Genomic DNA, 144,179 nt, shown 5'->3' with positions numbered 1-144,179 from the left:
CAGGAGGCAGCCACCCTCTCCACCACAACCATCTTTCAATGTCCAGGAAGCTGAAAATGGACACAGGGATGATGCTACAGGAAATCCTCACATCTCTACGACATAACAAGGCAGCAGAAAACAGCAAAAGGGAGGAGAAAAATGGTCTCTGCCTAATTTCTACCTCAAATCTCTCATAAATGAGAGAATGTGACAGTATCTCGTTCATATCCAGAACCCTAGCTGCAAGAGACTCTGGGAAACATACGTTTTTAACTCTCCAATCACTACAGTAGAAGAAAAGTAGCCTGGAGGCTGACCAAGCCAGCCCATGAACTCCATACCACACTATCTACTATGGTTGCTAAAGATTAAACAAGTCCACCATGTCAAAGTGAAGAATGGCACCGGGCACACACTAAACAGTGCCTGCTACTCCCCGTGCCCAGGGCTCGGGTTGTAATGCATCTCCAAAGTGCCACCCCACTGGTAGGCTAACTCACCTCCCTAAAAAGAAAGCAATGAGCACATATCTTTCTTAGCACTGCTCTGTCACCTTCCAAAGAATCAAATCCCAAAGCTCTACATCAGTACAGGAACTGAAATTTTGGTTGAGCACTTCCACATCAAGTGAAAGTACCCATCTGAAGATTTACTTTTCTTAAGCCAGTGGTTTCAAATATTTTCATATAGCAGAACCTTTTTTTAGAAAGTGAAATCTCATGTGAAACCCCAACAAAAGCAGAGAACAGGGCCAGAAATCCAACCTGTACATTGGGTATATGCTCTGCCCGGAGATTTACTTGTATTATCTTGCTTAACCTTCACATTAACTCTTTACAAGAGGTATAACTAACCCCATGTCACTCAAGTACACACTGGAGATCACAGAGGCTAAGTGACTTTCTCAAGGTCACACAGAGTGAAAATGGCAGAGCTGGGGTTCAAATTTGGGTCTGGGCAGCCCCAGCTCTCAACCACCACACTCCTCCGACTCTGCCTTTGAATTACAACTCATGCCAGGATGAACTGACACAGAATGTGCCCCCAAGGGGCTCTCAGCCAGGTTGGGAAACAGACCAGAAAAATCCATCATTCCAGTTCTTTAAACACAGCCAGGTGCACCCCACCTCCCAGCCTGCCACAAGCTGTTCCCTCTGTCCCACACCTTCACTAGGCAAGCTCCTTCTCATCCTTCAAATGCAGTTCAAACATCTCTCTTCAGCAAAGGATACTCAGATCATCTCTCCTGAGAGTTTAATAAAGGGGCTACATAAAAGAAGATTTTAGTGGTCAAAGCTAATTACTACCTTCCAGACCAGTGCCGATTAGCAGATTAAACCCTTGGCTTCATGGAAGCCAGCCCTGTCTTCTGTGGAAAATAAACACACCACAAGCATGTTCTTGAATTCCTCTTATACTTGCTATCCAGGTTTCTAGGTAAATACTGTTACTCTACACCGGGTTCACAGGACTCCTCAACTTAGTCCCTCTCTTCTACACAATATGAGGATCCTGCTCAAATTACATTACATTAGTAAATTTCCTTCAAGGAAGCAAATAAATACTGACATTTATTCTCAAAGGCTGGGTGCTTTTGCCCACACCCCCACTCCCGCCCCCAGGATATTTGGCAATGTCTGGAGACATTTTTGGTTGTGACAACTGGGGAATGCTACTGGCATCTAGTCAACAGAGGCCAGGGATGCTGCAAAACATCCTCTAAAGCACAGGACACCCACCCACGACAAGGAATCATCCAGCCAAAAGTGAAGAAATCCTCCTCTAACTTATTCAGCAATTCAACTAAAGTAAGCACAATATGGGGGTAAGAACTAGAAAAAGCTTTAGAAAACATACTTTTTAGAAATTATATTGTTTATGTTAGAAGCATAGAAGGTGTCTGCTTATGGAATGCCAGGAAGTCAGGTGTTTTGTCTGTTTGATCTCTAACTCTGCACAGTAGTTTCATCCCCTCTGAAAGGCTCACACAGGTAACATGCCCAAGGTTACACAGCCACTAAGTAGGAGAGCTCTCTATGAACCCAGCCAGCCTGACTCCAGATCCAGCACTCCCAACTGGGTGCCACCCCTGTCCCCACCCACAACAACAGCACTCATGCCTGTGCCTCCCCCAAAATGCCTTGTCTGCCCACCGCCACCCGACTGTGAGCTCCGTAGAGGCAGGGACTCTCTCAAGCTCAGCGTGCAGTCTGGGACAGAGGTGCTTATTACAGTGTGGGTGAAGAAAGGAACAAATGGGAGCTCTGCAGCTCCCCCTCACCCAGGCTGCCTCATCAGGCAGTCAGGGTCACCGATGGGTCTATCCCCTTCAGTCACAAGTTCCCTGACCAGCTCCACCCTTCCTCCAAGCACGTTCTCCTGGACTAACCATCCACAATACTGCCCGCATGTCTTCCTACAACCTAGAGACTGATTCATTTAGGGCAAGAAAAACAGAAGGGCATTAGGGGGAAGGGACAAAGTGGAGAAACATGATGGCTCAGAAGCCTGGCCTAGGAGCCCCACAGGACAAGCTCTAGTTCCAACCCTGCCCTCAACAAAAGCTCACAAGATCCACAGTCCTTTGGGTACCTGCTGAGGGTCAGGCTCGGGGTTGAGTTACGAAACATTCACTACAGTTCCATTTATGCACCTGTAAGATGTTTACTGGGCTCCAAAGATTTTTAGCACAGAACCCATTCCCCTCAAGGGGACTCCAGACTGAAACACCTCTCTAACATTTTTAAGACTCTAAGACAAAAAACCCACTAGACTCAGCCCACAATATCCCGTATTTGATTCAGCCATCATTATATTCCACCTGCTGCCCACAGGTACTTAAGAGTGGCTCACAATAATAACGTCACAGCCATCAAAACAAGGGCAAGGAGACAAAAACCAAGGAATGAAACAAAGAAGAGACATTTGTTTTCTGTGGCACAAAGCTGAGAAAGATTTTCAAAAACCAGTAGCTTTAGAAATTGCATAATTTATGGTGTTTTCTTTCAAAAGGGAAGAGGTTCCAACACAGACAGCTCAACTCAGCCATATAACAAAAGCGGCAGACGAGCAAGGTACAGCCAGGATAATCATAGGCAACTAACACTTAAAAGTTTACTACGTGTCTGGATCTAAATTTCACACATGTTAACATGCTTCATCCCCATCACTGCTATATGAAGCAGGGCTCATGATCCCCACTCTACAGATGAAGACGCTGACATGCAAAGCACAGTGAGGAGGATGACATGATAAGAGCACAGGGCACATCAACAACATAATAGGCACTATGTGCTAGGCTCTTATTAATGCCACTTTAGGGATGAGAAAACTGACTCAGACAGGTGAAATAACTTGTTCAAGGTCACACAGAGAGGTTGTAGTAGAAAAAGCCAAGCTCTTTCTACTATGCTGCTTCCCAGCCAACTCCATTTCAAGCAACATTTCCCAGATTTGCCAAGAATCCCAGGTGATTCTAAAAACCGAGGCCGTCTCCCTGAGATTTGATTCTGTAGTTCCAGATGGATCCTGAGGATTCACATTTAACAGGCTCCAGGTGGTATTCAAAACCAGGGAACATGAACACACTCATCAGCCACACAAATCTGAACCATCACACTACAGCACGGCTGCAGCCGCATAAGAAATATGGACAGTCTCCCCAAAGTTCCTGAGTTCCTACCGCTGAAGGCAATCACTGAGTTACTGAGTTCTGAGACCAGGAACTCTACTTGTGGTAGCAGGATACCTGTTAGCACATTAGACAAAAAAGGTGCCCCCACAAAACCACAGGCCATGTTGGAGATCCTTTCACTAGAGACTGGTCTTAGAATACCCAAGATGACCCCACATTTAGCTGATGAAGCAACAGAGGCAGTGATAAGTGAATGTGCATGCCTACAGTCGCAGAAGTCTCGGCGGACTCCAGCCAGCACATCACACCACCTCAAAGGAACACCCAGCACTGCAAAGTATGCAACACAGGCTTTGCCGGGGTGCACACAGGGCAGCCAGGGTCAACTGCAGAAATACTCCCACTTGCCAAGCGCTGGGCCCAGAGCCCTCCAAAGAGCAGCTGTGGAGCAGATTACAATTCTGCCCGAACTCTCCACAGCCGCCATGCCCTTCCTCACAGCACTTCACAGTTTGGGAGTTCACATTTGCTTCTGTGATTGACTGTGCCCACCTCCACCACCCCCAGACTATAAGCCTAAGTCATTACTTAAGATCATTTCTGTCACCATATTACACTTGTTGAACCAAGGCATGAGAGCACAAATAAGAGACAGAAGGTGAACGAGCTATCCCCACAGGGCATTAGGGGAGATACAGGAACTACAGCAGGCCTGGGCTGGTACCTGGGTGACAGGACCCCACAGGGAGGGGGTGCATGGCCATTGCCCAATAGGGTGGGAATGGGTGTGGCTGCAGTAACAGCACATACCTCAATGGCAGGGCCAGGGCCAGAACATGAACACAAGAACACACCCATGCAGGAGCACAGGGAACACGACCAGGGCACCTGAAATGCCAGCTCTGGCCTATGCCAATGGGGGCTAGAGTTAGAAATGTGAGTTACTAACTACTATCACTCTCATCAGCACCCTCTGCTTGGCCCAGGAAACCTAAGTTATTAGTGTAAAGGGCCCCTCCAAGGCTAAGGCTGACACACTACGGTTGTTGATGTGGCAACACTGGCCACCTGTGGGTCACCCATAGCCACCACAGGTCAGAAGCCAAGAATGACAACAGACTGTGCAAGTGAGCCAGGGACAGAGAAGTCACAGCTAGAAGTGAGGAATCCAACAGCAGCATCACCAGCAGACCAGTCCTACACATAGCTCCACGGGATAGTGGGCTCCTGGGAAAAGGCACAATTATCTGTATGACACAGTGCCTGCTTTATGAGACAGAACACATATTTTAGACAAGAAGAACAAGTCAACTGGTCTGAATTCAATAACCTAGCTCTTCTAGAAAGACACAGATGGCATTACCTTGTAAAGAAGTTACTAAATGGTCCCAATAGTTTCAATTTACTCCCCTCCTCAGTTTCATAAACATAGTCCTGCTGGTGTAGGCCACTGGTTTCCTTGATGGAACTCAGGGTGACGTTGGTAAACTGTGGGTCATCATCATTCTCCAGGGTCACAATGGCACTGGAGCTGCTTGTGACCACAAGGTCCAAGATGTCCTCGTTGCTAACAGACAGCGTCGTTGACAACTCTGTGCCAAGACTGGACACGCTACAGATAGAGACATCATCGCTGCGGTTCAGGGCTTTGGAGGTGGGGCTGTAGAGCTTTACTGAGTCATAGCCTGTCCTGGGAAACGTGGAAGACTTCCGCACACTCTGCTCCCGGTCGGCGCTGGTGGGAACTGGTGGCGCACAGGATGGCAGTGGGCACGCGCTCTGGAAGGCCCGCTCGGGGATGATCTCCGACTCAGACTGTTTCCTCTTCACATGGACCACGCTGCAGGGGACAGGTTCTGGGTTGCCAATCTCCAGGGTAGGAATGCCTGAGTCCACCGACTGAAGGCTGTGCTGATCTTCTAAAGCACTGAGTTTTAGCCTGGGCCCGTAATCAGGTGCTGAGAGGAGAACCTGGGTGTGTTGCAGGTTCTGAAGGGAGTTTCCTGGTCGACCATCCAGAATGCCCATCAAGGCTATGCCATTTGTAGAGGTGGAAAGGTTTCCATCAGTCATCTTGGTCCAAAAAGAAACTATAAAAAAACACAAATATGGAAATTAAAAAAGTGGATATAAACCCAAAGATGCTACTCCCATGACACACAGCTCAAACGTTCTGATGCCCCTTTTAAAGGAGAAAGCCTCGAAGAAAGTCCTACATACCTAAGTTTTGATTCAGGACCAGACAGAAGCTAGAGTTTTAACATATACTATCATGATATAAAATAGCAGGAAGATAACTCGAACAAAGGGCACATCCAAGGTAAAAATAATCATCTTCATTATCATCACCCTACCAGTCACTCTTGATCCCCAGGACAGCACTGGGAACATGAGGACTGTGTTAGGCAGAAAGGGGGGTTTTATTGGGTTTTTTTCTTTTGGGGGAGATTAAATGATAAACAGAATACCTCTGTCAAAAGTATGTGTATTCATAACCAATACATAAGTCAAGGTTCTATTTGTTCTGAGACAGCATAAAAATCAAGTATCTGGTTGGTTCGAGTGCAGTGGTGTTTACAACTAATTGATCACAACCAGTTACAGATTCTTTTGTTCCTTCTCCACTCCCACTATTTCACTTGACCAGCCTTAAAATAAATAAATAAAGTATCTTCATTAAAACAGAAAACAACAAAATAAATTACATATGCCATTTGCAGTGAGACTACCCCAACCACATCCAAGTCGGCTGTGCCTCTCCACAAATGTTTCAGTCACGCTTATCATGTCTATGAGGTAGGGCACAGTATCCACTTTACCGGGGAAGAAACTGAGCCTCAGAGAGCTTAGAAATGGATCCAAGAACAAACTGCTATTTAGCAGCAGAGCTGGAATCTATGGGACCCCAAAGCAGACCACACCTAAGTTAGAGTGGCTTAGTGTAGGATTATGAAAACCCAGGGCAGGTGCTGGGTGCGGTGGCTCATCCCTGTAATCCTAGCACTCTGGGAGGCCGAGGCGGGAGGATTGTTTGAGCTCAGGAGTTCGAGACCAGCCTGAGCAAGAGCGAGACCCCATCTCTACTAAAACAATAAAAAGAAATTATATGGACAACTAAAAATATATATATAGAAAAATTAGCCGGGCATGGTGGTGCATGCCTGTAGTCCCAGCTACTCGGGAGGCTGAGGCAGGAGGATTGCTTGAGCCCAGTAGTTTGAGGTTGCTGTGAGCTAGGCTGATGCCACGGCACTCTAGCCTGGGCAACAGACTGAGACTCTGTCTCAAAAAAAAAATAAAAAAATAAAAAAAACCACCAGGCCAGGCGGCTGGCTCGGTGAAGATAAATAATCAACAAAGAAAGAATAAAAACCTACAAGACTTGCATGAGAAGAGGCAAAACTGTTAGTGACTCACACACATCTACAGCCATGTCTAAAGTTCTCTGGTGTAACAGAAGTGGAGAAGAGAGGGTACAGGGCACACCAGCCTGGAGAACACAGCCCCCAGCAGACTGAGAACCCTGGCATATGTTACCTTTTATTTTCCTTTAAAATATCAAAACTAAAAAAATCAGTCAGTGCATTTAAATCTGATGGACAGAATAGACCATAAAGAACAGGACTTTGGACTCAGACATTCCTGGGTTCTAATCCCAGCTCCACTATATTGCCTTGGGAGAATTAAATAAAGTACCACAAGGAAAGCATTTAATAGGCACCCGGCCCCCAGCAGGCATTTTGTTGGTAGCTATCATCAAATAGAAAGTTTTGAAGGTTCTCAAGCCTAGAAGTAACAACAATAACCACTCCAGTCTGAGTGTCTTCAGCTTTTGCATCGAGCCTTCATGCTCCCCTTCAAGAAGCCTAGCCTGCCTCTCTGTCAACACAGCAAAAGCAAATTCATTAAAAGCAGAAAAAGGGGAAAGGAGTACTCTCCCTCTCTCCCAAAAATGGAAGGACCCAGTCAGACAGTACAGTACTAGAGCAAAAATAGAAATGTGAAGGAATGAATCAAAATGTAGAATTCAGAAATAGACTGAACTATATATAAAAACTTGAAATATGACCCAATGAGTAAGGAAGGATTATTTAATCATGGTGTTGTACTAATTGACTATTAATTTTTCTTAGGAGTTAGAACCACACTGTACTACACAAAAACAAAAATGCAGACAAAATTACAGTTTAATACAAAAGTGAAATTATAATGGTGCTGCAAAAAAAATAAAATGTTTCTCTAACCTACAGAGAGAAAATTCAGTTCATCCTCCAAAAGAATCTGGGCATCACCTGACCACACATGAACATGTTTTAAATGTTTCGTAGCTCACACTGCCCTGGCCTAGAGCCTTACCCTGGCCACAGGTCCCTCCAAGGCAAGGCCACACTGCAGACCATCTCTGTGTCCCCTGCTCTGGGAAAATCCATCAAGTTGCTATGTTATGAAACAATAGAATTCACAAAAGGAAGAGGCAGGTAGATTCAAATATATACAAATTTGAAAGTTCTACATTTTTTTAATTGAAAGGAAAATACAGTAGGAAACATTTTTAGCACATAACTAAGGGCTTATCTTTGACAATGTCAAAAGCCATTAGAGTTATCAAAACATCATCAACACTCTTAACAGATGAAACTGGCAAAAAGCCATAAACATAAGAGGAAATCCTCACACCAAATAGAGCTGAAATCCTGGCTCTACCACTTACCAGCTGGAGCAACCTCAAATGAGGTGCTTAACCTTTCTGAGCCTCAACTTCCCTCCTCCCCAGCAATAAAATGGGGCAACACCATATAACTCACGGGCTATTCTGAGGATAAAAGAAATGAGATTTGGTGAAAGCACTGGCAAACCCAGCACCTAATACACAGTAGGTACCCAACAAACAACTGCATTTCCTCTACTTCCTAGCCACATAAAGAGCTACAGTACCTGCAAAAACTGGATTTAAATTGTTACAAAAGAGATGTGGGTTAGCCCACAAGAAATTCTAACACTAGAGTAGACAGTGAACACACAAAAGTCTATCTTTCCTAGGAAAACCAGTGCATGGGCAAACAGAACCATCCACTCGAGTCTATGGAACTGGAAACCATTTAAGTGAAACTACTAAATTTCATTCATGGCTATCCAAGGACCTCTCACTGAATTGCTACCAAGACAAAAGCACAGGGAAGCAAGAAGCAAGGCCTGCCAGAGCCCAAAGCCATTTGGTGGTGGCCTATTTCTCTACTGCTCTTCTCTGCCTTGGGGGCAAGGGACAGTAGCCCGAGGGCTTCTTCTAGGGAGAAGCTGAGCAACCTTTGAGGCCCAACTGGTTCCAACTCCAGTTTAAGTTCCTTAAACCTCAGAAACAGAGTGTCAGTCTTCGGGGAAATAAACTTAAAAGGGAAAAAGCATTTCCGCTTGTAACACTCTCTAAAACCAAACTCTGCAAGGGCCAAGGCCACCTGTCCTCAAGCCCTTCCACCTGGTGCCACCAGTACCATAAAACCAGAAGCCACACTCCAGGCCACCTGCCTTCTGACAGTGCCCTGTATGTGTGGGAGGTTGCATAAACAAGGTGTGTGCTTCTGAAACAAGGCTAAAGCATGGACTCTGGAGGATGGCCAGGAGGGTAGCTGCAGATGGCCTGCCTCCAATTCCCACATTTTCTAAAGACACACTGAACCTGAATTCCCCAAGCCAGTACACAGGACCCTCCTAATCTGAATGCCTCCCCAACCCTGTGGTATCATCCTCCCCTCTCTCAACATCCAGCCCTCCCCAGTTAGAAGATCAGGGGCCCCCAAGGCTCCGGGAGTGTGTGGCACAAGGAGACAATCAATTAGTGCATTCAAAAGCCACCTCCTCTGAAAAGCCTTCCTCAACTCTTCCAGGAAGCTACAGGGCCTCCTTCCTCCAAGGCTCTTTTTGGCCACACCCCACCAGAAACAACTGCATTTTACAACTGTTCTCACATCTCTCACCCCATGGATTCTACACTTCAGGCAGGCACAGTTCTAATAGTTTCTGGATACCACTGCCTGGTCAAATGCCTGGTGTAGATTAAGGATTCAAAAATCTACTTGCTAAATTAATTATTATTGACAATTAAGTTCTTAACTGGGTAGGTTACAGGGACAATCCCATTAATATCTGCTGAGAGCCGAGTTACACTGGAACCTGGTGAGCACTGGAGTTAACAATACAAGGAAGAAAACCCCCACCATCTCATTCCCAGCAGCATTTGTGGACAACAGACAAAGCAACTAAGCAATGACTTTCCTATATATCATGTTAGGTACCAGATGAGACAGTGAGGAACACTGTCAACACTTGATGGGTCAAGAAAGTGAAAATTCCTCCCTCTACATTTGTTTTCCTCCCTCTACAAGTGACACCATCTCCCTGCGGCAGCAACAATCGCAGTATGCATCCTCAGATGCTCAAGCAGAGCACATTCGAGGAATGGCCCCAGCACCGAGCCCAGTACTCTGCCATGGGAGGCAACAAATACAAATTTAATGGTGACGAGTCATCACTTTCTGGACAAGAGAAAAACATGCAAAATGCAAAGTATACAGAAGAGGAAGATCGTTTTTATTTCATGCAACAAGACTGTCAGAATCTTATTTACCTGTCACAACACTAAGTTCCACAGCAAGCAAAGAGTATATGTAACTGCCCTGAGAGAGCCAAACAATGGTCACTCCACCAGGGCCACATCTTTAGTTCAATACAGTCAAAAAGTGGACAGCTGCTCTGCTGGTGATTCTGGATGGGGCCTTGGAAAACAATTCCATTTAGAAGCAACAGTTTGATTTTTCTCCTCCTTAAAAAGCAGTGAACAAGCCTCAACCAACGTCTTCATAAATAAACAGTTTATGAAGCCCAAACCAAATGATTTAGTTATGCTCCCACAGAGGGGGGAAAGTGCACTCATTAGTGGCTTCAGGGAGAAGTCATGCTGCCATCTATGCACACACCCTCCAGCTTTCATTCCTGTGGATCCCTGTCCAAGCTGCCCCATCGGCAAGGGGGTACTGCTGCTCTCTCTGATCCTGGAAGGCTGGTACACTCACCTTTGCTGTCAAGCCTGCCATCAACCCAGCTCTTTCACTGATTTCCAGATTCCTACTGAAGGTCAAGCATGCATAGCTCATTTCTAATCAGCATGGCCTGAGGGCATGTATGTCACAGAGCCAAAGTTTCAGGAGGACAGGACCAGGCGTATAACATGTGACACAACACCAAAGTATCTTCATACAACTGCAATTTAATGAGTACCAGGCACCGTTCTAAACTCTAATACACCATTCTCAACAACCCTATGAGCTGTGGAGGAAATTGAGGCTTATGGCTTGCCCAAGGTCTCCACTTTCATGTGGCAGAGTTGGGCTCAAACCCAATCTGTGACTCTAAGGCCACTTAGTAAGCTTTGCTGCTTACAAAGGCCTATCGCAGACATCAGGCACCCCCTCTAACTCTCCCCTGTGAAACAGCCAACTGTATTCTACCATTTTGCAGATAAGAATAACAAAACTGGCCTGAGCAGGATGCAGCAACCTGCCCAAGGTCTCACAGGTAGGGCCCACCTGAGTCTTCTGTCTCCAACACCCACATCATTCTTCACAAAGCTCTCAAGGGTCCTCCATGTTTCCTAGTGAGAATTCTGGTGACATTCACAGCCTCCTCACAATAGTTGCTCCACTAGGCCTTCACCTCAGCCTTGGAGGATAGGACTATTCAAGAGAAACAGCCCAATCAAGCCTCCAAAAGGAAGCTCTAAGACCAAGGAGAATCCACTGATTTGTGTGGATCTCCCGTGTGAATTTGTCTGCTTTGTAGAGGGCTCCACAAGCACCAACCACCGTGAGTCTCTTTCTATTTTTTTTAAATGCCCTTCAGCTTCACTTTTCTCTTTTTTAATTCAAGACCTGGTTGGGCAGAAAGGACCAGGATGTTCCTGAATCTTGGTGCCTTGACATTAACAATGAACATGAGCAGCTGCCTCTGCTCACCAAGTGCACCTGACATGTTGGGCACTGTGCTTAATGTTTATGTCCACTATGTGACCTCCACAACCACCCAAAGAGCTTAGCATATTATTACCATTTCACAGACAAGACGACTGAGGCATAAAGGGTTATGTATAATAAAGTAGCTACGCTGGGCTAACCTGAGTCTGATCTAAAATCCTTACTCTTCCCACTGCTATACACGCTGCCTAAAATAATGGATTAACCTACATTATGCAGAAGGAAAAGTTAATTATAAAAGTAGTTTGGTTTTTCAATGGGTTATTCTTTAGGATAAAAATAATCCTAAAAAATTTTTCTAGAAGCTCATATATTCCTCTGGAAGGTTAATGGCAACTTCCAGGCACCTGAAACTTAACACAATGGTTTTTAAATAAGTTTCAGTCCATGAACGTTTCAGTACACCAGGCAGATATTGAGGTTACTACTGAGGGTCCCCAAAGGCTCCTTCACAGCCCTAAGGAAAAGACATTTAACTTACAGTAGCCACTGGTGATTATGTTTAAAAGGCATAGGTGGGACATTTTAAATTAAGGACTTTGAATGCAAAATGTTTCAGTTACACTTAGTAATTTACCAAAACTAATTTTCACAAGTACCTGTGAAGTGAGTAAAAAGCAACTGATAGGTTAGGAAGATATTGGGACCACTTAAGGCCAATATAATTTATAATCTTAATTATTAATAAAAGAGAAATCAAATCAGGCTGAACACGGTGGTTCATGCCTGTAATCCCAGCACTTTGGGAAGCCAAGGAAGGAGGATCACTTGAGGACAAGAGTTTGAGACCAGCCTGGGCAACACAGCAAGCCCTGTCTCTACAAAAAATTTAAAAATTAGCCAGGTACAGTAGTGTGTGCCTGGGGTCCCAGCTACTCAGGAGGCTGAGGTGGGAGGATTGCTTGAGCCCAGGAGTTTGAGGTTATGGTGAGCTATGATCACACCACTGCACTCTATCCTGGGCAAAAAGTGAAACCCTGTCTCAAAAAAAAAAAAAAAAAAAACAGAGAGAAAAATCATTTACTGAGTATTTACCACGTGACAAACATGCTAGGTGCCATCACATGCTTTAATCACCACAAGCCTGCCAAGGGCACTAAAGAAACCATGAGATTCAGAGAGAGTAAGTTACTCACCTAAGGTCACGCAGGAACAGAAACTGGATTCAAAGCTCATACATGGCCTGCTAGAGTAGTTAAGTATACAGGCCCTAAACTTTGTGATAATCTATAAGCTTAACACTTAACAATTTTTATACTTTTGCGTACATCTGTTAGACCAGCGGTCCCCAACCCAGTGGTGAAAATACAATGCAGGTTCCAGCAGTAGACTGCCAGGGTTCAAATTCTAGCTCCTCCACTTACCAGCTATGTGACCCTGGACTAGTTTCTTAACTTCTCCATGTCTCAGTTTTCTTGTATTAGTAAAATGAGGATAATAATAGACCCTATCTCATTAGGCAGTTGACAAGATTAAGGGAAGAAATCCACATAAAGCCTTTAAAATCATGCTTGGCTGGACTAAGCCTTAGAAGATGTTGGCTGGTGTTATTCTTTCCTGGGCACTGGACAGGGCCAGCCAACTCAGCCCCACTATTTTAGCAGCCCATTTGCATATGCAAGCCCAGACACAGCCAGTCTGTGTCTACAAGGCCACACTGTACAGCTTCTTCCTGTCACTAACATCTCTCCTCACACCTGCTATGTGGCATTGGGCCTCAACCTCCCTATCTGTAAAACAAAGCAATTAGCCAAACTGATACACACCCCCGAGGGCCTTCCAGCTAGACAATGAAGAATTCTAAGCAACGCTGGCCCAAGAAACTTTCTTTATATTTAGTCCTAAAACAAATGTTAACAGACAACACATACTCATTTTTCTAAAATCCTCTTGTATTCTCTATGTATTAAATGTCTACACTGAAGGCTGGGCACCAAGCTGGGCGCTAGGTAACCCTAGCGCTCTGAGAGGCTGAAGCTGGAAGAATGGCTTGAGTTCAGGAGTTCAAGACCAGCCTGAACAACAGCAAGACCCCATCTCTACTGAAAAAACAGAAAACTTAGCCAGGCATGACAGCGCATGCCTGCAGTCCCAGCTAGTGGGGAGGCTGAGGGAAAAGGATCGCTTGAGTCCAGGAGTCTGAGGTTGCAGTGAGCTATGATGATGCTACTACACTCTAACCCGGGTGACAGTGTGAGACCCTGTCTCAAAATCTCCAAGGCCTCAAAGACTCCCCAAGCACCCAGGACGTGCTGGGCAGGCATCCCTTGTGCTGAGGCTGGGGACATTAAGGTCAGAAGCTCTGACCAATGGGAGAGACAGACTCAAACAAGCTGCTCTGATTAGCCTTGTCCTCACTTTTACAGAGGCCTTCTACAGAGTGCCAGCAAAGGAAATCAACCCAGGGAAAGTGGGAGGGAGGCAAAGTGGAGGCATGAAAGACAGGAATTCATCCCACTGGACAGGGGAGTAGGGCAGAAAGAGGGTACCCAATGCAGAGGAACTAAGTTTTCTGTTTTTTCAGTAGAGATGGGGTCTTGCTCTTGTTCAGGCTGGTCTTGAACTCCTGACCTCAAGCCATTCTCCAGCTTCAGCCTCTCAGAGCGCTAGGGTTACCTAGCGCCCAGCTTGGTGCCCAGCCTTCAGTGTAGACATATAGGCTAAAGGAACACCAATAGAAGCCAGGTGAGGCAGCACCAAAGCTGAATGTGAGAGGGGTAGGCTGGGAGCAGACCGTGAAAACTCAGTCGTACAAACAGGAATCAAGCCCAGCTCAGTGCAAAGTGCTGAGTGGGAACAGCCAGGGCCTGCTGGGACTGCGGAGGACAACAGGTGAGGAGAGCCTGGCCCAGTGACCTGCCTCAGTTTGAATCCCATCTCTGACTCTCTCCATCTGGGTGGCTCCAAACCAGTTATTTTATCTCCCTTCACCTCATCTCCCTTAATGTTTCTCAAAAGGTATATTCACCCAATAACCCTCAGCATCAAGTGCAAGTCAGGTTCTCATTAGGGCTGGGGATCTCATTAGGATTGTGGAGCCCACAATCTCAAGGGTTCAAACATATATAACAACTAAGAAACCAGTACGACAGCTTGTGGGCAGGCAGAGGGGAGGGCACTCAGGTGGGACAGGAGGTAAGAGGACTTCCACAAGCCACACTCAAACTTGACATACGGGTTGGTACTGGCCACATAAACTGGGCAACAGGAAGTGTTCCAAGAGTGCAACTACCAGTGCTCAGCAGGCAACCCGGGGAGGCGAAAGCAGGGCAAGAGAGTGAGTGCTCAGGCCCCAGGACACCACCACCACCACCCTCCTCAGGTGGCCTCAGTAGGTAACACAATCAAGTTGATGCCCAGGAGCCTCCAGTACTGGCAAATTGCACTTGGTGCGTATAGAATCCTCCAAAGCAAAGCTTCCAATTCCACGTTGGAGAAAACGGGGTCCTATGCAGCTTCACCACAGAAACGTGTCACTATCCTGGTCAAGGCGGTCACTAAAATGCCTACTGCCCGGCCTCACCCATCTGGAGTCCGCAGGGCCAGTCCTGCACCCTCCTGACCAGCCATCCTCCACAGCTTTGAGACACACTCCTGCGGGAGAGGGGGCCCGGGAGTCCCACGACTCCTTCCTCCAGGCAGCCCCCCGCCCCACCGAGGGTCGCCTGTGGAACGCACCGGGCTCAGCTCCAGCCTCCTGGCCCGGCCAGTGGCCAGCGCAGAGGCTCCCTGGGCCAGGGTCTCTGCAGTCGGGGTGCGGTGCTTCGAGGCAGGGAGAGGTCCCTGGCCTGGGGATAGGGGGTCCGAGTAGTGTGGGGGTCCAAGGAGTATGGGGCTCCGAAATGGGAGAGGAGACCGGGGGCTCAAGGAGGAGGGGGTCCGCGGTCCGGGAACCGGGGGTCCAAGGAAGACAGGGGTAGAAGAGCCCGAGGTGGAGGGGGTTCCCTGGGGTTTGGGACTCTGAGGAGGGGATCCGCAGCCCAGGAACTGAGGGTCCGGGACGGAAGGGGCACCCTGAGGGGGGACTCTGAGGAGGGGCTCCGCGGCCCGGGAACTGGAGGGCAGAGGGGTCCGAGACGGAAGGGGAACCCCGGGGCCGCGGCTCTGAGGAGGAGGGGTCCTCTCCGGCTGGGCGCCCCGCGCGCGCCGAGCGCACAGCAGCCTGCCGTCTGAAGGGGAAAACTTTTCGTCGAGTTCCGGAAAAGGAAAGTGTCCCAGCGCGCGTCTCCCCGAGGGGCTATCGAGCGCCGAGTGCCGCCCCCCGCCCCGGAGGCCCCGCGACGGCCCCCCAGGTGCCACCCACGCGCTGCCCTAGAGCGGAGACAGCCGCGACCGCGCGGCGAAGGGCGCCAGGCAGGACGCGCACCCCGCGGCCCGCTCCTCCCGGCAGCCTCAGGCGCTGGCCAGCGCTGCAGCAGGTGGCAGCGGCCCCCGCGCCTCTCGCCTCCCTCGCAGCTCCGGCCCGGTCCCCCTCAGGAGGCCCTCAGTACCGGAGTTAGTGCGGCTCCGACGCCATCCCCAGGACCCGCGGGCCCGCAGGCCAGGCCCGGCGGGACCCACAACTTGTGCGGCGAGGGCGCCAGGCGCGCGGCAGGCGGCGGGTCAGACTGGCAGGTGCGCGCGAGCCGCCCGCGGCGAACAGCGGCGCGCGCCCTCGCCACGCCACGCCCGCCTCGCCACGCCCCCACACGCCTCGCCACGCCCCTACGCACTCTCGCCACGCCCCTACGCACTCTCGCCACGCCCCCTGCGGCCGCGTCAGCTCTTCCGCCGGGGCCCCCGCCCCCTGCCGCGCCTGGAGCTCGACGCTCGCCCGCCTGGCTCTCCTTTGCCCGCCCACCGCGGGCCTCCGGAGCGGCGTTGCCGGCCCTTTTCTCTCCCGAGGGCCAACCAGAGCTGCGAGGGGCGGCTTTGAGGGGGCCTTTGTGCTCATAGAGCCCCCGCGGACACCCGACAGGGACTCCCTTACCTGGTCGGCTCCGCCCGCGGCCATCTTGGAAGTGGGAAGCGGCCGGGAGGGGGAAGGGGCACGAGCGGGCAGGGACCAGGCCTGGGGAGCCGAGCGGCGGAGCGCATCGATGGGGCGCCCCTGCCCAGCAGGTGTGCGGGAGGGATGACCGGGGCTCCACCTGGCCAGAGGGAGGAGGTCTGCGTGAGACCTGAGCTTAGGCCCCGATGGCCTCGGGAACGGCGCTGTGGCGTCCCTGGCCTGGCCTTAGTCTTCTAATCTGTAAAATGGACTTTTCTGATCGCTCTCGTTTATGGCCCTTTTACGCAGTGCCTTAGTGCTGTAGTTCCCAAACTGGCCTGCACTTCAGTATCTCTGGGGGAAGCTTTTAAAATTCCAAAGCCCTTGGCCGGGCGTGGTGGCTCACGCCTGTAATCCTAGCCCTCTGGGAGGCCGAGGCGGGTGGATCGCTCGAGGTCAGGAGTTCGAGACCAGCCTGAGCGAGACCCCGTCTCTACTAAAAATAGAAATAAAAATTATCTGGACAACTAAAAATATATATAGGAAAAATTGGCCGGGCATGGTGGCGCATGCCTGTAGTCCCAGCTACTAGGGAGGCTGAGGCAGTAGGATCGCTTAAGCCCAGGAGTCTGAGGTTGCTGTGAGCTAGGCTGATGCCACGGCACTCACTCTAGCCCGGGCAACAAAGTGAGACTCTGTCTCAAAATAAATAAATAAATAAAAAATAAAATAAAATTCCAAAGCCCAAGCAGCGCCCCAAGCCAATTAAATCACAGTCTTTGGAGGTGAAATATAGTTTGGTATCATCAGTTTGTTTGGGAAGCTGTGTAATATGCAGAAGTTTGGGAACCACTAGCCCAGCGTTAGTGTGCGTATTTCACTTCAACGTTGCAAAAACTCCAGAGACAAGGGTCTATGATCAAAGCCGTTTTAAACAGTGGGAAATAGACTCAGTGATGAAGCCCTCTGCCCATGATCCGGGGTGGGTCGGTAGCTCAGAAAGGGGGAAGCGGGAGTCCCTGCCCCAGACCTCCTTCCGTGCCTATTCCTGGAGATGATGCAAGGCCCTGAATAGTGTGTAAGAAGCTCTTGTTAACGGGTAATTGATCCTCATCCCCCTTCTAGAGTAGGCTCCATGAGCCAAACCAGGCTTATCTTACTTACTGCAATTTTCCCTGGGCCTGGCAGATAGTAGGTCCTTGACTGTTGGATTATCATTACATTCTGGGCACTTACAGCAGAGGAAAGACTCCAGTGGCTGGCAGCTGGAAGGCCTGGATTTACACTAGGCTTTGGATCCTACTAACCAGAAGGCCTGAGGGTTGTCAAAGGCAGAGGAATTACCAAAGAGGAAACCCAGGAGAGACTGACTACAGCAGAATCTAAAGGAGGTCTTGAACTAGCAGAGTGGTCAGGGACAGGAAGGGTAACCTCCCCATCACAGAAAGCATCTGGAAGCTGCAATGGAAAATTCATCTGAGCTTCAGTCATGAGGGGTGGGCCAAAGAACCCGTAACTTGTGTCTTCTCCCTACCTCATAGCTCTAAAACCTCTTAGCACCACCTATTAGCTATGATGGCAGAACGATGAGAATTTTAAAAAGGCAGTCTCATGAAAGAAAATGTGAACATCCACAGTGTTTGGTGCATACTAGAAGCTTTATATATGCTTACATTTCTGGTGGTTTTAAGTAAAGATCATGCCAGGTCTTCTTCAAACCCTGTGGTGGCCTCCCCAGCTTGCTTTGTAGCACTAACAGGAAAGCACGGACTTGCTTCAGTCCTGACTTAATTAGCAATTTAATACATCGGATTAACATCTGCTTGTGGCTCCCCAAATCCCTTCCAGTCCTAATTCTAAGTCTTATGGTTTTAAAACCCTACAATGACAAGGAATCATTGTTCTGTATCCAGAACCAAAGTTTGTGGTTCCACCAATTTGCACTTGGTGTCCTCTGCCTGCCTTTTCCTCACCCTTGCCACCCTGCTGCCCCAGAGCCTGTCTCTGGAATCTAGTTGTCACCTACACCCTCAGTGTGATCTGACCCGTGTCTTACCTTTTGTCATCAGCACCCAGAAGTGTTCTAGGTAAATCCTCATTGCAACTTGAATCTGACAAAATTGAAAACAAGGAACAGGATTTAGCTGTGTGGCTGCGTGCAGTCACTTTCTCTCTCAGAACCTCAGCTCCTCCCTCACCCCCATCTCTGATGCTGGCTACCTGCTGGTCCTTCAGGTGGAGCTCCAGCACAGCCACCTAGCTGAAGCCATCCCCGTTCCCCTTTGCAGACTGTACCCAGGGCTCCCAGAAGGATTCTTACTCCCAGTAAAGCTGTCACTCGGTGTGGACAAGATCCAGGCTCCTTAGCTCCCTCTCCGAAGTTTCAGGCACAGGACCAGCACGTCATAGCCCCTGGGCTGCTTAGGTATCCGGGAAGCCCTCTCCAACATTCCCCATCTCTACAAGGCACATAGCACTTTCACCTCCTTAGTTGCCATGAGGATTAAACAAGTCAAAATTACAAGTGACATAAATGTAAAAATAAGCTTTGTCTGGCTTTGTGAGTTTCTAGCATGTTTGGAGAGCTCTTGACACACCCCTCCCAGCAATATCATGTAGAGAAAGTACGTTGGTCAGCCTGCCAAGGCACGGAAAGACCCTGGGGCTCCTCAGAGACCCCACTGAGGGACCTTTTCCAGGCTGACCTCTGAGCCTCCCGAAGCTTGCTGAGCAGCAGTGGCCAGCCTAGCTCAGGAGGAGTGGGACTGCCTTTCCCAGGAGGTCCAGTATCCATGGAAACCATCCCTGAGCACTTGCTCTGTGCCAGCCCCTGCTGGACACAGGGGACACCAGAGCAAGCAACAGCCCAAAACTCCTGCCCTCTCAGGGCTCCCAGGACAGATAGATGCGGCATCTCAAAAATCCAGCCACGTCCCCTTGCAAGGAAAATGGTTATCTGACCAGATGTAGACCCCAGGAGGGTCATCGCCAGAGTGTCAGAGCTGGCAGGACCCTTACAGAACATCAAGCCCACCCTCAGATTATTCAGAGGGAAAAACAAGGTCCAAAGAGAGGGTCAGGGAAGGACCAAGGTCAGGTGGGGTGGGATGTGGGCACACAACGCAGGCCAGAGGCCTCCTGCCCTGCCAGCTCCTTGCATCTTTTCTTAAGAGATAATGAGGATCCAGCTAGTCTCCTAAGCACATGTCTTGCCCCCAGCCTTCCCCAGCCACTGGGTGTGAGCTCCAAAAATACTTGTTGAATGGATAAATGAATCTTGCTCATACCAGTATCTGTACCTGGAGGCATCCCCAGGGCCCTGGCTGTGCTGGCTGTTTCACCTCTGTTAATCCCCACAACCTGCCAGGCTGGCGCATTAACTCACAGTGCACAGGTGAGAAAACAGGTGCTGGGCAGGCGGCCACTCCGCCCAGGTCCCACGGTTCTGCCCCCACTGGCCAGAAGCTCTTGCCATGGCTCCATCCTCCCTCACAGCCCCTTGCCCGGGCTCCTGTTTGGAGCCACAGCATTAATAAAAGTAACAGCAACTGTCACTCCACACTAGAAGCTCAACTTGGCAATGGGCCCATCCCTATGTGGCAGAGGCAGATTTTGAAGCATTAACTTATTTCCAAAGAGCTCTCCTTTGGCCCAAGGGCTCTCAGAAATCCATGGGAAAGCTGGTGCCTTCTGCCTACATACCTTGGAGTGTTACCTTCTTCACCATGGAGACAGGAGTTCTCATTTTTAGGACACAATGCCTAGAATTTGGGATTCTCTTGTTGGTTCTTGCAATTGAGCAGTATGGGGGAGGGGGGCAGGGAACAAAGGCAGAAATAGCCTGGACAGCTGGAGGTCAGCCTTCCAGCAACCTCAGGCACACAGAAGACAGGGACACAGAGCTGGAAAAGTATCAGACAACCATAGCCAGAGGAGCTGCCATGGGCCTCTGCGCTTTGCCCCAAGAAGCAACACTCAGACCCTCACATGAGAGCCCAACAGCTAGTATTTTACTTACAGTTTTAACAAGTGCGGTTATCCATAGTAATTCCTAGCCTGCAGTAGATTCAGAACAGCAAATTCAAGGAGGCAGAACTAGAAGCAGCACATTCATGAAAAAAAGAAGGCCTGGCTCCAGCAAGGGAGGACTCAAAAGAAAATTATAACACACAGAATCAAGCGGCCTGAGGTGATCTGTGAAAATGGTTCGCTATTCACTTGACCCAGAAAACCCCACAAAATCATGCAAGTCAAGAGGTTCAAATCTTCGTGTTCACTTCAAGAACACTCGTGAAACTGCCCAGGCCATCAAGGGTATGCATATACGAAAAGCCACCAAGTATCTGAAAGATGTCACTTTAAAGAAACAATGTGTACCATTCCGACGGTACAATGGTGGAGTTGGTAGGTGTGCCCAGGCCAAACGGTGGGGCTGGACACAGGGTCGGTGGCCCAAAAAGAGTGCTGAATTTTTGCTGCACATGCTTAAAAATGCAGAGAGTAATGCTGAACTTAAGGGTTTGGATGTAGATTCTCTGGTCATTGAGCATATCCAGGTGAACAAAGCACCCAAGATACGTCGCCGAACTTACAGAGCTCATGGTCGGATTAATCCATACATGAGCTCCGCCTGCCACATCGAGATGATCCTCACTGAAAAGGAACAAATTGTTCCAAAACCAGAAGAGGAGGTTGCACAGAAGAAAAAGATATCCTAGAAGAAACTGAAGAAACAAAAACTTATGGCGGGAGTAGATGCAACATAAAATAAATGCAAATAACAGTAAAAAAAAAAAAAAAAAACCACACAGAATCCCTTTGGTCCAATGACACACCTGAAGGAAGCTATCCTTATAAAATTATCCCAAAATGCAGGCAGACTGTCATAAAAAGATGTTCACTACAGTGTTATTTACAAGAATAAAATAAGACGTAATGTAGATGTCCAGCAATGAAGGAAGGTCAAAAATCTTTAAAGAATGTATGACACTACGGAAATGATTAAGTTCAAGTATAATCACAGCATGTGACATATACACCATGCACAGGAATCAACGAAGACAAGAAGAAACACTAAAATGAGTATCCCGGCATAGGCAATTGATTACCTTTTGCCTGTATATATTTTATAGCTTTCACCTGGGCTCCCCAGACGTTCCTGGAACTCTCTGGCATCCCTGCCTTTGCACTGGCTCTGCCCTCAACCGGGACACGTGGACCTCCCTTCCCCCTTTAATTCCTACTCCCCTTCAACACTTGGCTCAAAACATTACCCAGGTGTTCCAACCCTCAGAAAGTCACCCTAGGCCTGGCGTGGTGGCTCAGGCCTGTAATCCCAGCACTTTGAAAGGCCAAGGTGGGAGGATCGCTTGAGGCCAGGAGTTCAAGATCAGCCTGGGCAACACAGAGCATAGCAAGACCCTGTCTCTAAAAAAAATTAAAAATTAAGTTAAAAAATGAAAAATAAAGTCACTGCAGACCCCTACCCCACTGCCCACCGCCAGGCTGCTCCTGGACAGAATCAGACATTCTTCCACCCACACAGGGACATCTACATAACTGATGCTTCTTCACTCCCTTACTTTATGTAAAATATAGATTTCTTGGGCCTGACAAGAATGTAGCCACGGCCAGGTCAGTGCTGTGGCTCACGCCTGTAATCCTAGCACTCTGGGAGGCCGAGGAGGAGGGATTGCTTGAGCTCAGGAGTTCAAGACCAGCCTAAGCAAGAGCGAGACCCCGTCTCTACTAAAAAATAGCTGGGCGTTGTGGTGCACACCTGTAGTCCCAGCTACTCGGGAGGCTGAGGCAGGAGGATGGCTTGAGCCCAGGAGTTGGAGGTTGCAGTGAGCTACGATGACACCACTGCACTCTACCCAGGACAACAGAGTGAGACTCTGTCTCAACAAAAAAAACAAACAACTCTGTCTCAACAAAAACAACAAACAAACAACTCTGTCTCAACAAAAAAAAACAAACAAGGCAACTGGACACCTCTCCTCACAGCCTCCCACCCCTTAAAAAGAAGAAAAAAGAATGTAGCCACTACCTCATCAGCCCCCTTTCCCTTGCCTTCTTCCTTCTCTCTGCAGAAGGTTCCAACCTCCCCTTTGGAAAACAGCCCAGCTTGTCTGTGGTTTATGTTTTTCCCGGATGTGTCCTCAAAATCTTAATAAACCTCCATTGATTGAGATTTTTGCCTCAGTCATTTATTTGGGACAACAGGGGAGTAACAGCAAAGCCTTACTGAGCCTTGCACGGTGTATGCGCCAACTCCCTTCATCCTCATGGCCACCCGAGTCGCAGGGAGGAAACCCAGGCTTAGGCAGGGGATCCTTCTTGCCCAAGGCTCCAGAACTGCTAAGTGCACAGGCAGGATTCGATCCCAGGTCCTCTGTGAATTCAAGTCCTGCCTGTCCTTCCTCCCTCCTGCACCTAAATGGCCCCAGCCTCCACGAAAACACCCCTGGGTTCCTTCCTGCCTCCCTCTTCAGAGCTGCTGCCTCTCCTATTTCCGGAGGGCAGGCCTCAGCTTCCCACCCCAGGCTCCGCCCTGCCGAGTCCCTCCTCACCACCAGCACCTGTCGGGAGTTCCTCCCTCTAACTCGCCCACTCCGCCCACAGGGGTTTTGAGCATCCCCTTGTGCCGGAGCTATCTGCAGAGCAGTTGGAGCGTAGAGGCTCCTGCTCTTCTTTTAATTGGGGGGAGGGGGGGCAATGGCAATGGGGAGAGGTTTCCAGAGGCCAGCTTGGAAGAGTGAGGGTGAGTTGGCCACAGGAGGAAGGCAGAGCCTGACCAGTGTCCCAGGAGGAGGGACCTGGCTCTTGTCTGGCTGGCTGGGGCGACACAGCAGACAGAGGTGACAAATCCACCCCCAAAATGCTGCTGCCTCATTCCCATCCACGTGACCACCATCTGGATGTTATGTCAGGCCATCAGCCCCACGTTTGCTGCACCCCTCCTGAATCTGGCCCCAGTCTGACCTTGCAACCTACCGCTCACTCCCCAACCCGGCCTTCACCTGCCATTGCCCCTCACCTGGACCTGCAGCCACCACAACCCCAGCCTCCTCTGCCACACACCTGCCTTCCCTGACTGCCTGTGCCTGGCAGAGCTGTCAGTCCTCCTGCGGGAGCCTCCAAAGCCCCTTGCATGTCCCCTGTGTCCCTCTGCGCCTGGGGGTGGGCATCTCAGCTCCATGCCTCCTGGCTGGACAGGTGCTCCATAGTAAATACCTGCTGGATGACTGAGTCTTCCTCCTCCCACAGGGCCGGGGGACTGGCACTGCCTTTAAACTCCAGGTCAGGAGATCTGCTGAGAACCACGCCGTGAAGGTGCGGTCTGGAGGTGCAGGTGGAGCCAGGCCTAGCTCTTCGGCCTCTGGTTTTCTCCCACAGTGTCCCTTCCCAGGCCCCTCGGACATTAGCCTCCCTCGTCCTGGTCACTGTTCTCTAGAATTGTGTGTCCATCTGCCTCCCCTGTTAGACTGAGAGCCCAGCCCTGCTGCAGTCAGTGCTCAGGACAGCTGGAGGCTGGCTGGTCCAAGGTGGAGGTTTCACCTCTAGACGTCCCCAAGCCCCGTGGGCCCAGCCCTCCTGGGAGATCAAGCTTCACCCAGCAGGCATGAGCCACCCCCCTCAAGGAGGGGAGCCCAGGAAAGATAAGCCTTGGGGGTGCTAAACAGAGCTGGGCTGGGGTCCAGGGAAGGGAAAGAAAAGCTGCTCACCTGCCTTCCCTCAGGACTCCCAGGCCCCTTCCCTAGAGGCCCAGGGGAGGGCAGGCCCCTTGCACCCAGGACCAGCCCAGCCTCTGCCTCCCATCTCCCCTGCGCCGAGCTCAGGCCTCTCAGCCCCTCCCTTCAGCCTGGAACAGGCTGAGCTGCCACCATCTGCGGCCGCCTCGCTGCGCCTGCACAACCGCCCTCCCTGACCGCCCACGCCTGGCAGAGCCGTGAAGAGCGGTCTACACAAACCTGCCTTCGCTGCCTCCCCCCTTCTCACAGCCAGGCCCACTCCCTCCGCTCCGGGGTTGGAGGCAGCTGCCTGCCGTCGGCTCTTCTTGACTGTGGCCCTCTCTGAGTCTCGGTTTCCTCATCTACAAAATGGGTCTGGCCCTTGCCACCTCCCTAGGTTCCTAGGAGGAGCTGGGAGATGTGGTCTCTGGGGAGAAAAGGGCTGAGCTCAGATGGTGGCAAGTGGGGGTCTTCATGGAGGCAGGAGGACTTGTGGCCACCAGAGGAGATCAGGTGGATTCAGGGTTGGGGGGCACTGACTCGGGTCCCCATTTTGGCAGCATGGCCTGCGCTGTCCCTCCCAAAGGGGACACAGAGGCCACTAAGCCTTCCACAGTGCCCCACCCACTGCCTGTTATCTGACTGTCCCCCCAAGAGATGGGGAAGACCTTGAAGGCAGGGACAACATCCACCTCGTAGAGGATGCTGGCACCTTGATTGACGGGTGTCATTATCACCATTTTACAGAAAAGGAAGCTGTGACTTGAGGGATTCACCACTGTTAACAGAAAAAAAACCCAAACTCTGTAAAATAATTTAAAGAGGTTTATTCTGAGTCACATGTGTGTGATCAGCCTGGAGCACATGGCCTCGAGAGGTCCTGAGAAAATGTGCCCGTGGTAGCTGGGTCACAGTCTGGTTTTACATGTTCCTGGAGACAGGAATTACACATGAGACCCTGAGTCAATACACGGAGGGCATGCATTGGTTTGGCCCGAAAAGGCGGCACACTGGGACCACTCAAAGGGTGGGGGCCTTACAGGTTATAGGTGGGTTTAAAGTTTCTTTGATTTGTAACTAGTTAAAGAAATGAAGCTTTGTCTAAAGGCTTGTAGTGTTTTAACTTAAGGATGTCTGTTAATCAGAGAAAAGCCACCTGCTATTTACCTCAATGATCTCTTAAGTAAACTGATGGCCTGCAGGCGCAGGTCAAGCTGTCATATACAGCCTTAGGCCTGTAAATGATTTAGAGTCTTATTGTTACGAAGGACATCCCCAAGAAGGGAGCAGGCATAAAGAGGCGATTATGACTCACTTCTCCTGGCTGGCAACTCAGCTTAGTGTTTCTGGAGTCCTCTTGGGCAGCAGGGTGTCCATTCAGTCAGCTGGGGGGCTCAAGACTTACTTTAATTTAGTTCACACCCCCTTGCACAAGGTCACACAGCCAGAGAGTGGTGGGCTGCTGCCCAACAGTGGCAGCTACATGCCCGGTCCAGGGTCACTATGTCCCCTGCACTGGTAGGTTGTGGGAATATTCCTGCCTGTGAAGGTCATGTTGGACCTATATTCACTGTGGGGCCCAGGTAGTCCGCGCTCCTGCTCATGAACCAGTTTCTGGCATGATTTTCCTCTTGGTACTTTTTATAGATTAAAAAATTTTGCTCCTTTTTTGGAGACAGGGTCTTGCTCTGTTGCCTATGCTGGAGTGCAGTGGTGTGATCACAGTGTTAGGTAGATAGCAAAGGATTCTGGGTCTCCTAGGAACAAAAGTGGGTGCTGTTACCTTGGTGCAATTGTCCCACCTGCAGAGGACAAGCGTAGGCCCCAGGCCCCATCTTGGTCCTGCTCCACCCTCCCGAGTGACTGCCATAGCTGGGGGAGGAGGGAACACCCCATGAACCTGCCAATCAGAGGTTGGTGCACCAGCTGCAAGAGAGTGCAGAGGACTCTAGCCCATGGGCCAAGCAGCATAGGTACCCTAGAGTCTGAAACTGACCTAAAACAACCCACATGTGCAGTAATGCAACTCCCAACTGTCCGATCAAAGTGGTTCCACGGTGACGTCTGAGCCACAAGGGAGGTCCCAATGCTGGCACTATAAAACAAGACGCAGACCGTCACCAAGCCCTTCCTTTCACTCTCCCTGTGTTGCAACAGTGGGTCCGCTCATCATCTGTGGCGTATGTATCATGCTCTGTAAACCCATATCTTGCTCTTGTCTTAAAATCCTATCTTTCTCCTCAATAAACCTCATTTTTTTCCTTGCCTTACTTTCGTGCATCTGGTCATTCTTTGGCCGAGAGTGTGTCAAAAACTGACATTTCAGACTGAAACCTGGCAATAGCTCACTGTAGCCTCCAGCTCCCGGGCTCAAGTGATTCTCATGCCTCAGCCTCCTGAATAGTTGAAACTACTGTGCACACCACCACACCAGCTAATTTTTTTGTTTTTTGTAGAGTTGAGTTTTGCTGTGTTACCCAGGTTGGTCTTGAACTCCTGACCTCAGGTGATCCTTCCACCTCGGCTTCCCAAAGTGTTGGGATTATAGTTGTACGCCACCATGCCTGGCCAAATTTTCTTCTTTTATCATTACTCAAATACTTAGCAAAGTATCTTGTATGTGCTAGGTCATGTGGTAAATGCTAAGGACCCAGAAATGATTCAGAGATGAGTCCTTCTCGGGGTATAGTGGAGGCAAATATGTAAACCGAGATTTTATTTACACTTTTATTTTTTCTTCCATATCAAAGTAATTCATACCCATTGTAGAAAATTTGGCAAACTCAGATGTGTCCAGAGAAGAAAACACAGAGCCCTGTAATCTCGCTTTCCAGAGACAGCCGCCGCGACATGGCACACCTCCTTCCAGTCTGTCTTTCTGCATATCATGCATAATGTGAGTCTGAGCTTCAGAGTTGCCCAGTCGGCGGTGCAAGCAACTGCTCTGAGCTTCAGTTTTCTCATCTCTGAAACAGCTTAAAAAACATTCTGTACCTGACAGGACTACGTGGAAGTTAAACGAGACGGTGACCATGGAGTGCTGAGTAGCGGCTGAGCCACAGGGGGTGCTTGATAGACAGAGGCTGCTTTGTGATGCTGAGAGGGTGATACAGGTGTATTAACTCATATTTATCACACAGTCAACACAGCAGCCTAACTCCTCATTCTCCAGATGGAGAAACTGAGGCCCAGGGAAGAAAGAGTTACAGGGTTTGGGAAGGCCAGGGCCACGGTGAGAACCCAGCTATTTCCCTTCCCACCCAGGACCCACCATAGCTGGGGGTAACCTCTCCTATGACCTGTTCTGTGCTGCAGCAGAAAGCGAAGGCTCTCAGATCTGCCCCTTCTTCCAGGAAGCCCGCTCGTCTGTCTGAGACAGTTTGCAAAGCATTTGTTTATGCATAAATGATAGGGGTTATAGAGTGCCAAGGGGAAACCACTGGAGTGTCTTGTAACAGTGTGGCCAAATGATGGGCCTTCCTTGCAACATGAAGCAAACTTCAGGTGTGAGGTTTTAGAACATCTCAATTTTTTAAAAGCAGATTATGTAAAGATAATCGGATTTAGAACAGAAATCAATGAAACTGAAAACAGAGTATCAGCGAAACGTAAAACTTGTTCTTTGAAAAGACAAATAAAATTGATAAAATTTTAATCAGGCTAACAAAGAAAAAAGAGAAAAGACAAAAATTACTAATCTCAGAAATGAGAGAAGGCCCATCACTAATGATCTCATTGACATTAAGAAATAATAAAGGAATATTATGAACAATCTGTGCCCGAAAATTTATTAACTTAGATAAAAAGCTTTCCTTGAAAAAGACAAATTCTACAGCATACACAAGTAGGAACAGATAATCAAAAAAGGCCTTTATCTACAGAAGTAATTGAATTAATAATTAATAACCTTTCAAAAAGGAAAAAATATATCTGTGAACTCACATGAAAAGGGCTGGATGTAAAATGAAACTGTAACAGATGGAACGGCCTGAAAAAAGTAAAATGTTTTAAAAGTTGTCTCTTTAAAATCTCCCCAACTCTTCTTGAGAATTGAAACCTGTGTTCCTGCCAGAGGCCAGTGATCAGGAGGCAGGGGAGTGTCCTTTGTTCTCTGTACCACAGGAGATGGCTCCACAGAATTTTCTAGCTGGGAGACAGGGCAAATCAGAACCACCAACTGCAATTAAACAGCAATAGCCTGAAGCTGAAAACCCTCCCTTTAAAAGCTCTGTATTTCTGCTTAGGGGAGGAAAAGGGTACTTGGAGACTCCAGTCTGTCATTCTCCTCATTTGTTGGCAAGTAAACAAACCACCCTTCCTTCTCCTCAAACCATTTGTCCTCGTTCTGACAAAGCCTCAGGGACAAGTGCCAAACTTTCGGTAACAAAACCTGAGCAATGATGTCAACTGTGAAAAACGTCCACAGAAAACAGCCTGTGGGCTTTTTACCCTGTGTGCTTTATACTTTTGGTTCATTTAAAATTTTTCTATAATAATCTTACATCTTTATAATCACATTCAAAGTCTTTACTAGGGCTGGGCGCAGTGGCTCACGCCTGTAATCCTAGCACTCTGGGAGGCCAAGGCGGGTGGATTGTTTGAGCTCAGGAGTTCGAGACCAGCCTGAGCAAGAGCGAGACCCCGTCTCTACTAAAAATAGAGAGAAATTATCTGGACAACTAAAAATATATATAGAAAAAATTAGCCAGACATGGTGGCACATGCCTGTAGTCCCAGCTACTTGAGAGGCTGAGGCAGAAGGTTTGCTTGAGCCCAGGACTTTGAGGTTGCTGTGAGCTAGGCTGACGCCATGGCACTCTAGCCCAGGTGACAGAGTGAAACTCTGCCAAAAAAAAAAAAAAAAAAGTCTTTACTAAAACACGTGGTGCAAGAACAGAATAACAGGTTTGCAGGGAGAGCATGTTCCTCCATCCTTACGGTCTCTGGGGCACCTCCCTCAGGGCCAGGGCAGAGAGCAAGTGCAGATGGAGCCCTGCCCTTGGTGAAGCCTGCATGCTTAAGAGGGCAAGGGAGATGTTGATCAAGTATTTCCATGAGCTAGAGATACTGCAACTGTAACAAAGGTCACAAAAACATACCCTGGGGGCAGGGGGGTGGTTGGCCTCTCCAGGGAAGCTGGGGCCTGAAGGCTGGTTGCAGTCAGTCAGGAGGAGAGGGGAGGAAATACGCCCTAGGCAGGGGAAACAGAACATGCAAAGGCCCTGTGGTTATGTTGTGTTTTCATCCTTTGGGGTGCGGTAACAAAATACCATTGACTGGGTGGCTTACCAACAACAGAAATTTATTTCTCACAGTTCTGGAGGCTTGAAAGTCCAAGATCAAAGTGCCAGCAGATTTGGTGTCTGGTAAAAGCTCATTTTCTGGTTCATAGATCCACCTTCTCAGTGGGCCCTCACGTGGTGGAAGGGGCGAGGGAGCTCTCTGGGCTCTTTTATGACACTAATCCCATTCAGAGCCCTCATGATCTAATCACCTCCCCAGAGCCCCACCTCCTAACACCATCACGGTGGGCGAGAGGGCTTCAACATATGAATTTTGGGAGGAGCATGGCGGGGAGCAATAGTAGGGACGCCCATGTGGTTGGAGCCAAGATGGGGCCAGGTGTGAGGTATGAGATCTGATTTGCACTTTGCAAAGGTCAGCCTGTCTGCGGTGCGGAGAATGGCTGGGCACCTTGAAGACACTGAGGAGTTCTATTTACAGCTACCCAGAGCCCCCGTGGGCTGGCAGCAGTGATGGGCACATCCTGGAGCAGGGTGATCGCTGTATCGATGATGTAGCTTTGGAGCCTCTTAATGAGGCACCTTCTAAGGAAGGAGGGTACCCACCTCCCTTATGGAATGTTCTTGAATAGCATGGCAAGAAAAAGGTTTTGAGGGAAACTGCGTAATTTTTAAAATTAATAAATAAGATGACGTGGTGCTGTTACCTGCGCTGGGGCCCAGTCAGAGAGGGGTGCCTGGCATTTATTTTCAGCTTGGACAAGCGAAGGGCAGTCATCAGTGAAGAAGTTAAGCTGCACCCCAGGATGCGGGCAGGCGTAGGGAAATGGGGCTGCAGCGGCAAGAGGAGGTCCCGCAGGTCTGCGGAGCTGCCCACCAGGAGCTCAGGGGGCTGGGGAGAGGTCCAAGGTCAGAAAGTGTGGGAGGGGCTCCCAGCAACCCTGGGGAGTGGACACTGATTTTACACAGCCCCTGGACACATGCAGCAGGACCTTTTATTTTAAGTGCTGATGGAGCGTGCTCCCCAGTCGGCTGCCCCGGTGACGGCTGCCCCGGGGACGGCTGCCAGGAGCGCCAAGCCCCAGGCAGGGATGGTGCCAGGCTGCCAGGGCAGAGACTGGGATCCCAACATCTCGGCAACTTTTCCTTCTGGTTCCACCTGGGCTCTTCAGAATCATGCCCAGGCTGGCTGAAAAACCTCACCGTTTGCATTTCTAACATTTTTAAAAATCTTTAAAGCAACTGTTATTATGGAAAATGTCAAATATATGCAAAGTAGAGGTAACAGTCTAGTGAGCTCGTGACACCCATCTCAACAGTGACCAACATTCTGCTCTTCTCACCTCCTCCCCTCCCAAATGTACCCGTTCACATGAAAACACTTCAGCTTGCTCTCTGTGAGTGTCTACCAGGAAGAACTTTTTTGGAAGCACAGTCCCAATAGGATCAGCATAGCTGATAAAATGAATAATCCCTCACTATCTTCTAACATCCCAATTATCTTTAGCAATGTCTTTTTACAGTTCGTTCAAATCCAAAGGCCACACACTGCCCTTGCCTTGTGTTACGGCCGCAGGGTGGTAAGATCTATTAGTATTTTCAGCGTGCTGCACTGACGACGTTGCTCAGTCCGCACACACAGGCTATACAGGGCTTTCCCAGCCGTGACTGAGTCACCAAACTCAGCGCCACACTGGCGGTGGGGCGGTCAGCTCCACTTTCTCCAGAGAGGAGGACCGAGGTCGGGGGAGCGACGGTGCAGCCCAGGCCAAGCCCACGGGTCACAGCCCAGTGCTCATTCACATTTGTACACTGGGCTCATCCAGCTGTGGGAGGAGAGAACATCACGGCCGTCTTTTCTGAAAAGCTATAAAAGTTCTAGCAGGTTCCCTGCTGTGTGTAAGCGGATTCTAAAATCCATACCCCGCCTTGGGTCTGCCGCTCACCACTCTGCACACAACCCCGCCCCGCGCCGCCGCCTCCAGGAGGGAACGCGGACTCCTGCAAGAGGCCACTCAGCGCTCCTCGACCCCCATCTCTCCCCACATGGTCACACCCACTCCAGCCAAACCCACCGAGGGTGCAGTTTCTGCTAAACCAACTGGAGACCCTGCTGTGACAACTGATGTTAGGGCACTAAGGAGGGACCTAGCACTGTCCAGCACCCATATGTACCAGGCAAGTAACTCCTTTGGATCCTGGGCAGTAAAATTCCAATTTTACGGACAAGAAAACTGAGGCTCAGAGAGGACGAAGGCCCCCTGGTTAGTCCTGGCCCTTGGTGGGTGCCGGCATTACCTAGAGCCCGGCAGTCGCGCCCCAGGTTCCTCCAGTGCCTCGCGGCCTCCACTCCTCCCGCGGGGCTGGGAGCGGGCTTGGCCCCCCACTTCTGTGCGGGCCAAGGCTCCTCACGCTCCGTGGCCCCAGGATGGCTGTGCCCCAGCAGAAGTTTCCGCTGTTTTCTCTGATCTGCAGACACTCGCTGGAGAGCCAGACGCTGCCAAGAAGGAAACCACGTTGTCAATGGCGAGTCTGCGGGCCCACGGGGTGGAAGCGCTCCAGTGTCTCTTCCAGATGACCGTGCGTCCCACTGCGCAGGGCCAGCCCGCTTTGCGTGTGCAGGTGCTGCCTGGGCCTCCCTCCTCCCCGCCCAGGGCGCCTCCACCCGGGCGCTCAGTGGGCAGCACGGAGCGGGCCTGCACGGCCGCCCTGCCCCGCGGCCGGCCTGCTCACTGCGCCAGGCCCCCGGAGGCTGTCGGGGGGACACTGGGGGCGGGACACTGGGGACAGGGCGCGCGGAGCGGCCCCACGCAGGCGGCTGTCCAGGCCGCAGTGGGGCTTCCACCGTTTCCTTCAACCCCTAGAAAAATTCAGACAGGCTGTGGCTCGGGCGGGCCAGAGAGACCCTCCGAAGTTTGTCTGCGAGAGATTAAAGAAGGAATTGTGATGTCATTATTACCAGAGAACTAGAGTTGAGGGAGTTTTATTTAGAAAATAAGATTTCTGACCAGCAACGGGTTCAGGGCCCGGCACACAGTGGGCCCCCGACCCGTGCCGTCGAGTGAACGCGAGCTCTGACCCTGCACAGCCGCTGCAGCGACGCCCCACTCCCCCGAGTTCCTCCACGTGGGGCCGCGACGACGACTCCTGCCACCCCGCAGCGCGGCCCTGTGCGGGGCTCCTGCCCCCGGGCCGCCCCAGCGTCTGCATGCGACTGCGCGTGCCAGGTGGGGGGTCCCAGGGCGCCCCTGGGCACCACCATCCACTCCACAGACCCTGGGATGCCACCAGGTGCCAGGCCTGGTGCCACAGCCTGAAACCCCCCAGAGCCGCTGCTTCGTCCTCAAGTGGGGGAGGCGGTCTCTGAACTGGCAGTGGCCCACCCCCAGATTTCACAGCTGGGGAGACCCAGGCCCAGAGGCTTCTTTTTCTTCCTAATTAGCAGTCTGACCACCAACATGAAGACACCAGCCTCCAAACACCCCCAACCTGCTGTCCCCACCTCCACTGTGACAGCCCTGAAGGGTCAAGGTGTACAAGTCAACAGGAAAACCGGGCTTCGCTGCTCACCGCCTCATCCGGGCATGAAAATGTCCTCCCGTTCGAGACACTCTCCCAACCGTGGGCAGGAGTGGGATCCCGGTTCGAGTGCAGGAATTGAGTCCCGTATGGGGGAGTCGGTCACCCTGAGGCTCGGGGCTCTCTGGTTCCTCCCCAGCTCGGGAAGAGGCGGTGGCAGGAGGGTGGTGGGTCTGGGGAAGCAGGCCAGAACGCCTGCTCGCCCAGGAGGGGCCAAGCCCACCGGCATCCCGGTAAGACCAGGTGGTGGCAGCAAGGCTGCCCACAGACCACACGTGCAGCCGGCTCGAGACCAGCTGTGTGAACGCAGGGCACCACTGCCGCTCAGAGCCAGGGTCTGCCACCAATTAATTTTGCCACCCTGGTGGTGTCCCTAACTCTTCTGAGCCATTTCCCCTGTTTCCCATTTGTGATCATCATGGGGCGGTTGGGAGGCCGGAGCAGAAAGCGCATGCAAAGTGCCTGCCTGGCAGCCCGGAGGGGGGGCCTAGGGGAGGTCGGCCACTCCTTATCGCTGGCCTGCAGCTGCGGTTTGTGGCAGGACACAGTGGCTATGTTTGACATCTGTGACCGCCAGGAACTGGATCCAGAGTGCAGCCATGGATGGTACCCTCAGGCCCTTGGCCAGGGGGTGTGGCACTCATCGCCTGGAGCTGAGTCAACTGGAAGAGGGCCAGGCTGCTCAGGAGCCCTGGGAAGCCCCTGGTCTTGAGCCTGGGGTTTATAGCACCTCCATTTCAGCAGAGAGAACGCTCCTGGCTCTGCCCACAAAGCGCCGGGTGTCCTGTGCTATTGCCCTCAGGTTCCCCGCCTGGGGCTCCCTAGAGCACAGACAGGCCTGTGTGCAGGCCAGGCATAGAGCGGGGTCCCGGGAGCCCCGGAGGGGATTCCCAGGCCTCAGTTCTGCGGTCGGTTCAGGGGTAGTGGGGGTGCCATGCTGGTTTTGCAGTTGGTGGAGGCCACTGTGGCATGAGGGTGGGGCCCTGCACTTGGGAGTCTGACGAGCCAACAGCAGACCCCCGCTCACCATCACCAGTGGGCACCCCTGGGCCAGGCCTTCGGAAACTCTGGGCCTCAGCGGAGGACGCCCCAGCATTGCCAGGAAGGACCCAGAGAAGGCGGGCACGGAGATCTGCTCTGTGCACGGCAGCTGGGTCACCGCGGATGGGCTCAAGGGCCCCAGGAGCTCCCAGAGCCCCCGGAAGCAAGGGTCCTTCCCTCTCCAGTGGAGGGGAGGCAGCACTGCTGCTCCCACCGTGGGGACCGGGAGAACAGCGTGGGGAGGGCAGGAGCACGTGGGAGACTGTACTCTGTGTCAGGAAATGAGCAGAAGCTTCCCCTGTGGCTCATCAGGTGTGCTCCCCCAGCCCTGGGAGGGCGGAGGTGGGGTCCCCATTTCAGTTGAGAAAAAAGCAGTTGGCTCAGGGTCACAGCCCTTGAGGGGAAGAGGTGAGGGCTCTTCCTATCGCATCTTCTCAGGTGGCAGCAAAGAAGGAACTGACAAAAACACACATGCACCGAAGGGCTCCCGGCTCAGGACAGCTCTGAGAATGAACGTTCAATGAGCCCCTCTGCTTCAAAACGTGGCCTCACCTAGAAGGAGCCGGTCATTGTCCCCACCTGTGACAGAGCCTGCTGGGAGGCAGACCAGAAGGTGGGGTCCCCTGGACTGTGATAAGTGGCAGACCATCTGCTGGCCCCTTTGCCACCATCCTCTCCTGCAGACACGGGGGTGTGGAGCCCCTGGCCAGGCCCCAGCGGGCATACGTGGCTCTGCTGCTGCCCTTGGTCCCTGCCCTCTGGCCTGAGCACCACCAGCAGCCAGGGACAGCCAGAGGAGCTGGTTTCCTGTCTGGAAGGGGTGGTGTGCCCTCCCTGCAGGATGAGGTGATGGTCAGCGATGAGTGGCCTCTGTAGAGCTTAACCCCCACCCCTGCCAATGGCCCCATGGAAATGAGGGTCAGTAACCTGCAGTCCTGGAGACAGACCTGGCTAGCATCCTTACTGGGCTCTGCTACCACGGGGCGAAAGGAGGAAGTGAGAGGCAGCCTGCAAAGACGGGATTTTCTCCTTAGTTACTGGACTTAATGTGGCAACTTCTTTGCATTCCCGGCTTTGCTCTTTGTGTCCAGGATCCAGCAGACCACAGGGAGCAGAGGGACATTGTCTTGTTGACCTTTGCACTCCAGCATCTATGTGGATGGACTATGTCATCCTGACAACCAACCCTTACATGACGGGTCCTACTGTGACCTCCATTCGCACCTGATACCAAGGTGCAAACAATAACTTGCCCAAAGGTGCATGGCCAAGGGAGAGTCAGGACCCCCAGAAATGACCTCCCCACAAATATGCAGGAATACGTAACTCACAAGGGTTAGGAAGAGTGCATGGCAGAAGCAGCCACCCCTCCTCCTCTTCTCAGAGTTAGTGGGATTTTGGTGAGATGAGGTTTTGGAGTGTTCAACAGACTCTGTAGTCATAGTACCCAAGTTGCATCCTGGCTCCAACCTCCAGACAAATGCCTAATGTTTCACTATGTCTCAGTTTTCTCATCTGTAAAATGGGGCTGTTAACACCCACAGAGTGCTTACAACGCTTGGCACGCTGTGAGTCCCAGTGAGAGCTGCTACCATTATTAGCACATACACAGACACCATCCAGACGTGAGGTGGTGTCATTACTAGTGTGATAAAGTGAGGCAACTGTCTCTGAAAATGCTATTAACTAACCACACAGGTGATGCAAGGCCAGCGGTGGGCTCTGAAGCAGCCACTCACTTCCTGCTCTCTGGGCTTGCAGCAGCACCAAGCTGGTGATGCCATCCGACAGGCTGCTCTCAAGGGAACCAGGGCCAGGGGCTTCCTTTCTGTACTGGATTGCTGCGCAGATCAAGCCCTCCCGGGCAGCCAGAGCCATCACGGCCTGTGCTCAGAGCCTGTCAGGGTGGCATCTGCAGTGGCAGAAGCAGCAGTCACAAGTAGGGGCCTGAGCACTGAACCCCCAGGACGGTTCCAAAGACACTTAGCTGTGACGTCAGCACTCCTGGGTAACAGGGTCACTCAGCACCCACCCTGCTCTTGCCAGTATGGGCATTTGTGAAGCAATTATGCTGACAGTATTTAGAAAATCACAGCAAAAGGTGACAGCCATCAGGTGCCCCTCTGAGATTGTATGCACCAACCCACATTCTGCACCGACCTCAGGTACACCTATGAAGGGGGCCATCCTGGTAACAGGTGTGACTTCCTATCAGTCAGGGTAAGAACTCAGTAAAAATGGTGTTGGGGTGGCTGGCCAACTATCTGGGAAAAAATACAGCCAAATCCTTACGCCTCAATATTTGTACACAACATATATGCTTCAAAGATGAACTTTACATAAACTATTTGGGTGCTTGAAAAACATGGAAGACTTTTATGCTCTTAAGGTGGGGAAAGCATTTTAAAACACACCTATACATCCCAGAAACAATAAATATGATAAAACAAAATCTAAATACCATACCTCTGTATGGAACGCACTTCTCTGTCCCAGATAAAAGGTACACAAGCTACTAAAAAAAAAGTGCTTGCCTCAAATAACCAAGTTGAGTGTTAACAGCTGATAGAACGGTGAGAAAATGGATGCTCAACTTCAAAAATAGACCCTAAAGGACCTCTTCTTTTCCATGTTTGTGACACTGTGACATGCAGCAGTAGGCATTCCAGTGGTTAGAATTTCCCTTCAACAGCAATGCATGATACAAGGGACCTTCAAAAAGTTCACGGAAAAGTCATATTATGAACAACATATGCACAGATTTCAAAATTCTTGTGCACCAAAATAAACTCACACTAACTTGTAACACGTCTGAATAGGATCCAGTTTGAGGCTGGAAGGGTAAGACATTAGTTTGAAAAGAGCCCTATCAGACCAACATGAATTCTACTAAAATTGAAGATCAAATTTATGTGACGCTTGGATAGAAGAATGGTGAAATTATTCAGCTGCTTTTCAGAAAGTTTATGGGGACAACTTCCCAAAGAAATCAGCAGTTTACCAGTGGATGACTTGTGTTAGGAAAGGGCCAGACGATGTTGCTAACGGTGCCTGTAGCGGCAGATCATCCACATCAATTTTTGAGAGAAAAAAATCTTGCTCATGCCCTGAGGCAGACAATAGCCAATGCTGCAGACATCTCAACTGGTTCAGCTTACACAATTCTGACTGAAAAACTAAAGCTGAGCAAACTTTCTGCTTGGTGGGCCCAGATCAGCTGCAGACAAGAGCAGAACTTCCAAAGGAAATTTTAAACAAGTGGGATCCTCAAGTATTTCTTTGACGAACTGTAAAGGAGATGACATGGCTCTGCCAGTACGGTCCTGAAGTCCGAGCACAGTCCAAGCAATGGCTACCAAGAGGTGGACCAGTCAAGAGCGAAAGTCATGGCAACAGTTTTGGGGGCTGTTCAGGGCATTTTGCTTGTTGATTTATCTGGAGAAACAAAGAATAATAACATCTGCTTATTGAGGGTGTTTGAGAAAGTCAGCCAAAGCTTTAGCCGGAAAACTCCCAGCAGAGCTTCACCGGGGAGTCCTTCTCCACCCCGAAGTCACTCCTGCTCACTCTGCTCGTCACACAGGGCAATTTGTGAAGAGTTTTTACGGAAAATTATTATAGTCCTGATTTGGTTCCTTCTGACTTCATCTTGTTTCCTAATCTTAAAAAAATCTGTAAAGGGCACCTGTTTTTCTTCAGTTAATAATGTAAAAAAGGCTGCACGGATATGGTTAAGTTCTCAGGACCCTTAGTTCTTTAGGGATGGACTAAATGGCTGGTATCACCATTGACAAAGCAACTTGAACCTGATGGAGCTTATGTTGAGAAATGCAGTTTATATTTTATCTTTTAATTCCATTTTTCCATGAACTTTCTGAAGTCTCTTTGTACATGTTTAAGGATGTCCACAGAAATATTCAGATACTGAATAAACAAAAAAAAAATTCTACATATTTTATCAATGAGGAACATGTAAATTTATACAGTGGAATACAGCTATAAAAATAATTATGTAGCTCTATAATTATTGACATGAAAAAGACATCTGAGTAAATACCTATTTCTGAAGTTACAGAAGAACAGGTACAGTACCCTCTTTAATGTCCATTTCTCTACCTTACGTGCCTATCACACACCCTACCTTCAGAGGTCTGAAAGATGGCTGCACAATGTTAGTAGTTACTGTCTCAGGATGATGGAAGTACAGATGATTTTTCCTTTTCTCTTACACTTCTTTAAAAACACTGATTTCTTTTTTACAATTAACATCAATCATGGTAACATATATATAAGTTTTATTTTTTCAGAAGAAAAGAAAGAATGAGCTTTGTCTACCATCTAGGGACGAAAACGCTGTGTTTTCTTTTGCAGGACAGACTTAGCAGCAACGGTTCCTGCGTGTACCGTGGGGTGGGTGGGGAAGGGCAACCCGTTTCTCGGCAGCTTCTCCTCCAGCAGGGGGCAGCACAGCAGCATTTTCAGAGTCCCCTGAAGGAGAGCTTGACGATCTCCATCTGGAACAACGTGACCCGGGCCCCTGCTATCTTCCACAGATGCTTGTAATTAGAAAGCTGGGGTTCTTTACATAAAAATCTTTACTATGACAAATAAAAACAACAAACTGTTTTTAAAATTTTTATTTGGTGTTAACTCCACAAGAAAAAAAAAAATCAGTTATTCTGGTGTACGTGAAATCAGAACAATATAACCATGGGGAAAAAAATCTCAGCCCAGGAACGGAAGCTGATACTTCAGTGCTATGGATATGCAATGCGCTTCATACCACAGTGCGTTTCAGCGTTTGCCAACTTTTTTTTAATGCTTTTTCTTTGTAATCATCCATTCACAAAACTAAAAACCACACTTTCAACTCTGTTGCTGAAAGCCTCTCAGCTTCAGCTACTTTACTATGAAAACAAATAAATACATAATTTGTTAATCCCTCTGCCCATTTATAATCCATCCCCGTTCCCCTGTGGAAGGTGCTGTATCTTCTCACCCGTGTCTGAGGAAGTCCGCACCTTTGCCACCTAGAGCCCTTTCCTTACAAACAGCAGCTGTCCAAAATCAACTGTGCTCAAGGTTGTGTCTGAAATCTAATTATTTGGTCTCAGCTACATAAGCAACGATTTCTAGGATAATCGTCACTGTAGTAATTTTAAGAATTTATAACTTCCAATCCTTTTTTGCCTTTGCTGTTAAATTATTTCAGTGCAGATGCTAATCATTTTTTAGGAAGCTCCAGAAGAAAGAAAAATACATAAAAACTTATCTGAAGTCTGTAAATAAATAACAGCAACATAAAACCTTACACATGCACACACACGCACACACAAACCCACTTTAAAGTGTCAAAAGATGTGCTGTATAAAAATAACCCCTAACCTGTGGTGAGATCAAACCTGACGGTCACGTCAGGCTTCTCACAGTGAGGACATACAGGACCACGAAGACTCCACGGCCTTTGATGGCATTTTCCGTGTTATCAATTAAGAAAAAGGCAACAAAACCCAAATGTTCAAAGCAAATCATAGATTTCACAGCCAGTTCAGCTCCCAGCTAATAAATGATGAATTTATTGCCTGTCAAAATCAGTCGTGAAGCTGTCTAGTCCCTATCAGACTCTTCTGCTGTTCTTGATGTTCTAGACATGCTAAATGGATTTCACAGATTAGGTGTGTGTTTGTTTTTTTTTTTTTTAAAACAAGTTGGTAAAAAAAGAAAAACAATTTAAAACAAATACTGCTCCTCTAGCCTCGACCTGCTGCACGTCATGACAGCTCAAGGTGATCAGCACGCACAGACATGACGTGTCCAGGTGTCCTGACCCCTGTGTTCACCAAGTGACACTGGACAGTCAGTACAGCAATCACACAGGCATGTGGGAAAGCCATTACTCTACCCGCCCCGCCCCACCACACACAGAACCTGCCCAGAACATTCTCTCAAACACAAAATGAGATATAAGCTACACTACATCACAGCCACAAGAGCAGCTAGCTGCAGCAGCCAAAGATTTCTTTGAGTGATGAGGTGGCCTTTACTGAATGCCATATGTTTACAATTTCAAGTTTTGGGGGCTTCAATTCAATGCAGGTCACCAGAAAATAATCATTTGCAACTATGTTCCTTACCATGTATTTTAAGACTCACCACAAAGAACCCTGAATGACGTTTTGGTATAAATGCAAGAACAGGTTGTGGGGAGGGGAGCGTACCCCACTCTGCCTCACATACGGCCCCATATCCCAAATCCTTGGCTTCTTCAGTTAGCAAGAAAGTCACAAACCATAGTATCTTCCGTGATACTTTAGAGGGAATAATCCTAAGATAGAAAACACAGTATTTTGTAAGTCTCTAAAAGCACACCCTTGTGGTTCTCACTTCAAATGTACATGAGATTTTACTGAATGAAGACTGCAGATGAGTCACCCGTGCTTCTCTCTGGCCTTGAAAAGGCACTGAGCCACTGCAGGGTAAGGATTTATATCCCAGTTCTTAGAGAACAAAGCCTAAATGTTCCAAAGCTAAAGTCTCTGAAAGCAGAAGTGGTTGTTGACACTGCAATGCTAATAAGGTAATAGTGATATAACTGCAGTGAGAAGGAAAATTAACTGCAGTTAAGATGCAAAAAGCAGTGAAATTTCTAAGACAAGCACATGCACACCCATTCTTGATTTGACAACACAATCTAGTCTATTTCAAATAGTCGAGAATTTAACAGCTTGGAAAAAAAATCTTCAACAGGATAGCTGTCCTCAACTCTAAAATAAGTAAGAAGAGAAAGATAATTACTGATCTGAATCAGTTAATTGAAGAAGAAACCTAAGTTGTTGTGTTAGATTAACAGGCTCACAAAAGACTAATTTTCCATCACATATCACTTTTAAAAAATAATTTGTACTACTTTGCAGGTTTAGAGATGAGTTCGAGAGAAGAGTTCCTCTTCGCTAGGGTCCACCCATTCACCTCCACCTTCTGAGCCCGTGTCTTCTGAGCCGGAGCTCTCGCTGGAATATATCTTTCTGCGGAAGCCATTTGATTTTGCTCCAGAATCTCTATCTCCTGTACATCTTGCTTCATAAACAGAAGACACCTAAGATTGAAACAATTTTCAACAGGTCAAAAAGACATATTATTTTCCAAAAGGGCTGAAATACTCTTTATTTATATAGAGAGATGAAATTGTTTCCTGTGGAAAGTTACAAAAATGTAGAGTTTTACCGTTCCAAAGCAAAACAACCTCTCCTCCCTATCCATGAAGGACCCCCAAATCCTAATTCTACATGTTTAGTCACTTGGACAAAATGCTGACTATGTTAGGGTAGGATACAAAGACTTCTTTCCTTTTCTCAACAAGTCTTGACTGCCTGCTATGGACTAGGAACCGTGCTAGGCACGGGGACTCCAGTGGCAGGACGGACATGGCATGTGGGGCTCACATTCCGTGAGAAGACAAACAAGCAAACCGACAAGTTCGACTCCAGCCTGCAGCACACACCCCGGGCAGTGAGGGGAATGCTCTAGACGGGGGTGTCAGGAAGGCAGTTCTGGGCAGAGGTGCCAATGCTCTGCTGTGTGGGACTGTCCCCCCACCAAAGGTTAGCATCTCTAGCCACCAGACACTAGCTGCAAGTGGAAGTCCCTCTGCAGTCACAGCCACTAGCGAAGCTCCCCTCACCCCATCACATGACTGGCAACACCCCACCCTGTATCTAAAAGGCAGCATTGTCTCTGGTTGAGAACCCAAGGCAGGAGCACAGGAAAGCCACACAGAGTAAGGGAGAGCAGCGGCAGACGGAGACAAAACACGTAGGGCCTCAAGGTATAGCAGGGAGTGTGGATTTGTCCCACATGCAAGGGCAAGGGGACTCATCATGGTTAGGAGTGTGGGACCCAGGGTCTGCTGATTCTGGGGCCCACTTTACAAATGCACTTCATATACGGCTCTGTGACTTCAGATATATGGTCCTTAATCTTTACGTGCCTCAGTTTTCTACTCTGCAAAATGGGCATGTCAATGGCACCTACCTCACAGGGTCATTGTGAGGACTAAAAAAGATACCACTTGTGAGGCCATTCTGTCCGCTGTGTGAAGAGAAGACTGGAGAAAGAGGACAAGAAGACGGGGGATAGACACTTGAAAGACCACAGTAGCCATTCAGAGGGGACAGTGGTTTGAACGAAGGGGAGAGTGGTAGAGATGAGAGAAGTGGGGGGTCTGGAGTGGCTGAGAGGTGGAATAGGCAGGATTGGCAGGCGGGCTGTGTGCGGAAGGTGACAGAAGACTGACGCCCATCCTCCATTCGGGGCTTAACGCTGGGGGGAGGTGGGAACCATGCACTGGGCAGAGCTGGTGAGGGGGTCTCAAACACCTGCCTGTCCTGCGAAATCTGACAGGCCGACAGCAGGACTTGGACAGCGATGCTGTAGGGTGCTCAGAAAGACAATTCCTACAGGACTTGAACTGACGCTGACAATCAACACTGAGAAGAAAAAGAAGTTTCCCTAGATTCATTCACCTGTCTGCCTAACTGGGGAAGGCCTGAGATGAGACTGAACCAGGAACAGGCCCTGTACTGGCCTTCAGGGTGGTCCCAGGCTTGCTTGGAGGCAGAAATGCAGACATCAAATGCAGCTAAATGCTCTGGCTGCAGCAAGGAGTGTCCTACACAGGGTGTAGCAAAGATACAAACAGGACAGAATTTGCTCTGCAGAGGCCAAGACAGGAAGGAAAAAGTACACTGGAAGGTCTCCCTTGTGGTGTACTTTGAAAGATGAAAAGGGTGCCCACCCAAAGATTCAAGGGGCAGCGACAAGGTCAGCTTTGCATTTAGAAACCCAGCTGGCAGCAATGTGAGGGGAAGACTGGAGAGAGAGCTGGGGACTCTTTATAGGAAGCGCTGACAGTAAATGGTCGAGGCAGGAGACAAAATAGACCCAATTCAAGGGCCAGAGAAGAGGAAGGCCAAGTCCACAGACCTTGCCGATTCCTGGGAGGGGCGAGGGGCACTCACATGACTCCAGCTTTCTGACTAGAGTGACAAGTGAGGTGGTGGCCATTTTTAAGTTAACAATAAGGAGGACAGTCCACTTACCCTATTAAAATCTAACAGACGTTCTTCATTACTGGGTATTTCTTTAACATCTGGATATTCTTCTATACCATTCTCTCCCTTGGCATTTGTATAACATTCTTAATCATTTTGAATGGAGAAGGGAAAAGAGGGAAAGGGGGAAATTCCATTAAGACACAGTTATGAAACACATTTTTGTTTCATTTTTTGCTGAAAAGTTAGATCAAGTAGGTATCCCAACCCTTTGGAGATTTAAGTAGTCACTAAAAGCCCAGCCAGCCAGATGTGAAAGAGAAAAACGCTGTGCCAATAAAAAAAATTCTTACATTGCTCAGTGAGTTGTTTTTTTAAAAATAGGCCAGCATAACCATACATTCCTGTTATTCCACCATGAGACATTCATCGGACAAAAACATATCACACCTATGAAGTGACAGGCCCTGGGAACGCAGGACAGAGAGACCGACAAGGCCCGTGCTCTCCAGAGCAACGCCGCGTGGAGGGAGACAGACGACGCACCATACGTATGTTCATACAGCAATGAACAAGGAGTCTCACACAGGAGGAAGTGCAACGGAGAAAACAAAACAGGGCAACATCCTCGTTCCTTCTTCCTCGGCTCAAAAGCATACTAAACTATGTGCTTATCACACCTGTGGAACGGGGAAAAGAAATGAGGCTAGTGGGGATCGGGCAAACGGCCCACAAAATGGGAAAGAAATGTAAGCTGGAATGAGAAGAAGTCAGATAAATCCAAGCAGTCCAGTAGCTGTCAGCCCTGGCTGCGCACTGTCATCACCTGGGGAGCTGTAAGGGCAGCCCAGACTCGCACCAGGGACTCTGACGGAACCAGTCTGGGGATGGTGTGGGCATTTTCTGAAAAGCTCGCTGGTGATTCTCATTCGCAGCCATGGCTGAGAACCTCTGCCCTTCATCTCGACCAGCCTCTTAGTCCTTGTAACTTCATGCAAGGGGTGGCCGGGTCAGAGGCACAAGAAAGAGTGAGAACTTGGGCAGGGCTGGATTTGGACTCTGGCTTTGACGTTCATGGTGTGTTAGTCCTTCAACACCCTTGAGCACATATTTCCTTGAAACCAGATGACACTTGCCACCCCTTGGAACAGTTACCATGAGGTAGTTCAATCAGATATATTGTAGACATACGTGTACCCCGTGCACAAAACCCCAAAGGACAAGGCCAGTGCCCAATGACTGCTGTGCCTCCCACCACTGGGTGGCGAGCCTGCGCCAATGGTAAGGCCACCTGGGCCCTCCCTGCTGAGCCTCTCCCCACAGCTGAGCTGGCCACACTGAAGATTCCACAACCTTCAGTTCTCCCTGATGGCTTCAAGTACTCCAAGTTACTGTTTTAGGTTCATGAGAATAACCCAGGTTGGTTCTAGGACTAGACAGACTTCAGTCAATTCCAGGTTATGCTACTGACTTATTTACTTGTTTTTTTTTTTTTTTGGACAGGGTTTCACTCTGTCACCTAGGCTGGAGTGCAGTGGCCTGATAAGAGCTCAATAGCTCACTGTAGCCTTCAACACCTGGGCTCAAGCAATCCTCCTGCCTCAGCCTCCTGAGTAGCTGGGACTACAGGTGAATGGCTACTATGCTTGGCTAATTTTTTTATTTTTGTAGAGACAGGGTCTCACTATGTTGCCCAGGCTGGTCTCAAACTCCTAGCCTCAAGCAATCCTCCTGTCCCAGCCTCTCAAGTGCTGGGATTACAGGCATGAGCCACCATGCCCAGCCTGCTATTTACTTGTAATGTAACTTTGGGCAAATCATTTAACCTCTTTGAGCCCTAGTTCCCTCATCGCTGAAACAGGAACTTTACCATTTCCCGTCACAGGTTTCTGTGCAAATTCAAAGAGGTGATATGTGTAGAGCCTCAAGTACAGTGTCTGGCACACACAACAACATCTTCTATGACTAACACTAACCAAAGACATGGGCCTGGGGCTTGGCCTGCTTTAGAGCAGCTGGGGAGGAAGCCATGTGCACTCTGATGAGGCCGAGGGACCCCTGCTCCACCTAAGGAGGCATCTTTTTCTTGGCTTTCCCTGCCAAGCTCCCACCCACTCCAAGCCCCACTCCGTCTGGTTACCCCTTGTCCTTGGCTAGGATATGCTCACAGGTGCAGGGAGAGCCATCTGCATCCTAGCCCTTCACCTTCTTTTCCTGTTTCAGCAATCCTGCATGCATAGAGGATTTTATCATGCCACAGGGCACTGGGAAAGGTAATGCTGACTGCTGCTGATGTTTTTCACGATGTTCGTGCAAAAGCCACCAGTTTCAGGCTACAACTATGTGCCAGGCACTGTTCCAGGCACTTCACCCTATGAGGAAGGCACTCCTTTTACCAATACAGACGACAAAGGCACAGAAAGATTGAATCACCGCCCAAGGTCTACAGCTGGGAACAGAGGCAATGGATTCCAACTCAGTTTTGTTTTTCAAGCCTGAGCCCTTCACTGCTGTCTACACTGCTTCCTTGCAGGGCTCTCACTTTAAGGCTAAAATAATTCAGACACTTAAATTAATTGAGTCTTCAAAGCACTGAAAATCCAGGGGCATGAGCTGTGGAGATTACTGCTGGGAACAGCAGTACTGCCACACAGTCTGCAAGGCCCCCTGTGGTCTGGCTGCCTGGCTGGCCTTGTCCCCACAACACTCCAGTGCTGTCCCCTCTTTGCCAGCCATGCTGGGACACTCTGAATGCACTTTTGCCCCTGCACCAGCCACTGCTCTGCCTAGTACCTTTTCCTGCAGCAGCCACAGCTGTCACATGGCTTATGCCCTACTCCCTCAAGCCCCTGCTCAGAAGGCACCTGATCAGGGGGACAGGGACATGGTCTGTTTGCCTCAGCATCCCCAGAGCCTAGAACAGTGCTGTCACAAGGTAGCACGCAAATTGCTAGGATGAACACATGAAAACACAGCAGGGCCGGCAGGTGGCAGAGTGCAAAGAGCTTGGGCTCTTCCGCCAGATGGGTGCCTGGATAAGCTGCCCCACTTTGGAGCCTCTCTCTGTCTCTTCACCTTACTATAGAAAAGGACAATGCCACCCCTTCTTGCCAGGGATGCTGAGACTCCCAGGGCAGCCCTTGGCTCAGAGCAGCCAGTTGTTATTAATCATTTCCAACCTGGAAGCATCAGGAGTCCCCAGCCCCTTTGGCTGAGTGGGTGAGTGACTACCTGTTTCCCTGGCTAACCTCCTCCTGAGACTGTATGTCCCACCCACATAAGCTAAAAGATGCTTCATGGCGTCACTGCAAGGCATCGTGCAGGGATTTGACTCTCAGTGTGAGCTCAGGTCATTCAAAAGACTGGTCACCATTATCTGTTCCACCAAGTGACACCTCACAATAAAAACAAAGTATTACATACAAGCATTTACCAGTACCTACCTAGAGATTGTACAGATCACCAAGAACCTGGAACTAAGAGTTGGAACTGAATTCCTCACTGAAAACAGAAAACTGGACTAAGGGTGTCAAGATAGCCCTTGACCCACTAACGAAGCAAAATTATGTGAAAACCATCCCACATCATTATAAGGAATTGGTCCCCACAAGGTGGCATCCCACTCTCCCACCAGGCTCTTCCTGAGGGGTCCTCTGCAGCACAGCTCTGTGCACTTCCTACCTGTACTCTGTACACTGCACCTGTGTCTTCCACTCATCCAGTTTGCCAGACTGGGCACAGATGAAGCAAACTCTGTGCTCCTACTGCCCTGGTGTCTACCTAGGCCCCAGGTGCAGACAGCTGCTATACAGGACATAACTTCCAGGCCACAAGAAACACGACCTGGATTCCAGCCCACACTTAATAGCTAACTGCATGATTCTGGACAAATTACAGTACTAAACTTGAGACTCAGCCTCCTCATCTGAAAACTAGGGGCAACATTTTATTAAGCTCTTGCAGGGCTTATATAAAAGATTGAAGACACCTTGCAAATAACAAAGGGCTACCCAGATACTAGCTAATGGCAGAGCAAGAGCAGCAACAGGCCTTTCGTAAATGTTAAATAAACAAAGATGCTAGAGTGAAGACTCAGCCCTACGCTCTCCTTACGATCCAGTCAAACCTTTGGGAAGGAAGAAGGCAGGGTTTTGGGAAATCCTCTGTGGCTACAGACCAGAACAAAGCAAACACTTCCAAAGAAGAGTCAAACTGGCCAATGTGGACTTCTATCCCATCAGCTAAGGCCCATGCTGCAAAGGAAAGCTAGCAGAAGCTTTCTGAGCAGCTGCTCTGTGCAAGCATTGTGGCTAGCAAGACGTCATGAGCTCCAAGGTAACTACAAATTAGCTGGGGAGATATGATACATATGAATACGTAAATACCAGCAAAAGATTTACATGAGCCCTTCAGGGCTCTGACAAGAGAGAGTTAACATTCTAATAGATGTGGTAGCCAACAGAAGACCACGAGACCACACTCTGGACAAGCTCAACTAACCCATTCAGGTTGCATCCTTAGTTCCCACTGCTCCCAAAATTCCAGGTCAAGATTTCTTACAGCCTCTGGGTGTGTCCACCTGGAAGGCTCACACATTGTTCACTCAAAAAATACCTCAAACTAAAATCATCTTCTTCATCAAATCAGCTCCTGCTCCCATCTCCCTCCCTACCCAGCCTCCTCTAACTACTCCTCACAGTCATTCAGCAAACTCATCCTCTACTTAACTCCTCGATTCTGTTCCCCTTTATCTACTTCACTGCCAATTGCCTTAGTCCGGGCCCTTCATCTTATCATTCTCAAACCATTGCAAAAGCCTAAGAACCCTGGCCAGTGCCCTTCAATCTTTCAATTCCATCTCTACTCTGTTACTAGAATTGTTCTAAACACACATCTGACCTTGTCACTTTCCAAGCTGAACTCCTCTGAAGGCTCTCCCTTCCTGCATGTTGAACTGCCTAACTTAGCCAAGCTCCCAAACCTCCTAAACATGCTCTGTCCCTGTCTGCTTCTCCAGCCTCAGCTGCAACCCAGCGGAGCACAATGGGTCCCTGTTCCTTCAACTTGCCACAGTCCCTCCTGCGTTTGCGCAGGCTCTTCTTTCCACGGGGACCGCCTGGTCATTCCTCCCGCACGACTCAAGGGTGGCTTGTACACGTCTCGTCACAGCTCAGTAATGCTTTCAGGTATTTCCATGCCTTTCGCCTCCACCAGGCCATGGGTGAGTTTCAGAGCAGTGTCCAGTTTTCATTCATTTCTGTGTCCCCAGCATGTGATAAAGTGCTAGTCACACAGAAACCTCTTGGTAAATGTTCTTTGGACTGACATTCACAGCAGAATAATTTATTGCTCTTAATGAATGAGGTATCAGAATGAGTAAATTCACTACTGTGGGTCTCCTTACCTTCACACTCTGATGTAGGAAAAAGAGGAGAGTACAAGGCTTTTTCCCACCAGGTCTGCTTTTCTTGACTTCCATTCATTCCTTGTACATCAGTGTTCAATATAGGAAACTGTTTAGATTAAACCAAATGTAGAAAAAGTTTACAAACTTTTAGGATAGAGGAAAAAATTCAAGCATTATTAACTATGAAACATAACCCAAGATTTTTAAATTGGTGAGTTTTTATACTGTTCTGGGCAAGGTGAATTAAAAAAAACTCCATGTGTTCATAGCAAATAAATAAAGTTTTTCTTAGAAGTGGAACGAAAATCTTCACAAAAAAATCCCCCAAAACTCTTACAATGCAAAAACATAACATAATTGGAAATACTCCCAAGTAAGGCAAATTTCTTGATTTCAGAAGTGCACAGAGATAAGGGGGCAGCCCTGAGCCTCTACTGGCATGAGGTGCTCTACAGCAAATGGGGGGGTATGGGAGGTGTGTGAGGGTCTTCTCCCTCACATACTCAGGCAGGAGGGAGTAGAAGAAGAAATGGAATAGAAGTAAATTCTTATAGGCAGAGTTACCAACCTCTTTATAACAAAATTATCTGCTTAGGTAAGAACTAGAAAGCTAAGACTAAAACCAAATTAAAAATTCAAATTCAAAAAAGTAAACAGTCATCCAAATGAAATGAGTGAATGACTCCTGACAGCAAGGAGACTCACACCATACCCATCTCGTGGCCATGGTATAGTGGAAGGTGCCCAGGCCCAGAAGGACTGAGTTTGAATCCAGGCTCCACCTTTGACTAGTGGTAGAACTCTAGAAGTCCTACCAGGACCTGGGCAGGGAGGACTGGACACAATGTGGCCAATGGTGAACAGAGCAGCTGTCATTAGTGATCCAGGAGAGTCCTTGTGAGGGGCCATAAGACTGGCGGCCAGCTTCAGTCTCCATGTGCATCCTGGTATGCTAGCGGTCAGGGCAGCCCCCTACCATGCACCTTCTTCACTGCGCTCTGCACCTCTGCACCTCCCATGGCCCCTGACACTTTGTTCTCAATACACATTTGCAAACACTGCATACACCTCATATTTACTGTTTTAAAAGACATTTCATTATATGTTCAAATTTAAAATCTGAGCTGTTTTAAAAATGAATGATCATTAATTCTCTAACAGGATTTTGTTATGCTTCTAACTAAATTGTCTTACGGGTCTAAAACTGATCAATTCAATAAATGTGTTTTTTATTATGTAACTAAGTGGGAATTACTTTCAATTTTCATTTTCACTTAACGTAACTTTTCAGAAATTACTCCTACATCAGAAACTGAAGGAGAATTGTTTTGTCTACCCAGAGTGGTGAGTTAACCTTCACTATTTTCTCCTGCAGCTTATCCTAACAATAAAAATTAGTACTGCTAACTGAACAGATGCCAAGGCCAATAGAACAGACAAGGCTAGGCTTCATGCAAAGGAGGCTGGCAACGTGCAAGGAGTGCAGTTAATGAAAGGTAGTTAATAGCACCTGGCATGTAATTCACAGCACTATAAGGCCCCTTTGGAAAGACCTTACCTATTCTGTGATATTACTTAGTGCTATTCAGGGGGAACAAGGCAGGCTTCCCTGGCCACAACTTTCTCCATCACCCCTAAGGCACTACTGAAAGATGGATTTGGAGGTAACAGATTCCTACTTGAGAAAGAAAATGCTCTGGGCAGGTTGCGGAATGATCAGTCCAGTTACATTGCTTCTCTTTTCATCTTTCCTTGAGACGGTGGGGGCAGGGGCAAAAGCAAGGGCAAGAAAGGGAGTGCGAGTTCACAGTGGGGAATAGGGTGAGGTCAGGGAAGGCAGGCTGGAGGGCCAGGCACCCAAGACTATGAGCTTCCTACGGGCAGGGACCACGCTGTCTTTATCTTTGCATGTCCAGGTACGGGGCCTGCACAAAGCAGATACTCAGGTCTGCTGGCCTGAGGAAAACTTTCTACCAGGCCAAGCCTCTGATTATCTAATACATCATCTCCTCCTCTCTCCTGCAAAAATCACTGTGAAGAGCATGCTGGTTTCTGCCATAATTTTAGAAGTCTTTTTTCTGCATCCTCCATTCCTGTGGCAGGGACTGACTTGTCCTGTTTCATGCTATAGTGAAGGCATCATTTTATGACATCTCTCCACTCAGTGGTTTCCAACACTTAGGTTGCACAGCAAAGATGACCACATGTTTTCTTACCTAATGTCTGTTTAATGTATTAATTCAACTTCTGGTTTACTTGTGAATGCAAAGAATGAAGAGAGGATTGAGGAAACTGAAAGCAAAACGGGGCTGGGCCGGGCCGGGCCACCGTGGATGAGCATGCACACCTGCCTACCTCCACGCTGCTCCCGTGCTCCCGCTGAGTGTCTTCTGACTCCCTCTCACCTCCAAGTTCTCCTTCAAACTCCCCCTTGGCAAGGAAGCCTGCTCTGACACCGTCTGTGACACGGCGAACTCCTGCGAGCACCCCGACCCCTGCAGCCCTCATCCAGCTCCCCCTTTTCCACAGCATGTACATTCTTACGCACCACAGAACTGCTTTACCATCCGCTCCCCAAGCCTGGATTCGACTCCACAATGGAAGGGATCTTTGTTACCTATTCCCAGCACCTAGAACAGCACCTGACCTGACAAGCACTTAATAAATATTTGATGAATGAAACAGTGAAAAAAATAGAAGACAGAAACTTAATCCAAAAAGCCTGACCAGAAGTGTTTTTAGCAACAGATGTAATACTCAGAAATTCTTTAGAAGATGGAAGTTAGGTGAAAGAACCAAAGGCTTCACAGCTTTAAATTCTCACTAACTACCTCTAGTTCTGATGGAGAAAGATGTTTGACTTTAGTTTCACTCTAGGAATAGTGCCCCATGGCCACAGTTAGTTTTCAGTCAACTGGGTCACAGAAAGGGAAAGAACACCTCCAACAGGCCTTGTTCTTTGGAAAAAGTAATGAAATGTAAATGAAGAGATACTGAGTGCAACAGAGACAAACGAGAGGCACTGACTTTCCTGTTTTTAGTTTTCCTTTGTTTACAGGACGTGGATAGTGGGAGGCACTTTGGCTCTACCTGTTACAAAGGGAACTGGGCAGGGATCTCAGCGCCGGAGCTTAGGTGTCCTTCACAGTCAGGCAGGGAAACAGACCTAGCACATAAGGCCTCTGTGGGTACCAGGCACAGGTGGCTGGGTGCTACACCACCAGGATGACCCCGTTCCCTCTCCACTCATCAGAGCTGTCCTGCCTTCCAGACCTCCAGACCTAGACAGCACATCTGCTGGAGCTGCACTGGCCTGTAAATGCCTGAAGACAGGGAGCAACTCTTCTGGTTCTTTCCTGGGTCTCAGAGTGCTTGGCACTAAGTCGGCAATCAAGGAAATGACAAGGGGAACATTTTTGCCACAAGGTTATGCACATACTGCTTCATCTGTGCCACTAGTCACCCTCCACTCTATGCCTCAGAGGCCACAGGCTCTCCACAGCTGCCCTGCACACTAAGCAGGTGCAAGCCCCAGCCTGGCTTGTGCTGTGCCTTCTGCCAAGATCACCTGCCTCCTTCCTTGCACCCCAGATGTTCAGCTAGGTTCAAAAGCCTTTCTCCACACTCCCAGACTGGAGAGTTCTGCAGATTCCCACAGCACACCAGGCTCACACCCACCTCTCACTTGCCACACCGCCTAGAACTGTGCTGGCCCAAATACCTTGAAAGATAAAGAACTGGCTAGGTAAACTACAGTATATCCATACAATGGAATAGTATGCAGAAAATAAAAAACAAGGGTGACTATAATAAAGTGCCATTTCGATAAAAAGAAAAAATAGGAGGAAAGACACGTGGACATGTATTTGCTTATACATGCAGAAAACATCCTTGGATGAACACAGCAGAACACACACTAGTGGTTACTACTGGGAAGGGAACTTTTCTGGGTTTGAATCATATGAATGAATTACCTAGATCTTTCATTTTCTTTTCTTTTTTTTTTTTTCTTGGAGACAGTCTTGCTCTGCCACCCCAGCTAGAGTGCGGTGGTGTCATCATAGCTCACTGCAACCTCAAACTCCTGGGTTCAAGCAGTGCTCCTGCCTCAGCCTCCTGAGTAGCTGGGACTATAGAAGCCACCACATCCAGCTTATTTTTCTATTTTCTGTAGAGATGTGGTCTCACTCTTGCTCAGGCTGGTCTCGAACTCCTGGCCTCAAGCAATCCTCTCACCTCGGCCTCCCAGAGTGCTAGGATTATAGGCATGAGCCATCATACCCGGCCTGAATTACATACTTCAATTTAAAAAACTTATCTGTTTACAAATTAATCTTAACTAGACTGAATTCTTCATGGGCAAGGACAAAGTCTTATTTGCCCAGGGCTGCAGTCTCCAACCCTGGTATTGATCCGTGGCCTGTTAGGATACGGGCCGAGTATCACTGCCTGAAGTCTGCACCACGGCCCACACACATCCCCCCATCCCTCTCACCCCAATCTGTAGAAAAATTGTCTTCTGGCCAGGTGTGGTGGCTCACGCCTGTAATCGTAGCACTCTGGGAGGCCGAGGTGGGTGGATCGCTCGAGGTCAGGAGTTCGAGACCAGCCTGAGCAAGAGCGAGACCCCGTCTCTACTAAAAATAGAAATAAATTATCTGGCCAACTAAAAATATGTATACAAAAAAAATTAGCCATGCATGGTGGCGCATGCCTGTAGTCTCAGCTACTTGGGAGGCTGAGGCAGAAGAATCGCTTAAGCCCAGGAGTTTGAGGTTGCTGTGAGCTAGGCTGAGGCCACGGCACTCACTCTAGCCTGGGCAACAAAGCGAGACTCTGTCTCAAAAAAAAAAAAAAAAAAAAAAAAAAAAAAAATTGTCTTCCATGAAACTGGTCTCTGGTGACAAAAAGGTTGGGGACCGCTGATCCGGGGAACCTACCTTAATGACAGGCAATGTTAACAGGTAACTGATAAATGTTTTCTGAATTGAACTACACCAAACTTTTGAAAAGAATCATTCTTTCCATGTTCCTAGACACCAATTCTATTAGAATTCCTACATTTTCATCCTCTCGCTCTGAAAGACATGGGTTCCCAGTGGCCTTTAATGGGGCTCCCAGATTGCCTTCTGCAAAGACCGGTTTTTCTCAAGAAAAGGGAGGAAAACGCCTTCTCAGGAGTCCTAAGACTAACCAGGCATGGCCAGGCACTGTGGCTCACGCCTGGAATCCTGGAATCCTAGCACTTTGGGAGGACTGCTTGAGGCCAGGAGTTCAAGACCAGCCTGGGCAACACAGTGAGACCTCATCTCTAGAAAAGACTGACCAGGAAATGTGACAGAAGGGAAAGACACAAGTTCTAGCCCAGCCCAGCGCCTCGCTGTCCCTGCAGGCCTCTCTCTCCACCTCTCTGTAGCTCAGGTCAATCTATGAAGTAAGCACTAACCCAGCTCTACACTGCGGTGACACGGTCACCATCTAGAGATCAACATTGACCATGCTGATGACACCCAGACTATTGGACAACCCCAAAATGTCCTGTGGGAATTTTTTAGTAGCTAAGTCCTTTCAAGAAAACCCAGAATTCTGATAACACATAAATACATCAACATACTAGAAAGCGAAGGAATATGGTAGTGGTATGATGTAGAATCTTGCTTCTTTCCTCTTTTTCTTTCTTCCCAATCTGGAACCAGGTGAAATACAAAGTACATAAAGGAATATTTAAGGACGAAAAAGGGGCAATAAACAAACAGATAAAGGCTAACAACATTATTGGTTTTTTCTTAGCAGTTCAGATTTCAGTGTTTTCAATTAAATTCATCCTTCTGAGGATCTCTTGGGATGATTAGAGCAGTGACTCTCAAATCACCTGGGGGCTTCCTACAATCACAGGTAAGCAGCCCCATACCTGGGTACTCTGATTCTTACTCTAATGAGTAAGGCATGGTCCATAGCCATAAGGAGCTTATAGTCTAGTATATAAGTAACTCATGAAAAATGGAAAATGCAATAAAAAAAGCATAAAAGAGGCATGAAAATTAAAAGAACGGAGAAATTAATTCTGATGCAGAGTGGGAAGTAGAGCAGGGGAGAGAAGAGGACTCAGGCAAAGTGTCAGTGGAGGAGGTAGTATCCAAAGCGAGCCTCATGGTATGGGTAGAACACAGATGTGCAAAGGGGGGTGCGGTGTGCAGGACAGATGGGAGGAAGAGCAACACTCATCTGCTCTCCAGCCACAGGTGGCATGACTTCCAAACACCTCCAACTCTCTCTTTAATAAGCTATTTCTGGAGACAGGCCAGGCACTGCTATACCAAGTAACAGTTGAAGAATGGGCAGATCACTACGCTTTTTGTGTGAAACAGGTTATTTTCTTAAGTGTTATTTCTTGTACAATAAATTCAGCCTCAAACCATTTCTTAGGATTATAGTCAAGGGGTACAATGACTCTCATTAACAAAACTATTAACTTCATTTGATAGACTTCACATACAATTCATACAGCTTATGAATATGTACCCTGTAAAAAGGTACATCTACATAGGTTCTGCAGAAGCCATTCTGTTGCATTAACTGTGGGTTAATTTCTAAATGTACCATAATGTATTTTGGAGAACGACCCCCATACAGATGTAATTTATTTTACATGCAAAACACAAGTTTTAATAGATTGATCAATGTCTAAAAGGCAGTTAGAAGCTTACTACTGAAAAACTCTTCACTAGCAGCCACTTCCTGATTCATCGGTGCTTATGTATTATGTGTTTGCATTAAGCATAGTACATGTATATTAAGACAGCACATAAGGCTATTACATCCTGTGATTTTTTTTAAAATGCCTTCTCTTTGCAGAAAAAGTCTTGTGTCTAGGTCAAATTTACAAATGTCAAATTCATTTTAAGTCCTTAACTGTAAAATCTTCCCAAGTTTTAAAACATTTAAGCTAATTTCCTAAAAATTTAACCCTGTCTTTCTTTCATTGCCTAATATGGCTGTTCTTGAATTAAAGTCTGATCAAATCCTTTTGTCAAATACCAACACGCAGACACATACCTCTTCCAGCTGTTCTGAAGAAACTGGATTATCTTCATAAGCAGGGAACTGACAACCTGCTTTGCAACTGCAAAAATTATTAACTTCTTCCTCGCATTGTGCCATTATTTTACAATTTGCTTCTGAGCTTTCTAAATCTATTTCCAGAGATTCATTCATGCTACATTCCAAACACTGATTTTGCTTTCCTACTGGCAGAATCCCAGTTGATTCCTCCTGGGAATCCAGTGATGTCTGAGCACTCTTTTCCATTCCAGATTTTTTTAACCTGGGAAGGAACTTTCCAGACTCAAGCTCTGATTTTCCATAGTAATGGCCTTCTTTCTCTGCATCTTCTTCCAGAGGTTTGAGATCTGCCTGTGGATCTTCAAATACATCAACTTGAGAAGGAATGGGAATATTTGCTTCATCTTTCTCAGATTCAAATTCCGACTCGCTTCCTCCTCCTGGGGACAGTTCAGATGCAGAAATTGGGCGAAAGTGAGTCCTAGGAGAGATGCGAATAGCCCTGTATTGTGTTCTGTCAACGCCACATATCCTGGGGTGAAAAACTTCACTGTCTGAATCAGAGCAGAGGATTGATTTCGGTTTAAAACTGGGGCTGAAAGATGTAATCCCTTCGGGTTCAAATGAACATTCTACATGAAGAACTTGTGAAAATGGATTGCTTAAGTCAAAGGAAGAGAAAGAATATTCCAGTCCAGGATCTTCAACTTGAAAGTTACCACAAGCTCCTAGTAAGTCTTCATGGAAGATAAAAGAAAATCCCTTATTTAATCCATTTTCCCCACTCTTCGGCTGATCATTCTGTTCAAATGACACGAAGGGTTTCCATAACTGCCTGTGACCAGGAGCAAAACTGTTTCCTGGGGTCATAAAGACATCTGTACCAGCTATTGTCACTACATCAGAAGCTGCACACTGTAACAAACTTCCTTTTGTGTGACTAGGCGGTACGACTGCCCATTCCCCATCGCTATTAAAGGTTTTGAGTTCGCCATAAACTCCTCCAAGAATGAATGCATTCTCTTTATCTTGGGCTACATCCCAAGGTCTAGAGGGTGTAGTATAATCACCACCATCTGCCTTTGATAGCTCACTAGAAACAAATGCTCTTTTCTCCAGGGTCTCCTTCTGCCCCTCCCACAGATGATACTCCGACCTCTGCACAGCCTTATTAGGCTCCTGAAGGGTTTCCATGTCAGCTTCAGCATTCAAACAGCAGCAGGAGTTATTTACGTCTGTCGAAAACAACTCATCGATTCCTTCTATTTCTACTGTAGCCACAGAATTTCTATCTGCCATCTTTGTCCAAATGTCTTTAATAACCCCTGAGCTGTAGCCATCTCCATGTGGACTGTTTTCACTACATGCTTGTGTAGTTTCAAAGGTTTTGTTTTCTGTTTTTTGTTCTAGCTGAATACCACAGACAGATTCTAGTTTAGATTTTTTTTTGAAAACTAATGTAGGAATTTCACCTAAAGTTCTACTGTTTTGCTGGCAAGTTTCATCTTGCAAAAAATCTAGAAGTTCTTCATCTACATAATTTGACGAGACTCTAGGAACTACATAATTAATATCTTCTGCACTAAACTGTGTGGATTCTTCAAACTGAATATTTAACATCTCATTATCTGAACGTGTTTCTTCTGAATGGGACCATGGACTACAAGTTCTTGTTGAAAGATTAGAACAGTGTTCATTTTCTTCAAAGGCACTATTTTTGGTCCATATTAGCAATCTAGACTGTGTTTTCCCAAGCATATTAGCACTAGAATCTGTATTTTCATTTCCTAAGTTGAGTGTTTCAAAAGAAAATGGTAAAACAGAATTACCGCATTGCACTTCAAACACTGAAAAACAAGAGTTTATACCAGATCCTTCATTAATATCTGAGAAGAGCTCTTGATTGCCAGCAAGCAAGTGTGAATTGAGCATTGTGCTGTCTAAGATTGGAGAGAGTCTAACTGGAGAATCTCCTCCAAAACTCTCTCCATCAGCATCACCAGAGCTGGATGAACAGCACTCCCAAAACTGAGCCAGATTGCCAAGGTCTTGCAGGAAGAAGCCCTCAGCACCCACGGAGCTGGTAGAATCTGTCCATATTGCACGTTCCCCTTGCAACTCCATACCATCTAACACTATGCAACATTCTGCCTCAAAATCTGTTTTCTCTTTGCTTTTTTGTCGAATCATATTCAAAATCCGACTTTCTCCTTGCATTGTTTCTGAGGCACCAGGATCCAACATGGATTGATCAATATCTACTTCATAGAAGTGTGTTAATTCTGATAGATGAATGTCATCCAGGTATTTATTGTCCTCTGGTAGAGAACATAATGAGGTCCCAGTGAGGTCAATATCCTCATTTATAACTGCAGGCATTTCTACAAAATGACCATCAATGAAAGTACCTGCTGCGAGGTATGTTTTATGAATATTACTGTTGCTGATACAAAGACCATGCACTGATTCAGACAATTCTTCCACTGCCTCTGATGTCAGATCACTTGTATCTTGTCTGTTTCGGTATGTGGTCTCTAGTTTACTTTTTCTGCTCAAAGGAACAAAATACTCAGCAATTGGTTCGGTGTACCACAATGGCTCCTCTTTGTACTCCCTGTCGTTTCTGCTCTCCACGTACAGGTCTTTTCCTTCAGTGCTCCCAGGTTCTTTTCTCCCTATTTCTTTCAAAGGTCTCTTACCCCGCTTGCACAGCTGTTTGACAGAACCACTGCTGCTACTGCTACTATTCCCAGTATGAATGTTTCTTTCAGCCTTTTCACCATGCTTTAATGATAGCCTGCTTTGCCCATTCCGCCCTTTTTTGTTTCGAATTTCTCGTGCCTTGTGTCTTACTTTAACATACTTCATGGATGCTTTTAATTCTCCCTGATTACCACTTGAACTTGAGCCTGCTTCACTAGAGCCGGAAGACCATGAGCGAGGGCGAATCTTTCCTTCCGGTTTATGTCGGATTTGCTTTTTGTACAAAGCAGGTTTTTCTTCAATTGTGCCATTATTAAATTTGTTCTCCTTTTCATTTTTACTTTTGCTCTGGGTTTTCTCATGCACAGTGGTGGGTACTTCATTGCTTCTTTCCTTGATCACTTCACTTTCACTGTTGCATTCCTTGGGAGAGGATGTATCTGTGCTAGCTGGTGGGGCTGTGGATGATGAAGAAGAGCTAGAGTAAGAACAGACTTTGGACTTGTTCCACACAGTCATGATTTCTTGCAGGCAAACAGGTTTCTCAGAAAGTGGTGGGAATGCTTCATAGTACCTGAAAAACGGAGTAAAGGGTTCAAAAATGAGCACACAGATGAACCAGATATAGTAAAACAACATTACCAACCAGAGAAATGGAATATTTCATTTTAAGAGTTAATATTCATATCATCCATGAGTCACTAAATTTATAATAATTTATAATACAGTAAAATATGCTTTACTTAAAATTAGTCCCAGGCATCAAGAACCTTTTTGCTCAGCACTGTGATTAGCACTATAAGAACACTGAGAAAATATGTAAGATGACAGTTTTTGTCTTCAAAGCTTGAATTTTAATTAAGTAAAAAATGACAAATACAATGAAAGAATGTAGTCTTTTAAGTAGGAAATGTCTCAATTTGAATCTTAGCTCAGTTGCTACCGCTTATGACTTTAAGCTCAAAATTGAGTGTTTTGGTCTATTTCCTCAACTGCACAAGGGTAATTATATGACTTACCTCACAAAGTTGTTGTGAGCATTGGAAATACATGCAGTTGAAAAGCTGAATAGTGAATTAGTCAAGAGTATGAGCTCTAAAGCCACATTCCTTGAGGTCGAATCCTGGCTCTTACACTTACTAGCTGTGTGACCTTAGGCATATTACTTCACCTCTCTGTGGCTGCGTTTCCTCACCTACAAAATAGAGGTATAATAGTATCTACCTCACAGAGTTGTTAGGAGTAAAGGAATATGCAGAATAGCACCCTTGTGAGTGAATTCTAGCATACTGCCTGGCATTTAAGTAGGCCCTCAAAATGACAAGGATTATCACATTCAAGTGTTCAGAAAGAGGACGTTGGTGAGGCCTAGAACAATGAGACAGTGGCCCACAGCTGAGCCCTGAAGTTCCAGAGGTGTAGTGGTTTAGTGCACACTACTTGGGAGGTCTGGGAACTCGTCTGAGGACATGTTATGCTCACAGAACAGAAGACTGATTAGACCAGTGACTCCCAGAAATGCACGGTCGGAAAAACCAGGAGGCTGGTTTCAGTGGGCTTCAAAATGAGGAAGCGTTTTTGACTTGCTAGGAAACTGGTCGCTGTTGACAATTTCAGAGTAGAATAGATGCCAAAGGAAGAATTTAAAGTTGTGTTGGCTACTGAAGGAACTGCTGTTCTAAAAGCAACACCCAAGGTCACACCCTAAAGTGGTAAAAGGCCATGTTTTCAAAGAGCCTGAGATTGACTCTCCTCCTTAGTCTATACTGACGCTGTCCAACAGAAATATATCATGAGCTTCATGCGTAATTTTAAATGTTCTAGCTATCACATTAAAAGCATAAGAAACAGGTGAAATTAATTCCAATAACATTTTATTTAACCAAATAAATTCATATTATCATTTCAACATGTAATCAATATTTTAAAATGTTTAATGCAATACTTTATACTTTTTATATTAAGTCGTTGAAATCTGTGAGAATTTTATACTCAGCACATCTGAATTTGAACCAGTCAAATATCAAGTGCTCAATAGCCACAACTGGCTTGTGGATACTGTGTTGGACAGTGCAGGTCTATACAAATTAACTAAGCACTATTTTTTCCTCTTAGGTTTTAGAGGTTCAGGAGAGTAAAATAAAATATATAATATGGAAGTCTGCTTATAATGCAGATTATTTTAATACTAATCATTTAGAAAGAAAGAACTGAAAGTATCTTTAGGAAACACATTTGGCAAGGACAAAGATTTGCCCATGTTCCCTTTGCAATAAGCAGTGGGAACTCAGCGTTCTTATTTGTAAACAAGGGTGATCATCATTTCTTATTGCTGTCTCAAAGGACTGCTGTAAATTTCAAAGGTAATAGTACAGGAAGGGACTTAATAAACAATTTGTTTCATTCATTCATTTCACAAATACTGAATATGCATAAGGATAGAACCACCTTATTTGCCTATGAATTTTAAGTGTCAAGCACATGATAAGTGCTCAGTGTTTCCTAAATATGAAATATGGAACTAAATAGAAGATGATAAACAACAACAGAAACCATGTAGCAGTTATTAGTCTGATTTTAACAAATGCACACTTTATTACTGAATACAATGTTACATACATTTCCACTTGATCCTTTGCTGTAGGGGATAATTCTGCCTCTGGAGAGGGAGACCCCTCTAACTTTTTGTGAATCTTCTCTTCTGTTATGAAACAAAAATTCAGAAATATTTGTCTTACATCTAGATAATAAATGCCCAAGTTTTTAAAAGTTTCTCAATTAATTTTAATCAGAAATGACAGAGACTTTTGTGGCTTAAAAAGAGAACTCTATACAGTATGTCTTTTTAATAAAAATCTATTTCTTCAGTATGCTAAAGGGAATTCTTTGGTTAAATCACATTAGCATTAGGCTGACAGGTGAGAGTTTTCCATCTTGTCACTGATACAGTGCTCTAGAGGCACTTAAGAGACGACATCCCCTGTGTACTTATTCTTTAGACCAAAAGGAGAGAACATCTGTTTAGATTCCAAAAATATTTTCTAACAAAATTCTGCACTTGTGGACTTTAAATTGACTCATCTTGACTAATACTAATCTGTAAAGAACATGCTTCATTACAATTAGCTGTTACTTAACATGGAGATAAGCAAGGGCTGTATTTCAACTAAAATAGAAAAAAGGGCTATTCTCTTAGCTTAGACCAGGATACTTCAACCATTAAGAGAAGGCAAGGGGCCGGGCACTGTGGCTCACGCCTATAATCCTAGCACTCTGGGAGACCGAGGCGGGAGGATCGCTTGAGCTCGGGAGTTTGAGACCAGCCTGAGCAAGAGTGAGACCCCGTCTCTACTAAAAAAATAGAAAGAAATTATCTGGACAACTAAAAATATATAGAAAAAATTAGCCAGGCATGGTGGTGCATGCCTGTAGTCCTGGCTACTCAGGAGGCTGAGGCAGAAGGATTGCTTGAGCCCAGGAGCTTGAGGCTGCTGTGAGCTAGGCTGACGCCATGGCACTCTAGCCTGGGCAACAGAGTGAGACTGTCTCCAAAAAAAAAAAAAAGAGAGAGAGAGAAGGCAAGGAAACAGGAACTCTTAACCTTAACATGTTGGCCTCATTCTTAGGGACTACAGGGGGTAGGAAAAGCAGCTATGAGGAGGGTTCATGTATCAAAATGACTTACTGAGCTTATCAAGTCTGCCTGTCCAAAAAATTCGAGAGTCAAAACAGAAGTCCCTTCTAAACCTGAAATAATTACTGTCAACACCTTTGAAGGCTTTAATATCAATAGGCAGGTATTAACAGAGGGGTGAGGATGGGGAGAGGGAAAAAAAATATTGCTCTCAATCTCTGAGCTTCAACTTTAAGACAAAAAATGAAATGTTTCATATATATGAGGGCACCTGTGGAATAAGTATCTCCCTTGGGAGCAGAGCTCTCTGCAAGTGACTGCTGGGCTGACACAGAAGCCACTAACAGAGCTAAAGATGGAGCATGAGGCTGGCCTGGTGACACACACTAAACATCAAGACTTTATTCTTCTTGTTCTTTTTTATGATCAATTCTAAGATTTTCCTCAAACCAGATTCCTTGGGGATACGATCCTGGTGTGTGTGCACACAGCGCTTTCGAAGTGGTGCCCTCACCTTGCTTACTCTGAAGGTCTTTCAGTCTGGAGCAGAGCTCCTCCACTAAAGTCTCGATACCAGAGCTCTGCACGACAACAGAAAGATACGTTAGGTTACTGCCAGGTATGTAAAAATCAGGTATTTATATACTTTTAACACAAAGGTCTTACAAATTTTCCATGTTCCAAAATAAATACGTTACCGATATTTAAGTGAATACCAGAGTTTTAAAATTATAGGCTTGCAGACCCAAATTAGTATACATATTTTACTAATAAAGTATATTAAATGGAACTTACTGATAAAATGTGAAAATATTCATGTAACTCCCAGAATGGCTTCTGTCTTTTCAAAGGCATATCATACTGCTCAAGGGGCAGACTTAAGGGCCTAAATGCCCATCATATTGCCAAAAGTCAGTCACCATCAAAAAGAATACTAAGTATTTATGTGAGCAAGGTCTTGTACCAGATCCAATACAAAGGAAAATCACAAAAACCTCATCTTAGTCCCCTCAGAGCTCACAGTCTAAAGAAAATAGGGTAATTTTTTTTCTTTTTAAAGAAACAGGAACACTCATGACTCCAACAAAAAAAGCAGTCCAGAGAATGTAAGTCAATACTGGGAGTGAATGTGAAAGCTTTGTCTTTTTTAAGGGTCAGGATCAGGGTATAAGCCTCTATACAGAATTGGGATAAAACTTAAGGAGAGTGCATGGAAGAATCTGGAAATAGGAGGATAAAAATAAGAGTCAACCTTAAAGAAAAATGAATGTTGAAAACAGGCACAAGCAAATAACCTTTTACGATGTATACTTTTAAACTTAAGATCCTTTATTTCTCACAAAAAAGAAAAATCTTTTACAATGTATAACAAAGTGAATGCACATCTTTAGATTTACTTAGTAACCAAAAAAGTCCTAGTTCATTAGAATCAAGTCTCTTTCGGTGGGCACAACATGAACAGATGCACATGACAGAGCATTCTGCTAACCCAGCACCCTCACTGGGCCTTGAGGGACTAAAAATAGACCTTTACCCCATTCACTTTAACTCAAAATGACTCAGCACAAGTATTATAGATATCCTCAATAAGAAATCTCAACAGTTTCATAGTTTGAGTAGCAAGAAAACAGACTGTTATGAAAATGGTTAATTGTAAACATCATAGTTATATTCCATCCACATCATACCACAGCTTTTAATAGGAAGACAGAAAAATGGGCCAGACAAGAAGAGCTGCCCTTTCCTTAAAGAATACTTTTTAAAACCATGGCAGATATTAGTCATAAATATTGCTCGACTACACAATTCTATCAGATAGAGCCTGCTTACCATAATGCTCAAGGTGTGACGAGTACGGCAATTATATTCCATTTCCTTCAGATCATGAAACTAACACCAGTGTCAGCTGACATGCTGCATACTGTTCTGTACAGCAAGCCTATGTCACTACGTTTTTAAACCTAGGGCTACTCTCCAATGCAGAACACTGAACCTCTAGGGATCGCTTATTAAACTTGTTTCAATACTCTAAAATGGGCTGCCATTTAATATACTATCACAGAATGATCATTACAATCTAGTGACCGGACCTTTTTTTAATGTTTTAGTTTTTGGAAATTAACTACCTATACACAAATATATATTTATTTATATATGAGAGCAAATATACATATATATATATAAAATACAAGAACAAGTGATATATATTTGCCTACTTATATATTTTACATACATATATATATTGCTTTCATATTTAAATAGTAAAAGAGCTTACTCCCTACTCTGTAAAAGCAAGCTCTACCAAATAAGTTTTTGTTTTCTTCCCTTGACTACCTGCAGCATCCTACTTACATTTTTTTTAAAAGATCGTGAGAACACTAGGTTATCATCATAGCAAACTGAGAGGCATAAAGGGACATCAGAAGCTGCCATCACACCTGTTGTCTCCTGACAGGTATTATCTGAAGTGTTAATTTAGAGCTGTTAATTAGAAATTTTATTCACTTTCCCAATTATGATATAAACTACTAGAGAATTTTAGTAATATTTTAATAGTATACCATATCCATAAGGGAATTCAAGAATACTTTGAATATTCTTATACCAATAGTATCTTAAGAATCCAAGAAAGATTAAATTATATTTATATTTTAGTAACCACTCAAAAGGAGCACATACTATAGGGTAAAAAATGCTAACACTCTACCCCTGTACTCATGAACTACTTCTCCTAACTGTAAAATGAATAATACCCAGCCATTTCCCAGCATTCAACACACAGGTGTAAAAACACTCTGCAAACCACAAAAGCACTCTAAAATTCAAGTTACATGCTCCCAATCTGCAAAGTGGTAAGCCACATACAGGGACTGGCAGATTTCAGTATACATTTGGTAAGCAATTGTGGATGCGTGGCCAGCCAGCTACCGGTTCATCATTCACTCATCCAGTGAACAAATGGTTATGAGCATCCCGCCCTTCTGAAGTTTACATGCTAATAACTCTTAACTTTTCTGTGCTGAATGGAATGTATTTGGGTTCAGAGTCCTGCAGGCCTGGGTCTGAACTCCCGCCCTGCCACATTCACTGGGCAGCAACGGCACTCCTGTCTCTGAACTTGAGAACACCACCATTTTCCTCTCAAGATTCACCAGGATAAACTAAGATGACATATACATCTGAGAGTCCCTGTCGCCTTAGTCACTTAAATCTTGGTGCCATTTCTAGATTTCACACATCTTCCATTTTCTAAAATCTCTTTTTTAGACTCATTGCTTCAAAAATACCTTTAATATTTGCTATGATTCAGTTTGAGGCCGGAGGAGTAACAAGATAATTAACCTGATGCAGATCACCAAAATACCTCTGGTTCCTGCCTGGACCCCAAGGTCTGCTGTCTCCCCCTCTGACCGACACTGACATGCACTCTGCTCCTAGGCTGTGGGGAAGGCTTGAAGACAGTTATGTAATGATGGAGACTGGGCCTCGGTCAAATACAGCATCTAGTGTCCTGTTACTTCTGAGAGATTCTTGTATGTTCCTGGCAAATTCCTATCGTTTTCCATCCCCACAACATTCCCAAGGCTTCTCTATCCTCTCCACACTTCCCTTCCTTCTCAACTCATGACCTTAGTTACTAGTGTAAAGTAAACAAAGGCAATGTGACTTACTCTGCCATATTCTCTCTCCTCACCATATTTGAAGGTTTCTTGGGGTCCTGCAGGCCTGGGTCTGAATTCCTGCCCTGCCACATTCACCGAGCAGCGAAGGGCATGCATGCCATTTCATCTCTCTGAACCTGAGAATACCTATGAATTCTGACCCCTCATTAATATGTTGCCATATTAATCATCTCACAGGTTAATCTTTTATGGACAGCTCATTTAGATTGGATATGCCCTTAATGGACAAGTGTTCCCACCCCAACACTATGACCACTAACCAATATGATCCTCTGTGGCACTTAACTGCCTGTCCCCTTTGCAACAGCATAGTGGAGTCAAAGAGATCTGGGTTTAAATTTCATCCCCGGGTTAACTAACTGATCCTATATAACTTATTTACCTATCAAAGCCTCAGTTTCCACATCTGGAAAATGGTGTAATAGCTGGTTATTGACTTTCCTGTACTGGTCCCGAATTTTTTTTCTCTCCCACTTATCATTTCTGTATCTTTTTGTTCTACTTTCTGGGAGATTTCCTATCTTCCAAATCTTCTATTGAGTTTTTCATTTCTATTATCATGTTTATAATTTTCAAGAGATCGTCTTGGCCCTTGAATATTTCCTCTTTACAGCAACCTCTTCCTCAGAGAGAAATCCTCCATACTTCTACCCTTGGAATACAAACCTATTTGTCAGTGTTTGGCAGCCAGGAACCAGAAGCAGATGGGGAGTTTACCCATCAATTTGCTAACTTTCATTTATTCTCCAATTTCCATTATGGTGTCTCATGCTTTTCCTCAGGGGTGCCTACTGTCCCGAAGTCCAGAACCTGTCTATTCAATCTCTCCAGAAAGTAACTGATAGGGGCAAGCCTACTACTCTGGTGCCCCCAATGAACCATGTCTCCTAGCACTTGCTCCAAGTTTGGGCCCCTCCAACAGTGACTGGGCTTCTTCACATGAGACATTAGCAAGTGTGACACATGATCTCTTGGAAGGCTAACTCCTGGGTTCCATCTGCCATGTGGACAGAGGTCAAAGCTCCTAGACACGCCAGCTGAAGCACCAGTCATATGAAGAGATTAATCCTGGTTGTTCTAGTCCCAGCTGCCATCTAACTGCAGCTGCATAAGAACCCAAGCAAACCCAGCAGAAGAACCTCCCAGCTGAGCCCTAGCTAATCCACAGAATCATGAGAAATAAAATGGTCGTTTCAAGCCACTAAGTTTTGGTATACTTTGTCACATAACAATAACCAAGGCACAGGCTTCCAAACACTCTGTGTTTAGCCCTTCCCTATACGTGGAGCTCTTTTATTACAGTTTTTCAGATCTTAGACTTTATTTCTAAAGCACAGATAGAAGACTAGTGGGAAGAAGCCCAACTAGATACCAAAAGCATGATTGCTGATGATAACAATAATCATTTTACAGGACAGTAAGGGATTAATCCCATACTTTAATGACTAGAAGTTTTTTAAACCCTTTTAAAATTTAGAACTACATTAATGTTAAGCCAATAAACAAAGCAAATCTGAGGACTGAGAATATATCCCAGGGTTCACAAACTTGTGCCTTCAGTGGCCAAAGAAGTAATACAAAGTTTTAAAAACCAACAAAACTAAAACACTTTTTCTGCCAAGGCACCTGCAAGAGGGCAATGTTTCCTATCCTTGAACACAGAAGGATCTACAAAAATTGGCCTGCCTCTAGCTCTTATGTACATGTGCTCTCTAGAACATGATACAGAGGAGAAGAGAAGTATCTAATGGATAAATATTATATCAAATATCTAGTATGTGCCAGGGAGGAAGAGATGTAGGGCATGATTATATACTCTTAAAATGATGGAGAAAAGACAGTTAAAATTTGTGATAAAAAGTAGAAGACATCAACTTCTTATAAATAATGATTAAACAACATGATCCATCAAGGCTTAGAAAAAGAGATCTCTGCTCTGTACCACTCTTTAGCAGAGCGATGTAATGCAGAGAGAACATGGTCTGCACTCATCAGACCTGCTGTGCTGTGGGAAGATGGACAAGTTATTTAACTTCTCTGAGCCTCCATTTTATCATTTACAAAAGGAGGAAATACTTTAACTTGAATTAAGTCCTTCAACTTTCCAAGTTCACTATAACATCTTGTTGATTTAGGCAGATTCTATTTTTTAATGTAAGTATAACAAAGTCCTGTTTCTTCCTTTAACTTGGAGATGGCACCTCCTTTTCTCTTCAGATCCATTTTCCTCCTATAACAACTAAACTTCCTGAAGGAGATTGAGGACAGAAGTTCGGAAGGCTCTGGGTTGAATGTCTGAATACTATTTGTCACATCTCATTGTTCAGTTAACAAGAACAGTCAGTTTTTCAAAGCAGAACTTACAACAATTATTTTTAATCTAGGAAGCATGAACTCTTAAAGACATTACCAATGGGTATATAAAAATAATTCATATAAGAAAAGCTTATGTATAACTTTATGGATAGGTCCACACCTTTCATCAAATACTCGAGTCTGTAAGGCTAAAAACATTAAAAACAAACAAAAAACCCACTGGCTTCAATCCAGTAATCTGATGCCTAAGTATATACACTAGAAGAGGTATTATACATATGCACAAGGGTAAGGGTACAAGGGTATTCCTTATTACACTCTTTAACAGCCAAAAATGGGGAACTAAAAGGTCCATTACCAGGAGAACAGATACAGGAGAATGGATTAAGTACCTTTATAAGTCTCACAATGGACAACTACTTAGGAATGAAAAAATATAAGATCACATTATCAAAACAGATATATTTTAAAAAATGTGAACTAGAAGAAAGTTGCAAAACATACAGAGTATCGTATCATTTATATGAAGTTTAAGAACATGCAAAATAATGCTACGTATTTGTGTACAACATTTAGTAAATGTATAAAAATATGCGTGGGGAAATAAATACCAAGTTGGGTACAGTGGTGACTCCGAGAGGGATGGGGACGATGCCATCATGAGAGGGCACAGGGGTCTCCAACTATGCCCCTAGCACCTGGCCTCTTCAGCCTCAGTGACTACACAGACTCACGGTGCTGTCCTCTGGCCCCTTCCCAGGGCTTCCTTTCCGCTCTTCATGCTTTCAGCCTGTTTTCGTACTCGATACCCTAACCCCACACATGCCTATTTTTATACCCTTTTGCTCACCTTACTCTCAGATTTGTATACAAGCCCTTCCCTCTTTGATTTCCTTTTTCATAGCCTTACTTTTCAACATTTCAAAGATCAGGAAATTTCTTGTAAAAATCCCAATTTTCCTCCTTCTCTAAAAAAAAGTCAGAAAGGCTGAGCGCAGTGGCTCACGCCTATAATCCTAGCACTCTGGGAGGCCGAGGTGGGACGATCACTTGAGCTCAGGAATTCAAGACGAGCCTGAGCAAGAGGGAGACCCTGTCTCTACAAAAAAATAGAAATAACTAGCCGGGAGTGGTGGCTCGCACCTATAGTCCCAGCTACTCAGGAGGCTGAGGCAGGAGGATCCCTTGAGCCCAGTAGTTTGATGTTGCAGTGAGCTATGATGATACCACTGCATTCTAGCCAAGGTGACAGAGCAAGACTCTGTCTCAAATTAAAAAAAAAAAAAAAAAAAAAAAAAAGATCTGGGCTAGATAAACAAACAAGAAAATGCTCCATTATCCAATGCTCATCCCCCACAACCACTCAGCCCTGCCACCCTAGGCATGCATATTCAACTGCCTTTTCAAAATCTCCTCTTAGCTCTTTGATAGGAGGCATTTCATACTTAAATCTTTATTCATACCCACCCTTCCACAAAGATGTGCCTTCCTTAGGTTCTTTTTCCTTAGTAAACAGAAAGTACATTCTTGCAGTTGCTCAGACTAAAAACCTTAGTTATTTTCCTTGACTCTTCTCCCTCTTTGTCTAGTCCACATCCAATCCTGTCAGCCCTGCCTTCAAAATCTATTTAGTTCTCACCATCATTTACCTCTGGACCAATGCAACAGTGTCCTAACTGGGTTCTCCATGTCTGCCCTCTGCCCACTCCATCTACCCAGCTCACCCGACCCTGTCTAGTCTCAATGCTGCAAGTGTGACCTGATCAGCATCTGATCAGCATTTAAGTCAGCCTGCATTACTCCTCTCCAAACCCTCCAGCACGTCACAGCTTATCAGAGGAAAACCCAAAGTCTTTTTATAGGCTATAAGTTTCCTTGAATACTCTAGATCCATCTATATTCCCAAAGAGATAAGGCCAAGGCTTCCCTGGCCAAGGATGACTGTGACAACACAGCAATTGTGAGCATTCTCGGCTTAGTAACCACTGGTTTCTTCTCAGGGGGGTCTGGCCTGTAGAGGGAGCACAGCATCACTTCGTACAATGTACATAAAGCATCCAGACCATGCTCTTATTACTACCTAGAAAAAGTTAGGTTCAACAGTCTACATGCCAAGAATATACAGTCATCCCTGTGTTAGATTGGTTCCAGGACATGCCTGCTCCCCCCACTATGGATAACAAGATCTGTGGATGCTCAAGTCCCTTATATAACATGGCATAGTATTTGCACATAACCTATGCACATCCTCCTGTATATTTTACTTTGTTGTTGTTGTTGTTGTTTATTTAGAGACAGGGTCTTGCTCTGTCACCCAGGTTGGAGTTCAGTAGCATGATCATAGCTCACTGCAGCCCGGAACTCCTGGGCTCAAGCCACCCTCCCGCATTAGCCTCCCAAGGTGCTGGGATGACAGGTATGAGCCACCTCGCCCAGCCCTTCCAGTTTACTTTAAATCATTTCTAGATCACCCACAATACCTAATACAATGCAAATGCTATGTAATTAGTCATTATACTGTATTGTTTAGGGAATAATGACAAGAAAAAAGTCCGTACATGTTCAGTATGCAATAATCCATCTCATTTTTTCTGAATGTTTTTGATCTGTGGTTGGTTGAATCCACACATGCGGAACCCATGGATGAGGGGCCAGCTGTATATGACCAAAATTAACCCTGAAAGTAAACTGCCATGGAATATTACATGTTTTTGTATGTACAACCCTGTACAGCATATAAATAATACATATGCAAAATACTAAGAGGTACTCTGTACTTTTGCTGGCAAAAAGAGTTATACTGGGGAGCTTAGCTGAATGTGAGAATATGAGCAAGTGAAATGATAATACTCCACTATACTGAGGGCATAAATCCTCTAGAAGGCTCTTTAAACAACAATAGATCTAGTCAGTTATCCAGGGTAAGCTGCAGCACTGTCCCTTTTAAAACTAACTTAACTAAAAAAAGTTGTCATTGCATTCTATTTACTCTCCAAACAGAGCCTTTTAAGTTTCTAACCTTCTAACCACCCTCAAAGTGGGAGATGAAATACTAGCTTTGACTCAGTTTTAAGTGGCTCAATAAAAATAAAATAGAAATATAACTACTTAGTAAAAACAAAACAAAAACAAACAATATTAAAAAAGCCCTAACTTTGCGGGTGGAGAAAACAGAACCAAGTAAACCTGAGGATGCAAAAAAAAAAAAAAAAAAAAAAAAACAATAGTTGGGGCGCTGTTCGATATTGTTTTCTATTTTTTTAGATGGGGAAAGCAAGAGCAGCCTGGACTTATTTAACAGTATCAGGTATATACCATGTCCACTGATAACAGAAATGAAACAGACCACTCAGAACACTAACATTTAATAAAGAATATGCATCTGAGGGAGGGTTTGAGTTGCTTATTAATCATAGCACCTCTTCAACAGACGCCATTACTAACCACAGCCAAACTAAACGCTTATATATGTATTTGCAATTACAACTATATTATAGAAAATGAATACCTAGAGACTTGTATGTTATTTGCATGTGTAAATGAAAAGGGAATTAGCAAAGGCAGTTTCAGCTGGGACCTACCAACCAACAAAGCCCATCAAAGGCCACAATTCCCTGGGGAAATAAATAGTCACCAACTATTGACACACAGCCGAGTTGTCATACTGTTTTGGCAATGTCTCTCAAATAAAATTTTGAGCTGGGCAGGTCAAGATATGTGCTGTAACGTGGGATTCAACTTATTACAAGGATAAAGTGGAGGTATAGTACAATACCCAAGAATATAAAAGTGGAGTCAGAAGTAAGCCATTCTCCTTAAACCATGAAACAGTGAATAGTCTGGTAACTATGGATTTTTTTTTACAGAAATCGTTCAAATTGTAACTATAATAGTCACACACACAAACATGAGAAAAGAATTCATCTCACACGTGACACATACCATCCCCACTATTTCCTACCTACACCTATAACTAATATAACTGTCTATATTATTATTGTCATGTAATTGTCATTAACATTTTAATCTACTAGATTGTAAACTTGAATTGTTAGTGGGGTTTTCTGTGATTAGCTGGTAGTGGCTACCTAAGGAGTTTACTGAGAAGAGCTGTAAGAGGACATTTAAACTCAGTGGGAAAGCATATAGCACAGTACCACAAACATTACCGTCCTTGGTATCCAGGAAATGAACAACATACTTATAAGCAAACATTTGTTGTGGCCAAAACATAAAATAAAATTTTGCATTATAATTTCCTATGTAGGTCCTCCTTGCTCCTTTCCTTCCATTAAAGCCAACAGATAGATTCTAAAAAGAAAACCAAGGGACACAGCCTACAATTCACAAAGTACCACACTGATTCTTTCTATTGCTTCAGGCAATAATTAGAGAGGGTTCTGTTTAAGTTCTTTCCATTGGCTTCCCAAGAGTCAGCAGAGCTGGTTTCAGGATCTGTACACTGATGCACACACAACAGCATGTGGCTCTGGAGCAAGAAACTGGGACTTGAGGACTTTCTCATTCCATAAGTAATCACTGAGCACGTGATACATGGCTGGCACATTCATTTCCTCAATCAATTTAAATTTGATAAGATTTAAAAAATCATTATTAGGAAAAAGCAATGCAACAATTTTTTATAAAATGAGAAAAACAAGATAGAACAAGTATGGTTTATTGGAGTCAAAAATAAAAATCTCACCTATGACAGCTAGGCAAAAAAAAGCATTTTGCAAAGCAATAACCTAAAGAATCAAAGATCTTTGCAAACCACTATCCTTCCCTTGTACTGCTGCTACCCAATACCAAGTTCTTTTGAGAATACCACATACTCACCTAGCATGAACTATAAACAAATTAAACAAGCTATACGAGTAGGGTCTTGCATTACCCTTACAAGGTTTTTATCCTCTTCATTCTTTCACAGTTGATTTCAGCTGCTCTTGTTGTTTACTCAGCTTCACTGTGAGTTGACGATTAGAGTCATTTCTCAGCAACTTTGGTCCAAAGAAGAAATAAGACCTTTTCTCAGACTGAAATTGCCCTACTCATATTTTCCTCCCAACCATGACTCAGCAGCTTCTTTGGATTTTGCTCAAACAATTTACCTGAAGTAACCTCTCACCAAAAAAACTATCTGCATCTGAATTCCTTTAAAAGCTCCAAATTACTTTATCAATCTACTCCCTCAGTGTCATGAAGAAAACACCATTTGGGTTACTGTCTAACCACAGTTTTCTCTGCAGACCTCCCATCACTTGCAGCCCCTGCTGAAGGGGTGGACCTCCAGGCAGCCCTTCCTGCAAGCCATGGCTTATCAAATCAAGGGTGGACACCTGGCTCAAGCCCAGCCAATCAGATTCTCTTTCTAGATGGTGCCGGACTGTAGAGTTCAGGGGTCAGGTTGGGCTGGAATCGCCACTCTTCATCACATGTGTACTAAAGCACAGAAAGCCAGAGTTCAGAAAGAGAGGCAATGACTCAGACAGAGAGAGAGAAGCAAATGAGAGACTGCGAGTCATTACAGAAAGTGAGTTCGTCTGCCCCTCCTATAGTTCCCAGTTCAGGTCCCTCCTAAGGCTGTTACACTTCCAACACCTGATTTCAGTAAGATAGCCCTATATCCTTTATACATATTTATATTTTTTCTAAACTCGACTAATTACGTTCCTTCTTGTAGTCATGAAATGATACCTGACTAAAGGTATAAGCAGTAACTTCCAAATTCCTAGCCCATAGTGTATGAGACAGCAGCCTCAACAAATTCAGAAGTTAAAAAAAATCAAAGGGGTGGGGGAAAGGAAAACAGTTGGGAGTAGGAAAAAGGATTGGACGAAAAGGGTAGGCTTTTTAAACAAATGAATATTAGATTCATTTCAAGAGAAATTCAGCACCTTCTATGTGATAAGCACTCACTCTACCAGTCAGTAGGAAACAAAAAAGACAGGCCAGGCACTGCGCCTCATACCCATAACCCTACCACTCTGGGAGGCCAACGCAGGAAGATCACTTGAGCTCAGGAGTTCGAGACCAGCCTGAACCACAGCGAGACCCTGTCTCTACTAAAGATAGAAAAATTTGTCAGGTGTAGCAGTGGTGCATGCCTGTGGTCCAAGCTACTGGGGAGGCAGAGGCAGACTAATCACTTGAGCTCAGGAGTAGAGCCCAGGAGTTTGAGGTTGCAGTGAGCTATGATGCCACTGCACTTGAGCCTGGATGACAGAACAAGCAAGACTCTTGTCTCAAAAAAAAAAAAAACAGGTAACTCCCAAACCTTGCCCCAGTGAGCATAGTCGAACAAACAATTTAGGATGTGAAGGCCATAATATTTGAGGTATACACAAGGTACCCTGAGTACATGGCCAGGAAAGCCAGGCTTTCATAGACAATTCTAAGTTGGATGAAAACCCACAGTGGGAAACAATGAACAAGTAAGTGCTAAAAGGCATGTGCAGTAGGTGGTAGCCAGACAGAATAAACTTCCACAGTTTATCAAATGTAGCAAAGCTGGCCATCCCAACATCAGACCTCTGAACAACTTAGGTTAGGAAAAAAGTTTCTGGAAGTCAAATCTTCTCAATTTGACCTTGCATCATAAAAGTACTTAAACCACACTGTTTCGAATAGCACAGTCAAAGCAAAATAATTTTTAAGTAGTTATGATCTCAGAGATTACATAAAAATTCATAATATTAATTTAGATAGATGATAATATTCTAAAATTATTTTGTTATTTCAGAATGCTGAAAGACATGAGAAATATTGTATATAAAGTGCTAAAAGATGAATAAAATAATCTTATAATATTTTCTAAAAAACAAAAAGAAATTATGAATCATAGGCAAACATAGTACTTTTAAAGTGTGTGAACCCATACCCCATTTCTAGGAATATATCCAAAAAAAATAATGTAGAAAAACCACACATAAAATATTTTAGATAGCATAACAAAAAAAATCAAGAGCAAGATAGATATCCAGCAATAAAGATTATATTATACTGCTGTTGAAATATTATTTGATGAAATGCAAATTAGACACTAAAAAGAGTAAACACAACGTAAAAACAGGATGAAACACGTTAAATCAAAAACAGGATATAAAATTTTGTGTAAACTCTAAAGTAGCATATATAAAAGAATATACTTTATAAAACTTTGAATATATGAAAAACTAACATAAAGGAAAAGTAATAATGTTCATGTTACAGTGGTAAGATAATGAGTAGTCTATTTTCCTAAGTTTTTTGGGTCAAGTTGTTACATTTGTAAACTTAAAGCACCCCCTTCTTTTTTTAAGTATTAGAAATAAAATGCAAACTTACTTCGTCAGAAGCAGATCGAAGACACTGGACAGCAGCCTGTTTTTTCATTTCTTCTAGAGTTAAATCTGAACACTTTTTCTTACTCTTTCCCCATTTCTTATAAGCTCCTTTTTCCCAGCCCAGGAAGATGTCATTCTCCTACAACAAGATCATACCAGGTTAAACGAACAGCAAGTCTCAACCACTACTGTGTTCCACCTACTTGAACACACATTCCCCTGCCACACATATGAAGTAATGAAATGGCCCCTTGCATTTTAGGATGAACTTCTCAATTTCTGCAATAAAGGCTGCTGGGATTCTGATAGGGATTGTGTTGAATCTGCACAACAGTTTGGGGAATAATGCCATCTTCATAATATTTACCTTTCTGATCACAAACATACGATATTTTTCCATTTATTTAGGTCGTCTTTATTTTCTTTCAATGTGCACAGTTTTTAGTGCACAAGGCTTGAACTTCTCTGGTTAAATTTATTCCTAAGTATTTTATTCTTTTTGATGCATTGTAAATGGAATTGTTTTCTTCATTTCATTCCTTAGGATTTTCTATATTTGGTACAAGAGCATGTCATACATGACTAGAGGTAGTCTTACTTCCTTTCCAATCTGAATGTCTTTTTCTTACCTAATTGCCCTCTTAATATTTATTTATAACATATTTCATCTTTGAGAATGACTTCACACAAATAGGAACTGCCAAATGATGATAATAATCCACAAGCATGAGTTTAACTGAACATATTAATTGCTTAGTAGCTATTTAAAGAATCTTGTTAAATTCTTCTATTGATATTTCCTTTTAGCATGTCAGTATGTTGCAGATTCATCTCTTCCAAGTGAAAGTTAGGTGAAAACTCCTCAACTGAATAGATTTTGAGACAAACAAATTTCCTTTGCACTGTATCAAGGTGTGAAAAATGCTGTTGAAACTGCAGTCTAAGCTTGGACAACATGTCCACTATAAATCTGTGTGAGGATGGAGATTTTGTTTCTTGTTTTGATTTCTGTTTTTTTGAGATGGGAGTCTCACTACATCATGCAGGCTGGTCTTCAACTCATGAGCTTAAGTGATCCTCTTGCCTCAGCCTCCCCAGAAGCTGGGATTATAGGTGCAAGCCATCGCACCTGGCTTTTGTTTTAACTTTTGACAGAGTGAGAAATGTATAAAGCAGCTTGATATTATTTATGATTCAAACAATGTTATTTATTAGAGTGATTTTACTACATCATAAATTTTGCATACTAGTGCTATTTTGCCATGTAATTTTAGGTTGTATTCATTATGAAACATCAAGTCTATAGGAAAAGCTACACAAACAATGGCATGGCCGGGCGCGGTGGCTCACGCCTGTAATCCTAGCACTCTGGGAGGCCGAGGCGGGTGGATCGCTCGAGGTCAGGAGTTCGAGACCAGCCTGAGCAAGAGCGAGACCCCCATCTCTACTAAAAATAGAAATAAATTATCTGGCCAACTAAAAATATATACAGAAAAAATTAGCCAGGCATGGTGGCGCATGCCTGTAGTCCCAGCTACTCGGGAGACTAAGGCAGTAGGATCGCTTAAGCCCAGGAGTTTGAGGTTGCTGTCAGCTGGGCTGACGCCATGGCACTCACTCTAGCCCGGATAACAAAGTGAGACTCTGTCTCAAAACAAACAAACAAACAAACAAAAAAAAAAAAAACAAAAAAAACCAATGGCACATTAGACATGCTTGTTCACATTCTGCTTTTTTCACTTATTATATTTAAGACTTTCAATTTATACATAAACATAAAATATTAGACATGTGCCAAATAGTTACTTAAAAAGCCGAGTAAAATCAAGCATGATTTTTCAAAGCCCTAATCTGGAAGACAGAACACAATTATCAAGTACCAAGAGCAGATACAGGTAAAGAAGTTCTCAGAACGGGCATCTATTTATTACCAGACACTTTTCTACTAATATTAGTGCTGTGAGGCAAGCTAAGCTGGAGTTTTAATTGACTTTCCTGTGCTTTCTATCAAAAAGGAGACTGAGAACCGGAAGGAGAAAAAAAACACATTCTGAAACACACAGCTGGGCTCTCTGAAGTCTGCTGCTAGCTGCTGAGCATCACCCCTGCCTCCCACATCTTCCTGTTCAGTGTCCTGAATAACCAAAGCCATGATGCGTCTAAAAGGGACTAATGCCACCCCCATCTTCAGGCCCTAATTGGCTTAATACAAATTGTCATGTCTCACCCCTTTGGCCACAAGGATTGGCCCACAAAGAGGCATGTGACCAATCAGAAATGAGCACTTCATGGTTTCTGCTGGGAAAGCAGGGAACACTTCCTCAGGACAGCGTGTGAAAATATGATACAAGAAATGTGCTGTCACTGCCCTCTACCCTACAAGGAGCTGGCTGCAAAAGCAAGCTGACAGATGGAGGCAGGCAGAGGAGCAGAGCAGACGCCTGAATGACACTGAAGCTCTGATTCAGACCAAGTTAGGGCCAGACCTACTTCTGGACTTTTAGTTATATGAGCCTTCCCACCATCCCAAACCAATTTAGGCCAAACTTTTGGTTGCTTGTGAATGACAGATACAGCCAGAATCTGAGGGAAGGACTCAGTGATGAATCCACAGACTTCTCATTGCTCTAAAGAACCATTATTTGCCTCTAAAAATCAAGCAAGCATAATCGCAGGTTAACCATATCTCTTTTTTTTCCATTAGGTCTTTGGCCCATAGTGATGACCTCCCTGCTTTCAATGCCCACACCCACTCACCGCCATGCCATTTCGTACTGTTGGCTAACTAAACAGGACATAAAGTCTCCTAGCATAGCACATCAGGTCATCACAGCTCTTATATGTGCCATGCTAGGGGACTCTCCCATTCTGATCTCTGCCTACTGGCTCACCATACTCTTTTCTGGCCCCACAACATCGGGTCCCTCCTGTTTCTGTGACCTTATACACACTATTCCTTTTTTCCTTCCTTCAAGATGGTTTAACTCTTGTCTCCTCTGTCATTTCTACTGTGATCATCCCCCATCCTCTGCACAGCCACAATATTTTACAGATGCCTAAACTGGCAGTTGTCACTCAGGGACCATCCTTAGGATTCTCTGCATTTCTGGTGCCTGACACCGTGAAGCATGTAGTAGGCATCCACTTGTGTGTGTTTTTTTTGTGTGTGTGTGACAGGATCTCACTCTGTCACCAGGCTGGACTGCAGTGGCACAGTCACAGCTCACTGCAAACTTGAACTCCTAGGCTCAAGCCATCCTCCTGTCTCAAACTCCTGAGTAGCTGGAACTATAGGTGTATACCACCACACTCAGCTAATTTTTAAATTTTTTGTAGAGATGGGGTTTGCTATGTTGCCCAGGCTGGTCTCAAACTCCTGGCCTCAAGGGATCCTCCCACCTCAGCCTCCCAAAGTGCTAAGACTACAGGTGCAAGCCACAGAGCTCAGCCCAGCATTCACATTTGAGGATAATAAAAGCAGAAATGTTAATTTTTGAAAACTTAATATTCATATTTGAAACATTTTATTCCATGAAAACATTTTACACAAAAAAATTTTTAAATGGTATCTTGGGAAGTAAGTAAATACGAGTTTGTGTACCCATCATTAGCACTAACTTACTCTGTGTTTATTTTCATATTCCTTCTGTGTAAAGTTCTATACATTTTTGTTCTGCCTAACATAAATGCTCACTCAAAATAAGTCTAAACCTGATGGGTAATAGTTTTAAATTTTTTATATAAGAACCAAAGCTAATCCAAGGTAATTGCTAGGAGTTTGTGTGTGTGTGGGGGGGGGCGGTTCTTAGCTTTATTTACTTGAAATGTACCAATTCATAAACTGTCAAAAAAAAAAAATGCTTTAGCTACCAGCAGGCGTGGTGGCACATGCCTGTAATCCCAGCTGCTCAGCGGGCTGAGGCAGTAGGATCACTTGAGCCCAGGAGTTTGAATCCAGCCTGGGCAATATAGCAAGATCCTGTCTCTTAAAAAAAAGAAAAAACCAACTATTAATAAAACCATGCTTTAGCTACAAGCAACCCTTATAATAATTTTGAAATGGACTAAAAGAATTTTTAACATACAGATTTACTGGTTAATATCCTTATAAAATATTAATTATAAAAAATGTAAATATGGGGAAGTTTAAAAGTAGCTTTAAAAAGTAAAAAAAGAAAAGTCAGTTCCACCCAATGGCAATCTCCAGAGGTAACTATTGTTAACAGCTGGCACATATCTAACTAGATTCCTTTTAAATGTGGAATTTATCCCACACAGTATATGTGATGTTAACGTACAGTTTTAAGACTAATAATATACCTATCAGGTTACAGTCAGACCTAGAATACTCCCAGTAACCTTAGAAGCCTTACCTATCAAAATCCATCTTTGTTACCCTCATACTTAATAGTATGGGTAAGATCTTTCAGATTAGAGATAATTTTCCTTAGAATCTAAAAGATATTGCTCCATTATACTCTCAAAAGCAACACTGGAAGTTAGAAGTCCTGATTTCTTATGTAAGGCCTACTTTTTTCTCTTTGGAAAACTGTATCTGCTTCTTTGTCCCTGGTCTAAAATGTCAAAACCAAGCGCCTTGGTACAGTGGTGGTTCTTCCATCAAAGCAAAGAATTATGTTCCCTCCTCTTGAATCTCTACAGGCTCCAGTCTGTAGGACTGAGTACCATGGAAGTGACACTTTGTGACTTCCAAGGCTAGGTCGTAAAAGGCCTTGAGCATCCACTTGGTTCTCTCGGGCTGCTTGTTTGAGGGAACCAGCCAACCATGTAAGCCTGGCTACCCCACGACCCACACACAGAGGCTCTGGGCGACAATACCGGCTGAGCCCAGCTGTCCAGCACTTCCTGCCAAGGTGAGGACATGTCAGTGAAGCTATCATGGGCCCTCCAGGCCAGTCCATCTGCCACGTGAGTACCACAATGTGACTTCAGGTAAAGCCACAAAGAGCAGAAGAATCACCCAATTGACCTTTTCCAAATTCCTGACTTACAGAATCTGTCAGGTATCAATAGCAGGGTTTTTTTTTTTTTAAAGCTAAGTTTTGGAGCAGAATATGCAACAACACTCATATCATCAAAAAAGTGTTTCTTTTGTATTAAACATTTCTCTTTAAACTCAAGAGAACATCACCTAGCCCTCCCATTTATATTTGGGGAACAAATCCAGGTTCGTTCTATCCTATATGTACCATCAAAAGATTTTTACTTTAGTTTCCCAAAATTTATTGTTGTTTTTTTTTAAAAAATAAGTAATATTTTCTTTGTCATCATATCACAAAGAAGTAATGGTAACTGCCACTGGAATCTGTCAGTCCTTAGTCTAAAAAAATACCTTTTCAAGAGACCCAGCTATGTCACAAGTAATAATTACATCCAGAAATGTTACAGGACCATGTTTGTTGAACTCATTAGGATATACGGCAAGACCAAATATTTCAAATTGAGATTGTTGTGGAAAATGCTGGAAATATAACATCAGCTTATCTCTACCTCTAATAAACACATAGCCCACCTGCTAGAAGAGGAGGGGGAATAGCTATTTGGTGGAGAGATGGAAAGGATTGAATAAATGGCAACAATAACAATAGTATTTGTCACTATTTACTAAGCACCTACCTTGTGTCTGGCATTGCTCTAATTGTATCATCAGTACCTAGAATGACGCCTCAGACCTATTGCAACTCAATAAATATATGGTCAATAAATGAATATTCTTTAATTCTCAATAACGCCATCAGATATGCACATGAAGAACAGTAAACAATGTAGAAATGGAGAGACAGGCACAGAGGTGTTAACTAGTCCAAGGCAGTTGTCCAGGTTAGGAAGTAAAGAAGGTGGGGTTAGGACCCAGGTGTTCAGACTCCATGGTCCATGTTCTTAACTACGTGGTACTGACATGCAGTAAGTGGGGGGGGGGGGGAGATCAAAAGATGGAGAGAGAACAGGAGGCTGTGAGTCTGACAGTCACTTGAGATAAAGGTCAAGATGCTGTTAAGGGAAACTGGTCTGGATCAGTGGTAAGAATTTTTTCACCCTATAACCCTCCTAATACCTCCAGCTTAATTCTTCATGAATTATTCAATGATGTACACTCTATTCCACACCCAATTCCCAGAATGGTTCCTATCACTGTGGGAGTCAACATGAATACCGGCATGTACACATTCTTCCATCGGTAGCAAAGGCAAATCCTTAGGAAGGTTTTCTGGTCTAGGAATGGTTCTAGGAAGACACTCCTGGCTTCCTTCCTGAAGCTCTGAAATGCTGATTTGAAAAACATTAAGTTAACCAGGTACATTTAACCAAATAAGAAGGAAGTGTTAGATGAATGCAAATAACAATGCCTGTCATATAAACCTGCAGTTTCCAACCCCCCACCTCCCCCAGAGCTCCACCCACCCTCAATGGGGGAGCGCACAGCAGGAGGTGAGAGGTGGGGTGAGCAAGCTGGGAAGCTTCATCTGTATTTACAGCTTGCATCACTGCCTGAGCTCCAATCACCACTCCATCCCCCACCCTGGGCTGTGGAAACATTGTCTTCCATGAAACTGGTCCCTAGTGCCAAAAAGGTTGAGGACTAGACTCTGATATAAATGGTATTTAGTTAATGTCTGTTGAATGAAGACTTGCTGAAATACAGTATGTACAGTAACACGTGAGAACCCAGGATGAGTCAGATTTTTGTAGTTCCTATTGTTAAAGATTATAATAAACTGCAAAGAGAAACACTGCAGATGCTAGCTTTTCCAAGCAGTGAAATGCTAAAGTAACAGGATATACCATAAGAGTATGTTACAAATGGGCTGAAAAAGTAAACGAGCTTTGTGAATACAGAAGTGATCAGTCCGACTTAGCAATCAGTACTGGGATTATTCTTGTAACTTGTGGGCATCTATAGATAATGCAATAATCCAGCTACATTTCTAGAATGATGAACTCTGAGCTAGTAGATAAAATTCAATTAGGGGATTTAAAAGAAACCACAGTAACATCCTTGAAGGGCAGGCCCCAATGTGCAGCTATGAGGTCTGCATTTGCACCCACCCCTAGCAAGCTTCCCTGGCGCACAAGTCATGTGCCTGAGAAAGCAGCATGCATCTATGCATTTGTTTAATAAATATCTGAGCATCTTCTATATTCGAGGAACTGTTTTAAGGACTGGGAATGTAACGGAAAACATGGCAGAAAAAAAAAGTCCCTAACTTCATGAGTTGTATATTCCAACGTGGGAGACAAATAAAAAATAATTTATGTATCACAAATAATCATATAATTTCAAATAGTAACAAGAGTTATGAAGAAAAATAAACTAGGTAAGAGGACTAAGAATGGGAGGCTTCTATTTTAAATATGGTAGGTCAGGGAAAAACTGAGGATAAGGCAAACAAAATAAAAACCAAAGTATGCCATTAAATAAATATTAAATAATAGATAATAATAAATAACAACCACCCTCTTTTAGAAAGTAACTGAGCAGACTAATTCTCCTACCCAGATTAACTAGAAAAGCCAGATACAAGACAAACTCAGACCAAACCTGCACCACCTGCTCTAGGGTATCGGAGACCTGCAGAGGTGCCCAGCCTTAAGCCAGTGAGCGCCCAGGGAGGGGCAGCTGTGGGCACAGCCCATGGACATCTGCTGGGGCTTCTTCCTCGGGGAAAATTGTCAACGTAGGCCCTGGGCAAGAGGCTGGGAAAGAGGTGGCCCTTTAAAGAGTCAGGAGTGGAGCTCAGAGCAGTCTCTCTCACAGCCGGCCGGACAAAAAAAACTAGAGACGCAGGTGGTCAGGACTGAAGGAAAGGGAAGGGGTAGGAAACCAAGGCTACTCTGCCGGGCTCCTCTCCAGATGGGAGGAAATCTGAAGCACGAGGGGCTTCTGGGCTGCCAGCACCGTTCTAGTCCTCATATGGGTGTAGTTACATGGATACAACTTTTGTGAAAATTCACCAAGTTGTACATTTTTCTGCATATACTTTATACCTCAATAGAAAGTTTAAGGAAAAACTCCTTACTCTTGTATAGATAGAATCCATGGTTGCTCCATATCTGGAAAAGTTAATAAAGTCTGGGAGTTCCATGATCTAAAAAAAATCTAACTGTCCAAGAACACCTAAAGCTATCACACAGACTGAGGGGCTATCATGAAAGAACAATTTTGGAGGAAGTCTGCAAAGATAAAATTCCTAGAGGAAGTGAAAAACAAAATCATAAAGAGAATGAATTACACTAGCAAACAGTTTAACGTATCGGGAGACCAAACCTTAGAATGCAGTACAACCAGAGAACATTTTTTAAAATTTTAGTAGTGGTAATAGATTATAAAAAGGAAGCGCTACTTTGTACAAAGCTACTTATTGAGGACTTTTTTGAATGGTTCATCACCCTAATTATTTCCAGATTTCCTTTGGGGGACCAGACCCAGGCTCTCCAATTCCTAGTCCCTGTGGTTCCAAGCGCTGGTAGCCCAGCCACACAAGTCTCCTCATCACAGCAGTCAGATCAGGGACAGGCCCATAACCAAGTGGACCCATCAGGATGAGAAGCCTGCTCTTTCTGCTGGACATACACAAACAAGGGTGTGAGTCTGAGCTTACCATGGGGAGGGGAGGGGCGGGATGAAGCTTGAGAATAAAGACAACAGAGAAGGCAAGCTTAAAGATGGGGTACTGATTCTACCCAAGGCCCTGGATCAAGCTGCCACTGAGGTCAGCCCTAACCTGAACATTTCAAGTTTTCTTAAACCAGCAAATGCTCCAAAATTTACAAGCTGTGTGACCTTAGGGAAGTTACTTATCCACTGTACCTAAGTATCTCCACCTATAAAATACAGATAACAACAGGATCATTGTGAGGATTAAATGAGTTATTAAGAATGAAAAATGAGTGCTTGCAATAGTGGCCAGCACACAGCACACGACATATATGTGTTTGTTTTCACTATTACTTCTGTTTAAGCCAGACTGAACTGGGTTTTCTGTTATAATCACAGACTCCAGATAACAGTAATAAAGAATGCATTATACTGAGAACAGTAACATATAAGGCCATAACAAAAATTTTAATACACTCTTAAATGGTCATTTCAATTAGCTATAAAGGAAAACTAAGAATATTTAGGGTTGTAAGAACGACAGTGAAAGACAGCCTCATCTTTCTAAAGTGTCCCTTCCTACCTGTGACAGATCATGGGGAGAAACCTGCTGCTATGATCTGTCTACAACAACCTCAAGACAGGAAAGTTAACTCTCGCCTTTAAATTATAATTTTACTACAGTTTCCTGTTTAGCTATTTTTGGGTAAGACTGTAAAATGTTTTAAGCTAATGTAACACAAACTTATTGTAAGATTTACAAGATTCAGGCTTAATGCACTAAGTTACCTGGTAAAGCACGTGGCCATGTCATTCACTTTCACACTACAGGAACTTAACTCCCAAGTCAACTGTCAATGGTGAAGACAAATGAACATTTCCCTACCTCTAAACACTGTAAGTACATTAAAGAATAGTAAATCAGGCCAGGCTCACGCCTGTAATCCTAGCACTCTGGGAGGCCGAGGCGGAGGGATTGTTTGAGCTCAGGAGTTTGAGACCAGCCTGAGCAAGAGCGAGACTCCCATCTCTACTAAAAATAGAAAGAAATTATATGGACAGCTAAAAATATATATAGAAAAAATTAGCCAGGCATGGTGGTGCATGCCTGTAGTCCCAGCTATTTGGGAGGCTGAGGCAGGAGGATCGCTTAAGCCCAGGAGTTTGAGGTTACTGTGAGCTAGACTGATGCCACGGCACTCTAGTCCGGACAACAGAGTGAGACGCTGTCTCAGAAAAAATAAATAAATAGATAAAGAATAGTAAACCAATTCCACATAGCTTCTAAAGTTTGTCTTTACAGTAGAGTGTTTTTGTTATTCATTTAACAATTATTTGTTACGTATGAAAAACAAAATCCTCTGGTATAAAATATGGATCTGACAGACATGGGTTTAAATCCTGACTCATCACTAACCATATGTCCTCAAGCAGATGCCCTAGCCATTCTGGATTTACATTTTCATGTGAGTAAAAACAAGGAAAATAATACTTATCTTCAAGGTTTGACTTGAAGACTCAAGAAGGCAATCTTTACATATGAAAGGGCTGGTGCCAAATTTGGCACACTGTAGTGTTCCCTACATGACCAAGCTACTGATTTTAAAAAGATGAAGGCACTGCAATAGAATGTCAACTACTAAATGTAGGGAGGATAACTGAGTTATTAATTAATAGGAAAATCACCATTCTTCCAACCACCAAACTAGTAACTGATTCAGGGGAATCATCAATGGATGGTAAAACTACCAAAGCTCCCTGCATGGGTCACTTGTGAATTACAAGGACAAGAAAGTTCGGCTTCACAGTGGAGAAACCCAGAGACACTATCAGAACCAATGTCAGAACAGCCAAGAATGAAGCGGACTGCTATCATGGGCCACTGGATGTGATGCACAGAAAAGAAGGAAACATCATCATTTGTGTAATGTTATTGCCATAAACACATAAGCTAATGCTACACACAAGAAATACCTGACAAACCCAAATTAAAGGACATTAAAGAGATGTGACCACTAAAGCCAATGCATGATCTGAAATTGGATACAAGATTAAGGAAAAAATTGCAATGAAAAAAGAACATTATTGGGACAATTGACAAAAATTGAATGTTGACTATGTATTAGATAATAATGTTATACTGATACTAATTTTCCTGATTATAATTGTACTGTGGCTATCTAAGAGAAAGTCCTTGATCTCAAGAAACACATATGCGGGCATGGTGGCTCGTGCCTGTAATCCTGGCATTCTGGGAGGCTGAGGCCGGAGGATCACCTGAGCTCAGGAGCTTGAGACCAGTCTGAGCAAGAAGAGCAAAACCCCATCTCTACAAAAATAGAAAAAATTAGCCAGACATGGTGGTGCACACTTGTAGTTCCAGCTACTTGGGAGGCCGAGGCAGGAGGATCACCTGAGCCCAGGAATTTGAGGCTGCAGTAAGCTATGATGATACCACTGTACTCTAGCTGACGCAACAGAGCAAGACTCTGTCTCAAGAAAAAAAAAAAGAAACACCACAATGGCTCACACCTGGAGTCCCAGCTACTTGGGAGGCTGAGGCGGGAGGATCGCTTGACGCTACAGTGAGCTGTGATCACAACACTGCACTCCAGACTAAGCAACAGAGAAAGACCCCGTCTCTAAGAAATACACACTAATTTGTTCAGGAGAAGTGGGCATGAAAAGAAGGGAGACAGAAATAAAGTTGAAGTGGAGGGAGGGATGAAGGATGAAGAGAATCTGGTTAACGGGTACAAAAACAGAAGGAATAAATTCTAGTATTCAGTAATACAATAGGAAGACTATAGATAGTAATTTATTGTACATTTCAAAATAGGTAGAAGAGAAGAATCACAATGTTGCCAAAACAAAGAAAAGATAAACGTTTGAGATGGGTGTCCTAAATACCCTGATAATTACACATTGCATACATGTATCAAATTATCACATACTCCTAAAATATGCACAACTACCATATATCAGAAAAAAGGGAAAGAAAGCAAAAGTGGGAACATACTAACAACTGATGACTGAGTAAAGAGAACATGAGAGGTCTCTACTACTCTTGCTATCTTCCAAGGTCTGAAATTATTTCACAAGGAAAAAAAGTTTTTTAAAAGATGAATTTATGATTTGTGCTCATAAAGATATTATAATCTATTAAGAAATATAATACATTCTACTAACTTATAATGAAGAGCTCTGCAGAAGAAATATGACCAAGTTTGGTAGAAGACATTACTTTCATCAAGAATTACCAGAAAAAGTTTCACAGAGAAAGGTGACCTGGGATTTGAAGGATGGGGAAGAAAAGCAGTTTATATCATCTAAAAATGGTACATAGTGAATTCCTAACTATCTGAGAATATACTTACCAGAGTAATCATGACCAAAAAAAAAAAAAAAAGGAAAATTTGTGGAAATAAAATTACTGACACAGTTATATCTCCACACTGGAAGGCCGTTGTTCTCTAGAACTACATAGTAACCAACTCACACCACAATTGTATTCACAACCCTGCCCAAATCAGAGGTTTACAGGTAACTCAACTTGGTTATTTAGCCTCAAACAAGACTACGGTCTGATCAGCCTTACTTCCTACGTAACCATCCTGCATGGCTGAGACCAAATTCATATGTAAAATCTGTTTCAGAACTCAAGAGTTTTGTGTTTGTTTTAACCAAGGCTGGAAAAAGTGATGGATTACATCTGGCAGATAAGGCTAGTAGTTGAAGTAACACCCTTGAAACTGGCCATATGCAATTCAGAACTAGACTAACTCAAGGATCAAGGGTTGAGAAAAGACATGAGGACACCAAGGAGCAGAGTAGTTTGGGCTCCACCTAACGGGCTGTGCCACCACAAGCACGAAGAGGAAAGGTGGTATACTTCTTCACCTAGAACAGGTCTGCTAGCCTGGGTGTTAGCTGGAGTTCTGAATCACAGAAGCTAAGGTGTGGCCCTTTCCATTCTACTTACTGCTGTTGTGAGAGAACTGCCCTCAGCTTCATACCCTAACTCTCTTCCCGGGGAATTAGTAAGCACGTCCTCCTCTTCGGTCATACATCTGCTTTGCTACCTTTAAAAGAGGACTACGACTGCAGGTAAAAGTAACACAGGATAACTGACTCATAAGTCACCTCTTAGTAAAACAGGTATCATTTCCAATTCGATCTTCCTTACCATCATAGGAACTGGCACACTCTGTTACCCTGGGCTAAGTGGAAAAGTATTAGGGGCCTTTTACTTCTCTGTGGATTCTCCTTGTACTCCAGACATGTTATGTTTTCACTAATCTTTATCTGTCCTGTGTCCTAAAAAATGAACCAGAACTTAGGAGGGAGGATCAAACACAGTTGCAGATATTGACACATCCCTGATCCCTGACCCCAACTCCTACAGTAGTAAAGAAACCAAAGGATTCACAAACAAATCTGATGAGAGATGTGTTTGACTATAATCTTATTAACAGTAGGCCTATGTTTTATCCTATAGGTCCTACAGCACCTTGCACATAAATATTTTTTGTGCTAGTAAATTTATTGGTGTTGATTAAATATTCTAGGCTGATACTGCCAACATACAACTCTAAGAAATGAGAAGTTATATTAAAATCTCACTAAAAAACTATACATTCTCTATGAGTACACATTTACAACAGAAGTAAATGCTATTTGAATTATGAGAAATATCTTCCTCATTTCTGGAAATAAAAGTTCTTCTATGTTTGTAGATTTAACCTCTTACTTGCCTGTAGTGAAGTATATTCTACATTCACTAGAAAGATGATGGCAAATAACATAGCTTTAGCAAGGAAATTATACAAAATACTGACCACCAAAATAACACATTTGCTGATTATTAGGTTATAAATGAATCCCCTCAAAACCTCACGTGACCTAATTCCCACCAGCCAAGGCAGTAAATAACCCAGAAGCAGGAAAAATGAAGTTGTGTACAGCCAGAAATGCTGAGAAACATCTCTCATCAAATGCACTCTGTACCACTGGTGTATGAAAAATGTTAAGCATCTTGGTGGAATCCTTTGTATGTATTATTTATAGGACTTTGAGGCTTTTTATTGTGGTTTGGAAGGGCAAAGCCAGTTTCTTCCATCAATGAAACTTTGTTTTTGCTTTCAGTTTTAGTAACAATGATTTAAAATGGCAATAAAAACTGCCCACAAAATACCCTCTTCTTTCCACCAAGGGTCCACAAAACCCAAAAGATTTTAAGTGAAATTTGTCCACAGAAGCCACTGGAGAGCCCATTCATTCACTACTGATGACTCTACTTCTCCTTTGGCAGCCCTCACTTTCAGCAGCTCCTCTTAGAGAGTGAGAGAGGTTGAGATTTTTTAAGAACCTAGATTTGGTTGGTTTTTCACTTTAAACTCAACAGCAAAGTCAAATATTAATAAAATGTGTTTCACCAACTTACAAGGTGATATACAGTGACTTATGGCAAAGGTATGTGCTTTACTAAACTTTAATTCTACTGATTTGTCATATACACTGATTAATAAGCAATTTAATGTCATTGCTGCAGATAAAATACAATATTAAATTTGGAATTATACACAGTATATAAGAGGTTCAATGATTAGATATCCAGTCATAATACATGAGTTTCCTAAATAGCAGAACCCCACATTCTAGAGCAGTGTTATTCAAAGGCAGCAGGTTGTCAAACTATAACCAGTCCATGGCAAGATCTGCAGTCTGTGTCAGAATGTAATCAACACTGAAAAAGTCTAACTATGAAGAAAATAACTACACTAAACGTATGCTTAGTGACATGGCTGATTTACATTCCAAGGCAGATTCTTGCCCGTCTTGTCCTGACAGTTTGAAAGTCTGCACACCACACACCAAACAGCTCAGCTCTAAGAGCATGAACGCACTCTTTTAAGAAGAAATGTATACACAGAGACACAATCAGTTTTTACAAAACACTCAAAACGTATAAATACCTGTTCCTGCAGGTCGTAATCATAGCTGTCATGCAGTAGAAGACTGAGGACATACCGAGTATAAATCATGGCATCGATGCCACATTTTTCCAGCTCTTGTCCCAGCCAGGTCTGCACTGGACCCAAAGCATGAAGCAGAGACATTTCAGAAACAGACACAGGGCCTGGATAAGAACTTGAGGAGCTTTCAGATGGCAAACCATCCACAACAACTGTACAGATAGGGTGCATGAATTTAGGTTGCTGACATTCTTAAAATGCGAAGCATTTTCTGTAGTTGATATTCTGTTGGTATCTGGAGGGGATTTTCACTCCAGTAAAAAGGAGAGATGCTTGACATCTAGGATAAGCATTTACTTTTGCTGGTAGTCAGCCATCTAAAACAGAATTTCCCTCTTCAGGCATGACCAATGAATCAACATCCCGATAGCAACATACATGTAGATGTGATTTTCTGCTTTAATTTCACATTGAGGCCAAATGGAAGTCTCCGGCAGAACCTACAAAAATGAGAGAGAAATAAAGTATATGTGTTATATACAAATTAAATTATTGATTTTTTAAAAAAAAAATCAAATGAACTGTTCCTCTTTGTTAAAATATATTTGGTATCTTAGAAAACCAATTTTCCCCCCTATAACCCCTGACATTTTAAACTTTTAAAATGAAGCACAGTGCAGTGGTGCATGCCTACAGACCCAGCCACTTGGGAGACTGAGGAGGGAAGATAGCTTGATCCCAGGAGTTCAAGGCTGTAGTGTGCTATGATCATGCCTGTGAATAGCCATTGCGTTCCAGCCTGGGCAACATAGTGAGACTCTGCTTTAATCAATAAAATAAAGTTTTAAAACAACATTGTGAACTTTTAAAAGCTTAATAACATTTTTAAAAGGAAAATTCAGAAGTTGATGTTCTTCTGCTTCTGTTCAATTATACTGATGTTTATTTGGCTACCTCAAGAGATTGGAGTAGTAAAATTTTATTCTGTAATGCTGAATTTATCTAACAGAAATAAGCAGTTGAAGAGTAATTTCACAGAAACACTGGTAAAAAATTAGTCCTTTAAATTTAAGTTTTGTACAAGTAATCAATTACTTTGTACGGCTTTAGGACTGGTCATCACTCATTTTATAAAAAGTAAAGTGGATGGGCCAGGCACAGTGGCTCACACCTATAATCCTAGCACTTTTGGAGGCCAAGGCAAGAGGACTGCTTGAGGCCTGGAGTTCGAGACCAGCCTGAGCAAGAGAGAGACTCCATTTCTACAAAAAATAGAAAAGTTAGCTGGGCCTGGTGGCACACAACTATAGTCTCAGCTACTTGGGAGGCTGAGGCAGGAAGATTGCTTGAGCCCAGGAGTTTGAGATTGTAGTGAGCTATGATCATGTCACTGCACTCTAGCCCAGGAGACAAAAGGAGACCTTGTCACACCGCCTCCCTCCCAAAAAAAATTAAGGTGGAGCACAGATTTGTTTTACAGTCATGCCAGGCTATACTGTTGTACTTATTGTAACTTTTCTGCTTATATACCTAGGTTGAATTTCTGATTTTTTATGATAGATGACACACTTTTAAAATATTCTCTTTGTTAGAGTTCTGATTAATTTATACTACTAGAAAATAAAAACTAACACAAAGGTAAGCTCAGCTCATCAGCTCAGCTTTTGCATGAATTTTAGCAGACAATAAGAAGGCTATCAAAAAGGACTTTCAAAGAATTATTGTTAGCAAAAGCGTAAAGTGAGAATCACAAATACTCTTCCCCAAAGATTTAAGACTGAGTTTCTGCATTTTATCTATAACTACATAGTAAATTTTATATATACAAAGTATAAAAAAAAATTAAGTTCATCACAGGACTAAATTACTAGATTAATGCGTCACTAATATATATTTTGCTACTTAAAAATCCTCTGTACTATATTATTTTTGCTAAATTATAAAAACTAGATAAGTTAAAGCAGAAATTTTCTATAACTTTCACCAATTAAAATTTTCCAGCTAGGCCAGGAGCGGTGGCTCACACCTGTAATCCTAGCACTCTGGGAGGCTGAGGCGGGCGGATTGTTTGAGCTCAGGAGTTCAAGACCAGCCTGAGCAAAAGCGAGACCCTGTCTCTACTAAAAATAAAGAAATTATATGGACAGCTAAAAAAAAAATACACACACACACACACACACACATATATATATTAGCCGGGCATGGTGGCGCATGCCTGTAGTCCCAGCTACTCGGGAGGCTGAGGCAGGAGGATCGCTTGAGCCCAGGAGTTTGAGGTTGCTGTGAGCTAGGCTGATGCCATGGCACTCTAGCCAGGGTGACAGAGCAGGACTCTGCCTCAAAAAAAAAAAATTTTTTTTTCCAGCTAACTTCCAAAACATTTTCCATAAATCATTTTATATGTTTGGACTGCAGGACAACAGATCATCAATTAAATAATACATTCAATTCTGGAGATGTCACATGAAGCAAGTTGACAAGTCAGTTATAATTCAGTGAAGAACAACTAAGATGGAGAGAAGACCTGAAGCAATGGCTGAAAGAACTAAGTGAGAGAATCTAAGGCAGCTAGAATGCACAGGAAAATGTATGAGAGCTACACAGAGAGAAAACACCAGAGATTTGTAACGAGTTGCCCTTAAGTATTGAGCAGAGTAATAACTGGTGCATGCATGTAAGGAACTAGCCAAGGTACAGAAAAAGATCATCATACAGGACAGAACCAAATGGTATCTGATGCTCAACAGGGCAGGGGATGTGTCTGATTCCCAATCAGCCACTCTAGAAAACCTTGTAATTCAGGAACACTGGGTAGAGTACTCCAAAGGATCTTCTCTTAACGGGGAATAATTAGCCCAGACTAAACACTGCTCTGGTCCTGCCTAACAAATCTTAAAAGTAAGATCCAAAAGGACCAAATTGTTTCCAACTAACTTTGCTGTGGTTTCAGAACAAAGCTCAAGAATATTTACAGGAACACAAAAATATTCAGTGCCTGAGAAAGTAAAATTTACTATGTCTGGCATCCATTCAAAAATTAGTAGGCATGCAAAGAAGCAGAACATAAAAGGAGTAATAATTAGGAAAAAAATAAATTAACAGAAATAGACTTAGAATTGACACAGAAGTTAGAGCTGGCAGAGAAGAACATTAAAACAGTTATAACTATATTCCACATGTTCAAAAAGTTAAGTAGAGAATGGAAGATATAAAAGACATAAAATCAAACATCTACAGATACAAACTACAATGTTTGAGATGAAAATTGCACAGAATGAAATTAATGGCAAGTTAGACATTTTAGAAGAAAAGATTACTCAACTTTAAACTGCACAAGAGACTATACAAAATGAAAGAGAAAAATAAAATTTTAAAAATTAAACAGAGCATCAATGAGCTGTGTGACAACTTTAAGAAGCCTAATATAGGCTGGGTGAGATAGTTTGTGACCATGATCCCAGCACTTTGGGAGGCAGGAGGATTGCTTGAGACAGGAGTTCCATACCAGCCTGGGCAACACAGCAAGACCCCATTACTACAAAAAATAAAAAACATAGCCGGGCGTGGTGGTACACACCTGTAGTCCCAGCTACTGGGGAGGCTGAGGCAGGAGGATCACTTGAGCCTAGGAATTCGAGGCTGCAGTGAGCTATTATCACATCACTATACTCCAGGCTGGGCAACAGGGTAAGACCCTGACTCTAAAAAAAAAAAAAGGGGCCGGGCGCGGTGGCTCACGCCTGTAATCCTAGCTCTGGGAGGCCGAGGCGGGTGGATCGCTCGAGCTCAGGAGTTCGAGACCAGCCTGAGCAAGAGTGAGACCCCGTCTCTACCAAAAAAAAAAAAAATAGAAAGAAATTATCTGGCCAACTAAAAATATATATACAAAAAAAATTAGCCGGGCATGGTGGCTCATGCCTGTAGTCCCAGCTACTCAGGAGGCTGAGGCAGTAGGATCGCTTAAGCCCAGGAGTCTGAGGTTGCTGTGAGCTAGGCTGATGCCACGGCACTCACTCTAGCCCGGGCAACAAAGTGAGACTCTGTCTCAAAAAAAAAAAAAAGAAGGAAGCCCAATATATATGAATATATATGTTGATGTCTGAGGAGAGAGGAGATAGAAAAAAAAAATTTGAAGAAATAGCAGCAGAAAATTTTCTTAAAAATTGATAAAACCTAAAACCCATAGAGCCAAGAAGCTCAATGAACTCCAAGTGCAAGAAACATGAAGAAAATGGCACCAAGGAACACTATAATAAAATTACTCAAATTTGTGATAAAGAGAAAAATCTTAAAGGGGAAAAAATATTATATATAACAAACAAAAGATAAGGAGAACATCAGATTTTTTGTTGGAAACAATACAAGTGAGAAAATAATAGAGCAAAAACTTTAAAGTACTAAGGCACAGAACAAAATGTGGATGCCTTCAAAGGAATAAAGAACACTAGAAATAATAGCTACATTTGTCTTATTTAAACATCTTTAAAAGATAATGGACTATTTAAACAATAACAATGGATTATGGGGCTTGTAACGTTTGTATAAGTAAAATGTATGACAACAGTAGCATGAAGGCCAGGAGTGGAGAAATGTACAAATACTATAATATTATAAGGCTCTTATATATTACGTGAAATGGTATAATTACTTGAAGACAGATTCTGATAAGATAGCTGTTAATAATCATACTAAATCTAAATGATTTAAGCATGCCAATTAAAAGGCAAAGATGGTCAGAATTGGATTTTAGAACAGCAATATCCAATTAAATGCCATCTATTAAAAAAATCTACTTCAAATATAAAGGCACAAATAGCTTAAAAGTAAAAGGATAGAAAAAATATACCATGCTAACACTAATGAAAAGAAAGCTAGGCCAAGAACGGTGGCTCACGCCTGTAATCCTAACACTCTGGGAGGCCGAGGTGGGCGGATCATTTGAGCTCAGGAGTTCGAGACCAGCCTGAGCAAGAGCGAGACCCCGTCCCTACTAAAAATAGAAAAAAATTAGCTGGACACCTAAAAATATACTTAAAAAATTAGCCGGGCATGGTGGCGTATGCCTGTAGTCCCAGCTACTCGGAAGGCTGAGGCAGTAGGATTGCTTAAGCCCAGGAGTTTGAGGTTGCTGTGAGCTAGGCTGATGCCACAACACTCTAGCCCCCGGGCAACAGAGTGAGACCTGTCTCCAAAAAAAAAAAAAAGAAAAGAAAAAAAAAAAGAAAAGAAAGCTAGAGTGTCTACATTAGTATTTGACAAAGTAGATTTCAGTGCAAAGAATATTAATAGAGATAAAGAAGGTTGACTCATAATGATAAAAGGGTTGATGTATCAAACGGACATGACAGTTTATATATTTATAGTCCTATACATACACCTATGCAATTTTGACCTAATAGCATAGTGTCAAAATATGCGAAGCAAAAAATGATAGAACTACAAGCAGAAATAGACAAATCCACAATTATACTATGAGATTTCACCATGCCTTGCTCAACCATTAAAAGAAGAAATACACAAAAATCCAGTGCATCAGTAGGGATATAGATTAGAACAATATTATCAACCAATTTGACTTAAGATAGACTATATACTCTTGGCCATAGAGAAAGCTGCAACAAACTTAAAAGGATTCAAATCATACAAATATGTTCTTTGACCACATGGAATTGTATTAGAAATTAGTAACATAAAGAGGTCTGGAAAATCTCCCAAATATGTGAGAATAAAAAACATATTTCTATCACATTGGTAGACTATCCAGTAAAAAAAAAAAAAAATACAATAATAAGAAAAAAGTTTTAAGAACATATTTCTAAACAACCAACAGGGCAAAAATCAAAAAAAGAAGTCAAAGGAGAAATCAGAAAAGTACTGTATTTTGAACTAAATAAAGTGAAAACACAATACATGAATATTTTTAGGATCCCACAAAAAAACAATATTTAGGGGAAAGTTTATAGCACTAAGGGCCCATACTAGAAAAGGTCTCAAATCAATGATCTCAGTTTTCACCTTAAGAAACTACAGAAGAAGAGCAAATGAAACCTAAACTAAGCAGAAAAAGGAAGTAAAAGATCAGAGTAGAAACCAATGAAATAGCACAAAAACAATGAAACCAAAAACTGGTCTTTTAGATAATAAAATGGACAAACCTCTAGCCAGACTGATCAGGAAACAGCGAAGAGCCAGGCTCAGATATTAAATAGCTTCAAAGGTAAATTCTACCAAATATTTAAGGAAAATATAATACCAATTCTATACAAACTCTTCCAAAAAATTGAAGAGTAGGGAATACTCCTCAAATCATGTTATGGAGGCCAGCATTAAACTGATACCAAAACCAGACAAAGATATTACAAGGAAAAAAACAAATAAAAAATGACAGACCAATATGCTTTATGAACATATGCAAAAATTCTAAAGAAAATTTTAGGACATTGAATACAATATCCTCAGACCCAGAGGATACGGGGATATTAGTTAATGAAATCTACACAATTGTATCTGTCATTGAACCTCCAAAGTATTAGTTTTACTGTGAACTCAGTATATGCCTTTTTCATTATTTAAATCATACATTTGCATAAAAGGCCTTAAAAATGGACACAGTGAAAGACTTGGTTCACTGCAAAGACTAACATATAAATATTGTTTTAGTTTTTTATTGTGTTTATTTTATAACATGATCTCAACCGAACCATAGGATTTTCTCTTTTATCAGTAAGAGATTTCACGTTTCACATTTCTTCAGACAAGCAAAAGGATTCAAGTAGATTAAGAAAAAATCAGCATACAAATGCAAAATAGAGCAAAGCACACTGAACCCCCATGATCTTATCAAAACTGGTTAAAACTTTCACTTGTATTACTTACTACCTCTAAGAGAACTTTCTATAACTTGTTCAATACCAGATTATATATAATTTTAAAATAATTGGTCATATTCATAAAGTCACAACGTGGACTGTAGAGGACCAAGGAAAAGAAAGAAAAACAAAGTAAAGGCCGGGAAAGCTGGTAGTTTTCAGACTACTCTGCATTCATCTGCACAGCATCTCTCAGTGGATACTGCTCTGAGAGAAGCACCAACTACAAGATGGCTCCTTCCTGTTCCCAAATGATAGATACGTCTAAATGTTCCTGGAGCTAAAGAGTGTCCATCCTCCTTGCTTTGAACCTGGGTATATAACACTGGGCACTAAGCTTCCTCTACCTAAGCAGCAAGCCTTCGGTAGAGGGGTGAACGAACATTTGATCGAATTAGAGTATATTTCTGGTTCTGAACAGAATGGAGACTCCTAGGTATGCTGGTTCATGAATATCCATTTAAGGAAAACTTATTTCAGGTATTACCCACCATGGTGAAACTTACTTCTATTGGTCAAAGCAAGGGGTCAGAGTCAGGGTGGGAGTTCTGACAAGCGCAGGCAAAAACTCATGTTCATCCACCTGGCAAGTTTAAGAACATAGCTGGCAAATGCCCACATTTCAAACTCTATTGGTTTTTACACTCATTCCAACTGTGAAGTTTAGTCAGCATGAAATTAAATTTCATTTTAGTTTAAATTCTGTTTAAAAGTTTTAAAGAAAAAGTACCACTATATATACTTGAAAGTGTTTTGTTTTCTTAACATTCCCTTCTTCAAAGGTTTATGCCAAGAGAAAAGGATGTTTAAATCATCTTATCTTTCTCTCATGCAAAATTAACCCAAATCATCTGAAAGACAGGGCTGTATCAATGATAAATTAAAAGTTCCCACGATGAATAACTTATTTTAGAATTTGTATTTTATACTTTACATTTTAAATGGTTTTTATTAAGAATGTAAAAATAATATAGTTAACTAAATGCCCGTGAAAGCTTATATATCATTTGAGTCTTCTCTGGAGGTAGGCTGGAAGAATGGAAAGTGCACTGGCCAGCAATCATAATATTAATATCTAGGCTTTTGTAGTCAGTCCCACCTCTGCTATTTATAAGCTAGATTTCGTGCCCATAACTTCTCAGGGTCTTTGTTTTTCATCTGTAAAAGAGAATCATACATACTCTCCCTATCTCTCAACCTCCCACAAGGTTGTTACAATGAGCAAATGAGAAGTTTATCTACGTATTTTGTGGCCTTTGCATTTCACACAATGCTATACAAATGGAATGTTTTATTATAAACTATCCCCCTTCAAGTTGTTTATTTTTGCTTAATATCACAGGTTCCTCCACTAATATGATTATATGAATAGTTATTTAACAGACATTATCCTTTTATAACAAAAAATACTCAATTTCCTCACTATCCTTAAAAAAAAAAATTGAGATCACCTTCATTTATAATAATCTGGTTCTAGTCCCATCTAGGGCCTTTCCCCTTGTCAGATAACATTGGAGTTCTCTACTACAAAGAAAGAACCTAAGGTGCAGAGGAGGAGGAATATGGAAATACAATGGCCTCCCTTTGCTGTCCAGTTTTCTGCTTGTTTTGGAATGTACACATCTGCAGAGCAATCTCCATACATTTAAGCCACACTATCCCCAAGCAGTACAGACTCAGAGCGCTCAGCACGTACTAAGCTTTTTCTGCTCCTAGGGTACCATTTCAAGCCATTTCAGGGAACTGAGGATTAAAAATACCCCTGGCAGTGAATGAAAATTACGCTCCAAAGACTGAAACAACCCTATGCAGGCTTAGGGGTCAATACTAACAATGCTCTCTCTGTGCCTGGCAATGAGTACAGTGGAGTGAGGGGCGAACAGCAGTCAAGCCCTGCTGACTCCCATGACAGGGCCTAGGAAATCCTACACTAAGTTTAAATACACCACTGGGTCTCCAAGGAGTCGGAACCCTGGGGCCTGGAAATTTACGATCAGACCTGAGACTAGTCTACATGTTTTCAGGGTGATATGACTGGCCCCAAATGGTTTGTCTACTAAGGAAAAAAAGCCCCAATACTTAAATTACTACATAAATACTTTTGCAACAAATAGATAAAACACAATAGTGCCATAAATTCCAAATGAGTAATTTAATAATGAAGAGTTTTGGGGGGCAGTGAAGAGCTGTTTTGAAGTTCACTAATCTTCCAAATCTCACCCCTTGTATAACAATGTTTTGAGAAATACAGTGCCATCTTTTTATATTCTTTATAACACCACATATATTACTGAAAACAATTCAAATTATTACTACAACTCCCACTAGTGTTCTTAGATAGTTATTTAGTGTGCACTGGTAGCATTTCCTTTTTTTTCTCTAATCAATAATTCTATATTTAACAAGATGCCAAAATACAAGGGGCTCATAGAAAGAGGGCTTCAGTGATGTCACAGTCTTCATCCAAAGTGCCCGATGAAGTACGGGAACTCTTTACTGAGTATGGCAACCTCTTTACTGAGAAGTATTTGAAAGTTTGTAAAACAGAAGAGGAGGCTCTTAACAAGGTCAGTATTATATAATGTAATTTATCTGAAGACATACACAAACTTACCATTGCACTGAATAAAAAATTCATGGCCCACAATTAACAAATAACTTTATTCATTTTCTCTCCACTAACTAGTAGCATTTTTTTCTTTCCTTTCTTTTTTTTTTTTTTTTTTTTTTTTTTGAGACAGAGTCTCACTTTGTTGCCCTGGCTAGAGTGCCGTGGCGTCAGCCTAGCTCACAGCAACCTCAAACTCCTGGGCTCAAGCGATCCTACTGCCTCAGCCTCCCGAGTAGCTGGGACTACAGGCATGCGCCACCATGCCTGGCTAATTTTTTCTATATACATATATATTTTTTAGTTGGCCAGATAATTTCTTTCTATTTTTAGTAGAGACGGGGTCTCACTCTTGCTCAGGCTGGTCTCGAACTCCTGACCTTGAGCGATTCACCCGCCTCGGCCTCCCAGAGTGCTAGGATTACAGGCGTGAGCCACCGCGCCCGGCCCTAGCAGCAATTCTTAAAAGCTGTAAGAGACATAATTCTATCTATAGTTTAGTTTCTTTAGTATTCAAATATAGCAGACATGTGGCCAACTTAATTTAAATATGTTATTTATTTAATATAAATTATGTTATTTATATTAAAGATGTTTCCCTTCTTTCTTTGTAATATCTGTAAATATTTTTAGGTGTGATCACAACATATGAAAATTATTTCAAAAAGCATCATGTCTTTCTGACATGGTTGCATAAATGCTACTTGTGGACTGTTTTCTCAGTTTGTTACAGCACAGCCGATCATAAAGAGCACCAGAGAGTATACAGTTACAAATGGGCTACTCTGGGCACAACGTAAAACACTCACTTTGTGGAGGGAAACCTGGGCAGCTCTGTTCAACTAATATATGCACTTGCTGAAGTGGTCTTAGTCTTGGAGCACTTCTTTTTGACTTAAGTTTATCATATATACTTGTATTATAAACATTTTCTAAAATATGAAAATAGGAGAACATCTAAACAATTTCAGCACCTAATATTCACTGTTAGTATTCTGGTGTGCTTATGACTAGTGTTTTTTTCCTTTGCATAGGACTTTAACATTTTATCATTTCAAATGTCAAATAGTAATATATACTTTTGGATTGTGCTTTTTTTTTTCTACCTACCATTATGTAACCCCCATAGTGTTCTAGAGTCTTACTGCATTGTCCAATATGGTAGCTGCTAGTTATATGTACTATTTAAATTTAAGTTAAAAATCAGTCCTTCAGGCACACTAGCTACACTTCAAGTGCTCTAAAGCCACACGAGTAGCCAGTGGCTACTGTGAAAATATAGGACATTTTCACAATCACAGAAGTTCTAGTGGACAACAGTGGTTTTGACTCTTACCAAATGACTACACACTGAAGCTAAACAAAAGACTCATTAGCTCTTTTCAACAGAGTGCATATGCCCCTGCCCCATGTGCTAGCAGACAGTCCGATTCCTCATACCCAGCAGCTAGGGCACTAATCACAGCTATTCTGAGATAACACAACATGCCCAGAGAAACTAAGAGAACTGGAAAGTATCTACCTTTACATTTTTTTTTTTTTTTTTTTTGAGACAGAGTCTCGCTCTATTGCCCAGGCTAGAGTGAGTGCCGTGGCGTCAGCCTAGCTCACAGCAACCTCAAACTCCTGGGCTCAAGCAATCCTCCTGCCTCAGCCTCCTGAGTAGCTGGGACTACAGGCATGCGCCACCATGCCTGGCTAATTTTTTCTATATATAATTTTAGTTGGCCATATAATTTCTTTGTATTTTTAGTAGAGACGGGGTCTCGCTCTTGCTCAGGCTGGTCTCGAACTCCTGACCTCGAGCGATCCACCCGCCTCGGCCTCCCAGAGTGCTAGGATTACAGGCGTGAGCCACCGGGCCTGGCCAGTATCTACCTTTACATTTGACAGGCCTCAACAGGTCAAATTTCATTACCGTTCAATGTAATCATGGAAAGTTCAACTACAAAGTCAAGCTGTAAGGGACAACAAAAACAACAGAAGCTTACTGACAAAGCAAAAAGAAAATTAAGAATAACTAGGATTAAGCTTTGGAAGAAAAGGTTTAGTTAAAATAGGGTAGATTATGCTACAGAAACAAATCCCAAATCGCAGTAGCTTAACACAAAGCTTTGTATCTCGCTCATGCTACATGTCCATCCTGGATTAGCAGGGATGCTCAAGGTAATCACTCACCATGATTATTCTAGGACAAAGAGTGACAAAAAGACTACCATCTTCAACCTGCCAGTTCATGAGCCATAGAAAATAAGATCTGTGCTAACGCCTGTACTGGTACTTTGAAAGCTTCCTCCTTAGTTACTCACATCTCCTCAGGCAAAGCAAGTCTCCTGGCCTCACTTCACTTCAACAGGGACAGGTACCTCTAGCCCTAATAACCGCTTCAAGTGGCAACATGTGGGACTCTTGTTAGGAAAAAACTCTTAAGTCTCACATTGTTGAAACCAGCATTCTGGTACACTTAGACAGAATATTAGAGGCACAAAAGATTTAGAACACTGAAAAAGAAAGAAATAATCCATAAAAACAAGACAAAAGTAATATGCTCAGGAAGGTTTCAGAGCATGGACAATGCTGAAACACTAACTTGGCCTGCCTTCCCTAAGAAGCCCTCTCTGGTTACTTACCACCACACTGCTCTCTTCCTCCCGACATTAGGGCACTGCCTGTCCTCATGGCCCTCTGCCTTGTGATGATATCCATTCATACTATTCTCTAACTGCCTCCTGGGAGTGGGTTCCTTCACAAATAAGGCTGAAAGTTCTTCAGGCCAAACTGTGACATATACCATGTAATATTTAGTAGAATGCTTTGGCCTTGGCAGGTGATCAAAACTGTGCTGAACTACTTTTCAAATCTAAATGGAGGGGAAAAAATTCTGAAAAAGGTTTGAGAAATAAAACAATATTTGTAATACTAGCACGTGGGGGGAAACCCAACTCAGGTCAGGTTCTGAGTCTATACAGGCATGGGGTGACCCTCTAACCTAGAAATTTTAACTCATTCTTTCACCATCCACACATGTGCTGGAGTTTTCATGTGTACAAGGCACTGTGCATGGTGTTAGTGACATAAAGATGATGACCCTCAGGTTTTTGTCTTACGTACATATTTACCATCCTATACTAGTGGGTTTAGGTAAGCCAACTTGTACTTCTTAGCACTGAAACCCTCTGCCACTGCCTTTGGTCTAGTATGGTATTTCTGCAATTCATGCCTTCACTATATATTTTTAAATGGTCCTTCCTCACTTGAAAGTTCACAATCAGTTTGGTCAAGTGCTCAGAATTCAAGAGTCTGCATTACCTGCAACTATCTTTTCATAATGATTCAATCTGGGTGCCTATAGGACTTTTACACAAAGAAAAGTCTGAAGGGGAAGAGGAAAAGGGTATATATAACATAGAAGAAACACAAAAAAGAGAATAAAGAAAACGGATATCTGAAATACTAAGACTCTGACTTTTAGATTCTACTACTTTTCACTGAAGATCCTAAATAATATTTGCCTGGCAAATGAGAGAATGTGAACATATAACGAGATAGTTATACATCTGTAAATAAGTCTTGCCTGTAATTTTCTTTAATAGGTAGCCCAGCTCCAAATCCAATCTATGGTCACAAGAGAAAAAACCATAGAGAATCCACAATCTACACTAGAATTCTAACACTGAAAACAGGAAGGAAGGGCTAAAAATTGACTATGTAAACCTGTTTATTCTAGGTATCTGAAAAACTACGTAGAAGTGGACAATCAGACCTATGGTTTCATGCCCCATTCTAGAAGTGTGTAAATGAATAAAGTTTGCATAACAAAAAGATAATGTAATCAACAAAACTAGTGTGGGGCCTGAGTCCTTTCCATGCAAACAGAAAGAACTGCATAAAGATCAAGAAATTCCATTTTTACTAGCCATGTTATCAGAATTGAACTGGCAAGTATATTTTTTCCAGGGACAAAATGAATTCCTTTCATAAACATAGGATTGTTCTTACAGATGAGACTACTACTTCATAGTCACATAACTATTAAATGTCTTCATACATTACAAGCCTATAAAAGACTTGGTTAATCTTTATGTTTAAAAGATAAGGAAGATAGGCCAGGCGCGGTGGCTCACACCTGTAATCCTAGCACTCTGGGAGGCCGAAGCTGGTGGATCGCTCAAGCTCAGGAGTTCGAGACCAGCCTGAGCAAGAGCGAGACCCTGTCTCTACTAAAAATAGAAAGAAATTAGCTGGACAACTAAAAATATATATAGAAAAAATTAGCCCAGCATGGTGGCGCATGCCTGTAGTCCCAGCTACTCAGGAGGCTGAAGCAGTAGGATTGCTTAAGCCCAGGAGTTTGAGGTTTCTGTGAGCTAGTCTAACACCACGGCACTCACTCTAGCCTGGGCAACAGAGCAAGACTCTGTCTAAAAAAAAAAAAAAAAAGATAAGGAAGATAAAGGAAAAAGAAAGAACCAACTTCATAATGATAAAATACCGGTGAAAGCAATCAGTTCTGCATTGAATTGGCAGTACTAAACAAATTTCCATTAAAGCAAAAGAAATAAGAGATACTTTATCAAAAAGTCCCAAAACAATAAATGCTGGCATGGATGTGGAGAGATAGGAACACTCATACACTGCTGGTGGGACTGCAAACTGGTACAACCTCTGTGGAAAGCAATATGGAGATACCTCAAAGAAATACGAGTAGAACTACCATTTGATCAAGCAATCCCACTACTGGGCATCTACCCAAAAGAACAAAAGACATTCTATTAAAAAGACATCTGCACTACAATGTTTATAGCAGCACAATTCACAATTGCAAAGATGTGGCACCAACTCAAGTGTCCATCAATACATGAGTGGATCAATAAAATGTGGTATATGTATACCATGGAGTTCTACTCAGCCACAAAAAACAATGGTGATATAGCACCTCTTGTATTATCCTGGATAGAGCTAGTACCCATTCTACTAAGTGAAGTATCCCAAGAATGGAAAAACAAGCACCATATGTATTCACCATCAAATTGGTACTAACTGATCAACACTTAAGTGCACATATAGTACTAACATTCATCGTGTGTCAGGCAAGTGGGACGGGGGAGAAGGGGATGGGTATACACCCACCTAATGGGTGCAGTGTGCAGCATCTTGGGGGATGGACATGCTTGAAGCTCTGACTCAGGTGGGGCAAAGGCAATACATGTAACCTAAACATTTGTACCCCCATAATATGCTGAAATAAAAAAAACAAAAATAAATAAAGAAAAAATAAAAAGAAATAAGAGATAAAAGGAAGAGTTTTCCATGCAATCTGGATAAATTCTCTTCCACATTACTGTCAAATGCTCCCAGACTTGAAAGTTTTGAACAGCCTCTATGATCTTATAGGAGATAGACTGCTTACATAAATTTACATTGTTTTATGTCTAACTTTTACTTGATTTCCAGTTATTTGATGATTTATACTCATTTGTTATTATTTCTGGTCTGAAAAGCTGGACTGACAGATTAAAATTTTTTTAGGTTATCAAATTACAATAACAAATGTATATGTTTAGTTCATTTAGATCTATCAGATGTCAAGAATTCTTTGGCGGGACTACAAAAAGGCAGCTTTTATGCCTTCAAAAAAGCCCTTATGGGGATTTACAAAAATGACTTTTTTCCCTAGTAGGGACAAACTTCATGTCAGACAGTTTATAGAATGAAATACATGCACAAAACACCTGGGCCAAAGGGGAAGGAAAAGTATATACGCTTACAACAGAAATAAATAGTCCTCCTTCCTTGCAAAAGATAATGAAATACCTACCAAAATCCAAAAACAAGACAAAACAAAGTTCATTATTATGAAATTCTAAAACCTTTTAGAAAAATTGTTGCAAAAGTCATGAAACAACTAAATTTTAGAAATCTTAGTATTTCAAAATAAGGAGAAATTGAAACATCTTCACTCTAAGGAATATAAATTTTCAAAAACCCTAAGCAAAATTTAGAAACAAAAAATTAAGTAATTTTTAGGATTTTTGAAAAGGCAAAAATCTCCAACACGATTAAACACAATTTGTCAAAGTTGAAACATTTTATCATATAAAATACTAGATCATAGTGTACCAAAATAATTTTTCAAAGTGATAATTGTCGCTTGTCAAAATGTCTGGGGATAAAAACTCTGCAGCTTTCAACTTACTAAACTCAAAACTACAAAGTAACGTATCTTCTGAGTTTCAATGAGTAAGGAAAAAAGTGGCATGAAACTCTGCAACTCACTAGTTAGACTGAGTTAATTTTTTTTTTAATTACTATAAAAAGCCATAGCTAAGTGACACATGTTATAGTTCTCCAAAGTCCAAAAATGGACTTGGGAGAAATAAGCAATACTTCAATAATGTTTTAGTATCTGTCAATAACCTAATTCTATATGAAAATTTTATGTGGGTTATCTGACTCATATCCTACTAATTAGGAATTTTATCTTTTTTTTTTTTAAATAAAGACAGGGTTTCACTCTTGGCTCAGGCTGGTCTAGAACTGACCTTGAGCAATCCTCCCACCTCGGCCTCCCAGAGTGCTAGGATTACAGGCATGAGCCACCGTGCCTAACCTAATTAGGAATTTTAAAGGGTCCAAATAAATTTCTCTACTTGACTATGCAAAAAAAATACACTAGAGAACTCAGAATAGGATCAGAGTAGTACATGTTTTCATTTTTCATCCATTATATGCTTCAAACATTAAATCAAGTCTTGAGATGTGGCCCTTAAGAGTACTACAATAATTCTTCCAGTAACTAGGAAGTTATTTAAGCGAATAGTGTCATCATTTAAAAAATAACCTGCTACACAATTTCCCCAAAGTATTTTCTGGATGATATAAAAATGTATTCTTTTGGGCCAGGCACAGTAATCCTAGCTCACACCTGTAATCCTAGCACTCTGGGAGGCCGAGGTGGGAGGATTCCTTGAAGTCAGGAGTTTGTGACCAGCCTGAGCAAGAACAAGACCCCATCTCTACTAAAACTAGAAAAAAATTAGCCGGCATGGTGGCACAGGCCCTGCTACTGGGGAGGCTGAGGCAGGAGGATTGCTTGAGCCCAGGAGTTTGAGGTTGCTGTGAGCTACGCTGACGTCACAGCACTCTAGTTTGGGCAACAGAGCGACTCTGTCTCAAAAAAAAAAAAAAACTATTATTTTGCTATAGAACGTCTTCATTTTGCATAAATCAGGGAAATACCACAGCTGAAACAAGAGCAGGTTTGGTTATTTCAGGACATCTTGAAACTTTTAATATGCTATTGTGCGTGTGGAACCTTCAAGAAGGAAACAAAGTAGTAGATAGCATTTACTTATTTATTTATCCCCTTTGCTGCCTTGGAACACACTTTGGGAAACATGACCAATCAGAAAGAATTAACATTTTCCCCAAGGCCCAAGTATAAGCAAGACAGATTACCTGAGGTCCTTACAACCTGAATTCCCAGGATTAAAAAACTAAGCTGAAAATATAATTTAGGAATAAGATCATTAACTATATCCTCCTTTTCTTTCCTTTAAATAATTTGCATAAATTGTACTGCTCCATATAGTAAATCAATCAGTACTCCTTTTCACATGATAACAGAAACTTCCAGATTCTCCTCTTTGCCGTATACATTTAGGAGTACGTTGGATGTCTTTATTCTGAATGCATTCTCTGTAACTGTTGCAAAGGCAGGGTCCACTGCACCTTACCTATCAGTGCACATAACCTGCACAGTAGTGACGTCGGATGTACTTAGAACCATTAAAATGATCCTAGGTTTCTTTACACTTTACAAACCAATCATAGTTTTTAGTGGATCAAAAGACAGACTTCTGACAACAGGATGTTAATGGCAGAGCCTCCACTAGGGAGTGAACCCAACTGGCCAGTGACACCAAAACCGAGGATGGCAGAGTATGGCACACTAGTGTTCATGGACCAGAGCAAAAGGTAACTCCAGGGGCTGGTGGAGGGAGACTGGTTAAATGAGGAATACCTGTATTTAACAAACATTTGCTAAGTGTCAGGCACAGTTACTAAAAGATTTAGAAATGCTACCAAATTTAATTGTACTTTGAGGCATTCCTGAATCTGGGAAACACACTAAGAATTCCATCTATCCTTTAAGCCAAAGCTAGCACTGCTGTCTCCCTAGATTTATGAAATAGACATATTCCTCAAAACCCAAAATAAAAAAGACAGGTTAACAATGTGGCATTCTCAAAAATATATTTAAAATACTCAGCAAAATATGATATTCAGCAAAAGTAATACATTTTGGATTGGAATTTTACTCTAATTAAAATCTTTCCCCTCAAAAATAATGTGAAATGATCATTTGTAGAGCCCTATACAGATAGTTTTTTAAAATTTCACTGATAATGTCCAAATCATAATGATATTACAAAGTAAATATAAAGAAAGAAAAAAGGTACCACAAATACACACTACATGGCTTAGAAAAGCAAACAAAAGATGGAAGAAAGATAGCTAACTTTACAAATACTAAACATAAAAATCAACTTTCAAATGACTCATGTTAAATATAAAATTGGTTATCCCTTTCTTATAGATTCTGGTCAAGTTCTCTATCATGTGACATATTTGATTTTTAGGTTAGTAATGAATATTCTCTTCAAGGGAATATGAAATTAGACAACTCTAAAAAGAAAGAAATTATACTTGAAATATTTAATAAATTAGGGTATCTTACCCAAATGCATCTTCCAGGTATTACCTAATTACCAGGAGCTACATAACTACTGGAGTGATTTTTGTCTAGAGTTGTGTTTTAGACCATTGAACATTCGTGTTTCAATGTTTGACATTCATGACAATGTCAAGGACCTGTGTAATTTATGCAAATGTCTCTCTCTCTCTCACACACATACACAAACCTGACAACTCTTTCTCCCACCTTGCCCTCTCAGTCTATTTCCAACCATTTCCAGAATATTTCCATTTGTATTTAAGCTAACTGGGCCTCAATTTGTACAAGAAAATACACACATACATATGTACTCATATTTAACTATTCTTCCTCAACATTGTCATTCTTTGCTTCCCTGAGACAATCTCGTACGAATTAATTTTATTCTTCAGTGCTCCTTACATCAAACAACCTACTAAATAAACCTTGCTCTATGCTTGAGTCGCCACTGTGTTTTCTATCACGTTATAGCAAAATCCCCGTTCTATCTTTATATCCTTGGCGGAGGGAGTAAAGATAAAGCACTCTGGCAGGATTCAGCTTCCACAGCACAGAGCCGATGGCCCCCATGCCAATGCCTCCTGCAAAGCTAACTAGTGCTCAAGCAGGAAGGTGCCAGGGAATAGCCAGGAGTCAGGAAACTCAAAAGACTAACTAAAATATAAGGATACCACCCCCAAGGATGTGAGATTTTTCTATAACAGCAACTGGGGCCAGGGCTTAAGAGAGGAGATAGTCACTTAAGACACAATAGCCCACTGTTGGTATTTGCTTGCCTTTATTATAGGAACAACATTGTATACAACATTTTTCAGTTATAAGGCATAAAAATCTAACAAATACCAATGAACTCACCACCCCACCTAGAACTAACACGCTACCATTTACTTGTCTGTTCCTCCTCTATCTCATTCTATTGCCTCTTCTTCCAGGTTACTAAATTTTGTCATTCCTTTTAATTATTATTTTTTTCTTTTAATTTTTTAAAAATAAAATTTGCCACAAATGCATATATGCTTAACATATTATCTAGTTGTACTTCTTGAGCTCTCTAAAAACGGTATAATACATACCACTATAATCTCTGAAGACTAAGTTTTTCACTCAGCATTGTTTTTCCAAGGTTCACCAATGTTGCTGTGTGTAGCAGTTCATTCACGCTTATTATTTTATAATATTCCATTGTGTAAATATCATATTTTATTCAATCTCCTGTCAATGGACATTTGAGTTGTTTCCATAATTTGCTATTATGAACACTGCTGCTAAGAAGTCTTACGTATGGCTCTTGATTAAACTACCTATAGTGGGTTTTATTCATTTTTCTGTTGGATGGTTTCTTTTTTATTGATTTGCAGGCGTTCTTCATACAGGGACACTCATCTTTTGCCAGTTCTGTGTATCTTAAGCACTCCTCCCAGGGTGTGGCTCATCATCTTATTTTCATCACACTGTCTTTTTATGCATAAAAATTCTAATTTTAAAACACTGAATTTATCAATCTTTGCTTTTTATTGTTGGCATTTTTTGTGTCTTAAGACTCTGCTACTCAAAGTGTGGTATACAGACCAGCATCAGTATCCCCTGGGGGCTCATAAGAAATGCAGACTCTCAGCCTACACCTCAGATCCACTGAATCAGAATTTGCATTTTCCCAAGATGCCCTGGTGACAAATGTACTCTAAAGTTTAAGAACACTGTCTTCAGACATACCTCCCTTCTCAAGGTCAGAAAGATACTCGTCTATATTTTCTTCTAAATATATTTTCTTCTCACAGTTGCGGTAGCCTGAATTACTCTTCCCAACTATTCCTTCCTTTCCCTAAATGCATTATACACCCTTTATACAGTAAGTCCCTGCAGTCACCACAGACAGACGGACAGGGCCTCCCTACAGGTAGAGTGTATGCCCTGTGTAGTTTCACGTGACTGGTTTGGCCAAAGGACTGCAGTGGATGTGGCATACGTCACGCCCAAGCAGAAACTTTAAAAGGGATGTGACTCAGCCTGACCTCTTGTTCTTATGGTATCACAGGACCAGCATATCAAAAATGGGGCAGACTCCTCAGCCTGGGTCCCTGAACGAGAAGACACGTGGAAGAGAACCACAGCGGCTGACTGACAGCCCCCAATATGTGATACGAGCCAGGAAGAAATGTTTGGGGTTTAAGCTGCTAAGACTTGAGTTTTTTAAATCAGTAACAACCTTATGAAAGTGAATAAAACATTCAAGTCCTTAATCCATCTTGAGGTTACCTATACCTAGAATTAGTGAAATGAAATTGTGAAAAGGCATCTAATTTCATATTTTTCTCTATGGAAAACCAATGGTCCCAGCATCACTTATGGATCAGCCCTCCACCCCCCACTTGAAATGCCACTGCTCATACATCAAAGCTACTTATTTCCATAGGTCTGCCTGGGACTCTCCTCTGCTAAATATATTCATTCTCATGCCAATCCCACATCATCTTAAACACTAGAACTTTACATTAATGAAGTCTTGAGATTCTTTCTTAGGAGCTTCTTTCCTATTCTTGGCCCTTTGCGCTTTCTTATAATTTTGGACTCAGCATGTTACAGTATAAGAAAACCCTCTTGAGATTTGGATTAGAAATATATTAAATATATATTAATATGAAGAAAACTGACAGCTTTACAGTATTGTCTTCCTACTTGTTAACAACAGCCATCTCTCCACTTGATTAGGTTTCCTTTTATGTCTTCCAAATAAATTTTAATTTTTGAATACAGACTCTGGTTGGATTTATTTCTAGATACTAGGTTACAGATTCTCTTAGGTTTTCTACACAATTATGATCTGCAAATGACAAGAGTTTTTGTATCTAGCATTCTAATCCTTTGTTGAGTCTAAGAATAATGAGTTATAGAAATGCCCCCTGTATTTTTGGAGACAAGATTTGATTTCAGAAGTCAAATAACGCTTTGCCTTAAAGAAAAAATAAACGTGTTAGTTCAAAAGCTGCCTCGCCTCAGGAGGGCATCTCATTGGTCAGTAACAGCTGCATTTCAAAGAGACAGCTGCAAGCTGGGGCCTATGGTTCTCACCTGTTTTGAAAGACAAGGCAGGCCTCACCTAGAGCCATAGGTTGCCAGAGCTGATCGACAAAGGTCACCAGAGATGAGAGTTGATCAAATAGATATGCTAATGCCCAAGCCGGGCCCAGACAGAACCATGCGGTTAAAGTAATTAGCACAAGGTACAGCTCATGTTGACTTCTGGGATCATCTGTCTCCAAAAATACAATTACCGGAGCCAAGATGTCTCTGTCTTTTACTAAAGTAATAGCCTTATCATAAAACTTAGACATTTGCCCTAAGAAGATTTTGTAACTCACTGTTCACCTAGATAGTTAAAGGATCTGTAGAAGCCTTTTAGAAGACTTTGACCCTAAACCAAACTGCCTGTTATTATGTAAATCCCATTGCCCTTGGCAACCCCAGCATGTATCTGCCCTATAAGTACCCATGTAAAAAGTTCAGTCTTTGTTATATCTCCGCAGGAGAGATATATACCATCCGGATACCCTCCCTTTGTCTATCTTCATAAACCTTTACTTTATAAACTATATCTTTGGCTCTGCGTAGTATTATTTTTTATTTCTGTTTCCTACTATTTTTTCATCCTTTGCGATGACCCCTGCCTGAGAGACCCGACCGGAAAAACCTCTTTGCGGGAGTCAGGTAGCTAACTCTCCGCAATCCTTATGCCTGTTACTACTACTACTCTCTTACTGGGTTGGCTGGCACTCAGGTAGGATATAAAGAAATAATTATCAATGGGGCATCCTTTGTCTTATACTTGATTATACAGGAAACGTTTCTACACTTCCCCCATTAAGATATATTCTCTGCAGGTCTTCTGTACACAATCTTTACTGATTAAGAACATTTCCTTCCACTCAAAGTTTGGTAAGATCATGGATATAGCTCAGTCATCTAGAAGTAGAATTACTAGACATAACCATATATGTGGTTTTCTTCCAGCAGCAGTTCACATCTGAATCCTTACTATGCAAGTGCTATACATGTATTTTCATTTCATTGTAATGACCCTATATGAGGTAGACACTGTTATTATTCTCTTTTTTACAGATGATGAAACTGAAACTAAAAGAAAATTAATTTCCCCAATCAAACAGCAAGAAAGAGGAAGAGCTAGAATTTGAAAGCAGGCTACCCTAACTCCTGGGCCAAGCTCTTCAACACTTGCTACAGATCATCTGACAGTGACTCACAGGACCTTTCTGGCCCCAGAAGGGATGCCTTTAGCAGAAATGGTTCTACATCTAACTTTGCCTTTCCAGGATTTACATTCTACTCCAATTTGACCAGGGATTCCTTCAAAAGTCCTTCAAATCATCCAAGCAGGACAAATTCAACAGGGTGAAAAAAACAGGATGAAATGAGCTGAGAATTTTAAATTCACATGAAATAGGACTTTAATGCCACTGATAAATATTTGAAAATATGCACATAGATGGCTAAACAAAGCCAAGGAAGTCTCAATCACACCAAGAAAAATACCAGGTTGAAATAGATAAAACGTGAAATAACATGTTTAAGGAAACAAGCATGCTTAATCTGGGAAAGAAAAGGTTAATGTGCACTATAACTGTTCATATATAGACATACACACATCACATATATAGATACACAGTGGGGGGAGGGGTGGGAAAACCACAGAGAAAGAACAGAATTACCCTGTATTTCTCCAAAAGGTGAACTAATGCGTCAAATTAAATCAATCCAAAAAAACTTCGAAGAAAAATATTGTCCATATCTGGCAGACACTGTGATGTATGACCCAAACTGCTCACTGAAAGACATGTAGCCCCAGCTACTGGGAATGCCCAGTCAGTCCCTTCAGGGATTGCCTCAGCTGCAGCGACATGCCCCACCCAACATCTTGCCCTTTGCCAGGATGACCACATCCTGACTGACTGATGAGAGTATACAGGCCTGGCCATCTAGAACAAAGGAGGGCTACTCCAATGGGGTCAGCCAAGGCTCTGCTATAATTGGGCCTTCGAGGCAGCTCAACTTCTCCCTCCCCCAAGTCTGGACCTCAAGGGCATCAACATTCTGCATGCTCAACTGTCCGTATCTGCTTCCCAAAGAAGTAGACCTCCCAGAGAACCCACCCCTTCTGACATCTATAAAGGAACTGACTGCCCCATCAGACTTAAATAGAAGCAATCAGCACTTGGTGTGTGTTTTACTATGTTCAAGTGGGGGACACAAACTTAATCTGGAGGTAACGACATGTTCACAAGTAACTTTAAAGCTAACACAATGCAATTTCAGCACATGCACAAAATGATCATTCTCAAAGGCCTTGACTCTTTCACAATGCAAATAAATCAGAATCCAGTTTCCACTCTACAGAAACCCTACATTCTATGTCTAAGAACATGCTAATCAAAGTCCTGGGCACTGTAGCCACCCAGAGTTGTGGCACCTTTTGATTCTCTTACAACCACTATCTACTTTCAATGCACTTCTATTCAGAGAATACTGTAAGTCCTTCAAAATGTCTAGAACTGCAACTCTCCAAAGAGTATGGCAGCCCACCAGTGGCTATGTAAATTTAAATTAACTAAAATTAAATTTAATTTAAAATTCAGTTCTTCAATGGCACTAGCTACATTTCAAGTATTAATAGCCCCACATGGCCAGTGGATCCAGAATAGAGCAGATAGTGAACATCTCCATTATCACAGAAAGTTCTACTGAACTTACACAGCATGTCTGTAACGGCAAGATTTGGGAGACTGGTGACAATTCCACATCGTGGTTCAACAGCCAGCTGCTGAATTTAATTCTCTGTAAACTAGGAAAAATACAGATTATCCTATGACCAAATTATCAAGAACTCTGTTTATGTTTGTTCTACCACACTCCACATAAAAGCAGTAGGTAAAGGGTTGCTTCACTAAACAAACCCTCGTGAGCCTGCCTGCCCTTCCTACTGGCTCTTGCCATTATCCCCTAGCTTAACCTTTTAGACGGCTTAAGCGCCAACCTGGCTCTGCATCTTCCATAAGTGACTAAAAACTGCCCCAAATTTCCCTAAATATTTCCTCCTGTTCTGCTTAATTCATTTAAAGACTCCAAACAAGTATAATAAGCAAGGCCTTTTCCTCCAAATTTTGAAATATAAAATCAGATCACATCAACAGAGAAATAGAGCACACGTAAAATGAAAGCCAAACAGCTAAATCTCAAAGCAAAAACCAGACATGTGAAAAAAAGAATTCTTAGTCTCTGCAAGAATCTTTCTAACAGTTTTATCGTCTTAGGCTGTGCCATCCACCATTCTGGCTTGAGGCCAAATGGATATTTTCTAGCAGACATGGATTTTTCGTTATTTTTGTTCTACCCCAACTCCTCTGACAGACCTAGCTCTGATGAAAAGAGATGAGTTTGGGGAAACGAGTCACAGCTAATGTGTATAGTTTATCCCCAACTTTAGCACCTGTTGTAGATTGAATTGTGTCCCCCCAAAAAGATAGGGTCTAATCTTAACTCCATTACCTGTGAACATAACCTTACTTGAGAATAGCCTCTGTGCAGATGTATTCAAGGTAAGATGAGGTCATACTGGATTAGAGCCCATCTAATTGGATTAGGAACCCTTAAATGTGCAAGATTTTTTTGAAAATGGAAGAATGAAATGCAGACGGGAAGAAAGTATTGTGTCTAAAGGGATAAAATATCTGCCTGACACTGTATGGATATAGCTACCAACATATTAAAAAGAAGCCCATGAACTGCATCAGGAAGGCTCTCAGACTGACTGTTGTGAGTAAATGTCCCAAAATCTGTTCCTCAACGCTGAGATGATCAGAACAGAAGGCAGATGGGGATGCCTAAGGATGCTGACTTAAGTAACCAAGTAACCAATATGTAAACCAGAAGACCAAGAGAGGAAAACGCTCTCCCCTCATGATAGCTACATCTACTTGAGGGGCCCAACTGAACATTCAAAGGTACCCTAAGAGCTCAGAATTAGCAAAAGGAAGGTAAGATATTCTTATGATCGTTTTACCAAGTGAAGACTGCAAGATCAAAGAAAGCCCCATGACCAAAGCTTTAAGGGTCATAAGAGTCACCTTCCTACATTAACTATATCAAATCTTATAAATATCTGCTTTCTTTTCTACTACCATGATTGATTCCTCAGGCTACATTACAACCTTCTTTGAACAGATTGCATGAGACTCACTTAAAAACAAACAAACAAAATAACAGTATAGGGAAATATCCCAATCCTACAGACCATTTCCAAGACTCTTTCACTTCTATAAATAACCAATCCCATATATTACATATTAGGCCTAGTTTCTCTGTGATACTTCCTTTCACCCAAGTTCTAGAGAAATTTTAGTGAAGCTCACTTAGGCACAGACTACACCTATCATCATTCTCTCCCCGACCTGCAGCCATGCCCTCTCTAGCTCTGCTGGCTGCTCCTCCTCTCCCCAGCTCTCTAGACTGTCCTTGGACTTCTCTATCCACATTCACTTCCTCCACTAGGGCCTCCAAGAGCAAAATAATTTGAGCCATACATACATAATTTAAAATTTTCTAGTAACCATATTAAAAAAGAACAGGTGAAATTAATTTTAATATATTTGATTTAACCCAATATATCCAAAATAATATCACTCCAAATATAATCAAAGTAAAAGATTATTAAAGAGATAGTTTACATTTTCTTTTTTCATACTAAGTCTTTAAAATCTGGTATCTATTTGACATAGCACATTTCAATTCAGATTAGCCACATGTCAAAACTCAAAAGCCACATGTGGCTTGTGGCTGGCTCACAGCACAACCCTAGCTGACCTCCCCTGGTCCCATGATTCTAAACACAATCTAGATAGTGATTGCTCCAAATTTTCTCTCTACCTTGCTTCTCTCCCCTGAATTCCAGAATTTTAACGCCACCAAGCTACTAGACAGTTAGGTGTGCCTAACTAGCATCTCAAACTTAAAACATGTCTATAACTCTGCATCCTCACCACCTTCACCTTTGCCATGACCTTCCCAATGTCAGTCAAGGGCAACTCCAGGCTTTCATCACTCCTCTCATCCCACATCTAATCCTTCAGCAAACTTAGTTCTACCTTCTTAATGCACCCAGAATCGGGGTCTTTCACTTGCTCCTCCTTTCCTGAAATGCTCTGCTCTTCAGACATCCCCACCATCTTTCGCCCTTACTCTTTCAGATCTCTCTGCTCAACTGTCATCTTAGCAGCCTTTCAACATTCACTCTATACAACACAACATTCTATCTCCTGCTATTTTTCCCCTGAACACTGATTTTCCCTTGACCTATGTAACTACTTATTTGTATTATCAGTCTTTCCCCCAACCCCCACCAGGACAGAACAGCACCATGTGCAGCAGCCACAAGGGTGCCCTGCTCAGATCACCCTTTGAGAGAAGCTGCTGCAGAAAGCCAAGCTGACAGCCTCTCATTGCTGCACATTCAGAGCCACCATAGCACTGACACCAAGCCAGGCTTCCCTGAGCCAATGGCTGAATGAGAAGAGGACACCAGACCCAGGCTCCTGTCTGATGCAGGGTCCACAACTCTGGCATGGGGGCTCCCTATCAGCTTGGTCAAGATTTTGTCAAAACCATACTGTGATATGTGGCAGCTCCTACCCAACCCTTCCTTCCCTCTCTCCTTTCACAGCAATCAGACCAAAGTAGAAGTTGGAAGGCTCTTCCTACATACTCCTGCTCCACCTGCTTTTCCTTCCCAGGCTAGTCCCTCAATAAATCTCTTGCATATCTAAATCCATCTTGGCATCTGTGCCTAGCACACTTTAGGCAGTCAAAATTATTATTATTATTTTTAGGCTGGTCAAGTGAAGTCAACAATTATTTTGTGAATGAATAAATCCCTAGGTAGAGCAGGGCAGTGGAAAGAACATGAACTTTAAGTCATAAGGATGGAAGTCAGGGCTCCTGCTCTGCCACATATTACCTGTGACTTTAGGGAGGTCTTTTGAGACCTCTGAGTTGTGACTTCCTCATTTGTAAAATGACAATAATACCAACTCTCTCAAAGAGTTGTTAGGAGGCTTAAATAAAATGGTTTATTTTGATGATGCCTGGTAGGTTGGAACTGTTAATCAGTGTTAGCTCATTCTCCCCTTACCCATTTTCTGTAGCTACTTCTAAGAATCCTTCACCCTTCCACTTCATCAATTCTGACCACTTTTTAATTAAATAAAGCACCAAATAATCCTAGTGAATCTCTTGTTCAATTAACCCTGATTGATGAATAAACTTCGTTTTCACTCCTGACTTACCTGAGCTTAGGGTTTGTTTTACCTCACTTTAGAAAGTGAAATCTCATCAGAGATAGACATCTTAAACACTCTGAAACTTAAGGTGTTTCCCTAAAGCTTCAAGTTAAGCATACTTTTTCAAAAACAAACAATACTTAAACCTAAAACTGCACTTGAGTACCAACTTATTATGGCTAAGTTTTTTTAAAGCCTTTTTATTTCCTAAATTTTAAAATCTGTAGCATTCTTGATCCATTATGGAGTTTTTCAAGAAAATACACACTGAATTTGCATGAATTTCAAATAAATTTTTTTTTCAAAGATTCAAGCATGGTAAATGATGCATCATTTATACATACATTCTATAAAGTCCCCAAGCTAAACTAAATTATTAGTGGTAGTCACTCAAAGGGAACAAGATTAGGAGGTGAGAGGATGAGGTGTTCTTACTTTATATGGGTTGGGGTTTGGTTTTTGTTTGTTTGTTTTTGTTTTTTGAGACAGGGTCTCACTCTGTAACCCAGACTAGAGTACAGGTGGCGCAATCACAGCTCACTACAACCGCCAACTCCCCAGCTCAAGCGATCTTGCTGGCTCAGCCTCCCAAGCAACTAGAGCTACAGGCTCATGACACCATCACACCTGGCTAATTTTTAAAATTTTTCGTAGAGATGGGGTATCACTATGTTGCCCAGGCTGGTCTCTTACTCCTGGCCTTGAGAGACCCTCCCTTCTTGGCTTCCCACAGTGCTGGGATTACAGGTGTGAGCCACTGTGCCTGGCCTGGTTTTCAGTAAAGTCTTTGCAGAACTGGCTACTTAATTTGTGGAGCCCAGGGCAGAATGATAATGTGGGCTCCTAGTTCAAAAATGATTAATATCAAAAAAATAAAAAATAAAAAAATGATTAATATCAAGGCTGCAACAGCTGATCATTGAATCAAGCAAGGGACCCTGGTGACTGTACAGGTTGCAGCCTCATGAACCCAATATTGAGTTTTTATTAATCTAATATTCAATGTGCAATACAAAGAACTTGTGCTTCCTTAATAGTATGAAATTACTTCACAGGACTACGTCAGAAGAAAATATCCAGCTTAATAATCTCTACAACTATTAAAACTAATAGAGCAATCATGAAGATTTTTAACATGATAAATGATAATTCAGAGAAGTGAAACACCTGTTGGTCGATTTTTTCTTTAAGGCTGCTGGGAGTAAGGAGGTTATTCATGAAAGTTCGCCAAGGCTTATGTACAAGAATGTTCACTGTGGCACTGTGTTACAATAACAAAAACATGGAAACTCATCCCATCAACTAGTTAAATAAATTCTGGCACATTCACAGAAAGATTAGGCACGTTACAAAAGAACACAGTGAAGATCTGTACATGAAGATCTGTATGTCTGAAATGGAAAGCACTCCAAGATACAAAGTTTAGTGCTTAAACCACAAGAACACTCTCTACCATGATTTCAATTTTTTAAACATAAAGGCATAACTTTTTTTCTATGATACCCAAGAAATTTATCAGTGGTTTTCAAGGGAAGATGAATTCAGGATGGGTAAGGGGATAAAGGAGACTTGCTTTTCATCTTACAATTTACTGTATTTTTAGATTTACATGTTTAAAAATAGGCTTTATAACAGCTACTTATACTCAAAACAATGTTTTAGCAAACCATACAAAACATACTTTAACAGATTTAACTTAAACTTTAAAGTTTATAAAAACAGGAAACTCCTTCAGATGGTACTAGCAAAAGATTATTAGCAAAAATACAATCAATACTCAATTATCTATTGTGGTAACCAAAGAAAGCAGTGGCAAGTAACAACCAAAAAAAAAGGATCAGAAATGTATCTGAACTTTCTTTCCATTAACATCTGCAGGGAAAATGCTAACAAGGAGCAAAATGCTAATCAGACACCTTTAAAAAGGCTTGTAACTGTTTCCGCCCCCACCCCCGCCCCCCACAAAAAATAGAAAAATCAGCTGGGCGTGGTGGCCTGTGCCTTTAGTCCCAGCTGCTTGGGAGGCTGAAGCAGGAGGATCGCTCCAGCCCAAGAGTCTGAGGCTGCAGTGAGCTATTATTATTATTATGATGCCACTGTACTCTAGCCAGGGTGACAGAGTGAGACACTGTCTCAAAAAATGGCTAGTAACTGAAGAAAAAAAGCAAAGGGCTTGAATAAATCTCCAAACTGGGCAAACAATTTTGAAATGTAGTTATGTACTGACTATTAAGATTCCAGAGGTACTTTGGAAAATGTAATTGAGCTAGAAATAAACTCCTGGCTGAAAGGGAAAATAAATCCCTACTCTTTCAAAAGCTGCCCCCCTCCACACACACACAATAATTGAAGTAACACAACCATATTACAAAAAACAAACAAACAATAAAACCACCATCCTGGAAAAATGCACTGAGGCATATTTCTCTACACTTATTTATCCCCATGTATTTTTCCTCCCAGTTGATTGATTCATTTTATTTAAATATTTACTGAGTGATACATCCCCACCAGGCATCATAAAGACTACAGTGTCTAATCTCTCTTACAGTCACTAGACAGAACTACACACCCACACACCCCAACACATTCTTAAGCATTTTTTTTGCAATTTTTAATTTTCATGCCCAAATCTCTGGGGCAAGTTTTAAGACATTTATTAGGAATATATAGCTTTCCAATGATTTAAAAAACTCAATTATAAATATAGTCAATACAAGTTAAACAGCCATCAATACGTTCTATTACTGCAGGTAGGGCATTCCATGTTATTTTAGAACCAATAGATGTCACTTTTTAAAGCTCCTGGATACAATTTGTCCCGATTGGGGATTTATTCAATCAGTAATGCATATATATACTTAAATACAGTAACTAAATATTTAATTAGAAGTTTCAAAATTATAGCTGGTTTTCCTCACCTATCTGCTCCCTATCCAACCTGAGGCAAGACTGCTGATAAGACAGAGGAAGATATAGAGAGGTATGGAGAAAGCTTAGCAACAGGGAAGTTTTGGGGAAGCTGTCATAAAAGAAAATTTCAACAGACATTCTAAATACTAAATAAGGGGAGTCTACTGCTTAATGAGTAATTACAAGATGTAAGATTAAAGTGAAAACATTTGCTTTACTGAAAAATAATGTACTGTATAGTGTAAAATTTGACAATTTCAATTTTCCACTGACTTTCTAAAGCCCCATGCAAAACACCTGTTCGTTTACAGATAGGTCTGCTTGTCTTCAGAATAATTTAGGATCACTGTCATGAATCTGATAATGCAAAAGCCCTCTCCAATTTATTCCCAAAACTAATGAAAGAACATAGGTACAGTTGGAGACGAGATCATTTTTTTCTTTACACACATGTCACAGATAAATCTGTGGATTCTGTCATCATAAACCAGTATATACAATCAACCAACTACCCAACCACTACTGTTCTCTATACCTACCTCAACGAATAGCTAAAAGCTGCCACTTACTGAGCACTTACTATATGCTGGGCCCCGTTCTGAGTGAGTCACGTGGATTCACAAAGTTCTTATATAAAGCTCTTCCAACCCTACTCCACTTCTGCTGAAATCAGAGATTGTAAAGTAATTCTGAGTTAATTCAAACATTTAGCAAATGAGTACTATGTAAAAGCCTATACTGCACACCAGAGGGAATCAGTAATGCATAAGATTTTCCTCTGTTCTCTCAAGGAGATTATAACTCAGGCAAGACCTCCATGTAAACAAACTAAAAAGTCATAAGCAAAAAAATGAATAAATGAGCAGAGATATCAGGCAAGCACTGTGCTTAAGAAAAACGGTGAGGAGGTAATTGTAAATATCAGGTTACAGAAGTAGAAGTAGCAGCATTTAAGCCAAGTATTCAAGATTTTGATAGGAAGAGAAAGGTGGAAAGGCTACTTAAGAGCAAAGGAATCAGACAATCATGGAAGCAGACAGAGGTCTCGTGTTCAAATATAAGGTGACAAGAAGAGATGCAGTAAAAGGTGAAGCTAAAAGTCATGAGGCCAGATGGCAAAGATCTTAGTGATTTCCTAACACTTTAACACTAATTCTCAACCGGGGAAGCAGGGTGGTGGTGCCTCCAAGGTGAAAATCTTTGTAGGAGTAAGCCTACAGCCTTACCAACATAATATGTCATATCATTCAGATGTGACAGAATGGGGAGAAATGCTGAGAACCTCTGGTGTATACTTGGGGTAAGGGGAATGATATAATGTGATTTACATATTAAATAATTCTGGCAACAGAACAAAGGAAGACCAGAGAGACCACAGAAAGGGAGGCTAGTTGGAGGACTAGTGTAACAATCTTCATAAGGAATGATAAGAGCCTCTGGGAGGGCAAGGGCAGAAGAAATACGGGAGAAGGGTGAAGAAAAAAACTGATGGAAAATACTCATGGAGGCAGACCTGGTAAAAATCTAGCCAAAAAGGCTGGCTCTAAAGGTTCCAGGCTGGGTAAATATCCTGTAAAGCAAGACATCTTATTACCTTGTATCTGTACAAAGATATGCTGCACACAAAGTATAGCGACTTTAAGTGTACTACAAAGCAAAAACAGCAACTGTTCTCATTTCACAAAGACTGAAGTCCAAGAGAGATTTAACAAACTTGCCCATGGTGATCCTGGGGGTAAGACATGGGCCAAGAAGCAAACCTGAGCCTTTCAAATCCAGTTTTAATGTTCTTTTAATAAGCCCTGCAAAAAGCAATTACTTTTTATGAATATAATAAATTTCCAAAAAAAGAAAAAAAAAAGTTAATAGGCACGGTCTCACTATGTTGCCCAGGCCAGAGTGCAGTGGCTACTCACAGGCACAATCAGCACATTACAGCCTCAAACTGGGCTCAAGTGATCCTCCTGCCTCAGTCACCCAAGAAGCTAGTACCATGGGCACACGCCCAAAAAGGATAAGTTTTAAAGAAAAAGCATGTAATCTGTTGGGAGTGAAATTATATTTCAAATGTAAGGAATATTTTTAAACTTGTGCTCTGGTTCCGTCTACCCAAGAAATGGGGCAATGATTCACAGTCAGCAGTGCAGATGCTGTGTCCATTTCCTTGGACCCTGAAACTTCAGATACAGATGGGAAAGGTGATAGATTTCACTTTATATAAAATATCACCTGTTAGGTGATTATGTGAAAGGCCAAAAATAACTATAAAGAAATATTCTAAATAGTAACTATCTTCAACATAGTAAAATTGCATTTTAATGTTCTGGTTGGTACTGGTGTTTGTTATAAAAATACCTTAAAATACTAATATAACCTTTAAGGTAGATTACAGATTTTGACTTTATTTAGCAAACATTTGAGCATTTTCATGGTTTAAACCACTGAGCAAGGTGCTGCAGGTAAACGATGACATGCTCACCACAGCAAGGGTTTAACGTAAACGACTTAAAATACAGCACAATATAGAGAATAAAGGAAGTAAAAACAGAGGATGATGACTGCAGAAAGGAATACTTCATTTTGACAGGACTTTTAAAAAGTCCAGAGAGGACATGACATCTGATACGAACTTTTAAAAACCGGAGGGGTGGGAGTGAGAGAGGGCATTCCAATCAGAGTAAAGAATATAAGCAAAGACCAACTGAAATAGCTTGGCATGTTCAGAGAATCAAGAGTAGTCTTGTTTAGATGGACAGTGCAGCAAGGGGACAAAAAAGACAAGATAAAGTACAGAGAAGAGTGGGGGCCAGACTGTGAGGGGCCTTCAACGTGATGCCGGTGTGTCTGAATTCTAAGCTCCAAACCACAGGTACTCTTAGAGGCTCGCTGAGCCACAGGCTAGCAAGATCTGATTTGTGTTTAGGAGAGATGACTCTGGTAGCCAGGAAAGCACAGATAGGAAAGGGAAGAGGCTGAAAACAAAGCTAAAAGCTTTAAGCCAAGCAAAGGAATCTGCGGTTTTAACAATAACAACACTAATCTAGTATTTTACAAGGGTTTCAGTAATGACGAAATTATTTCACATCTTGCCCCACTTGAGACATCCAGTGAGACAGGTGTCACCACTCTTCGCATTTTACAGATGAGGAAACTTAGAGGCCACTGAGCACTCCAAGTCAATGCTACCAAAACAGGAACAAAGCCCAGGCTCAGTACTTTTCCACACAATAGGAAATAAAATTAGCCAGGTGTGATGGCTCATTCCTGTAGTCCCAGCACTGTGGGAGGCCAAGGCAGGAGGATCACCTGAGGCTAGGAGTTCAAGATTAGCCTGGGCAACACAGGAGACCGGACTCTACAAAAAATAAAAATAAAAATAAAAATCGTAGCTGGGTGTGATGGCACACAACTATAGTCCCAGCTACTTAGGAGGCTGAGGCAGAAGGATCCCTTGAGCCCAGAAGTTACAAGCTGCAGTGAGCTATGATCATGCCACTGCACTCCAGCCTGGGTGACAGAGCAGCACTGTCTCAAAAAAAAAAACAAAAATACAGAAAAAAACACATACACGAAAAACACAATCCTATTGCTTTTTAAGAGTGCTACTGTAAAACAAAGCACACAGTGAGCTGTATTACCATTAGAGAAGTGCTAAAAATGCATTTGATTTTCTTAAATGTCTGCAACTTGTTAACAAATAAGCTAATTATTCTTAAAATAGTTAATTTGCCATATGTTAACACCATGTTAAAGATCTATACTTTTTCTTTAAAACAATCAAAACACCTGTACTTCTAATTTCACTTCCTATGGAACTAAATATTTAAAATATTCTTCCCTCCCTTTGATGTTTCAGTGCTCAAACTGGCATTCCATTGATCAAACAGGCTTACATAAAAACCATTATACCCAAAACTGGAGTAGTTTTTGGAAGTATTAAAAATGCAATTATTTAGCAAGTATAGCAATTGAATCTAGGATATAAAATGTATTAATTGCAAGGAGCTTCTATAGGTATGCAAAAGCACAATTTCAGTAATAGTTTTTTCTTTCTTTCTTTATGGAGACTGGGTCTCACTGTGTCAGCAGGGGCTAGATAGAGTACAGTGGCAAGATCATAGCTCACTGCAACCTCAAACGGACTGGGCTCAAAGGATCCTCCTGCCTGAGCCTCCCAAGTAGCCTGGACTACAAGCAATCAATTGATTGTTCAGGCTGGTCCGGAACTCCCGGCCTCAGGGATACTTCCGCCTCGGCCTCCCAAAGAGCTAGGATTATAGCCTTGAGCCATCCATCCAGGCCAGAAATAGTTTTTGTCACAAAGACAGACAAAGATTCTGAGACCTATTTAAGAATGGTTCAATCCAAATAACTGACAGAAGAATATTTGACTTTCACGATGCAGAGTGATAGATTCCCTCCCCTTTAAAGTCTATTAAATGGTCAAAGTGTTCTGGAATGGTCTTATATTGCATTAGAGAAATCTAGCTTGGGGATTTCACTGTATACATAGTTTTATCTACAACATCACCTATTATCAAAACTGCTTGTCCCTAACTCCCTTACGAACTTTCTACCACCTTTTAAATAAGCAAATCCAGAAATGTAAAACCCATTCTTAGGAACGTGAAAGATGAGTCAAAGTATCAACCAACCCAGATAATTATTACCAAGAATCACATTTATATAAATTATTCCAAATAATCGCATGCAGCTTCCCCACTTAATCCCCCTGCTATACTTTTACTGGGTCTTTATAGCTAGGCTACAGAAAACAAAAACTGAAAGGTGGCAAAAAAAGAAATCAAAACTGAGTTCTGCCATGATTTGGGGGTCCGCCTCCAAGAGCCCTGCAGGCCCTGTCCTCTGCGCACCACACGCCGCGAGCTCAATCCTGGGGCAACAGGAAGCATTTCAAACACCAACTCTCGCCTCTCTGGCGGGAAGCAGCGGAGAGCTCGAGAAAAGCCGGCTGGAGACGCGTGTTTTGTAAGCGAGCGGGAGAGGGCCAGGCCCGCGGCACGAGCAGCGCACGCCGTGACTTTGCCGGCCTGCCGCTCCGGCCTCCGGCGTAACCTTCGCGAACCTTGCGCCGAGCCGGCCCCGCCCGCCCCGCGCCATAGGCCGGCGCGCCCGTCACTCAGCCGGCGGCGGGGCCCCGCCCGCCCGCAGGCCCTCCTACCCCGCCCCGCGGTTTTCCCTTCCCCGGGCCCCAAAAGGACAATGCTGGAGGGGAGGAGGACAGAAGGGACGCGAGCGGCCGGATCAACCCGCCGGCCGGGTCCCGCTGCCGGGGACGTCGGGCGCCTCCCGCCCGCGCCCGCTTTCAGGGCTCCGCGCCCCCGCCCCACGTCCAAGCACCCCGCCTCGCCGCCCCCCAAACGAGCCGCCCCCGACGCAACGACACCGGCCCGGACGGGAGGCCGCCCCATTGTGCGGACTCATCGTCCACCGCCCCGGCTCACGGCCCCAAGCCGGAGTCCCAGGGCGGGAGCTCGGACTGGGGTCCCGGGGCCGAGGGCCAGCCCGGGGTCCTCGCGGAGCCCCGCGGCCGGGCGGCGGCGGCCCGGCCTCCCTCAGGCCGGCCCTGGAACCCCTCGGCGGCGACCAGCCGGCCTGCCCGCGCCCGCGCCCGCGCCCACCAAGCCCCCGCGCCCTCCCCGACGCCCGCCCGCGGTACCTGCCGAGGCTGCCGGGCGGCGCGGCGGCCGGCGGGGGCGCCTCTCCTCGCTGCGAGGGGCTGCGGGCGGCTGCCGAGCGCCGGGTGGCCGGGCCTGCGCCTTACGTAAAGCGGCGGCGGCCCCAGCGCCACTCGGCGGAGGGCGGGAGGCGGCGCGCCGGGAGCCGCTCCGCTCCGTTACCCGGCAACTGGCCTCAGCGCCCCGCCAACCAGGGAGGCGCTCCATATCCTTCCGCCCAGGCGCCGGGATTACATCAGCGCCGGCCGAGCCCGCCCCTGCCCCGCCCCTCCGGCTTGGCCGCGGGCGCGCTGGCGGCGGGTGGGCTGAGGCCATCCGGGACTGGGGCTGGCTGGGGCTGGGGGTCGCCCCCACCCTGCAGCCAGGTGGGGGTGGTGGAAGCTGCTGGAGGAGCGAGGGCTGGAAGCGGGAGCCCACTTTGTGTGCGGGGCGTCGGAGAGGAGACGCCCCCTGCGCAGGGCTGCGTGGGGTTGCCCTGGGCGAAAGCCCCCAAGCTCCGCCGCTGACCGCGCCCCAGGCCCGACCCCGGCCTGCGCCCGGGAAGTGGGGTCGGCGTGCATGGCCCCTCCCGCGCCCCGGTGCGGCCCCCGCTTTGCTAGGCACGCGCTGCACCTGTCCGCGCCCCCTCCGCGCCACGGCCTGGGATGGCTGGAGTGGGCGGTTTAAAATAAAGACTTTAATTTAAAAATAATTAAAAAAAAAAAAAAAAGAAACCCAGAAGACAAGGTAAAGAAATGTGGCATGACTCTTTTTTCATTAAGTAGGCAAAAATAAAAGAAATTCTGGAAGATTCGAAAGTGGGTACCAAAAATGTGCACTAACCTTTTAATCAAAGTCTCTTCACACCCACCCACCTTCCCTAAATGCGACTCCTAGGCCTGTTCTAAAAAAGCAAGCATCACAGACACCAGAAAGGAAGGAGCTGGGGAGAATACCCACCCACAGAGAGGAGACAGACCCGGAGGGGAGTGACTTACCTGGGATCATTTAGTCACTGATGTATTTATCAAGCACCCCCAGCTGCCGGCACTGCGCTTTTCTGTTCAGAACCTGCCGCTGTTCCTGCGCTGGCTCCCAGGCCCCAGACCCTGAGACTGGGAGAGGTGATCTGCCCAGGCAGTCAGGACACTGCGTGCCAGAGGCACTGGAGGGAGGGACCAAGAACCATCACTTACATGCTATCTACAGGGTGTTTCTCCGGAATCCTTTCTTTTGTTCTTCACAAAAATCCTGGGACAAAGCGTTATCATCCCCATTTCACTGGTGAGGAAGCTGAGACTCAGAGAAAGTAAGTGATTTCACCCAAGTCTGGCTGCTAGTGAGTGGACAAGGCCTTCCAACTCCCCTCAGCCACACTGCCTCTTGCAGGAGGCGGGATTGGAGCCCAGGCTCTGACCTCTGGGGTCTTCTTTAAACAGCTCTCTCCCTTCATCAGCTCCTAATTTTATTCTCTGAGTGTCCATCTCAGGAGAATGTTACCTCATCATAAATCGCAGTGCATTTTTTCAATCAATATCTTCTGAGCACCTGTTCTGGGCCTGGCTCAGTGCCAGGCAGGGGCCGTCCTTGTGCTCCTGGAAAGCAAATTCGGAAAAGGTGGGAGAAGATGGGAAGGGTATGGGAAATCCAGAGGAATCTGGGAGCAAAGGCAGGGAGGGTAATGGAGCTTCAGAGTCTAGTTCCCAGGAGCCCCCAGGCTCCAGGATTTCACAGACCCAAATATTTGTTTCCCCCAAATAATGGGGGATTTGCAAAGGATGGTTAACCTAGGTTTTTGCCACATTGGTGACATTACTGTCATCTACATTCATATCTTACAAAAGGGAGTATTAACAGCAAAAAAAATTGAAATATTAATAGTAACAATGTATCAGTCTCAAGAGAAAGGGAACACAGTTGGCAACTTTATGGACATATGCAATGCACACACACAGTTTATTGACCTTATTTTTATCATTTTGCCACAGACCAGTTTTTACAAACCATAAACTAGCAGAACCTGAAGCCTTCTTGGAAGAAGAGGTATTTAAACTAAGTAGGAATTAGCTAGGATTAATACGATTTGCAGGTGGTGGGGAAAGATTGGCGATGAGGGAATGAAGTGTCATGTTTACTTTGTTTCCTTAACAAAATAGCCCCCATCCTTCAGATTGTTTTGATAAAACTCCTAGAAGTGTTGGCCAACTCCAGCCTCAGGGTCTCTGCACTTGGCTGATTCCTCTTTGAGGAACACCCTCTCCCCAGATCTTTACATTGCTGGTTTCTTGTTGAAGGCTCAGCTACAATGTCACCTACCCAGAGAAACCTTCCCTGATGCCCAGTTTGGAGTGGCCAACCTTCCCAGTCAAGATGCCACCCCCCTGTTTTGTTTCTTTGTCCACAGCTCTTATCAGTATTTGAAATTATCTTACTCGTGTATTTGTTTCCTCATTAATATCAGCCTCCCTACTCCAGACCTACATCTCACATGAATGACTGAATGGTCATCTGTGATGTGGTCAGAGTGGACATCGGGAGAAAACAGTCCTGCCTTCTTTTGAGCAATGGGGAACAGGGTTCTCAGGGATGAGGCCCACACCCTTTAGTGTGCCACCCTGCCCACAGCCTTCCTTCAAGCTCCTGGGGAGACCAGCTGAGTTAAACTCAGAACAGTAGGTTTCTTGCACTTGTGGGCTAAGATGCTTAGGGAATGCACAGGAGGCCAGAGGACTCTGGCATTAAAGCAAAGTTGGTCTGGAGGCAGTAGACTCCCCCTTTGGCATTTTCTAAAAAGAAACCATCTTGGTTTCCTGTGTACGTCTAAGATCATTCATGTCATTTCTCCCATCTCAAGAGCACCTGCCATGGCTCTCCAACCCCTACACACAGGCAAGGCAGTGAGGGGAAGAAGATGACAACTCCAAGTGGCCCTGACTTGGATGTTCTGGATGCCAGGGAGGATTCTGGTGGATGCCAGCTGGGACAGTGATTTTGTAATGTGCATGCATGGTGAATAGCAGGGACGAGGCTGGGTCCAGAACGCTACGTGGTGTCACATAGCACACACCAACTGACAGAAAGCAGGGCCAGGCCTCTTTGGCTCTGTGGTCTTGGGACATAAGCTCCCTCTTTGGGCCTCAGTTTCCCCATCTATACAACAAGGGACTTGGGCAGGAAGATTTCAGATGCCTCTGTGTGTGTGTGTGTGTGTGTTTGTGTGTGTGTGTGTGTGAGAGAGAGAGAGAGAGAGAGAGAGAGAGAGAGAGAGAGAGAGAGAGAGATTTGGAAACAAAATTTCAATGAATCACCAGTTTGAAAAAAGAATATGTACAAACCCTCACCTGTCACCCGACATTAACAATACCCGCTCCTGTTTACTGACCCCAAGCTGCATGCCAGGTAATTTACTCACTTTGTCCTTAATCCCCACAATAGCCAGTAGGGGAGAGATTATCCCCATTTTGCAGTTAGAGATGCCACTGAGGCTCTGGAGAGGTGAGGTGGCTTGCCCCAGGCCACACTGCTACTAAGTGGCAGAACGAGGATTGTATTCCTGCCCTGTTCTTCCTACTGTGCCACACTATTTCATTAAAATCCATCCTGAGTCAACTTTTAAATGAGTGATGCCAAGATAAGAACCTTGACCAAATAAGCTCTTCATTGCCTCCCCACCAGACCAACACCCTCATTTAAGATGCTAACTGAGCATCTCAGCTCAGATGCTATCAGCCAAGGTGGTCAACTGGCCCTCTGTCATGGCCTTCTCTCTCAGTTACTCCGGGCCTGCACCATGCTCCTGACAGCCCCGCCTCTCAGCAGCCCTCCCTCCCTCTTAGCGGTGAAGAGTTGAGGTCAAACCTCTGGCACAACCTCCTGGTATGACCTTGAGTAGCTCACTAACCTTTGCAGGGCTTCAGCTTCCTAGTATATGAAATGACAGAAGGATAATGTCTGTCAGTTGTACGAAGGGCCAAACCAAATCAGAAGTGTGGTTGTCCCCTGGATACTCTATGATGCCATGTAAATGTCCCTGTCTTATCATTATTCTTCCAAACTTGTTCCAAGGAGTAATGACTTTTTCCTCACCTTTGTCCCTTCACCCAATCCATGGGAAATCAACAATGTCACAAGCAGCCTTCCAACCCAGAAGTAGGGTGTCATGGTGATTAAGCACACAAGCCAAGGCCACTGGATTGAAGCCAGGTTCCATCACGTCTCAGCTGGCTGACATGGGTAAGTTACTTAGCCTCTCAGTTTCCTCATCTGTAAAATGGGCATAATAATAATAGTATCTCAGAGGGTAGTCATGAAGGGGTAAGTGAATGCACACCGAATGCCCAGCACACAGTAAACACTCAGTAACACCAGCGTCCATGACCAGCCGTCCTTACTCAGCTCTGAACCACCCCATCTCCGGGTCCCCCTCTTCCGCTGTCCCTCCCCACTACCCCTGTCACTCTGCATGCTCCTGGGGCAGTTTCATCCACTCCCGCAGCCAGAGTAACATGGAACTGAAGGACACCCAAATCTCTCCCCACCCCCCTCCGCCTTTCTCAGAGGCCCAGACCTGCCTCCTGGGCTTGTCTGCCTGCTGGCGAGGCCCTGCCCCCACATGTCCCTAGCCGACTCATGGCCTTTCCCTGCGCTCTATTCACAGCGCACCCCTCCTCAGCTGCCTGAGCATTGCCCTGTTGAATCTGCTTCAGAAATAATGGCCTTGCAGGCAGGCTGAGATCAGACACTCGGGTATGAGTCCAGTGCTGCCACTTGGAAGTTGCTTCCTCTCTCTTAGCTGGCCTGCATATCTCTGAACTGGGAACAAGGAGAGCACCTCTGATCTCTTGATTTCTCTGCCTCGTGTATGAAGCCCCTTCTGATGCCTGGTGAACCCCCTCCCTTGCAGATCTGGGGGGGAAGCAAAGCTGACATCTCTCTGCAGAGACTGCAGGCCAGACGCTGACCACACCTCCCTCCCAACCTCAGTCCTGATGATTTGTCATCCCCGTCACAACACAAAACCGTGCATGAAGCTTCCTCTGCACTGGTTTGATCTTCCGTGCCCAGAAGTACCCTACAGCAGGGAAATTAGCCTGCGAAGGAGTTGGAAATGGTTTTTTTTTTTTTTTTTGAGACAGAGTCTTGCTCTGTTGCCTGGGCTAGAGTGAGTGCCGCGGCGTCAGCCTAGCTCACAGCAACCTCAAACTCCTGGGCTTAAGCGATCCTACTGCCTCAGCCTCCCAAGTAGCTGGGACTACAGGCATGTGCCACCATGCCCGGCTAATTTTTTCTATATATATTTTTAGTTGGCCAGATAATTTCTTTCTATTTTTAGTAGAGACGGGGTCTCGCTCTTGCTCAGGCTGGTCTCAAACTCCTGACCTTGAGTGATCCGCCCGCCTCGGCCTCCCAGAGTGCTAGGATTACAGGTGTGAGGCGCCCCACCTGGCCTGGAAATGGTTTTTAACCAATATATGGACATGTGTTTCAGCGGTCACCATTCAACCCACTATACTATGTCCCTAAAAATCTTCTATGGTCGTAAAATAGCACAACACTCACCCACTCTGGGTCACCTGATTTTTTTCTTCATAGCATTACTTGTCACATGTGTCATTGTATATTTATTTGTCTGTGTCTTTTCTGCCCCCCAACTGCAAACTCCCGGAGGGCAGGCAGGACTCCATCTTCATCCACTGATGTCCCTTGGCCCCTAGAACAGGGCCTCACACACAACAGGTGCTCAAAATAATATACATTGAATGAACATATAATATAAAGATCAGAAAGGACAAAGATTTACAGCCCCATTTAGGTCATTCCTAAAACACAGAATTGCTACTAACAGCTAATGAAACTATGGTGTTCATGGGGGAAATAGATATAATTGATACTTATTAAAATGGAAAATAATTTCCATTGTTTAGATGCCATAAGAATTTCATAGTCTGATGACAATGCTTAAATATCCTTGGCAGGAAGCTGACATCTTCTACAAAGAAGTGATTTTAAGTGAGAAGACACCCAGGTAAAGCTCCTGGCACACACAGAGCCTGTCCAGAGCGAGCCCACAGTCAGAGATGATTTCGCTTCTCAAAGCCTCTGTTTCCCACGTGGAAAAGTTAGACAGGGGGGCCAATCCCTAAGGCCGCTTCAGCTCAGACTGGGAGACCTTGGTGGTGGGAATGCCCACCTGCCCTGTCTCTCCTGGCCAGAGATATCTTCTCTTCCGACCCCCAGGGCCTGGGACCTCCATAACTCAGCAGCCCCTTCAGGGTCCACTCATCCTTGGCCACCATTTTCAGAAGCAGAAAGACAGTTCCCCAAAACATGACATCCAGGATGGGGTGCTTCTACCGTGTACCTCCATGCCTTTGCACAAGCTATTCCCCCGAGCTTGAGGTATATTTCACAGCCCTGAGAAACTTATTCATCCTCCAAAGCCCAGCTCAGCTCTGGTGTCCTTTTCAATGAGAAAATCTCCAAGAAGTTCTGCTGTCCCGGTCTCTCCTGCCCCATACCTTACGTGGACTCCTATGAGGGTGCTTACTATATTGGGATGCTATATTGGGATGTGTTTGCTGCCATGTCTGTCTCCTTGCAGGACTGGGCCCTTGAATCTCTAGCACCTATGTTCAGTAAGGGCTTGGGAAGCCAGGCTCGAGGCCTGGCCCAGATGCCACCTCTTCCAGGGTGCCTTCCTGGGGTCCCAGCCAAAGTGCAGCCTTCCCCTTCATCAGGAACTCTTCCTCCCCCACCCCGAACACCTGCGCCCCAGTACCTGTCTTTGTTTCTTCTTTTCATCTATTCCTGTTTATTTACTTGCCTGTTACCTGTCCTCCCAATAGGATGTCAGCACCAGAGCAGGGACCTGGCCTAGAAAAAAGCTTAGTAGGTGGTCGGAAAACATTTGCCAAATTAGTTGGTGTCTGTAACTTATCCCTACCCCTTGACTGTGAGTTCTCCAGGGAGAAGACAGCCCCAGCACCCCACAGGATCCTGGGTGCAGAGGGGTACTCAGGCCTGTTGGAGCTGTTACGAGGTGCTTAGACATCCCATCTCACCTCACCCAGACCTCAGAGCTGAAAGGACCTGGATGCTCTCCAAACCTAAACCTCCTCTAAGAGTAGAGGCCCAAAGCCCAGAGAGAGTGAGTGGTGTGCCCAAGGTTACACAGCAGAAGCAGCTTGACACCCATTCTCCTGACTTCATGCCCACTGAATTTTCCTCTGCCCCAGATCAGCTCTTGTGTCTTTCCTCTGTAAAGTCTCTCTTCAGAAGCCACCCTCTCCCCCTGAATTTTACCCCTTCAACAGATATTAACATAAGGCTGGTTGTTTTCGTGGCAGGGAGTCACTCAGGCTTGGATCTGAATTCTGCTTCTCCTGCCCCCTGTCAGAGGGACCTGGGCAAATTGGTTGCTTTCTTTTCTTTTAAATGTTGAATTGTGGTAAAATACACATAACATAAAATTTACCACCTTAACCACTTGTAAGTGTACAGTTCAGTGTTGAGTACTTTCACATTGCTGAGCCACCATCTCGAGGACTTTTTCATCTTGCAAAACGGAAACTCAGTGCCCATTAAACAATAACTCCCCATCTCCCCTCCCCCAGCCCCTGACAGCCACCATGCTACTTTCTGTTGCTATGGATTTGACCCCTGTAGGTACCTCATGTACATGGAATCTACAGTATTTGTCCTTTTGTGATTGGCTTATTTCACATAGGATAGTAACCTCCAAGTTCATCCATGTTGTAGCGTGTGTCAGCATTTCCTTCCTTTTTAAAGCTGGATGGGGTTCCACTGTATGTGTGGACCACATTTTGTTTATCCCTTTGTCAGTTGACAGACATTTGTGTTGCTTCCACCTTTTGACTAACTGGAAATAATACTGCTATGGTTCATGTCTTCTTAAGCCTGGTTCCTCCTCACCTGCAAATGAGTGTCCCTGTCCTCAGGTGCTTCTATGAATTCCTCTGCCTGCCATTTGCCTAACAAGGGGCTTCGTCAGCAGAGTGAAATTACCAGCGTTGCTGAGCGATCACTGCACACCAGGCGAGCTTCTGCAGACAGCACGTACTTATGCACTGAATCCTCACAGCCCTGGGAGGTGGCTGCCATCGTTATCCCATTTTACAGAAGCGGAAAGAAATGGTGACCTTGCCCAAGTTTGCACAGCCAGGAAGTGGCAGAGCTGGGACAGGAACTCAGGCCACTGGCTCCAAAGCCAAAGCTTGGCCACTCAGCCATTGATTGTCCACACGACTGGGCTTCTCCCGCCTCCTGCAGTGTGCTTGTGAATTCACAGGCAGCCTCGCCCACTGCCCACTCCCTGAGCTCTTGCCTCTGGCTTGTCCCAGGCCTTCCTGATGGTGGGAATGGGCCACCCCAGGGTGGGGTTCAGGTGCCCCAGGGAGAAAGATGAAGGAAGACACCAGAAGGCTCTGCAGTTCCTCTTGTGGACTGAAAGCTGCACAGTTATTCCTGAAACGTAGTTGTTCCTTCATCCCATGTCTTGGAAAATAAAGCAAACACCACCACCAACAAAACCCATTTGGGAATTATGTGAAAATTCCTATTTCACATATCTTTTTTGAGAAAAATGCTACAAAAACACATTCTGTCTAGTTGACATGATCAGGAAGAATCAAACAGCATTTGCAGGGAATCCATCCAACCCTGGAGACACCGACATCCGTCCTCTCACTTTGCAGTCACGGGAGGGAAGGCTGCGGGTGCTGCTGCCGGGCCTCGCCCTGAGGGAGAAACCGTTGACAAGTCACCACACCTCCTGTCAGTGGCTCGATTTATAGCATCGCAGGGACTATTGGAATTTCTGCTTCGAAACCATCTGGACTAATTACCCCCGTGGCTGGCACAGGGCCTGGGATTGTTCTTGGTTTGGGGGCAAAGGTGCTTGTGGCCCACTGGAAGAGCACTTTCCTGGGCCACCCAAAACTTCAGCCACCTTTTAGGCAGCATCAGCGTTGGCTGGGACAATTGTCAGCCTGTGCCGGGCTTGGAGAAACCAACTGGCTCTTTGCATCCAGGAAACACACAAACAAAACAAACTTCTGCCGCTCCTGAGAGGGTTGGCAGTTCGGGCTGAGAGCAGAGCATGTGTTTATGATTACTGTTTTCTGTACAGACAACGGGAACAAAGAGCTACAACTACGTGGCAACTGACAACTCTTGTTTCCCACAGGCCTACTATGCACCAGGCACTTTGTACCCATTGACTCTCTAACTTGCTTAGTGATCCCTTACCCCCTTTGTCATATGAGGAAACCGAGGTCCAAAAGGGACGAGTGAGTCACCCAAGCTCAGAGAGCAAGTAAGCAGCTAAGGCAGGATTTGAACTCAGTTCTGTCTGTTGAGAGAATGACCTGTCAAGATCTTTAGAGCAGATGGGCTGTGGGGGACCTGGACCTGGAGCTGGGGTATGTGGAGGGGAGCCTGGGGACCAGGATTAAGGTTGGAGGTGTCTTGTTTGGGGGTCCCTAGAAGCCCTCAGACAGGGATTCAGTGCAAATGGTTTATTACAGAGGTAGGGTCCTAAAGATGGGTATCTCCTAATGCCTGGAACCTGTGAACCGGTTACCTCCCCGGGCTCGCTGTCACCCTCACAGTCCCAGGTTGCCTGCTTTCTCAGCCCAACCCTGCGTCCTGCTCCCACGGGTACCCCAACTTCCAGATGCTCTAGCCGCTTGCCCTTCTCTCCATGGCCGTGCTTGTGCCTCACCTCTGCCATTGCAAACACTGGAATGCCCCTGCGCCTCTGCTTAACTACTGTTTTCTCCAAAGAATCCTCTTCCTGGAAGCTTTCCCTGTGGCCCCCAGGTAGGTGAGAGGTCTCTCTTGCACGCTGCACCCCTGGTCCTCTCAGCCCCCCACCCCAAGGTGCTGTACTGGACACGTCTGTCCCCTCCAGCAGGTTGTGAGCTCCAGGGTGGTGGGCGGCTGTACCCAATGATGCCACCTCTTGGGCATCAGACCGGGGCAGATAGGATGGCTCAGGAAAGGACTCTCCTCTGCGGAACCCGAGTCATGGGAAAGGCACGGTGGCTGCCTGCAGCCCAGCCCCTGGCTCTCAGCCTGGCTATTTTTATTTCTTCCCCCGCAGAGCTGAGGCCTGTGGGGCAGGTTCTCAGATCGAGCCAGTGAAATCTGCCAGACAGACTGAGGACACTTGCTGGTGCTGCCCCTAACAGGGGCCTCAGGGGCCCCTCCTCTAGAGCACAGGCCCAGACCTCAGCCAGCAGGCAGCATGCTCAGAGCCTCTGGGACTGCAGGCGCCAATGCGTTGCTGCGGTCAGGCCCCAGCTTTGCCCTGTTTTTTGCTGTGTGCCCAGGAGCAAGTCACGTCACCTTTTTGTCTCCTGGTCTGCCAAATGACTGGGCATCTAGCTCTCTCTTGCAGGTCATTTTGAGGATCAAATGATACATTGATAAGTCTAATTTTAATGTAAATTTTAAGGAGGTAAAACAGTCACATAATTCAAAATTCAAAATACAGAAAGATGTATTTACTCAGTGCCAATCCAGCCCTTGTGCTCCAAGGCATCCAGCCAGCCATCCACCCTGAAGCCACCAGTGTTGCCATTCTCTTTGTCTCTAGATAGAGATTTACACACACATACAGACACACACACACACACACACACACACACACACACAGAGCACCATTATGAAGGACCCACTCTGTGCTGCATGCTTTGGCACATAGTAGGTGCTCATAAGTGGTAACTACTGTGCTACCCCCTGTGACAGCCTCACTTCCATGATTATCAGCTTTAATGACTGTCCACCCAATGAGCAGCTTCTGGGCTCTATGCTAGGTTCCCCACAAATATTATCTCCATTTTTATGGACAAAGAAACTGAGGCTCAGAGAGACTGGGTAACTTGGCTAAGGTCACACAGCTGGCTGATGGCAGAACCAGAAGTCAACACCCTGTCTTTGGACCCCAAGGCCTGTGCTCAGAGCCAGTTGGCTTCATTTCTGTGGCCCATGTGACAATCCAACCCCGAGGAAACTACAGCCTTTCTCCATGGTCATTCCTGGGCACCTTTCCCAGGTTTTAGGCTTAACAGGTGTGCAGAGCTGTCCCTGTGAGGACCACTTGTCCTTTGGACAAGCCATACTGAGGAATGCGACTGCATGGCCTCCCAGTCACCTGACAGGGCCCCGCCTTCCTCCTGGAGCCACCTGGAGTCACCGCACCAGGCAGCCTTCCCCCTCATGGTGCCCCAATATCCAGAGAAAGCAGAGCCTTGTCCTAAGTTGCACAGCAAGGGAGTGACAGGCACTGCTCTGCCCTACAGGAAAGGGTGGCCCACCCATACCTCAACAGAGAACCCCAAAGCATCGCTGGGATTGCAGTTCCCAGGTCTGGCAGGCGCCCATGGCTTATTCATCTCATGGTTCCATCCCCACCGCTGCAATCCCAAGGATCCTGGGATGAGACCTCGAACAAGATCAGAGGAATGCATGGAAGAATTCCTCAACTCTTCTGACATTGGGTTATGACTGACTTGAATCTAGACTCATTAAATAAGAACACTCAGGATGTTTAACCCATTGTGATCCCTCATGAGTGGGAGGCCCTTGACTGGGAATCAGGAGAATTCTTTGAATTTGGGTTGTCCCACTTACCAGCTGTGTGACACTGGGCAAGTTGCTTAACCTCTCTGAGCCTCAGTTTCCTCATCTGTAAGCTGATTCTATCCTGGGGGTGGATGAAAGTATAATAAAACCTACCATATGGGTCATGGGGAGAATGAAATCAGAGGTAAAAACACCTGGCAGTTGAAGATAAAATCACATTAACCACAGCAATCCCAACACACATTGGGCCCCACTTCTGTAGAGATACTGTATGGGCTTGTCCTGGAGCCAGACTGCCTGGGTTCAAGGCCTGGCTCAGTCACTTACTAGCTGTGTGACCTAAGACAAGTTACTTGAGCTCTCTGGTCCTCAGCTTCCTATTTGTAAAATCGAGGTAATATAGGAGCTATCTCAGGGGCTGTGATGACAATTAAATGAGTGTATCCATGTGGGTGATTAGCACAGTACAGGGCCGTCAGCTACCAACAACACCATCGATAACTCGAAAAACAGCAGATCCAGAGAGGAGGGACACAGCTGCTGTCCCTGCTAGATTCTAGGCTCTGTTCATCACACCTAAACCCCACCAGCTGCATATAGAGACCACCGCCCTCGGAGAGTAAGCCAAGCTTACACCCCAACATGTTGGGGTGCTCCATCCTGGGCAGGGCCAAGCCTGGGGACTCTGTTATCTGCACCACATTTAGTTCCTGGAAATGGGTGTGCCCTGTTGGCCCGTATTGGTCCATATTGGCTGCAGCTGCTCTTGCCTGGGCTGGGGAGTGCAGAGAGAGGTTGTGGGCCTGACAGGGAGGCTGGGGTAGGGAGGGGAGGGGAAGCACAGAGAGAGGCAGCGGCTTTTGTGGGGGCATCTCCACTGCCTCAGCTGCACCCAGGCACAGATCTTATCCTGTTAGAGGTTTACACTCCCAGAGGGGCCCGCTACCCTACTCTGGAGGGCTGGTCCATAATCACGGAGACCCAAGGGCAGTTCTAGATGCCAGGGTGTTGGTTTACAATGAGCTGTGTGTCCGTTCAGCAGAGAAGAATTTTCACGTCCACAGTCCCCTCCCCCAGGACAGAATCAAATTCTGGTTAAGAGCTGGGGCATAGGTTTCCAAGCCCCTCTGGAATTATTATTATTATTATTATTTTTTTTTTTTTGAGACAGAGTCTCACTCTGTTGCCCGGGCTTGAGTGCCATGGCATCAGCCTAGCTCACAGCAACCTCAAACTCCTGGGCTCAAACAATCCTCCTGCCTCAGCCTCCTGAGTAGCTGGGACTACAGGCATGCGCCACCATGCCTGGCTAATTTTTTCTGTTTTTTTAGTTGTCCACCTAATATCTTTCTATTTTTTTCGTAGAGACGGGGGTCTTGCTCTTGCTCAGGCTGGTCTTGAACTCCTGAGCTCAAATGATCCTCCCACCTTGGCCTCCCAGAGTGCTGGGATTACAGGCGTGAGCCACCGCGCCTGGCCCTGGAATTATTAATAAGATCAGTTTTGAAGGGCTTGGGACAAGCTTCCATACAGAGTTTGCATGATATGGTTCAAAGAATGAGGGTTTTGATGCCAGATAGACCTGCCTCTACCACTTAGCATTGTGTGACCTTGGGCAAATAACCACCTCAATGTCCTCATCTGTAAAATGGGCACGATAACAGTTCTTTCTCATAGCCATGTTAAGTGAGACAGAGCATGCAAAGCCTTTCCTCCCAGAAAATCCCCTTCCCAACAAGATCAGTGATTGCTCAAGGCCTTCCAGGTGTGGGCTGGGAACACCCATTCCTGGTGTTGGGCTGGTGCAGGGGCTGCTGGCCATGACTTACCTCCCACTGGTACTCACTGCAATGGCAGCGATCGGCTGGGAAGCCGAAGCATCGTCAGAGCTTGGCGCAATGACTAGGGCTCCCCTACTCATGTGACACCGATTCAGGGCCTAGTGGGCCTGGGGTTCTGTGCAACCCTCCTCGCTGCTTCAGGGTCCAGGGGTTCATGCACAGCTCAAGTCTAAAGCTGTGACAGCTGCACTGTGGAGGGATGGGCCACGGGGGTCAGGTACTCTGCAGGTGCCCTGTGAGTCAGAGCTAAATTCCAGTACTGACTCCACTGTGGGGTTTGGAGCAAGATGCTTCATCTCCCCGAGCCTGCTTCCTCTTTTGGAAAATGGCATAACTCATCACCCTGGAAGAGGTTAGTCAGCATCTGTTACCAGTTCAACAAAGAACTGGGCGTCTGTCTCCCATCCCCAAGGAGATGGGCCCTTTCTCACCCAGCTCTGGGTACCAAGGCCCCAGGATCACCCAGGACAGAAGCCCCGGAGCTTGGGAGGGGACCCCTAGATAGCAGGCTGAGTGCCTGTGACGATGAGGGATGCCTGGAACATGCGAGCTGAGAGAGTGGACTCGGGACATCATGACCTGAGTTTGCAGCCCTGCCCCAGTGAGCCCCTTCCACCTCAGCAGAGGGTCTTGCGGAAGAAATGCTGGGCCTCTCCAAGGGTAGGGGCGCGAAGATGGGGAGATCTGACATGCTTGGGGCCCCCAAAGGGGAAGCCGGAAGCATCTGATGGGTCCAGGGTCATCTCAGAGAGGGTGGGGACAATGCCACTAAAACCTTGAACCTTGGACTCTCCCCACATATGTTCCTTGTTAGCTGTGCCTATGTCCCTTTAGAACGAGTAGGGTGGGTGGCCTTGGGGCAAGGGTAACTTGTGGGCAGGGTCTCCCAGGGAAAGAGAGGGTGGTGGCTGGCTAAGGAGGAAAGAAACTGAGCCCAGTTCAGGCCTGTGGGAAGGAAGGGGGAATCCAGAATGCCTGCTGGGCCCTGAAAAGTGTTCTGGGACTTAGCAGTTGTCAGATTCCTGTATGTCCCCAGTGGTCTCCCACGAGCCGCCTGCTCTGTGCCATGAAGCTGAGCCCATCTGGACATCTCAGGACAGGGGTTTCCTGGGGAGAGATGCTGGGGCTCTGAGCCCAGGCACCAGAATCCTGGTGCCACAACTGCCCCAGTGAGTTTCTCCCACACCAGATTGGGAGTGAGGAAGCGCAGGGGTGCTCCCATTGTGCACTGGGGGTGGGTGACTAGTCACCCCTAGACACTTATCCTGAACACAGCTCTTGGGAGAAATGACTCCAACAGGGACCTCAAAGAAAGAGGAAAAGAATCCCTGCCTAACAGGCATGTGCTGGTGAGCTTTATGTCTCCACTTAGCCAGGCCACAGCCCCATTTTTTTACCACTTATCCAGGTGTTGCCGTGAAGATACTCCGCAGCAGTGGTTAACATCTACTGTCAGTTCACTTGAAGTGAAGGTGATTACCCTTGACAATGTGGGTGGGCCCCTCCCAGTAGTGGGAGGCCTTAAAAGCAAAGCAGGTTTCCCTGAGAAAGAAAAGAAAGTCTGCCTGTGCTGCAGCATCAGCTCCTGCCCGAGAGTCGCCCAGCCAGACCCCACAACTGAGTGAGTCAATTCCTTGAAATTGATCTCTTTCCCTGACAGGACCCTGGCTGACACCAAGAGGAAGCGGGCACCTCTCCCTTCCATTCATTCTCTGAGTGCTGACTTGGAACCGTGATGAACTCTAGACACTGTGCTAGACCCTGGGAATGTCACAGACACATTACAGGACAGCAGGGGACACTGGTGTGGAAGAGGTAAATATCCATTGTGAGTGGCGATTCATGCATTCGCATGTACCCTAACTGACGGAGTTGGCGCGTGCTGGTGCAGGAGAGCTGATCACATGCAGTTCTTCCTGACTTCCTGTTCAGAGATGTCATATTGGTAGCTTGAAAGTGGCTGTGTTGGGAGTATTTACACCACAGAAATTGGTGAACTCAGCAAATCAGGGCTTTGTCCCACCCCCAGCTCCCCAGCACACCATTGGCTATAAGAACACAACAAGCAAGGAACCCACTTAGATTGGGGGGTTGGAGGACTCAAGGAAGGCTTCTGAGTGAGGCCCAAAGACTAAGTAGGACTTAGCAGGATGGGGAGAGAAGGGAAGAGCAGCCAGGCAGAGGGAACAGCATGTGGGGAGGCCCTGAGGAGAGAAAGAGCCTCCTTGTTTCGTCACCATCTCATTTGTCTGGGTTTCTCAGCAGGTTGGGGGTTGGGGGGTGGTATGTGTGTCTCCTTTATCTCTGGGTTTACAGTGCCCAACATAGCCACCCATGAGCTCTGCGGCCTACTCTGGAAACTGGGGAGAATCGTGGAAGGTGTGGGTGGGAGGTCAGGGCAAGGAGTGCAGATTCTTTTCTAAGTCCAGTAGGAACCTACAGGGCAAATACATGATTGGGTCAATGTTTTATAACATCACTAAGGCTGCATGCAGGGAGAGCAGCTAAGATACTGTTGCAGTCTCCCAGATGGGAGGGGACAGTGACCTGGGCCAAACTGGCAATGAGAGAAATGAACAGAAGTGGCTGTATTAGAGATGTATTTTGAGGCACAGCTAGCGGGGCTTATACAGGAGAAAGAGGGGAGTGGAGGATGACACCCATATTTCCGGCCGAAGAAGCCAGAGAACAGTGGCTCATTGACAGAGGGGGGAGGGTGGGGGGATAGGGTCATAGGGTGGGCATAACGACTTCTGAATGGGATGTGAAAAGCTAAATGCATTTCGCTTGGGGCAGATAAGGGGTTAAGCCATCAGTCTACCTGGCATCCTCGAGCTACTGGCCACTAGTTTGGGATGAGGAACAACTAACGTATTTCTTTGTTGTGCCATCCTAAGTTCTGGGCTCTAACCTAGAGATCACCTGATAGCCCAAAATAACTATGAATACTGGCGTTCCAGCCATCATGTCTTCGCCCAGGTGGAATGCAGGAGGAGGAGGAAATGGGTAAAAAGAGCTTTCCTAGGCCGGGTGCGGTGGCTCATGCCTGTAATCCTAGCACTCTGGGAGGCCGAGGCAGGAGGATCGCTTGAGATCGGAGTTTGAGACCAGCCTGAACAAGAGTGAGACCCTCGTCTCTACTAAAAATAGAAAGAAATGGTCTGGACAGCTAAAAATATACAGAAAAAATTAGCTGGGCATAGTGGCGCATGCCTGTAGTCCCAGCTACTCGGGAGGCTGAGTCAGGAGGATTGGTTGAGCCCAGGAGTTTGAGGTTGCTGTGAGCTAGGCTGACGCCATGGCACTCACTCTAGCCAGGGCAACAAAGCGAGACTCTGTCTCAAAAAAAAGAGAAAAAGAGCTTTCCTCAGCTCTGTCCTCTCTTTATTGAGCTTTCTGCAAAGCTCCCGTTGCCAACTTCTCCCTGTGTCTCATCGGTCAGAACACAGTCACACGCCACACCTGGCTCCAGGGGAGGCTGGAAGATGCAGTCTTTGGCAGGACACATTTGTGCCCCAAATGTATGAATTAGGGGAAACGACAATCTCTGCTACACTTTCTCTTGCTGTTTTCTTCCTCCCCAGCTTAGCACTCCCCCATGCCCCTCTGTGCTGTACGCAACAAAATCCAGACTCCTTGACATGATCCTCAAGCCCTTCACAGTCTGACTTCTCCTGCCCCACGCAACCTCCCCGGGCCCATCCCTCCTTTGTCCATGTATTCTGGCCCCCAGACACGATTCCCATCCCTAGGTGAAAGTCATGTCACGGTAACTTCGTGTCTTTTCCGTGCTTTCTAAAGCTGTGCATGATCCAGGGATTATTTGTGACATTTAAAAAGTGCTTTTGTTTATTGTCATGCATTTGCTGCCACCATCCCTGCAAGGTCCTCCTCCCGCAGAGGGAAGAAGTGGTAGATGGCGCTGAGCCGTGATTCCTTGGGGAGAGGAGCTGCTGGCTGCATGGTCCCAGGTGAGAGACTGGAGATAGTTCCAGAATGTAATGTGCGTTTTCAGAAGCAAACAGAAAGGAAAGTTTTGGAGACTGATATGGCCAAAGCAGGCAACAGGATGGGGAGGCTAGGCGTGGACAGAGGTCCTTTTGAAGCCAGTGAGGCTTTTCCTGGCTGCCGTCTGCCCTCCATCCCCATTTCAAGGGTGTGGATGATGTGGTCCAGAGAGCTGTGGAGGGAGGGAACTAATGACCACACACTGCCCGCAGAGATTTTAGGGTCACAGAGCTCTGTGAGGTCAGGTGATGACTCAGTTTGAGGAATGGAGAAACTGAGGTTCAGAAAGGTTGAACAACCTGTTTCGGCCCTCAGACTGGCTCCGTTATTGTTTCATTCTGATACTGCATCTCATGTTGTTTCATTGCCTCACCCATCTCTCCATCTGTCCTTCCTTCCTCTCTGTCTCCCTCTCTCAATCTCCCTCTTTTTAGGTATAAGTACATAGCATAAAATACACAGGTCTTAAATGTTTGACAAGTTTTGCCAAATGCATGCAGTCTTGTAACCACTGCTCCGATGGAGACACGGGACACTCCCCCCACCCCCGTGCTCCCTCACCCCCCTTCCAGCTCCCCTCCCTGTGCAAAGGCAGCC

At 44.4% G+C, this 144,179-nt stretch overlaps 3 protein-coding genes across 7 annotated transcripts in view; 1 reads left to right on the top strand and 2 right to left on the bottom strand.

Moving 5' to 3' along the window:
* TBC1D14 (TBC1 domain family member 14) overlaps window positions 1–16,257 on the bottom strand; it is a 126,317-nt gene extending 110,060 nt beyond the window's left edge. For both annotated transcript variants that reach the window (XM_045529074.1, XM_045529073.1), the window contains exons 1-2: window positions 16,131–16,257; window positions 4,980–5,706 (exon numbers count right to left, since the gene is read on the bottom strand). In XM_045529074.1, the coding sequence (XP_045385030.1) occupies window positions 4,980–5,689 (710 nt within the window). In that variant the 5' untranslated portion in view covers window positions 5,690–5,706; window positions 16,131–16,257. The remainder of the gene's footprint in view (window positions 1–4,979; window positions 5,707–16,130) is intronic.
* Window positions 16,258–20,790: 4,533 nt separating this feature from the next.
* On the top strand, window positions 20,791–21,329 carry LOC123622580 (60S ribosomal protein L17-like). Its single transcript, XM_045529072.1, has one exon. The coding sequence runs from the start codon at window positions 20,812–20,814 to the stop codon at window positions 21,325–21,327; it is 516 nt and encodes a 171-aa protein (XP_045385028.1). The 5' UTR covers window positions 20,791–20,811; the 3' UTR covers window positions 21,328–21,329.
* Window positions 21,330–38,827: 17,498 nt separating this feature from the next.
* Window positions 38,828–126,322, bottom strand: KIAA0232 (KIAA0232 ortholog). Of its 4 annotated transcripts, XM_045529068.1 has the most exons (10): window positions 126,129–126,322; window positions 89,978–90,477; window positions 75,387–75,524; window positions 62,576–62,642; window positions 61,047–61,128; window positions 55,719–59,001; window positions 54,277–54,348; window positions 48,660–48,768; window positions 43,304–43,401; window positions 38,828–41,301 (listed from the first exon to the last, which is right to left on the bottom strand). In XM_045529068.1, the coding sequence occupies exons 2-10, from the start codon at window positions 90,206–90,208 to the stop codon at window positions 41,122–41,124; spliced, it is 4,260 nt and encodes a 1,419-aa protein (XP_045385024.1). In that variant the 5' UTR covers window positions 90,209–90,477; window positions 126,129–126,322; the 3' UTR covers window positions 38,828–41,121. The 4 variants fall into 4 exon arrangements, with proteins under 4 accessions (XP_045385024.1, XP_045385025.1, XP_045385027.1 ...); XM_045529069.1 differs by lacking the exon at window positions 54,277–54,348; XM_045529070.1 differs by lacking the exon at window positions 43,304–43,401 and having other exon boundaries at window positions 41,202–41,301.
* Between the last annotated feature and the right edge of the window lie 17,857 nt (window positions 126,323–144,179).

This window comes from Lemur catta, chromosome 17 (genome assembly GCF_020740605.2).
Source record: "Lemur catta isolate mLemCat1 chromosome 17, mLemCat1.pri, whole genome shotgun sequence".
NCBI classification, from domain to species: Eukaryota; Metazoa; Chordata; class Mammalia; order Primates; family Lemuridae; genus Lemur; species Lemur catta.
This window is presented reverse-complemented; position numbering and strand designations above follow the sequence as displayed.

What these genes read in the sequence shown, in the direction of transcription:
- KIAA0232 (XM_045529068.1), bottom strand. Translation starts at nt 90,208, where the DNA reads ATGCACCCTATCTGTACAGTTGTTGTGGATGGTTTGCCATCTGAAAGC. An exon ending in ATTACGACCTGCAGGAACAG is followed by an intron (nt 75,525 to 89,977) that starts GTATTTATACGT and finishes ATCTTGTTGTAG; the next exon opens with GAGAATGACATCTTCCTGGG. An exon ending in GTCTGTTAGATTTTAATAGG is followed by an intron (nt 41,302 to 43,303) that starts GTAAGTGGACTG and finishes TTTCAATCTTAG; the next exon opens with GTGTCTTCTGTTTATGAAGC.
- LOC123622580 (XM_045529072.1), top strand. Translation starts at nt 20,812, where the DNA reads ATGGTTCGCTATTCACTTGACCCAGAAAACCCCACAAAATCATGCAAG.